Below are 143,130 nucleotides of genomic sequence, written 5' to 3' on the forward strand. Positions count from 1 at the left end.
CAATGCTGACCCCCTTCTTACTCCTTCTCTCAGGTCTAGATAACCAGAGAACAGTCACCAATTTACCACTCCAGTTGTGTGTAGCAAAGCTAAAAACTTCTCTGCCAAAACTCACACCTGTATCCACCAACTTCTCTCTCCTCATCTGTGTCTTTCCTTTTCTGTCCATTTGCTTTAACATCTGTACCTTCAGCTTTCCAGAGAGTAACACTGAAGATAAAAAGACTCTACAGGACAGAAACACTTAGGACTAATAATCTCATCCTTATTGTTATGAGGGACAACAATTATTGAATATTCAATAACTCTAGGACAAGATGACGACATATAGATTAATATAGATAACAATTTACAGATAAATCTAGGTATAATAGATGTAGTTATAGATAACAGAGTATAATTAGAGTTTCAGATATTTATTTATTTTGCATACGGTTCATGCTCATTACATGATCAATGATTTAGCGACTCTTGAAACCTTGCACTGTTTTCTTCACAGTTGCAAAAGCCAGAAAACAAACCCCAGTCCACGTGTTTTGACTCTATGCAGACCTCATAAGCATCCTCATCATTATTTCAGAGGAGAAACTGCAATGCTGTGGTACTGTAAACCTGACTAATGAAACTGAAACATGCTGGTCTGGGAAAATGTGAAGCTTTGACACCACCTTTGCACATGTCACTTGACATTACACCCACAGTGAAACCCCCTTTTTCCATGTACCTCTGTCGCTGTCTTTTTCCTCCGCTGCTCCAAGTGATCCCTTTTCCCTCCTCATCTTTCTTTCCTCTCCCAAAATGTGCTGCCTCCAGGCCTAGCAGTTTAGGATAGAATAGTGAAAATGGGAATGAGGGGGTTGGTTTTGGTGATTATTTTGGCAGGAGTCAAGGGGCACAAACCTGAACCCCTCTGATTTCATTTCACTTTGTGAGAGGTTATGGCAGGTGGGGACACTTCCCCAAAACCCCCTACAGAGCCACAGTGCCTTCTGTATCAGAGTCACATTTGTCAACCCCCTACCCCCGATCTTCTCACCCCAACCACTCCTGTCATTCCTGACCCCACCCCCCGTCCCCCAAACCTACCACCACCACAACCACCCTCTGCAGTAGACAAGTTCGACCACACTACGCCTTAAAAAGTTGAGTCCCACCGGCTCCCATGCTTGCAAAGAACCAGGGAGAGCAGTCATTCTGAGACTGGGCCATGCTGAGGAAATAGCCAAGAGACCAGACTTGATGGAGATAAATCACTGTCACATCTGGTATAGGTTTAATAACTTTAAAACAAAAGAGGTCCACTGAGAGTCTCATGGTTTTGACTTTTAAAAACTCAAATGGTCATCACTATGCGATGCTGCAAGCAAGCTAGCCCTCTTTGGCCTCACTTCCCTGCAGGCGTGGCACGAGGGCACCATTTTGTGTCTGTCCCGGCAGTGTCCTGGGTCCAGTTTCAGGCGGTGTACTGAGAGGTTTACAGAGGTGCAAAGCAGTTTGCTTACTTCTCAGGTCCCTCTAAAGTTAGATAGAGTTAGGTAGCTACATAGTTAGACATCAGTCAGCTACAAAACACGCAGGCCTTGGATTGAGTAATTGTATGGTTTTAGCTGGCATGACTTCAGATGTTCAATGCCTGATACCCCCACCTCATGCCCTCTCACCAACCCATGTTACACACTCTGACCCCTCCCCTCCCATTTTACAGCCTGCCAGTGCACCAACACTCAAAACCAAGCGTGTTGACAGGCAGGCAGGAAAAAAAATCCATTTTGGCTCCACAAGACCACTCACTTGTCCAGAATTGTAACAGCGGATCCAAAATGGCCGACACACAACACTGCCTTTGTGTGAAAGCATGTTGTGTGTGCTTTTCTGAGAACAAATCCCATTCTTGGAAAAAAGTGATATTGTTGTTTCTCAGATTTAGTTTTTGAACGGTATTTGGGGGATTGCAAGGTCGAACATTGCTTCTCTCCACATCAGCTTTCTTTGTCTTCACCTCCAGTTTCTGTACACCATAGGTCTTAACCTCTGACTGGTCATTTTATTCTTTTATTCTTCGTTGTGGAACGAAGGAAAAAGTAACAAACGCACCAACCCATTCACTACGTCGGCTGTGAAATTGTGTCAGTGGGTCATTTGTGAGGCAACGTGTCAACAAAAACATGAATAAGGGCTCTCTTTAAAAAAAAAAAAAACTACACCGTGGGGTTTAATGTACAGTAGTGCTGCCAAAAGTTGTGCTTATGTAGCTGAAGCCACGCTGTGGTCTCCCCTTTGTATAGCACTAGATGTGTGCATGCGTATGTAGGGGGTCAAGAGCGAGCCGGGAGGGACGGGAGGGTCAAAAGGTGATGAGAGGGAGATTTTTGTTGATGTAGGGGATATTTTTTGGGGTGAAGCACAGGAGTTTTAGGGAGGGAGGGGCAGCAGCAGAGGTCGTAGTGATGTTAACACAATTTCACAATGGCACTGGACCACTTTTTGGGTCTTAACCTCATGCTCAGAAGCCATTTTGTCACCCTCATACCACCCAGTCCCAGTTTGAGGAGGCCGGGGCTACTGCTGCGACAGGGAAACACCTACTGTGTGTGTGTGTGTGTGTGTGTGTATGTGTATTAAGAGTATAGTGCTTTGCTTTCTTTGTTGGTGTGTGTTTGGGCCAGAAACGTATCATTTTCATGATTGATTTGTCTACAAAACACTCAACATGGCAGTTTTATATCTTTTTGTGAATATTAGCTGTTGGGCTAAACCCTGCACAATTACCAGATACAATACCGAAAGATAAGACAGGATCAAATATGGGAAGGTGCAAAGTCCAGTACAAATACTAGTTACTATGTTTTACCACACATTGCTGTGTTTACACACATTACAGATTTTAAAACCACGTTATTGCATCTGTGTTACTGCAATAGAAATGACATAAACATCACTATGTCCTAGAGTCCAAGTTGGTATCTTCAAATTGCTTGTTTCCAAAAATTCAGAAAATCCAAAGATATTGAACATACAATTATCTAAAAACAAACAAAAGTACTGTAGCCGTTTCTCACATTTCAGAAAGTACAGTTTTTCTTTAATAATTGACTTCAGTCAATAAATGACTTTTATTTTCACGTTTGACCGATCAGTTAATCAACTAATCTTTTCAGCAGTAATTCAGTGTGTGTGTGTGTGTGTGTGTGTGTGTGTGTGTGTGTGTGTGCGCGCACGCACGTGTCCTGACACCATCAGCTACAGTAGGTAACCCTCAGTGCCTTACACTGTACAGGACATGATTTCTCCAGCTGAGACAATCACAGTGCACACACATTATCGTCCTCATCGCCGTCTTCATCCCCCTCCCTCACCCACTCCTCACCCTTGCTTCATTCCAGTCTGACTGGGTGAGGACTGTGGTGGTGGGGGGTGTGGGGCAGGTTGATCATTTATTTTACCCATTCTCTCCCATGCCATTTGTTGTATATTTTGGCTCTGTAATTCTTGTGTATATAATCCATAAAGTTTCTGAAAAACCCAGTGTGTTCATACGATGTGCGTTAATTCTCACCGTGTTTCATTCTTTCCTCTCAACAGCTTCACGTTGACTCATCTTTATCGCTCATCATTCTGGTTACTCCACCACTACATTTCCCATGTAATGCCAGTCATACACACAAGGTGGTGGAGTCGAGCTTTCCCTATCATCGCTCATTATGAAAGTATGTGTATGCTGCATAGGCTGAGTGAGTTCATTTGGTCGTGTGTGTGTGTGTCTGGGTTTTGTCTGGGTGTGTGTGTGTGTGTGTGGAGGGGGGCTTGGCAGGTATTAGGGCTGAATTTGTAATATGTACCCTGAAATCATTTAATTTGTCCTGTAGAAAGAATAATTTGTGCAGAGAAATTAGCAGAATTAATTAATTTTGCCTCACGAGGGGGCAGAACCTCCACACAAGCTGAACACTGCAAAGCAACAACGTTAGCATTAACAACACTCAGTCTCTGTTTTGGGTTTTTAAGCTGCTACATGTTCGCCAGGTAGTGTGACCAAGGAGTGCTGAGTGAAGTCTAATGCGCTATATGTGATAACTTATTGATACCTATTTGGAAAGAAGTCATTTGCGTAGACCTCTATATTGCAGCATAGCTGATGCATGGCATGCTGGGTACTATTTACAAGTTCAAGTCATTTGTGATCATTCTTGCATTAACAGAAACATTGCTCCCTCACACCTGCCAGTCTGAATCCTTCTCTGATGATTTATAGTAAAACGATTCCTCAGAAACATGGGTGAAGTGTCTCCAGCTGTCGCCATAGCAACCCTCAAGGCCCCTCTCTTTGTTTTCATGTACCTCTGTCTTTATTTTTCTCTGCATTTGTTTCCATCGCCATCAGCCCAATGGAGACAAGTTGCTTCCAGAAGATCTGTCCTCAGGGTTTAGCTCTCGCCTCTCAGCGTCGGTGTCCCGGGCGCTGCAGGATCCTCCCTCTGAAAACATCTGGAGGTGGTGGTCCAAAATTAGGAGATCAACAGGATCTGTTTTTAAGCACTTTGTATCTTAGAACTGATGCTTTTTAGGGCATCAGATTTATGTGATTTGTCATTGTTTTAATCATATTTAGTTAGAGAACACTGACAAAACAACTGAGTGAGATTATCTACTACAAATCAACAAAATTGGCAATGGCTTCATTTCTTTTTTATTTGGCTTTTGATTGGACAGAATGAACCAAAGTTTTATCATTTGATAGAAGGAAAGATTGAGGTGATAATACAAATTTAATTCCAATCCTGGAAATTTTTGCTACTGATTAGGGACAGTCATGTTTCTTTTCTTTTTTTTTTTTTTTGGCATTCACGCTTATATTTGTACCCTAAAACCCATATTTTACAATAAGTCACTTTCTGCGGCAGAAATATAACATTTTATAAACATGCTTCTTAGTAGCATAAAATTAAACTCAAGAAATCTAACGCAGAACCAGCTACCATTTGATTAATCAGTAAACTGACTACAGAGGGTTAAATAAATAAAGGACCCAAATACCAGAGGAATGAATGTAATAGTGCACTGAGAGATACAATGGGGAAACTCTCCTAAGCAACTGCCAATCATCCATCTCATCATCGTGCAAACCATCCGACACTCGACCCAGTAGAAACCGAACCAGTGCCACAGTAGAAAACCATACAGGATTCACTCAGCAAGTTGGGGAAAAAAGAGAAAAAATAAACATACATGGCAATTTAAGATAAAAGAGAAGTATTTAATTACAGATTTGCATGTGCAATGTGCATGCCACTATGTGGGGTAACAAGTCAACTTCAGGAATTAAAAAAAATAAATATAAAGAAAAAAGTATATATATGTAAAAATATATATAGATAGATGTTTTTAAGAGCAATGTGTTTCTTTTTTCTTCTATTTTTAAAAACAAAAAACACAAAAACATTATCAAAAAAAACAAAAATGAAAGAAAAAAATCATCCTGATAAAAAATGGAAATGACTTTGGTGATGAAATCAAAGAATGTTTGTTTGTTATATTTGCCAGTTATTTCATGGGGAGAAAAGTGTGGGGGAACAACGATAGATAACACTTTAAACTAACACTATAAAAAAAGAAAAAAAGTCATTTTAAAAAGGGGGAGAAAGAATACAAAACCTTTCCTTGATTAAAAACAAATCCCTTTGAGAGTAAAGAGCTGCCTGAACCTGAATCTGGTGATGTTATTCCCGTTTATTCTGGCTATGAAATCCCTTTCTCTCTCCTTCTCTCTTTCTCTGACCATCTCTTTCTCTTCCTCTGTTTCTTTCTCTATCTATCTCTGCTGTTTCTACCAGTGCATTTTGTAATTTCAAACAGAACTCTTCCTAAAGAACCTGAATAAACCAGAGAGAATGCATTCTACCCATCCTCCTGTCTCCTTTATTCATCCTGCACCCACCAGCACACCTGAGAAGTCAGATTGCACATAAACGCATCGTTTTTTTTTTTTTCATAGTCTGATTACAGGTAAGTTTCTTCATGTAAAGTTCAACATTTTGGTAAATACACTCATTTGCTTTCTTGCCAAAATTATAGATGAGAGATGTCGAGATAACAATTTGTGATTTTTACAACACCAGATGTAGTTTTTACAGCAGAAAAAGCCCAACTATTCCTTTACAGTCTGCAAGAAGACACAAAGTGAATGAGATACTGTGCAGAAATATCCAATTTAATCAACTGCAGCACATACAGACAAAATCCAGGTCCCTGTGTTGCTAATGAAGACACAAATCTGACATTGGACACTAAACAGGACGAAACAATGCATTTGTGACTAATTTAAACAGCGCTTGTGACATTTGGGAGCAAACAATATACATATGTGTTTACTGTATATAGAGAGAGGGAGAGAGCCCCCTTTCTACACGTAAGCTATCAGGCGGAAATCACGTCTTGTAGAGGGGAGGGACCCTGCAGCAAAATCTAATTTTCAAGCTTCATCTTAGTTTAAATCAAGCTTATACGGTGCATATTCCAAATGGTGTGTTAAACTCACACTCAGAAAATCGTGCAGGAGAGCCACAAACTCTGGGTCTGAACACACATGAAGTGATGAGAAACCAGCTGCAACATAAAATACTCTCTACACGTTGCTGCACTGTGCCTTGATACTTCAGCTGCTTGTCCAATCACTGCAGATGACACAAATTACTGTTTTTATTTGCGACAGGTTGACAGCTCGGATGATACAGGCAGAGCACTTAACACAGTACCCGGTCGCAGGGTTATGTTACAGTATTGTGATTTTTACTTTTTAGTAACAAATTACATGTGAAATGTTTCTGAATATGATTCCACGCAATTCAATTTTAGAAACATTATTACAATTAATTATAAAAGATTAAATAACAAGGAAAATGGCGTATTTCTTCTGTAGATTTGTTTTATTCTCCAGTACATTAAAAGCTTTTGAGCATGAACATAACAAGTCTGAGGGAAAATTTGCTGATATCAATTATGAAAATAAAAAATGTGTGGAATTAATTATTTGCATCTCTAGAATAATGTAACAGTCTGTTCATCATGATAACCACTGGAAGTCACCTTTAAAATAATTGTTTTTTAATTAGAGCATGTTGAACATTTTTCATTCCTCACCCTTAAATTGCTCATAATTTCCACGTTTTGAATGGAGAAGAGTTAAAATCCTGATTCCCTTCACTGGGACTTTCAGGATCAGATACCTCCAGAGACCTGTGTTGTTTTGAAAACATGAAACAATCTACTGAATTTGTATCTTCACTCTTCCTGCAGACCAGGATGTGAGCCTGGTGAACAAGGATCCGAGAATGAACCTGTGCTCCGTTTGTTCCAGCACAGAGCTGCAAACACCGACCGACTCATCGCAGGTGACATGACCCTAAAAAACACACCAGGCTCCTTCTCCATTTCAGAACTGAACACATGTTGAAATCAAACGCCCCCAACACCAAGCGTCCTCAGACTGTCTCCCTCCTCCTCCTCTTCGTCTGCGTTTTGCACTACGTCACTGATGTGGGCTGTGAATGACACACACACACACACACCCACACACACACACAGTGCACAGTACGTCTAGCTTCCCTGTGTGGTCACGTTTTATTGACATCCCTCCTCCCTCCCTCTTTGCTTTGATCCCTGACTGCTCTTCCTGCAGTGCCTTTCCTTCTTACATTTGTCCTTCACCATCCTCTCTGTCTGTCTGTCTGTCTCTGTCCTCCTCACACACACTGAGTGACGTTTAAGTGACACCTAAAGGGGCTAAAAACACACCGTGTTCCAATATGGCGTCTTATCCTTTACCATAACATGCACCATTACAGCTAAATACATAACATTACCCTACTCCTTATCCAAACCCCCAAACAAGTTGTAAGGATCCATCATGATGTTCTCACAACAATTGTGCTAAACTAGCATTTATCCACAAAACAACAGAATGACATGTGTACACACACACACACACACACACACACACACACACACACACAAGCCCAGATGTATTAGCGCGCTCTGTCCTCCTGCAGCTGAATCTTAAAATAGATTCCTCCTACACATTGTGTCGCCAGCCCCCATCGATGCATCACTTCCTGTCTCTGCTAGCTCTGCTGCTGCCAGCTGCACACACACACACACACACACACACATGCAGGCATTCTTCATTCTTACTCACTCACATTCATGGTTAGTCATTCCTCTTCTATAATGAAACATCTCAGTCGGTGCTGTTAGAGGTTTGAGGTCATGTATTCACAGCCTCTTGACTTGTGATCATCAAGTGATCTCACACACAAACACACACACACACACACACAAACACACACTACAGACAGAGTGACAACACATAACTATTTCCTCCATCGTTTTCAGAGAAACACGAGTGGTTTTCTGACTAAATTTCAACAGAACTTGATTTCCTGCTCAGCAAGTTTGATCACGATGGTTTGAAATATTGTGGTGAATCTGAATTTTAAATCATTTCAACTATTCATTATTTCTCATACAATTTTATTCTCTTATTCAACTGAGAAAACGACGTTAACGTGATATTACATAATACAGTCACTTTGGGACTGTAATAAAATAGAGGATGAGGTGCACTGAGAAAACATGTGCCAGTAGCATTTGGTTAAATAATCCTGTCACAGTTTCAGAGCTTAATTTTTCCCACCTCAGGTGCAGTTTCCATCCCAGTGTAAGACAAGTGTTAAGCAAATCAGCAAAATGAAATGCTTAATAATGCACATTTCTGTGCAGCAATAAGATTACGTAATTAAAGGCACACTAAGCAAACCTCACATGGTGAAGTAGAAAAGGTTAAATAAGCATTTATGTTTGTTTCCCTCTATTAGTTTTCCCCAAAATGGTTATATAGTCTCTTAATATATAAATATTGTATAGTCACAAAGTGTGTATTTAATAGTCAGAAGTCCCTGTATTTGCCCCCACACAGCTCCACGTGACTCCATCACTCTGATTGGCTGCACGGTGTATCTGCCTCCATCAAAGGCAGGGCTGAGCTGGTCGATGTATGCATGCATCCTGTATGAAGACATTTCCTGTGCTGTTCTTTTTTTAGCCCTGAGCTAAAAGAGCTCCACGTCACTGCGACTGCATGGCCTCTGCACTCTGCATCTTAATCAGCCTGCTACATTTACGGCCGTCACAGTGCAGGACTGGTCCCGGGAATCCAACACCGATTTTCTTACCTGCTACGACAACAGCATAACTTAATGCTATATTATTAGAAATATTACACGTGCTCCATTTTTACTCTACTATATTGTAAAGGATAAAGCGAAGATAAAGCCTGAATACACCAAAACCAACAGTATATTGATCCTGCTATATATCCCGTTCCTCTATGACATAGAGCTCCACTGGTGTTCACAGATGGTTAAAAACACATTAGTGAGACACATACCATTGCACTGTGTGACACATTCCTTTATTACCATGAACACACATACTGTGCTAAAAAAAACATTTATGACAGAATTTTAAATTTATATTTTCAATAGGAGGCAGTGGGCTTTGTGCGAAGGGCCACAGCCAGACTAACACATGGTGGCTTAGGGTTTGTCATGGGGTTTGCTAAAAATAATAAAACTATAATAATAATAATAATAATGTTAGGATTATCCTTTACCTCTTGGAACAGCTGCGACTTAAATATTTTAGCAGGTTAATGCCCGTCACAATTTCCCAGAGCCCAGGGTCACAACTCTAAATATGCTTTTAGATACACAAATGCTTGTTATAGAATTTGTATTTTTTATGCATCACCTCCTAGAGACATGTTGTTTAGCGTCACTGTGCATTGTATTCACTATATATATTCACTATACATAGTTAACATGACAATAAAAATCCCTCCATTATTGAACTATGCAAATCCACAATATGAAACTTAAAACCACACAAACATTTGAGAAGCAGGAACTGTCGTGGTCATTGTTTCGTGGTAAATAACTCGATTATTCATTGATCAAAACTAAAATAAACCAAAACATTCTTTAAACACTGGTCCTAACGCTTCTTAGCTGACTGAATGCAGCATGTTTACCTGTTTTAACTTAACCGTGAGGACTATGAACCCTTCCTCTATCATTGTTGATTCCATAAAAGTCATGTAATCATCTGATGAGTCTCATAGAACAGAAAGTCCTGAGGGTCCTGGAGATTGTGTGTAATCTGCCTGCTTTTCTTTAGCAACAGGTTCTTTTTTTTTTTATTACAAAATACATTTGAGCAGCTTTTTTGTGCTTAAGCTGCAAAGCACTCTAAAATAAAAAAAAAGAACAGAACAATCACACTGCTGGTTCCATTATAGCTCCTTCCAGCACAACGGAAAACAGCACACCAGCCTGAGAATGATGCACAAAATAATAATAACCATGTTTGTGAGCTTCAGGTTCAATTTAACACACAGGGCATTGTGATCTGTGCCACGGTGACTCTCTCTTTTAAAAATTGGTTTGAGATGCTGTTTGATTTAAGCCTGTGCTGGGCAAGGACACGTATTTGTAATTGTGGCTGTGTGGAACATTATGTACCATCATTGTTGTGCCTGTCTGTTATAACATGTGGCTCTTAGACAAACAGCCACAGAAGCTCAGAGCTCAGAGTCTAATCATCTGAGCAGCCGGGTTAAATAACGAGACACATCCAGGCCTCACACTAGTCCTCGAAGTTAGACTTTACACAAGACAACTTTTTTTTTTTTACTGCTTTAATGTCTCAGAGTTTGGGAAGGATGGATGTCAATGTCACTGACACTACGGTGACTCAGTCAGCGAGAGGTTACAGTCATTCAGAAGTCACACTCCTGCCTCTGCTCAAACTCAGTGTGATGAACGTGGCACATTATCAAAGCGAAGCTCAAAATGGAGACTCATGATTGTGTTGAGGAGTTAAGGCAACACCTCAATTTCCTGTACCAACATGTAGCCTGGGTTTCACTCATTTTCTCTCATTTCTCACATCCGTACAACCAAAATGAGACATCCTATTCATCCTTTCATCTAATAATGTCGTATTTCACTCAATAAGTGCCATTGTCTTAGTTCATCAAGAATTAGGATGCGTTTTAAACAACACAGGGTGGCTTGAGTCCCAACAACTGTTGCTAGTTAGAGAAGGATTTATACATGAATTAAAAATGAACGCCTGGATGCCCCAGTACCATATGACCCAGATCTGGAAGATGTTTTTGATGTTAAGCCAGAAATGCAATAGGGAGATCTGGGTCAATATGATAAAACTATGATCTGGGGATTTATGTGTACATTCATATGACTGTGGTGACATAAACTGCTATATAAAAAAACAATATTAGTGAAGGGAAAAGTCCTAACAAAAACATTTAGCTTTTTATATCTGTGACTCCCAGGGCTGGTAATGAAGGGTGAAGAAAAAAGATGAAATAAATAAATCAATGAATCTATTAGTGGTAAAATACAACTCAAGTTGTAATAAACCAAAATTTTCTTTGATGGAATCAGTGATAGTGTAAGTTTTTATTTTTTATGGTCCTTCCTCTTTGAGGTTGTGGGAAAGAAGCGGGTTGATGATGACAGAGACCTGACCTGTAGAGACGGTAATGAAAACCTGAGCAACCAGAACAACCAGATCACCATCACAGTTTAGAGTTTCAGGGTGTAGTCAGAGCTTCCAGTCAGCTGGCAGGAAGTTGATGATGATGCTGATGATGAAGATACCCTCAGGCTGTAAACACTACCCTCTGCTTTATTCAGCAGGGGCATTTGTCCTAACGCTGCATAACTCTTTTATTATGCCCCAGTTTGAGGCTGTGATTCAGAATTCGGTCATAATCCACAGGAAATGGTGCGACCTTGGAAGCTGCGGGTTTGTTTGTTTGTTTGAATGTTAGTGTTTCTGAAGGCATGAGATTAGTGGCAGCCAGCCAGACTGGCACCCAGTTGTACCAACTCCGCCCTCTTATATAAAAGACTGACACGGTGAAGTGTGGCCTAACACAGAGCAAAAGCCCTTTAATTTAGAAATAAGATGCTAGTGTGTGTGTGTGTGTGTGTGTGTTACTCAGCAATAAAGCATCACCTTAACTATAAATAACTTCAGAACACAGATTAACAGTTCAATATGTTTATTACAAATATTTACACCATAGATTCAATCAAACAGATTTAAAAAAAAAAAAGCAGCTTGGAATTTGAGGTAATCTTCATTTTTCACAGGTCAGACACAGACAAGATATTTCTGTGCCTTAAACACACAGAAAGTTTAGATTAACAGGCTTCCAACACCATGTGGACAGTCTGATTTTTTCCCCCAAAGCACCATGTGAACACAGTATGTAGGACAGTCCCCAAACAGTAGTACTGATTTGTCAAAGTCCACAGCAGTGGTTGAATCTGTGAGTAATTGTGTGTGTGTGTGTGTGTGTGTGTGTGTGTGTGTGTGTGTGTGTGTGTGTGTGTGGCAGTGTCTGTCCTTCCTCTTTCAGTGTCAGAGACATCCTGGTGTAAAGGCAGATAATTCCCTGAAGCAGTGTGTGTTGCCGTGTGGTCAATCATTTACCACCTCTCTTCTTCTCTGGCTGACTCACACCGCTCTCTGCTGATTCACACACACTTTACATACACACACTTTGAGTCAGCAGCAGTCACTTGTTTGGACTCATTTACTGAGGGTGAATTACCGGGAAACAGATGCAAAACAAGCAGTTCCCCTTCAGTTTCTTCCTCAAAACTTTCCGGCCTGTAGCCCTCTGTCCTGCATCCCTGGTACTTCTCCTTTTCAGCTTGCTGATCACTGTAGGGGCTTTACCAGCCCGGCAGGCGCGCTCGAATCAACCGGAGAGGTCACACCATGGCTCCGGTCCCGGGACCGTCGATGTAGGTCAGCTCCTACGAACCGCCCTTACAGTTTACCGAGGAGTTGAGAATCACTCTACTCCAACAGTCTCGATGGAGGCTATTTTCTCCCTCCACCTGTTCAGAAGGCAGGTATAACCCGATTTAGAGACAAGGCGGCCAGGGACTCCCCGGCGCGACAGCTGCCCAGCGGGGCCGCATACCTCTCCTCCCCGGGCTCCAGTCTCGCCCTCTTGCTGGGAAGGAAGTCAGGCGCCGCTGACGCCTTGCCCGGGCGTTTCCTGGACTGCCTCGCCGGGCTCAAGTTCTCTTTGTCCTCTGTGGTTTCACTATCACACCCTTCCTCCACATTGTCCGGCTCCTCTGAGGGCGGCTCGCTTGAGTTCAGTATTGGCTGGGGCTCAGGCTGAGGCTCGGGCGCCCCGGATTCCTCTACCGAACTGGAGCTGGTGTCCATCGGCTCCTCCGGTGTTGGCTGCGCGCCGCTGGCCCCGTCACATTCCCGGGAGGAGTGATAGATGTCCCGGGCAGACCTCATGACCAAGGAGAGCAGAAGGCTCCGGTGGAGTCTTAGTCCGCCTCTCTGGGTCCGGGAGGCGTACAGCTTGCTTATCGACACGGCCAGGATCCTTCTGGCTTCGGCGTTCACTTCCATTGCTGTTGTGGCATTCATTGTTTTTTATGCGTAATTACGCACGGTTATTTTGGCACTTTCACCAAAGGTTGACAAAGCAGACTCGCTTTATCTGTCCTGACACTTCAGCTTCTAGCCTGTAACCAGACTCAACTCGGTCTTCAGCTGTTCGCCAGTTGTTGTAGTCAGAGAAATGAGAGCGTGTGAGTAGCAGGGTGGCGTTTTATTTCCTCTTTGACGTAAAGTGGACTTCATTCCTCAGTGACAAACAGGCGCCGCCCACACCTGCTGTAGCTGTACCGCAAACACGCATGTACTTCTATCTTTGTGAGGACTTTCACTGGCACAATGTAGTCGTTAGCCCCTCAACCCAAACTTAATCACCACAACTAAATGCCTAATCCCAGCCTTTACCTTATAACCTTTCAAAAAGATCGGACCCTCCACTAACCCTGGCGTATCAAAAAGAACATCCCGTCTAAAATGTCCCCAGTCTCGAGGTCTCAAACTCAAACACACACCATCTGTTCACTCTTCCGTTTTTCTCACACTTGCTCTATTTTATTTAGATTTCTGCTTCTGCTGCGACTAATTTCTTGTTACCACAATCCATTAGAAAACATCTATTTTAGTAGTTTAGTAGTTTTATTTTTATAGCTTATATCATAAATATTATCAGTTCTTCTTCCTGGTATTCAATTTATGTCCTCATTAAATATGAAGGAAAAGGCTTTTGCTTTCTTACTGTAGGAGTTAAATTGTTTTTGTACATTAATAGTCTAAATCTAAAAACGCTTAAGTCCACGAAAAAGCCATATAATTAAAACCTCGTACCCTAATGTCTCTAATAGTTTCCATCACGTATTATTATTTTATAGTAATTTCTATTAAATAAGTGTGTTCAGTATAATAAAGTTTCATACAATAGGCTAGAAACAGGTAATATAGTCTCCTATAAATAAGGTTTCTGTAATAAATTCCATAGTGGGTCATGTTATTATTGTTTCTTTGGGATTGCAGAGGAGGTGCGATAAATACCAGATATCTGTCCTGAAACTGACTTTTCCCCACATAAAGATGTGTTTGACAGATTTACTGCGCAAAATTTGAGGAAGTGTTTTAACGGAAAGTATTAAAGCGACTGACAGCAAATACGAGGAGCTCAAAAAGAGAAACAACTTGCGATTATGTCAGTGTTTATGTTCTAGTAAAAACCCAGTTCGAAGAATTTACGTGGGAGAGAAAAAAACGTGTTTCTGCGGAGTTTCTGCTTTCACACACACACGCACGCGCACTCACGCACACTGGCCACGTCACTCTCTCGCATTCGCTTAATCTCCATATATGGTCCATCCGGTAGTAAAACCCCGTGGGGGACGCGCACAGTGGAAAAGCCATTACGCGAACGCGCAACCGCAGCAGTCCCTCCCCTCTCTGCGCACCCGGGCACAGCTGTGATTGCGTCATCTCTTCGCCATATATGGAGCTGTCACCGGTGTAAATAAGGTTACCAGGCAGCGGCACAGCCGAGGTCAACCGGTCCTGTCACAGGTCTTTATTATGATGGTCTGTTTTTTTGTTTTTGTTCTGGGAAGACGCTTCTTTATGTGCTAATTTAATCAGATAAAGAGTGTTTTCAGTTTGTTGCCCACAGTCAAGAGTTTTAAAAGCAGCCTAACAACACTTATTATAAGAAATGCAGGCTTATGTAGCTTATCCTGTTGGTGCATATTAGATCTAGCCTGTTTTTTTTTTTCCTGCTGTAAAGCAAAATCTCCCTCCTGAGGATCAAAATGATCTTTAAAGAAATTGGATTAGCAAAGATAGGCTCCAGCAGATCCCCGTGAGTCTGGTTAGGAATAAGCAGGTATAGATGATGGATGGATGGAACAGCAAAGTAACAACAGGCAAAGTGAATGTGTGCCAGCTGGACATTTGGTGTATAACTACTGTCTATCACAAATACCCAGGATGTGCATTTCAAAGTGGGAGTTAAACGCTGGAATTTGTAGTTTTCTAACATCTTTGTGCAATTGTGTGAAAATACCAAAACATGAGGTTCTTAAATCATTGCAATGAAAACCTTTGATACCCACATCACTAATCCAGCCTGTAGCACATGTAATAGGCTAATTCAGCAGCACTGCAATCACTGCCCTGCTTGTCTGCTGCAGTAAAAACATGCAAGTTGTAACCATGGAGACATTTCCCATCACTGCTTTTCCTTCCCACATGACGTGAGCCTTGCATCAGAAACTCAAACACTGTAATGAGTACCAGCTGAGTGCCCTGACTGTGCATACTTTTTGCAGAAATGGCAGCAAGATGTTACAACTCATTCGACAGCGAAAAGGCTATGTTGCTGTTTAAAAGTTAAAAATCTCACCCGTAATGACGACTATCACTAAGCTAAAAATACCCTGCCACCCAGAAATATTTTGCAGAACACAAATACACCATAACTTTGCACTCTTCCAACTTTAAAAATCTGAGGAAAGAAGTTTCCCTTTTTTTTAGTTTCCCTTTTTTTTTTAGATGTATTTTGCATGAAAAACCCATAACAATACATAAGAAATCCTGTACATTTCAGAAAAGCACATATATAATCCTTTTCCTGCTCATGTCCATATTGATTATATGCACCACTGAAGGGAATGTATTTTTCAGTATAAACAAATCAATTACTGGTATCTGCTGCAAGTTCATATCTGACTAACTCACACAGTTTGCAGCTAACGCACACACTTTACACTATGAGCTGAACAAAGAAAACAGCCAAACATGACTTTGCTTTAGGTCTCTGCCCGGCTGGTCGCTATGGTGACAGTGTTATGTGTGATTGTACTTACTGACTTTGCTTGAGGCCAAATGGGCGGTGAAGTGTGTATAACTCTATGCGTGTGTGTGTGTGTGTGTGTGTGTGTGTGTGTGTGCATACCAAAGGGTGGGGCCTGTTGTACAGTATTTCTTGCTATAGTATAAACAAGTGGTTGGTAGGACTGGGAAATAACCTAGTTACCAAAATACAACATTTATAAGCAGGCAGCTTGGAAACTGCTACTGCAATAACCAGTAAATCAGAGAAAATCAGAGATTTCATAGATTTAAAAAGACTCCAGATTACCATATATAGGCACATTTTATGACATGAAAACACTATACACAGGATGATATCATTTTTCAGTGTTTTTCTAAAATCATTTCAAATTACAGTTTCATATGCTGTTTCCTGATCCAGCAAAAACGTAGTCTAGGCACTTTTTATCGTTTAGGGAGGTTGGAGAAATACATTTATATTTGTAAGACACAGGTGTATTGTTTGCAAACTGGTTAGCTTGTCATGTAATGAATATGGGGACAGAGGTTTAAAGCGCTGGTATGATACTTTAATGAACTTTGAAGGATTTTAAAAGGTGCGAGGTTTTGTCAGCTGTTCAGTTTATTGATCGAAAAGACACATGCAAGGAAACTGGCTTCTGGTTCTCAGTGTTTTATTTCAGTTTTAACAAACCAAAGGGTTCCACCACCATTTTAATTTTTGGTATTTGTAGTTAGTAGTTGAGTGTAGGCCGGTGGTTCAGCCTGTTTGACGGTTCTGCAGATTTATGATGCACGAACCAGATTGTTCGTTGTGGTTTTCAGTGGCATCCTGACGCTTCAATATCATGACATCATCATTGTCGTGTTATATATTAGTTTTTGCAAAGCAACTGCATAAAACTTTAGCTCTGGAAGAAAACAAGCAATCGAAGTAGTAACTGCATGCAAACAGTTTTTCAACTATTCTCGCCTGAAAGCACTCAGTAGCAGCAGCAGCAGCGAGTTGCATTCATGGCTTCCACAGATGAAAGTAGGTCATCCTTAAAGGAGCACTTGAAGACACGGGGTGTCTATTTTTAGACTCAAAATTTTTTCTGTTTCTTCCCGCATGTTGACGTTCCACCAGTTCCGCCAGTTGTGCTAGAGCAGCTCAGTTCATTTCAGACTTTGTTTTGTCCTAGCTACATCACTGTGTTTTAAAATGAGTCAGACTTTCCACTGGGGCAGAGCTGCATTCAGCTCAGCTGGACAGTGGATGAGCAGCCATGTTAGATCGAGTCATACAACAAATGGAAAGCAATCAAAAATTTAAAGTTTTGAGTCCAGGGGTTTTTTGGGGATTTTTAAAATTTTTATCTTATCTGATCTGAAGGTCAAAGTCTCGATGCTGTCACATGCTCTATAGAAATTTAATGTTTAAATAATTATCTAGGTGAAGATGATGGAGAAGTAGCCAATTATGTCAATGTGTTTCTGTTTTTTATTGCAATACAGGTGCAATACAGTTTAACAGCAAGGGGATTTACGCTTAGTCAAGTGACCACAAACCAACTTAGAGAGTAACTGTGGGACTTTCGGGGCCGCATGGACAAATAGCCTACTCTAGAGTCAAAACAAAACCTCTGACTAGAGATACTGTAATGAATATTAGAAAAGGGGGCTTTCTTAGGAAAGTGTCTTCAGAATTAAACACTTCCAGAGTGTTTGTGTCAAGCATGACAATAATAACTGTAGATGTGAATTTTCACAGGCCAGGATGGGAGGGAGTGGAGCGATGGAGGGGTAGAGGGGAGGAAACAGGATGAAGACAGGAAGGAAGGAGCTGGACAGGACAGGGTGGGATTAAGAGAAAAACCCACAGGACTGGAAACAAATGGGTGGGACAGAGAGGAGACATGCAAAGAGAGAAAGAGATAATGTCCAGGCAGCAGATGTTTTTTTTTTAGTAACATCCTGCACTGATCTCTTTTTAGCACCCTTTACTAATGAATTTTAAACAAACCAAATTAACTGTATAGGAGTGTTTAGTTTTCACTTATCAAAGCATAAATTGAAGTTTTATATTGTAGTATATGTCACAGAACAGTGACAGGGCCAGACCAAGTGTATTTGTCCAAGTGCCTAAGTTAAATCCATTTATGAAATATAAATTTATGATTTTTAAACATGAATTAAAATAATATTAGTCCCTGCATATCATCTGATCCTCCATGATAACTAAGTAAATGCCATCCATTTATGAAAGAAACATTGTGTTATTGAAAGGCAAATATCTACAGTTATATATTATTTATATGCTTATTTACAAAATGTTGTTTATAAAGTCAATACTAAAAAAAAAAAATCCTATTAATCTCTTTGTTTTTTTTTCAAATACAGATGTTTCCACTTATGTTGAGTGATTCCACCTCTTCTCACCACAGTGTGACTGTGTGGCTGGGTACAAACCGCACTCACCTGTCAGAGCACAACAGTCTGCACCTTAATTATTGTTATTAGTTCACAGAGTTGGGTGACATCATGTGACCTAATTTCCAATCATAGGTCCACCACCGGTTTGAGGCTGAGCAATGGGTTAATCAGCGATAATAAGTAAAAACACCTGCGTGGATGTACAGAGCCTTTAAGGTTCACATTTTTAAAGTCAGTATTAAAACAATAGTAAAGTATTCTCATGATCACTAGCATGTTTTACTTGTTGCAGTGCTTCTGTGTATATTAGCAGTAACAGTCCTTCTTACCTTCTTAATATGTTTTCAGTGGAGGTGACGAGCGGCAATCTCCACTGTCAAAATTTGACTTAAACATTTGGAAAAGTTGTCTGCAAAGAGTTAAATGCCCGACTTGTGTCTGTATAAATTCTCCTCTACTGCAAATGACTGCAAACTCAGGCATTACCATGGCAATTAATTTTATACAGATGTGCCCCAGTAATTCTTCTCTTCCAACATGCCATTTCTTCAAAAATCTCCACTTGGCCAATTTTTTTTTTCTTCCAAGACTAAAACTGCCAATTTCTTTATCTTCAAACATTATAATATTTTCCTGGATTTGTTTGCTGTGTCCATGTGCCAACTTTTTTTCTCAGCTTTTACTAAATGGAATAAGAAAGAAAAGATATGCAGCAGAAGAATGTCATCAGTCAGTGGAGGTTTTTGGAATTTAGTTGAAGTATCTTAGTAAAAATATAATTGTGTATATTACAATAAAACTATTCACATATTTTACTTAAAGCAGAAATGCCACAGTGTATAAACACACACATCCTGCACTCAAATTATACAAAGGTATAAGTGTCAAATATCATTGAAGTTTATTATAAGATCAGTATTATATGTTATAGGATTCTTATGCATAATGCAGTGCCACCAGGAGGGTAGGCCTATGTGACAACAACCACATACACCTGTAGCCATGCAGAGCTATCTTCAGAAACAAGAAGTCCTACAGTCCTACAGCAGTTACATGTTATTCACATTACTTGATTATAATCAGGTGCACAGTGATCAAGATCAACGACTTTTATTGTCAATTTGACTACATGTGCAGGACATACGGAGGAATCAAAATGCTGTTTATCCCTGTCCTTGGCAGCATAATCAAAATAAGCAGCATAAACTAAAGTAAAATAAGTAAATGGAACAATGAAATAGGCATCAGAGTAAGAAGATGAGATGTATACACAAGGTTAAAATACGAAATATAAGTCAGCCTATGTACAGACTAAGTGAAAATATATGTACAATCTTGGTGCAAATACAGCAGTAGTGTACAATGTGAGGATGAATGTAAACAAAGGCCTTGGAAGGTGCAAAGGCCAACAGCAGCAGTTTGACAGTAGTGTAAATTATAATGAAGTGCAAACAGTGGTAGATTAGCAGAATATGTCACTGCTGGTTAGTCATTGTTATTGTCATAGGATGATATAGGCTATTGCAGCTGATGAAGGTAGAGCTAGTTCAGATGTAAGGCTTTTATAGACTAGGTGGGCAAAGGTTGTAAATTTGCCCCCTAATGTCTTATTTTATCTAAAACTATAACAAAATGAATAATTACATTTATTGGTTCCATTTTATATCATTAATCTGAAACTGCAATGTATAACTAGTAACAGCTACTATTGCCAGCTGTAGCAAAGTAAAGAGGTGAAGTAGAAGTATGAAGTAGCAGCAGACAGAAATACTGCAGTAAAACTGTAAGTAAATTGAGTAAAAGTACTTTCCTATGCCTGTGAAGTGCGCATGCGCTAGGAGAGAAGCGGAAGAAAGTATCATGTCGATAGAGGACCCATTTTTCGTTGTGAAGGGGTAAGAAACGAACTAATTAATAACTAAAGCTTGACGTTAATCCTGAGGACTTTAGGTTGTTGTGTGTCTGAAGCTTAACCTGACACTAACTCGGTGTTTTGTTAATAACAAAGTTATATTAGGGAAGTTAGCTTAACGGCTAGCTGTAGCTAACTAGCATCAGCGCTAGCAGCGTTAGCAGCTACGTGGACTAGTCAACGTGTGGGCGTTTGTTTAGATTAACAAGTGTCCGAGATTTGTTGTTGGTTCATCTCTCGACACTGAAAACACTCGACCTGAGCCGGAACTTCTCTGCCAGGGAGTTTACAAGACGCTGCGAAGTTGGACAAAGACGCGAAGTGAAGCTTCTGGTGTTTGTTTTGGCTAAACAAGCGTTAGCTTGAAAAACAGCAACCAGGTGTTTGAGGGGGTGGATGAGGACTCGTCCATTAAACTGGCTCCTTTGCTGGTTTTCTTTGTGTGTCTGTCTGTCTGTCTCTATCTATCCAGGGAGGTGCAGAAGGCCCTCAGTCGTGCTCGGGGCCTGTTTGATAGATGGGAAGAACTGTTGCAGGATGGGACACAGGTGAGCCATGTGCATATTCTCACTAACCACAGATAAAACTAACCCATCAGGAAAAGTAATGGATTTCTAGATGACAAAACATAAATAGAACACAACACACACACAAAATAATGTTTGACAGTGTCAGTGCCGTGAAGAAAGTGAGGCCATAAACAACAGAAATTGATTAGGTTAGTCACATTGGTAAGCTAATAGTTAAAAAGTTAAACCAGGTGTCTCCAACCCTGATCCTTGAGCACTACTGTCCTGCTTGTTTTCCAGATATCCTTCCCTTCCCAGGTGTGCTCAGCCAATCAGAAACTGGAAGTGCAGGGATAGTTGGAAAACATCCAGGACAGTAGTACTGTCTCTGAATTAGACATTTGTCCATGGGCTTATCCTGACTGAGCTATGAAAGTGAAATAATTACAAATTTCAAGCATCTGCTTTGTTTATAAGCTGTATACAGTTGGGATGAGCACTTGCAGCCATGCCTCTTTTCTTTTAACCATAAAATCTGCCTGCAGGCTGCAGAGATAAGCTTGAGAGAACTAAACAACCAATATGCACATTGTGCCCAGTGTGGAACAAAGCACTGCGCACGCACGCACACACGCACACACACACACACAGCTCTACCTGCTGCTGCAGAGCAACAAAACAAATAATTCTAGTATCAGTACACTGTGCAATGCTAATACCTACAGTGCTGTGTAAAAAGTTATAGATACAAAACCCAAAGACAGTTTACAGTGATAGATGACAAAAATAATAATTTTTACATGGCAAAATTACTTTGCAATTTAATCTTTTAACATTACTGTTCATATTTACATATTTCAGTGCTTTTCCTGAGATATTGCATATAATTTGAAATTACCATATCTTAAGATGATGCATTGCTAAACCTGGAAACTATTAAGACACATTAAGATAACATCCTTGTAATTTACTGGCATGCATTACCTGGAAAATTAGATTTTATTGTTAATATGGCACTCCCTCCCAATCAGTGGTGAAGATCTGTATTTTACCCTCCAGTGGAGTTTGTCTGATTGAATAGAATGTGTAGGTTGACCTTAAAGCTAGTTTTGCATTGGTCAGGATGAATTGGAGGTAAAGACTCTCTGGAATTACAGTTTTGTGCAGCAGGTTAGGTTTAAGAAAATTCCAGTTTAATTCACTAATTTCCTTCACGAACGAAGTGAAATTTGATCATAGTTGAATGCTAGAAATGCACTTACTACAGTCAATGTGATCACAGATTTGGACTGCATAATTTCTGAGCATCTACAGACAATTTGCATGTGTGTGAACACTAGATATAAGTTCAAACTGTGTCAAAGTCAGTGGAAATTATTCTGGTGTGTGGTGCGGTTGATATGAAACTCTACAGGCTATGTAGAACGTGTATACTGTATATGTATAGATAATGAGTGTTGGTTTTTGTGATCTCAGGTGAGTCGCGATGAGCTGGACTGGAGTGCCAACGAACTGAGGAACTGTCTGAGAGCCATAGACTGGGATCTGGAGGACCTGAGTGAAACCATTAGTATCCTTTCAAACAGCAAAAGATCTCTGTCCCTCATCCTGTTAAACCCATATCTTCACATGACCAACAGTATTTTCAAAACAAACGAGCTTTGTGTCGCTCTCTCACCCCCTCCCTGCCTTTATCTTCCCACAATTTTTATTTCCATGAAAATTAAGGAAAGATCCGAAATATAAAAAGACACTTAAAACTGCATTTATGTTAAATTATGGAAAGAAGACATTAAATACCGTTGACTTTAAAGGAAAGAGAGGTAGTCATAATAATATAATCACGAGTGTATTCAGATATTTTTTCACAATATGTATTAACTTTTTCAAACTTCTCTCCTTAAATCCTTAAATGCATGAAGAAGGTTTTGAAAATAGTGCATAGATTTGAGAGTGACCGCATTAAATGTCATGTGAAATGTCAGCATGTCCTTGGGGTCCTTGACTCTCCCAGGTATTGTGGAGTCAAACCCAGGGAAGTTCAGGCTGGGAGACAATGAACTTCAGGAGAGGAGAGACTTTGTAGAGCGGACCAGAAAATCTGTCCAGGTAAAAATCAACACAAACTTTTTTTTTACTGCCTGTATTTCTGCCATGCTGGAGGAGAGTGACAGTTGTTCTGTGCATGATTGTTATGTGGTCATAGTGTATAACAAAAACACAAAGCAATTCACTGGTGTGTAATTATTTAATATTTATATTTCAGCTTTACTGCTGCACGCAATGTTTGTTTTTATTTTGAAAGGTGTTACCTGTGCTTACAGGTAGCTGTGCTGAAAGAAAGATAACTAGACAAACATCACCTGAAGGCCAACTAAAATAAAACACAGTGAATGTACAGGTTAGGCCAATCAAACATCAGTCAAAGCAGCAGCTCTCAACACCAAAGCGTACAGTAATGTCTGTGTTTCACTTTTTTTTTTTTTTGCAAGGAGACACAAAATTGATTAGCCATCAGTACCTGGGGACTCATTTACCTGCACTACAGCTGTTTAACTCCTGACTTGGCTTATTCACATTTTGGGCACAATGGAAATAATGAGTCAGTTTATGACTGGAGGCTTACAGGCAAAGGTACCATCCTTAAAATAGACCTGAAGAGAATTGAGTCATCTGAGCCAAACATAGGAGCTTTACTGAAAAGAGAATACAAGACTTTGTGGCATTTGATTTGCCAGCTAGTGATTTTGGCACAGCAGCAGAAAATCTCATTAATGAAGCTGTCTGCACTGAGCTGGCCTTTTCAAATGTTTGTTTTTGTGTGCAGGAGATGAAGGACCAGTTGTCCAGCCCATCTGCTGTGGCTCAGGCAGAGAAGAAGAACAGACAGGTGGGTGGAAAATGAAACACAAATACATGCAAAAAGACCACACATACCGGGCAGAATGGAACGGGTTAGTTACACGGTCTGAATTATGTAACTCCAAGAAATGTGAGGTTTTCAGGTTTAGAACTTGCATTCTTTGCACCACCACTTGTACGGCTGTAACCACCATTTCCAGGTTTTCTTGAAGACTTTCAAAGTGTTTCATAAAAAAATGGATTAGGTGTAACATTAGACCTGAAACTTAAGTTTATGCACTAGCATCACAATGCTGTTTGGCATGTTATGGTGCTACAGCAGTCTGAGACATATAACACATAAAAAACATTTGTGGAAAGATTTGTACAAAGTGATAAAACTTGCAGTTCAATACAGACGGCTGATTTTGCCAACAGAGAATAGTGACGGCCTCAGGTCTAGCAGCAACATTACTGAATACTGAGAAAGCAACAGGAACCTCTGTCACTGTATTTATTGCCCATATATATTATGAATTTGGAATATAAACACTTCAGTGCAGATAAGAATTTAAATATTTTCCCCATGTTTAAAGTGTAATTTGATCTCTGAATAAATATGTGACAGGCCCAGTGCCTCCACGAGGTTACAGTCTTTTTTGGATTCCAGAAATCCAAATTGCTGGATGAATGGAAAATAGAGCGACACCTTAACTCTGTTTAGTTCCTTGAGTTTGCCTAAGGTCAGTATTAGCCTCATATAGAGATGTTATGTTCTAGGTTTAACAAATCACAAGGCTTTTAGATACATTGCATTATCTGTAATTTCATACTATATTACACATGTTTTTTTATATTATGTAAAATAATGTACCCATAGGAGTGTATCTTTTTTTTTTTTTTTTTCAAAAACTATTTACTGTTCAATGAATGGATGGTGCTTAGTTTTATACTTTTCAGGGTGTACTAATCCCAAATAGCTGGAAAATACAATGCATAATGGATACAAAATCAGGTCAGGAGGTCAGGTCAAGAGTTTAGTGTAGAGATCATCTAGTTTACCTAGAGATCATCTGTATAGTGGTCATTTAGGCCCAGCATCAGCTTTAATTTAATCGGACTACTTTACTTTTGCTATTTATGTAACGTTAGCATGTCAGCATGGTTATGATAACATGCAAACATTCCTAGTTTAAACAGTACTGAGGTAGCTGTTATAAAAAAAGATCAGCATCTATCATCAACCTTCTTCAGGAACTTTTTTGTTTCAGTCAGTTCATAGTTTTGACAAGGTGACTGATCATTCATCACTGATGTGTGTGTGTACCTTTCAAAGTCCAGCTAAGACCGCCTGTTGGCAGGTCACTCTGACACATCGCAGTTATAATGGACTCAACAGCATGTGTTCAGCTCCAGCAAACATGTGTCCACCAACCGTTTGTCACTTCCAGTGTGTGACACGCACTTTTGTCGTGCTAACCACATGTCTTGTGTGTGCTGTGTTTGTCCAGGCTCTGCTGGCCTCATCGGGCCAGGACAGGTCGACAGGACTGGAGGCTCATCTGGTCTCTGCAAACTCCAGATACATCCAAGAGCAACAGGAACAACAGCAGGTACAGAGAGAGGGGACAGATTGTAACAGGAAAAATTGTGAAGCGTTTAAAAAATATAGCGAAGATGAAAACAAAAATAATGAACATTAGAATGAAAGAAGAGGAGATTGAGAGAGTGGAAAAAGTAGGAAGGGAAAGATGCACCCGTTTTGTTTTTTCTACTTTATTTCGCAGTTTTAGTTTAAGGAATTACAGACATAAGGAACAGTAGGATGAAACCACATGCAGCAGCAAAAAGGTGATCAAGGTTACTTTACAGAAAATATCCCGCTCTCCTCCAGTAAAGTCCCGCTGCACTCATAATGGGCATTTTTCATACTTTTGAAAGTGTGTTAATTTCTGCAGTTCTATAAATTAAGATCTGCTGTGTCAGATGAAAGAATAAAACAGAAGTAAGACTGAATCAGAGAATCATGTTGCCAGAGCAGAAAATGAGCACAGAATAGGATTCCTGCTGAAGTGCTTTTATGAAGACGAGAGAAGTGACATCTTTGTTTTACACAGTATCCTGCTGTGCTAAAGTGAAAGTTTAACCGGTTTAAGGGTTATTTTTGTTGTCAGAGCATGAACTGTTGGTTTCTATTTCCTAAGATGGTAAATGATGAAAATATTTCATCACACATCCTGTCAGGTTGTGCTAGGTAGTGAATCAAAGAATAAACTGCTTGTTCACACAAGAAATATTAGTCCTGACCTTGTGACATTTCAACAGCTCAGCGTAGACACGTTCCTCTCTTTTCTCTCACTGGTTTTGAAACATTTTTTGATTTATTACATTTTAAAATGCCAGTATGATCAGTGAAGTAACTGGACTCACCAAGTTTAATAGAGAAGAAAACAGTACAGGGGGAATGGCCCAAACCCAGTTTTTAAGTCTGTAAATCAGTTTTGGGAATGATACTAAAAGATGCTGCAGAGGATGAAGAACTAAGTTGTTTGTGTGTGTGTGTGTGTGTGTGTGTGTGTGTGTGCGTGCGTGTGCGTGCGTGCGTGTGCGATGTGCAGCTGATCATGCAGGAGCAGGATGAGCAGCTGGAGTTGGTGTCAGGCAGCATCAGAGTCCTCAAAGACATGTCGGGGCGCATCGGGGATGAGCTGGACGAGCAAGCCGTGTGAGTGTACACACACACACACACACAGTTCGATTTGTCATTAAACTTCTGCTGCTTTTTAATTCTAAACCTCGTTTTACTGTAAGTGACATTGATTTTAGCCATAAAGTGGAGCCAAATGAGAAATATATACTATTTAAATTGAATTTAAAACTAATACTGAATCTTCTAGTTCTTCCTTTATCTTTACCAACCAAGCATTACACAGGCTAAGATGATGTTTTGATATATTTATTATCAGAGTAATTGTTAGTAACAACTGTACTCCCTTAACATCAAATACAAAGTTCACGTTAAACCAATGTCAGACATTTTCAATTCCTACTCATTTTCTCAGCTTTATCTAAAAGCGGGGGTCACCAACCCTGGTCCTCAAGGCCCACAGCCCTGCTGGTTTTCCACCTCTCTCTGCCCTTCCAGTGTCTGATTGGCTGAACAAACCTGATCCAGCTAATCAACAGTGTGCAGGGCAGGGATGTCTGGAAAACAAGGAAGGCTTCAAGGACCGGGGTTGGTGACCCCTGGTCTAAAACACTGGGAAATGTAGGAAAGCAAAACTGATGTACAGCAGTTAACAGGGGTGGGAAACCCATATTCCTCAGGGGCCACTACCCACCGCTGATTACCTGGGTCAGGTGTGTTCAGTCGATCAGAAGCTGGAAGCTGCCATCTCAGATGAGGGCGGAGTTGGGGAAGACAAGGTGAATTGATGTCTTCCAGCTTCTGATTGATTTCAACACACCTGTCAGAAGTGGTCAGTGCAAGTATGGTTGGAAAACAAGCAGGGCAGTGGTCCTCGAGGACCAGGTTTGCCCACCCCTGAGTCAGTATGTGAAAATCCCTTTAATATCTGAGTGAGAGCAGGTGCGTGTCTTCAGGAAGCAGAGCTGGAATGAATCTTGCTTATTTTCTCTCCGCCGCTTGAATGTCAGCTGCAGCAGCTGAACACCCTCATGGGGTGAAGCACAGTTAGCAGCATACACAAACTATATCACCTTTGAGTCATCAGTAAACACTGACTCACAGTTGGCTACAAGAAAATGAATGTCCACATTTTCTGACCTTGCTTTGCTGCCTTCAGGCTGCATCCACTTTAAAGCAATTCCGTTTTAATGACCTCTTCAACTCTTCTTTAACTTTATCCTCAGGGCAAACTTTAAATTTGTAGTAACCCCACTACAGGCTCTGCTGAGTCCACTTTAATGCCTCCTGCAAGGCTGCAACAACTCAGAGCATCAGAACACGTTTCATCTCGGCTCTCGCGTCATGTAGAGATGAAAATGATCTTAACAAATTTTCAAGTACATAGAGTTGGCATTGGTTTGACACAAGTGGATAATAGCTACAGGGGAGCAGGGTGTTTTGCTGCGAGTGTTAATGTCCACACTTCATCGTGTCGTGTTGTCCAGGATGTTGGGGGAGTTTGGAGATGAGATGGACCAGACGTCGTCCCGCATGGACTCGGTCCTGAAGAAGCTGGAGAAAGTGTCTCACATGACCAGCAGTAAGTTTACCCACATAAACAAACACAGTTCCTTTTCAGCGCACACTGGTAATTATTTTTAATTTGTATCTAATTGTGCTGTGTTGTCAACACTGAGAAAGCAGACTTATAATTAACTGGCTGCTTTAAAACACAGCAAGGACTCTAATTATTGAATTGATTCTCCACTTTATCAGTCCCTGATGATAAATGCTGTGTTGCACGAAGAAAAACAAAACCTGTATAATGCAGTAAATCATTTCTTTTATAAATAGAAGGACAGTGGTAGTTTCCAAACTACAGGCAAATCAGAGCTGAGTCCAAAAGGAAAATCAGCGGAGGTTTTGCTGGAGAAGAATTGAATGATACTGTGTGTGAGAGTAATTAGCGGTGCTATTAATAACATATTGGATGGCACATTACTCACGTTTTTGCCAATAATTTTACACTGTGGCTGAAAGTGGGATTTCTGTATCTAAAGTTCTCCCCTGCTATGTCCTTCAGGTCGGAGACAGTGGTGTGCTATTGGCGTGCTGGTCACCGTCATGATCGTGGTCCTCATTCTCTTCTTTGCTCTCTGACATCAGTGACCTCTGACCTGTCAACTCCACTCACCGGCTCCTCTCTGTCATGACGGACGGATGGGTCCCTTCACAGTGAGGAGAAACTGGTGACCTGCAGAGAGAAATCAGGATAAATCCTCCTTCCTCTGCTTTTAATGATTCTGGTGGAAACAACTGCTGGTGTCTGTCAGCAACAAAGCTTAGCACTGGGGAAAACCCTGGCAGTGTTACACATTTCATACTGGTGCATTATGGTTATTGTTTGAAGTAATGGTACTTGTGGGGATGTCAGGACAGGAAGCTGCTGCTGCTGCCAGGGCAAAAACACAAACCTGTACAAATTTTAGCCAACGAACTTTGCGTATGACATTTTTAAATTTTAAATGAGTTCAGCAGATAAATCTGTGATGTTGGTAGGAAACTACAGCAGTTGTGGGTTTTTCTTTTCCGTCTTGTTTTCATTATCATCTTTAATTTAAACTGATGCTGCACTCCGTAATGAACCATAAACCCGATGTATGTTGTAGGTGAATTGTAGTTCTGTTCATCAGCCGAGACACTGCTAAATGTAGATTTATTTACTGTTAAATCAAGAAAAACAGCTATTTGTATGTGGGCTAATGGAATTTTGTTCATTGTTGCCTGAAATATATTTTTATACCATTGAAAATGTGCAGTATGTTTATGTGCCTATGTTGGAATCAGGGTGGGAAATTAACTCCAAGTTCCTGTCATCAACTCAATCAGTAGTGGGGCAGCAATAGTTGGCCAGAGGTCTGTGGACTTTCCTTCCAGTCCAGTATGATGGAGCTGAGGTCACAGGGAAACATTTTACAGCTACAGAGGAAGAATGAGTCACTGCTGCAATCAGGTGTTTTTGTGTTTGTGGTCAAAACAGAAGTGATGCCCATCCCAGGTACTAGATGCTGGTTTTGCTCAGCTGCTTGTTACTTTGTGAGAAGTGTACACATACCTGCTTTCCGGCCATCGGACAGAAACGGTTCATTTCTTGCCCTGATAGCGAGTCGTCTCGCTGAGGTGAAGTCAGGTCTGCAGCCAGCCGCCTTTGTTCCCCTGCAGGCAGTTAAGCACACGATTGGCTGAAGGTTTGCTACACTCACTGAGCGATGAGAGAGAGCCATAGCTCAGAGCAAATGGGTTTGCCTGTTTTATTGACAAGCTTTAACTAATGAGGAGGAACAGTTGCTGGGCAGGATGTGGCTACTCACAGCTCAGATTTAGGCCTACAGCTCCCTCTGCTGGAGACTGCGTGTCATGTTATTTCTTTGTGCCATGTCAGGTCACACCACCCGCAGCAGGGTGTGGTGCACTGCTGTAAATATAAACTATGATACTTTAATCAGATTTTTTTGTGTTAATGAACATCTCTCCTGTACTAAGGCTTTATGGCATTTCCCCTGAGACACTCACTCGTTTTTACCAGAGAGGTCAGAGGTCAGATGTTATAGCAGGTGGATTTCATGATTTTCACTAGCAGAGCTTTTATTTTTAGTCCTTACAGTAAGTCATGTGTGTGTTTACTGTGCTTTTACATAATTAAACCCTCGCTCATTAAATGCTTCAGTGGCTGCGAGCATCAATGAAGCATTTGTGGTTTCAAATCAAGTTATGAGTCACGGTACAGTCTCTGCACGCAAAGCAGAGGTTTGTGATGGTAAACGCAGTTTTCTCATCTGCTCTTTCTGCTGTTTGACATTTCAGACTGAAGTGCTTTTCTGTTCATATTAAAACTGTAGCATCACATCCGTACGGGAGTGTTACAGTGAGCCTAATCTGGCCTGTTACCACGTCTGAATTAAAAAACTAAATCTGTGAAGTGGGCTGTGATAATTCCTTAATTGATGTGATGATTTAAAGCAGCAGTTCAGTTTTCCTAAAGAAGTTTAGATGCTGCGATTTTTCACAGTTCTCAGTATATTTAAAACTGCTGTCAACATTAATTTGTTATACACCACTTTATTAGGTACATCTGCTCCAAACTAACGTGTCTCTATAATGTAGTCCAGTATAACACCACTTCTAACCTGACAATGACTATCAAGACATGTAGTGGTGGAACAGTTGTATCATAGTGCAACAGATGTACATAATATAGTGGCCATTTGTCAAATAAAAGTGCATTCAGACCAACGCTGCTGGACCATGCTTACTTACACTGGACTCTGACTCCCTGCCAAGCCTCACACTTGGGGACCTGATCTGACTGTTTAAGAAATGTAAATACAACTATATATCTTTACTTCAAGTGCCAGTGATCAGTGTTTTAGTAAACTCTGGCTGAATGTCGTTTCTGTCATTTTGGAAGGTTACCTGACGTTGTGAATGGCTCGTTTTATTTATAAGTCTCTCGGTGAAACAATAAAGAGGTGAATTTTGGAGAATCTGAATGTGCTCCATTTTACACAGTACTGGCTGCATCAGTAGTCTTGCACGTTTCTGTTCACTGCTACGCTACATTTAAGCATTTAGGGCCTCACTACATGAAGTATGAGTGTTGTTCTGACAAAAAAGCATCACATCTGCATAACGTGACTCACATTTGATTGTTTTCCTATTGGCACCTGGGGAGTTCTGAAATTGTTCACTGGGGTTTTAAGTTTCATTAAACTTGTTTAACATGAAGTGACTGGCAGTGGTGTCTTTTTCTTATAATTGCTCTATACCTAAGATATGCCTTTAACTGATTACGGTAGTTTTGGCTCCAGTTCGGTCTGATTCCTATTTTAGAGAGAAGCTTTCACGAAGTTACAGGAGTGAGTTTTAATTGAGAGGCACTGTTGAAAATGGAAACATCACATTCTATTCTGAGAACCAAACCATCATGTGAAATTACATTTACTCTAGCTGTAATGAGGAGAGCACGGGCCTCTGGTGGCTGCCTGAACTACAAGTAGTTCTGAAAATAACCCAGGGAGCAGTCAGGAGACCGACACTTTCAGACAGACGTCCTGTGAAACTGTAGGAGCAAGAGGCGAACAGCATCACACAGATACATCAGCTGTTCAGCCATGACTGTAAGTCAAATTGCCTGTTTGCCTGCTTATTTGGATTTTCAAAATAAGGTCCCCTTCGATCTGGGATTTTACATTTTAATTTAACTTAATAAATCTCTCCATTCCCAGGATGTCAGTCTTAGATCCTCAAAGATTTGAAAAACACTTCAATATGAAATGTTTCACACTAGAACTAAAATAAGTTAATTAGACTGATGGAAAACTTTCCCAGCTATTTTGCTAAGCGAATCATTTGAGTATTTATTAAACTGCTAAAATGCAATGCACTATATCCATCTATCATCTACATCATCTATCCATCTCTCCATTTCTATTCATCTGTCTATCCATCCATCGATCATGTCAGATGGGGGCGGTCACATGATGGCTCTGCTCTCAGAACAGGATGTGATCAATCTGCATTTCCAGTGTTAAAATTGTTTCACTGCAGTTTCTGAAGCTTTCTCACAAACAAAACGTGTGTGTGTGTGTGTGTGTGTGTGTGTCGGTGCAGTCTCTTACCTGCACAGGTTGGCATCCAGCACAGGATGTCTGGTGTTTTTTTTCCCCCAGGGTGGCTGCACGATAAAAACCCCCAGTTCCATAAAGATTTAAATTGAAAAGTACAGTTACAAACTCCAACCACCAGTTTGTAGAAATCCTTTCCCCCCCCACAGTACAGTTTGAAATTAAACTTGCAGATATGACATCTGAGTCAGATAATCACTTACAGTGAGAATGATTAGTTCACATTATCACATGGCGGCACATCTGCAAGTAGGTATAGTATCTCTGGAACATTCAAGAGAACTCTGACATTTGCAAGTAAAACATGGAAACACCTTTGCTGGGAAAAATCTCACCCAGAAGAGAAAAAGAAAACCCTGCTGTTGATAATTGATCGTGTGAATTTAACAGGTTCATTAACCAAAAAAAGATTTCAGCTCCAGAGCTGAGCCTGAATCTTCACTGTCAGGAAAAAAGGCCAAGATGCCTTTGGCTTTTGCTTAAACATCTACTGACTATATATCAAATAATTTAATAAAGGTAAGAAATGAGACACGACGCATGCATTAAATACCACAATACCAAACTTGGAATAATTAATTTGATACTTACATAAAAAAAGCTGAATAGATTCTTTAGATGATGTTTCCCGTCATCTGGGCCCTTTAAAGAAAAGCTCTGTGACTTCAGAAAGAACAAAGTGTCATTTTAATGAAAGGATGAGAACACAGCAATTTGTTTGCATTAAAAACAGCATTTGTAATCATGCACACTACTAATTGTTTGAATTTATGCAGTTCAGCGTCTGAATGTAGGCCTACTCTGAAATGAAAGCATAGAACAAATGAAGATTCAAGCCACTTTCTGCAGACACAGTTGTGCTCATAACTTTACAAGTCCTTGAAATACTGACGATTTAAAACAATCATGCACAAACTTGTTTTTTTTTTTTAAAGCGAAGTGGTCAGATAGTATCTTTTTTAATTGCAGTTATTATGATTTTAGAAAGGAAGATAAGTTTTGCATGTCCAGTTTTATTTAGCAAAAAAAAAAGGCCAGGATCTCTGACATTGTCCCAGGCAGGGGTATGTAAATCTATAAGCAAGAGACAAACACATTAGTGGGATCTTTTCTATAACAGATATCAAATATTAATCAGAAAGTTCTTCCCACATATGTGTTGCACTTAACATATGTGTTGCATTAACTCTCACCCTTCTGTCCAGTTCATCCCAAACCAGCTCGATGGGGTTTAAGCCTGTTGTTGTGGCCTTGGGTCTGCCAGTCGTCCTTCCTGTCTCTCTCCTCCACTGCCTTTTGATGGGGTAGGAAACTGCTCACTGACACTTTGGCTTTTCTTGCAGCTTCTCCAGTGGAAACACTTTTAAGGGTTGTAATGGTCTGTCTGTCATCCTTTGTTAATTGCCTTCTTCTCACCATGATGACAGCAATATACTACGTGCTCCAGGACATTATTGTCCAAAGGGTGTAGAAACAGAATGTTCCAACGCTGCTTTTATACAGACTGAGGGCAATCAGCAAAAGTTGGAACACCTGTAGGAATTGTTAGCAACAACTTTCAGGGCTTGATTTGCTGCAGAACAACTGTATGTTGTTAATCCTTTACGTCTTCCCAGGAAAAGGACTTTTTGGAAAAACTCAAACTCTGGCAGTTTAACTTTGCTGCTTAACTTTGTTCCAGGTTATTAACTGGACTTAAGAAGCTTAAATTTCTATATTAGAAGAAAATGGGGAAAATGGAGACGTGTCCAAACGTTTGACTGGAATAAGGGGAAAATGGAGACGTGTCCAAACGTTGGACTGGAAGAAAATGGGGAAAATGGAGACGTGTCCAAACGTTGGACTGGAATAAGGGGAAAATGGAGACGTGTCCAAACGTTTGACTGGAAGAAAATGGGGAAAATGGAGACGTGTCCAAACGTTGGACTGGAAGAAAATGGGGAAAATGGAGACGTGTCCAAACGTTTGACTGGAAGAAAATGGGGAAAATGGAGACGTGTCCAAACGTTTGACTGGAAGAAGGGGAAAATGGAGACGTGTCCAAACGTTGGACTGGAATAAGGGGAAAATGGAGACGTGTCCAAACGTTGGACTGGAAGAAAATGGGGAAAATGGAGACGTGTCCAAACGTTGGACTGGAATAAGGGGAAAATGGAGACGTGTCCAAACGTTTGACTGGAATAAGGGGAAAATGGAGACGTGTCCAAACGTTGGACTGGAAGAAAATGGGGAAAATGGAGACGTGTCCAAACTTTTGACTGGAAGAAAATGGGGAAAATGGAGACGTGTCCAAACGTTTGACTGGAAGAAAATGGGGAAAATGGAGACGTGTCCAAACGTTTGACTGGAAGAAGGGGAAAATGGAGACGTGTCCAAACGTTGGACTGGAAGAAAATGGGGAAAATGGAGACGTGTCCAAACTTTTGACTGGAAGAAGGGGAAAATGGAGACGTGTCCAAACTTTTGACTGGAAGAAGGGGAAAATGGAGACGTGTCCAAACGTTTGACTGGAAGAAGGGGAAAATGGAGACGTGTCCAAACGTTTGACAGGAATAAGGGGAAAATGGAGACGTGTCCAAACGTTTGACTGGAATAAGGGGAAAATGGAGACGTGTCCAAACGTTTGACTGGAATAAGGGGAAAATGGAGACGTGTCCAAACGTTGGACTGGAAGAAAATGGGGAAAATGGAGACGTGTCCAAACGTTTGACTGGAAGAAAATGGGGAAAATGGAGACGTGTCCAAACGTTTGACTGGAAGAAAATGGGGAAAATGGAGACGTGTCCAAACGTTTGACTGGAAGAAAATGGGGAAAATGGAGACGTGTCCAAACTTTTGACTGGAAGAAAATGGGGAAAATGGAGACGTGTCCAAACTTTTGACTGGAAGAAGGGGAAAATGGAGACGTGTCCAAACGTTTGACTGGAATAAGGGGAAAATGGAGATGTGTCCAAACGTTGGACTGCAAGAAAATGGGGTAAATGGAGACGTGTCCAAACGTTTGACTGGAAGAAAATGGGGAAAATGGAGACGTGTCCAAACTTTTGACTGGAAGAAGGGGAAAATGGAGACGTGTCCAAACTTTTGACTGGAAGAAAATGGGGAAAATGGAGACGTGTCCAAACGTTTGACTGGAAGAAAATGGGGAAAATGGAGACATGTCCAAACTTTGGAAGAAATTGGAGACATGTCCAAACTTTTGACTGGAAGAAGGGGAAAATGGAGACATGTCCAAACTTTTGATGAAAATGGGCAAATGAAAACATGTCCAAACGTTTGACTGCAAGAAAATGGGGTAAATGGAGACATGTCTCTGTGTCTGTTCCGATTCTGCTGGTTACATGTTGGGTTTTTATTCTGATTGTGCTGTTGTTCTGATTACTAGTGAAATATTGGGGCAAATGTAAACACATGTGCATCTGATGCTGTCAGGCTGGAGGGAATCTTGGATCAAGATCTCACCCAAAGTAAATAAAGACCCAACACAGTCGTAAGGTCAGTCCTGTTTGTTACAAACCTTTTATTAAGATATTCAGCTTTTTTCCTCATTTTTAATCAGTCTGGTTTCTTTTTCTCTTTACAGTAGTTAATGTGCAATAATCTTTATTACTGGGTCACAGTTAGGAATTCACAAAGTTATTGGCACTTGGAACACATGGGGAAAACACTGGCATGTACACGGGGTGGGGCAGGGGGTGGCACGAGGGGGTTTCAGGGCGATTGTTGGATGGGGGGGGGGGGGGCAGAGCAGGTTAAACAGCAGGGTCTTGGGGGTACGTGTGTGTGTGACGGGGTGAGGTCGGGTATCTTCTTTGACATCAGCAGATGCTACTGCATTGTTTTAGTTTTTTTAATCCTTTTTCATTTACTTCCAAAAGCTGCTATTTCACTGTTTCGTTTTTCTGGTTTATGAAGAATAAAGAATAATACCTCATGCTGCGAGTGCACATCTAACAATCAAACTTCAATAGTGCTTCTATGTCATAATGTACAGTTTATATATTTATATATTTATAGTGGAAAAACAAGAAAAAGAAAAGTTCTGCAGAGTATTTTCACCCAACAACACCAGAGACAAGGAAGAGAAGGAATAAAAAATAGTCATTCACGGTTGCTATGATCATGTGTAAGCCCTGCCCCACCCACCCCCCCCGTTACGTAATATGATTCTGAGGTAAGACTGTGTTGACATGGACTCTCGATTTGTGTCCCGTTTCTGTAAAAACCCTGCACTGTACGCATTCAAATGGTCCAAGAGCTCTCTGTTGAGGCTCCCAGGTTTGTTCCTGAAAAACAAAAAAGTATGTACCTGCTTTGTAACGGCAGCCACAGCAGTTCAGAAGCTGCTCGCAGCACTGAGATATCTGTGGGGATTAAGGTCTGCTATGGCTGAGAGCTCCCGAGGTAAACTGGTACTTTTTTTTTTTTTTAAAAACTGCATCAGTGACACGAAGGCGCACGCACACGTCCTGCAACACGTCCTGAGAGTCTGCAGGTGTGAGTGCGAGCTTCTGCATCTTAGAGGTTTGCCCGTTTTGTATTTATGTATACATATACAGTATATATATATATATATATATATATGAGAGAGTATGTATGTTGTCTCTGGTGTGTCGGGAAGAGGTCTGGGAAAGAGTGGAGTAAATGCTTCTGGATAGAAGACTACAGCCCTGCAAACAGCAGGAAAAGAGACGTGCGGAACTCGAGGAGGGGAAAGAGTCGGGCGAGGGTTGATGAGGTCAGGCTGCAGAGCCAAGGAAGATGAGGAAGATCAGGATGAAGGCAGTTGAGCAGAGAGGAAGGGATGGAAAGGGACAGATATACAATGAGGATTCACCTCAGGGGTTCTGATCTTGATTCACAAGTCTTGCATCCACTTCCCTCGCTCCTCTGTTCTCAAGTTAAGCCAGTTTTTACACACATTTTGACACAAATCCTTACATTCCTCCAGGTTTTCAGCAGGGTCCCTACACAGGAAGAATCCACCCTCTTTCTAAGCATCATCAGGTACTTAAATATCCTTACAAAATTAGTTTCTGATGTCCTACATTACTGGAAAGTATCATGTTGTGACGGCCTTGATTTCTGGTTTTGTCGGGCGACAATTCATATAGAAACTGATATTTGCTTTTTTTTTATTGTGGATTTAGAAGCCTTGACTTTTCATAATTGAAGTTGCACTAGTCATTATTTTGGACCTCAGCTGAGTAAACAAGTGTATAGTAAACGCAAAACATGTTACTTTCAATGACAAACCACAGAATGATCACCTGACTCTGAAGCTTCCTTCAAACTTTACATGGTATTTTATCTCCTTTCAGCAAATTCATTTGGTTTAACAACCAACAACTTTACTGATTTAATTTCAGTCTCATCAATCCTGTTTCCAGCAGCTGTGAAGCGTTTAGCAACTGAAGAGCCAGATATTTCCCACAGGAGGTGGTAGAGCCCAAACCAGAGCTCAAAGAGTGAATACAGGACTTGTATTCTTCAGGTGTCCAGACCCACAACACCTAAGGAATGATAGCGTTACTCTGTGACTGCTGGACAGTGTTGTGTTTGGCCCCAAGTGGGCAAAATATAAACTAATCCAGCTTTAAGGGAAAGACACCAAAAGAAGTGATTTGTACGTGTTAAACTGTGGATTTTTCCTTTCACATTGTGACTGGATTAAAAAAATAAAAATAAAAAAAGGAAATACAACTGTGGTCCAGATAATACATTTTCCATGCAACACATTTGACAGAGTGAAACACCACAAGCATTTTGTTGCAAGGATGTCAAAGATGTCAGATCAATGATTCCTTCACTTTCTGCCCGATTCTCAGTTACTTGTCAGTCGAAAGTGAATTTTGTACTCTGGCTTTTTTTGTCACGTGGAAAATGTTGTGCTTGTCTGGATTGTCTCTGAATCACCTGCTGGGTGATCGAACTTTTCTGATTTTTCTGGGATTCTTCTGAAAAGAGCCAGAAATGATCCGAATTAACTTGTGTAGGAACCCTGTTTGAATAAACTTCAACCTTCAGCCTTTACTGGTACCCCTCGCCCAGCTGAACCCCCCCCACACATACACACCCCATTTAGAGGTGGGTTTGCACAGTCCGTGCTCCCACTTCCCACCTGGGGGGAGACAGGTCAATGGGCACATCATCATTTTTACAGTAAACCAATGCCATAAAGAGAGAGACAAAAGAAAAACATTCAAAAATAAAAAGAGAATAGTACAAAAGATAAAAACAACAAAAAGAAGTAACTTACAAAAACAACCCTCACATTACATCTCTTACCCCCCCCCCCCCGCAAAAATCAACAACAAAAACCCAACTTCTGACACCAGCATCCAAACCACAGACAGGAAGTGACATAGTGAGCATGCTCAGAAAGGTGCAGAGGGCTTTGGCTCTCCGGGACAGTTGAGCACTCGCCCAAAGGTGCTTTTTCTTTGAAAATATTATTCCACTCTCCTTGTCACGTTTGTCCCTGCCTGTGGGTTGGCAGCTGACATGGAGATCAGGACAAAAACAGACGGACGAACTCTTGAATGGTCAAAGCTCAAACAGCTGCGGAGCTTTTTATTTTGGAAGTCCTGTCAGCAACTTTCAATCTACTGACAACTTTATTTGGCATCTTGGCCCACAAAAGGTGGACGTTTTGGCAGCGATTTGTCTTGGGTCGGATTTGTAAAATAAGCAGCAGAAGCCTTCAAGACATCCGCTGTTAAGGTGCTCGGACGAATACAGTGATCAAGACTCTTTCATTGCAATAGTAGCTTGTGTAGGATCACTGCTTCTTGGGATCCTGCCCTCTGGTGGCACTGGCAGTTACTGCAGCGGCTGAGCCCCCCTTCTCTGAGCTGCTGTAGCTGCACGTAGCCACCAGGTGGTGTTTAAAGAAAATAACTCAAGCAGTGTTAGCTTATTCTTTGTGAAAAAGCTGGTCCAGGAACCAGGTCAAGTAAAATTACTTTGGGTCAATTTTTAATGTAGGTTCATGCAACATTGGCAAAAGAAAATGATCTGAATCTTCACAAGACAATTGTAGGTAAGACTTTTTCCATCAAGACATTTTTTTTTTTTTAAAAAACAGACATTCAGACTTGTAGCCTTAAAATGAAGTAAGCCCAACACTGATTTGTTTGTTTGCTTTGATCGTCCATCTGTTTCAGTGTGTCTGTCCGTCTGCTTTCTGCAGTCCCTTATCCCGTCCCAACAACAGCTGCAGTACAGTAAAAACCAAATCTCTGGTCCAATATTCAAACCCCAAACCTCAACCCTCCCGCCTGCAGCACCTCAGTCATACAACAATTGCAATGCAAAAATATGTAGCTCTCTTTCTCTAAACTATTTTACAGCTAATCATGTCTCCACCTTCTCTTTTTGTCATGTTTTTACACAACGTAGCAACTCTACAGGTGTTAATGTTGAATTATTAGTAGCATCTCCTTTAAAATAACTTTCAAGGACTACAGTACACTAGCTCAAATGTAGAAAACACAAACGGAGCAACCGAAAATTCATCTAAAACGAAACAAAACAAAAAAAAGTGAAATGTTTACAAAGCTCTTCCAAAAGTACGACCAAAACTTGTATCGCTCTGAAAAAAAACATCTGCTCTGGCCCCTTTCAACCTTTAGTCATAAAACTGTGCTCAGACTTAGCTGCCCGACAAAAAAGGCAAAAACCACAATGTGTGATAAGTTTGAAAAAGTCAAAGGTCACCAGTACATTTTATATATCAGAGAAGAAGATGCTATTCTGTGATATGCAGCTTGGGCTGACCCAGTTTTACTCTTTATTTTCTTGCCGTTTTTGAAGGGCAGGGGAAGTGTTCAAATCGTCTTTAAGAAAATCATTCTCTCCTCTCTCGTCTCAGTAGCACTCGGCTGCTGGCTCGTAACGTCCTCCAAGTCCAAGAGGAAGTGAAACAGACAGACAAAAGACCAGATAACTTTCGCTGTGCTGGTTCAACGTACGTAGAATTTCTCTAAAATTTATCATTAGACTCATGGATGTGAAACCCAGTTTGAGCCCAGTGGACAGCCCCAGGCCTCAGGAGAACACACAAGCAGCTCAAACTTAGACAACAAACTTGTTGGCTCTGCTCTGACCCTCTGTAATCACAGCTTCTGCATTCTGTTTGAAATGTGCAGGGACAAAAAATTACTTTTCAAAATGACAAAACCTTCAATGTCAACTGTGATTTTGTGCCAGCATTTAAAGATTAAAGCCCTCGTTCAGCTAACAGCGGGACTATGAGCTGATCTAAACCACCACATCATAAAACTAAACTCTGATATATATACACATAAAATGATTTACATTACTTGTCTTCTGAAATTATGGATAATTTTAACTAGGGCTGCAAGTCACATATATTCTTTACCAGTTACTCCATTTATTTTCACACCCTTGCATGAAAAAAACAAAAAAAAAAAAAAACAAGCAAACCTTCACACAATCCACAACAGAAGCCGGATCAAGTGATTTTTTACCATTAATCAATTATCAAATAACTTTCCCAATCAGCTAAATACATGAGCTAATCCTCTCAGCCCTAACTTCTGTGGCCATTTGTTAAAATGAAATGATCTTACGAGGGAACATTAGGGTTCGATTAAAAGGCTGGGAACCACTATGATTGAATATGATGTATCCACACCACCTCTGAATGTCAGCCTTAAAAATCCATTTTTCCCAGGCTGGTAATTCTTAACTATAGATGGTGTTCACTAAGCATGATACACACTGACAACAGCAGGGCAGATTAACAGCCAGTAAGGCCAAATCACCTCTACAGTTGCAGAAACAATGTCTTCACATTATCATACCGCAGTGCTTTAAAGGACAGCGGGGGAAAACATTCAGCAAAATGTGTTTCTGGACATAAACAACATCTTTTTCTCATTTTCTGATATTAGTGCAATTTCAGCTTTGTGGAAATAAAAGATCTACGGCACATTTTCTTTGTTTTCCAGACAAGTATTAACTAAAGCTTTAAAAGCTTTATTCTTTATCTGGATGCTCATAAGTGTCCACTAAGTGGCTACTTGTCTTGCTGGGGTCATTTTAAAGGAATTAGGCAAATCTGGAGTGTGTTCTTTCAGCCCATGACCCCACCCCTCTGCAAAACGCCATGCTACATAAATAAACAAGCGCCCAGGTATTTATCTTTGTGGCACGGCCAGAGCGAGACAATCACCTCCTCCTCCCTGTCATTAGTCTCCTCTCTCTCTCTTGTGTCTTTGTCTGGATTGTGGCTTCGCTCATGTGACGGCAGACTGCCGCAATGCCTGATCTGTCCAGGGAGATTTTTAACAAACATCTCCTCCTCCTTCTCCTCCCCTCACTGCTCAAGTCTAGGATGATCATAATTATTTTTTAACCCCACTTGGTCACTTGGTTCAACAGACTGGTCGATATTCGCCTCATGATTGGCTGCGTCCCTCACGGACATTCTGATTGGTTGGCCACAGCAGCCAGTGGAATAGAGTGATAGATAGACCTCCCTCATCAAAAGTCTGATTATTAAAAGGTGCAATAAACACAAAAATCCCACAATCGCACACAATTTTCCCATGAGAGGGGGATGGGCTGCACGCACACACACACACACACACACACACACACACACACACACACGCAGTGCTGATATGCCTGGACAGACGTACCTATATACATTTATTTGCATTTGAACAGCTCACATGTACGCACACACATGCAGCAACATATTTGGCACCCCCACCTGCTGTTGTAGACAGCAAACGCACACACATACACACACACATACACATACAGTACTTCTTCTTTCTTTGTGAAGACACTCATTGACATAATGCATTCCCTTTCCCCTTAACCTAACCTTAACCTTCACAACTAGCCTAACCTCAATCCTCACCCTAACCTTAACCCCAGAACCAAGTGTTACCCTTCAAACAAGCGTCTGAAAAAGTGAAGACTCATACCAATAGAATTATGCTCAAAATGGTCCTTACAAAGATGGAAATGCAAGTATGCATACACACACACACACACACACACACACACACACACACACACACAGACAGAGGGGATACAATATATGGGTGAGAATTTGGCAGGGATTTGCATTCTATGAAGAAAATGGAGTCGGCAGAAAAGAAGCAGCGGTGGAAGGAAAATGATGGTTCACGTAATGAAGCAACAAGGGACCAACACTGTTTAGTTGCTTCTGGTGTGTGTGTGTGTGTGTGTGTGTGTGTGTGTGGTGACGAGGAAGAGGCACTGGGAGGACAGTAAGGGGGAGAGAAGAATGTATACATAAAGAGAAGATGAGACAGCGAGAGATGTAAACAAAGAAAATAGAGAACAGAAATGGCGGGGGCAGAGAAATGGAGGGAAAAAGTGCCTGTGTCCTGGGTGTAGTTGTGCCGTTGTCCCGTGCAGGAGTACAGGCAGCGAGAGGACATTTAGGGAAGGACTCTGTAGGATAGAAAAAATAGAAATGTGGAAAGACCAGCTGACAGAAGCTCTTATGTTCTGCTTTGTCTGAAATCTGGTTGAAATTGAAATGATATTTTCTAGAAAAGCTCTCATCCAGGAAGAGCAGAGCTGCAGCCATGATGTGCAACATGACTGCAACACATCTGCAGTCTTCATGTGGCACAGACGTATAGACTCTGCTGTGGATATTATGGATATGTGACTGCAGATGTGTGTGTAAGGCAGAGGGGGGGCAAAAAAAAAAAAAAAGGTATGCCGCTCTCTGAGGCAGACAAAAACAAACAGCCACTCATCTCAACCTCTGCACACATACCACCCACTCTCTCTCTCTCTCTCTCTCACTCACACACACACACACTCACATACATATACAGACCTTACAGAGCTGAGCACCCAAACCACCCACACAGTGACAGACATGCGCAGTTGCTGCATGAAGCCAGACACACAGGTATGCAGCACATAGATCGAGACGCAGACCCAGCCTGGCATAGGCATGCGCAATACGCAACACACACACACACACACACACACACACAGACACGCAACCACTGTCAAAAGCTCTTTCGAGTGAGGAGGCAGACATTAACATGCCATAAATGGAGACGGAGAGAAGCGAGGAGGGAAAAAAAAAAAAAAAAAAAAACACTGCATACATACATTAATATGCACACAGATGCACACAAACATTAAAAACACACCCACGCATTATGTTTGCCCACAGATGCGCACACACAAAGCCTTTGCAAACAGCTCACAAACCCACCCTGCAACAAGACACACACACACACACACACACACACACACACACACACACACACACACACACACACACACACACACCAGTATGCATGCATGCATTCACACCAAATCATCCAAGCGTCCCAGCCACCCCCCCCTCCACATTTGTCCCTCCTCTCTAGGGAGGCTCAGGCTGTCCTCTTCTTCCCTCTCGATCTCTCTCCATTTTTCTCTCATTTAAAGCGGCGGTTTTACAGAAAGCATTGGCAAAAGATTTGTAAGAATGGAAAACAAAACAATAACGCGCAAACTGTCTCCTCAACCCTCCCCCCTTCTCTAATTCCCTCCATTTTTCTTCTTCTTCCCACATCTGTCCTCAGTCACTGAACTTGGTTACGTCTCCTCTCATAGTACCATGTGCTTCAGAATAGAAGGTGAAGCAGGGCGTGACTCGCCCCCCAGTCATCATCCACCTCCCCATTTCTTCCTCTGCCCTTTAGCTGCTCAGTCTCAGGACTACGGGTTCTTTGACTGAAATCCTTTATCAAAAGAAATATCAACTTGATATACATTAAAATACACATATTAAAACAAACTTTTTTTTAAAAATTGTCACGTAAACATCTTTCTCTAAAAGCCAGGCCGTAAGAGAAACACTGACCTACACAACTTGCTGAGTTTCTTCTTCTCTGGGGTGTTTCAATTCTTAAAATTTTGTGCAGCGTTATTTCTGTCTCACCTAAGAGATGGTTTCATAACAGACCCTTTGATTTCAGGGTCTGTCTGTGTGTGTGTGTGTGTTTGTGGGGCAAGCTCTTTTGTTTTTTTTGCTGGACACTCATTGGTCGTCTTGTGTACGATTGCCCTGCCAGGTCTGCTGCTAATTTCCTTGAGCAGAATCACCTGGACACTATTTAAAAAGGCAGCTCCGCTGTGCGATTGTGACAATGATGAAAACGAATATTTTCTCTTTTGTAAACAGCGATTAATCACAAAATGTGATCCTCCTCTGTGATCATTAATTAACGCAACAAGGTCAATGCATTTCCTTAGAGAGCCATGGACACTTGACACGTAAAGCTGTGCTGCAAAAACCAAACATTGATATAAACCTGCGACAGCGACGTCTAACAGTTCAGTGTCATCCACTTTCTCGTTTCTGACGACACATTGGCAATAAGGTGCTTGAGGTTTCTTCTCATTAACAAGGGAAAACCAACAAAAAGTCTAAATATTCATAAAAACACCTGTGTCACAAATATCTCTTCTATAACAGGACAAATATTTAACACGTCACTTACTTTCTTGTTTGGAATTAAAGTGATATGATTCTTTTTTTTTTTTTCCACTGGGAATTTCATAGCAAATACTGCTCTAAAAGTACCAAGAAGTCTGTCGGTCCTGGCAGATACGCAGAGGAAATGGTAAATAAAAACATATGCTTTAAATGTGGATGTAAGCAGCTTGTCATGTAGCAGCTGGATTATTTCAAATTAGAACACTCAATGCATTTTCCTTTTCAAACCATCTTGGCACATTTTATACCATTTTTTCCTGCCTCCTGCAGTAGCTGTGGTTCATGTGGAAAGAAATGGTGACGAATCTACTCTCAGAACACACTTGGTCTGACCAGTGGCCAGTTATCACACACTGACTAGGACGGTTGGTTGGTGCTCACCGGTTACTGACCTCCATAATCACAGTTTAGTGTCCCCCAAAGACTTTTCTGACTTTAATAATCACTCAAAACCTAAGTGGGAATGAAAACTGTGTCCAGACTGAACAGTCAGGGCTGCAGAGTAAAACTTTGATCTAGTGCCATTTAAAGTTTTTCTTTCAACAAAATATATTTTTATATTTCCGTTACACAAAAGAACAATGATAAGTAAAAGAACAAATCTCTGGATACAGCCGCATCTATTTTGAATGTATTGGTTTAAAACAGACGTTATTAGTTTCCTAATAATCTGTGGTAAAACAGAGCCAGCTCAGGTAAAGAATTTCACATCTGACTCTGTAAGGTAACTGAAGGGTGCAGTAAAATCCACCTGGTTCTAATACAGACTCAGTAGCATCAGTAATATATTTCAGGACAAACTGAGAACATAAAATTGAACCGCACCATTATCAACATCCCAGTTTTTAAATTAGTAAGATTAAATTTAAATTTCTCTCATGAAACAGGGACTGATAAGTGGCTCACATGACTCGCTGCAGACTTCACAGCACCAACCTGAGCTGCACTCACGCTGCTCTTCTCTCTTCATTTGTCAAAACTTTAATAAGTGCCTTTTGTGTCCTGGATGCACTGAACACAAATCACTGTACTTTGGCCCAGACATCAGACTAAAAAAAGAGTTTAACTTTATCTGAAACTGTGGCAGATTAATGTTGAATATGGGTGCTGTCTAAAACACAAACTAAAGGGCTCCACACACAGCACCGAGCACGTTTATCTGAATATATAACAAAAAAAACAATTGGCAAACTTTGCTTCAGTCTTTTTCACACTGATGGTTTCATTACGTCTTTCAACCAAACACTCTTTTTTTGTTGGGTCTGTCATAAGAACAGCTGATGTTACATACTGATTGTCTGGGACTGATTAAAAGACTGAGACTGAGGTCAAACTGAAGCTGAAACCTGATGTAAGGAAGATTTGTATGTTTGGAACAACACAATGGCACAAAGAACTAAAAACATCACTGGCACTGTATCAAAACGACGACCTGAAGCTCCTGTGTTCACGTCAAACTGAACAAGAGCAAAACCCTCTCCAGGGTTTAGCTGGTGAGTGTATTCAGCTCTATTGTGGGATCTGGAGGTCAATGTTTCTAAAGAGCAAAGATCTAGTTCCATGTTCTTGTCTTTTCCTGAAAGCTACCATTCAGCTACCTGAAGTATGAAAGGCGATTATGACTGCATTATGACTTTCAGGGTTGTTTCTATGCCAACAATTTTTTATGATTTCAAATATTTATCAGCTTTGCTTTTAAACATTTCAAATACCTCAGGAACATAAGTGACAAACCAACAAATGAAACTTTCATCAAGTGCAGTGAAGGTTTTCCTCCATCGGATCTACCGTAGCCTCATTAAACACAAAACACATCTCAGCTAAACGCTTACATGTAATGGAAAGCAGCCTCTCAGGTCTGTTTCAGCGTAATTCCCCTTTAATTCCCACATTGCTGTACTGTATCTGATGCAGCTGACAGCGCCCAAATGCATATTAGCGTGTATGTGTGCTCACCGCAGTGATGGGTGAATGAATTGACCAAGCGTGTGTGAAAACATGCCGTCTGGCCTCCCGCTCTCTCTCTCTCTCTCTCTCTCTCTCTCTGCTGCAGCACACGCACAAACTGTGTGGCCGTTCAGATATTCACACCTGCGCGCGCACACACACACACACACACACACACACAGAGACACACACACACAGAGAGCTGTGTTCCTTGCCATGTACCATTGCTTGAATTAGCACCTTTGTCCATGCCAGGCGAGCACACATCCAGGCAACAGAGCCTGAGGAAACTTGTGCTGCTAATGGGCATGGCTGTGAATATTCTCAGGGAAAACGATTTAAACACACGCTGAAAACAAAAGAACACTGCCGCTGTATCCACACACACACACACACACACACACACACACACACACACACACACACAGGCAGGAACTCGCTTTTGGATATTTCTTGACTTTCCTTCAGATTTTTAAAAAAATTGGTGATCAACGGATATAAACTGGATTTCAGATAGTATTTTTTCTTCTTTTTTGTAGATTTTTCTTTTTTAAATAAAACCACCCTCTTTCTTAAACATACAAAAACGTAGTTCGATTGTACTCTTGCCGCAGAAAATAACACAGTGCATTTATCTCGCGCAAACTCTTTGACAATTATTGGTAACAAGTTTCCTCTCCCTCAGGAGCCTTGGCAACAAACACACAAAGAAAAAGTTAACACAGAAAAAGTAAACAGAATTTTTTTTGTTTGTTTAAGGGTCTAAAAGGTGGGCGAGATTGCATGGAAAAGATTTTACTTATGCAAATCTTTTCCCATCTGCCATCACTCTGCCAGTCAGAACTCACCAGCATTTCTCCAGCCACTGCTGGGTCAGTTAAACACAAGGGGCGGTGGGGTTGGGCTGAGGTCAGGGAGCTCATAAGCCAAGCCAATATACATATTAATATTTATTTCAAGCCCTGACCTCATCAACACCGTGCTCTCAGACAAGCTCACATCTGGCCACCCAGATGAAATAAAGCAAAGCAAAAGAACAAATAAAAAAAAGGGCTCTGTACAATCTCACTCAGCCTCCACCGACTTACAACGCTGCAGTTCGGATGCTTCACCACGCATACATTCAATATCAAGACAACAGTGTTACCGGAGTTTGGGGAAGGAAATATCACTTTCTCCAAACAGGATCCCCCCCCCCCCACCCATCCCCAGGGAATGTCTGTGATTGATTAAGGTGAGGGAAAGGGCCTTAGTGATAGTACACACTTATAAAAAAAAATAAAAAACATAAATGCTAAAACAATGAGGTCTCGAAAGGTTGCAGAGGAACGAAGAGGTGGGGGGGATATTGTCAACCTCTGTCCTCTGCTGCCTCTCTCAGTCTTTCTGTCTCTCTCCACCGGAAAAGGAAGGGGGAACAACCTGAAATAAGGTGTTCTGGGCGGTGGAGAGAGAGAGAGAGAGAAATGTGGACACACCAAGGAAGGAAAGCGGAACCAAAAAGAGGTGTATAAGAAGAAACAGATCCCCAAAAACATGGCATCTGGGGGAGGAGTGACAACGTTACGACCACAGTGGCCCATCGCCCCAGAGAAATGCCATCCCTCCCTCCCTTAATCTGTCCATTCATCAGTCTGGTCACTCACTCAAAACAAAGTGCTGCCGTCTCCTCCAGCCCCCTGGAGGGTGTCTGCTGGCGTGGCTCCACCTCCCGCTTCATTACTGCTGGCAGCTGCTGCCGCCGCCGCCGCCACGGCTTCCAGGGAGGCGGGGTCAAAACCTTGCTCCGCCCCAAGCGCATCTGCCTCCATCTTCACACTGTCAGCCAAGAAGGCAGAGTAGGCATCGCTGTCGGCCATCAGCAGTTTAAGCTTGGGGATCCAGCTTTTGCGGACAACACGGCGGGCATTGGTGCACATGTCCGCGGCGATGGCATTCATCTCGCTCTCTTTGAAGCTCGGCGCAAAGTTTTGGCAGTAGACTGGGGAAGAGACGGGAGGACGAAAAGGGAAATCAAATAAGATGAAAAAGTGTAACATGGCAAAGAAAAGCAAGGAAAGAAGAAAAATGATGCACATTTAAAGGCTAAAGCAGAAAAACTGCATCTCTCAGTATTTAGAGCATCTGTATCTGACTCACATTTGACCGCGTGTAGCACTCTGTTGTCCAGGGGTTTACGACTGGGGTCATTGGTTGAAGAGCGGATACCAGTTCCACAGCTGTTAGCCAGAGTGCTCCTGAGCAAGGGAAAAACAAAGAACCCACACCCATCACATCCACAACAGGAGGTACACACAAAACAACCTGATACAGAAGACACACACGTTAAAAAACATGTGACCCTGTGACGTCTCATACACACGACCTGAACTGATTCAGTGCTGTAGTTGTGCAAAAACTAGCACAGTCACTGAGAGTTGAACTCTCACTATTCATGTATCAGATATGCAAGTGAATTAATAGCCCCTGACTCATGTGGGTTCCCCCTCTCTAAATTAGATACGAATGTAATTTTATCATCATTCATGGTGTGACAGAAACAATAAGACAATAAGACATTAATATAGCACACACATTCATAGCACAAATGCATTTATCTACCTAAATCTAATTTTAGTTTTTTTTTCAACCTTGTTACAGTAAAGGAGATCTTCTTTCTGCTGCCTGGAGGTGAGACAACAGTCACTGACAGCAACTTGAAGGTTTGTCGCTGAACTTCAGCCCTCAGCCTGTCCCTCCATCCCTGAGCTAACACAAGCTATACATGCTTAGAACAGCAAGTTCAACATAATTCTGTCAGTATATGTTTTTAAGTTAAAGAACTAACTCCTTTTTATGGATAATTTATCTTGTATTTTGGTTATTTTGCTTACATTTTCTTTCTATTTGCCTGCTAAAATCTCACAAATGTAAGTTAAAAGTCAAAGATACCTGTATTTTGCATAGAAATTTCAATTAAAAAAAAAAAATCAGGCAGAAAATCATAACAGTCTACAGTAATACTGTACCACCTAACTAGATGGTAGCATTGGGTGATAGGATGGGAAAAAAAAAACAAAAAAAAAAAAAAACAGAAGAAAACCACAATTTTAATCTTTAATTATAAATGTCTTCCTCCCCAGTTATTTAATGCATCAAGCCCGAGGCAGGTAATTAAGGCCTGAGGCATGCAGTCATAGTTATTAGCTGCTCTGGACGGGGTTCATGAAGCAATATGCGGTACTTCCTGCTGCTCGGATGGTAATCTCATTGATAAAATAAAAAATAAAAAAGATAACCTGCAGCTGCCATTCGCAGAACTTTCTACAGCAAATCGATGTTATTCTTTGCCTGCCACACACCACGTTCCACATCTGACGAAGCAAATGTTTGATAGTTAAGTTAGTACACGGTGGAGACTGACCTGTCAAAGAATGCAGCCAGCAGGCGTCGGAGCAGCACTTTGTGGCGGGTGCCGGCGCTGACATGGCAGTTCATGAGCTGGGCACGGGAGATGAAAACGGAGGTGCCGCTCACCAGCTCCAGTTTCTCGGCCGGGTCGCCCTCTTCGTACAGTTTGGGGTGGCACCGGTTGCCAATCTGGCTGATGAGCTCGGCGGGCAGTGACGCCAGGTCCTGCCGGGACCGTCCAGCCCTGCCCCCCCGCCCTCCGCCGGAGTCTGGGGCCAAGTCTGGCAAAGCCTCCACCCGCTCCCCAACCACTGAGGAGGGAGGATGATACATTTTGGTTATATTGTGGTTTATACCAAAAACGTAGTGAGAGCTGATAACCACACATAGTTATACCTAAATAATGGCTTTTACACTATTAATTAGCTCTTCCCCTCCAAATACACATGCACATAAAAACCAGTTCACCTCAAATTAAAGTCCATATGTCAATTACAAAATTACCATCAATTAACATCAGTAGATGACATAACCCCTTAATTTAAAATGTTTGGTATGTAACTGTAAGTGAGATGATTCAAACCATGAGCTGAGAGCAACACACAAACAAACACACTCCACTTTGCACAGAGTGCTTCTTTGCCTCCATTCATGCATTCAGTTCCTCAGCACACACCCTGAAGTGTTTTTATTTATACTTTCGTCAGTAGAACTTAGAGAATGGAGGTCAAGTAGGCTCTCTGACACCAGTGGAAAGACTTACAGATTGTCTATCCATGTTTTCAAATCAAACCTGGCTCTTAGACCCTCATCGATGACCCCTGGACTAAACAACAGGTAAAAAAAAAAAAAAAATTGTGGTACAAAACTATGATGTTAATTGCAAGAAACTTTTTATGTGCACATTTCCACTGCATTCTGAATAAAGTTCTGCTCATTCATCAGTGTTTTCAATATTTAGTTCTAAACAACCACCTGATCATCCTGAAACTTTTGACGGAATAAGCTCTAAATTCACACGCTTAAGGCAGCATGCACAGCTTTCAGTGGCTTCAGCGTCTTGAACATTTCATCCTCCTTAACATCCGTCAATCCTGACAAGTTCAGGTAAACAAACTTTCCAGAAATCGCACCGGTAAACACGCTACAGCGAGAGTTACAGAGATCAGAAGACTAAAACTTCACAGTAACCTTGAAATGAACTCACACACTGATGTATTCACCTGCTGTCACAGCTCACCTGCTGCTCCGGCGTTCAGCATGCTGTACATGGTGTACATGTTGCAGATCTGTCTGTACTGCTCTTCAGCGCTCTCATCAGCTATGTCGTCCTCTTCCTCGTCGTCATGGTAACTGATTGGCGAGTCACTGGTGTACATGCTTAGTGTGCCTGGGCTTGTGCCCTCGGGGGTCCCTCCATTGTTGTTGTTATTGTTGTGGTTACTGTTGAGTCCTCCCATCGTGGCGATGCCGCCGCCCGCCATCGTCACATTGGCTGCAGGTCCGCGCCCAGAGGCTTCCTGGGTAGTAGTGTTAGAGGACGAGGAGGAGGAGGAGGAGGAAGAGTAGCGTGCGGCCTTCCTCATCCCACCTCCACCTCCCCCTCCTCCTCCCCCTCCCCCATCGCGGTTGCCCCCCTCCCACAGCCGCTTGGCCACAGGGGTGCAGACCACAGAGTAGGGAGAGCCCTCCTGCTGAGGAGGATGGAGAAATACTGGTTAAGTACCAGCAAAGTACTATGAACAAATGTAATCCAACACATGTAACATCAAAGAAATGAATGTCAGGTACACAGCAGACATCCTGGGCCATAACACGACCTCTTATTTGACTCTACACCGTAACTCCCGTTATTAATTTAGGAGCATGTTTTAGTGGAGGTGCACAGACACTAATTCACACACCAAAGGCCACGTATCTGAGGAGAGAGCCAACTGTTTACAAAACCATCAAGTAACGTGACAAATCATGAGATGAGCCAGAATCCGTCCGATTCCACTCAACCTTTACCAAGGAGTACTGAGATTCAATATCCTGCTCACTTGATAAATGCCAGGTGATGGTGAAATAAGTCTTTGGCAAATAAATCCATATAGCTCCCCACGTTCACTGCGTTTATGACACAGTAACATTTAAATGTCTCATTAATATACAGCTTTTCTACCTGCAGGATCCTCAAAGACACAGGAGAAATAAAAGCTCAGTGAGGTAACACAGAGACTGAGCACAAAAAGCTTACATTTCTGCTAAATACTTGCTGGTTGCATCATCAATTTTAACAACATTTCAGATTTTATCTTTGGAAAGTAACAAATGTTGAATGTTCTGAATATCTGCCAAACAACCGGGAATGTTAACACTATGCTCTTTTCTGGGTCAGTCACTCACAAATCTGTGCAACTGATGATATTTGCTTGTCTAAATCAAAAACCCGTGACGATAACACTGCTCCCACAGTGTAGCTTCCCTCTTCCAAAAGTGAGGACTGTAGCAAACGTGTAGATATGCAGATTAGCACCTGACATCAAATGGCAACTATTTTTGAGCAGCCAACAGATGCGTTCCTCTGAATTAATCATGTGAAATTTACTTCTTCAGTTTTTCTTTTACAGCCTGACTTGACTGTTTTTCTATAAAGAATCCTCTACTCATTGTTTAAGTCTGTGAACAAGTCAATTTTCAGAATATCCAATGAGGCCTGTGAAATATGGGATCTTGACCTTTGTCTGTGAGCCAAATTCTGTTTTCTTAATATCACTTTCTTTGCAATATAAAACTCCAAAATTTAATACATTAAAAGCCTGAAAGGTCATTCTAGTTAAGCTCAATAATGTGACAATGAGTGAAGTGAGAAAAGTGTTTACTACAGTTTGTGCTCCTTCCACAGCCTCAATAATATATATATAGGAACACGATAAAAACACAAACTCCACCCGTCTCTCCATATTAAAGCTCATTTTAAAACTCTTAAAAGCGCACACTATGTAAATGATGACCTCTGACCTCAGAAGTAATTCATGTCCTTACCTGAAAAACCCTGAGATGTGATATTTCAGATATAAACATTACTTCAGCTGCTGTAAATAAATGTTTCTAGGTGGAGCTATTTCAAGTCTCAAACAAAAAAAAAAAAAAAAAAAACACAATCATAACGCACTGTTAAAAATAGCATTAACGTTTATCGTCTTTTCAGACCACACATAATTCACACAGAAGAAAGCCTGAATGCTGCAGACAGATCTTACCTGCTGCGGCTGTGGGGTGGGCTGAGGTGTGGTGGCCGTCTGTTCCGTCTTCACCTTGGACACCAGGGGTAAGGGCGTCAGACAAGAGGCGGGTCTTCCTACGGCTGTAGCAACGATGCTGGCTCCACCCCCTCCCACTGTTTGAGTGACGGGGCTCTGGGGCTCGGAGGGCGGGGTCTCCTCAGTGTGGAGACCCTGAGAGTCACAGCTTGGAGAGGATACCTGGGGGTGAAGGCACATTAATAAGGATCAAGATCATGTTTCACACTACGCCTTCAATTGAATAACGAAAGGTTTTCAGTTCATGTTTTAAAAGTCATAATGACCCATTCTAAATAGTTCTGGGTGTCAAATCTCCAAAAACATGAACAAATTGAAAATCTGTTGCATAGAGAATAAAATAAATAAATGTCTGGCCTTACTCAAACTTGTTTATGACCACACATTTCATGAATGCTGTCAAAGAAAAGGCTAATTTTAGCTCATTTTTAATGTTACTGTGCACCTGCTCATAAAACGGGAGGTTTAGTTTATTAGATGGGTTTTGCAGAAAAGGTGTTTTAATTAGAGCTGCACTGACGAGTTGGACCACAGGCTAAAAGATGGACAACGTGACAGCTCCGCTGAAGCCACTGCAAGGAGGCTGGTTGAAGCATGCATCATAAACCATGTGCAAGGCAAATTTAAAAAACATCAACCTGCAAATCAAATACGTTTTCCCCAAAGCTGGTTTTGGTCATTTTAGGTAGATATTATTAAGCCGATTTGTGTACAGGTGGTCAGTTCTCTGAAATGTTTGTTTTTAATAAGTTATAAAAATTAATCTATTTCAGATCATTTACTGTCAGTGCAGTCAACATCTGGTTGCCAGTGTGCAGAATCTGGTTTCAAAATGCATCACATGAGCAAAATGGCAATCTGGCTATTTGCAATATTTTGGCTTCAATTTGCAAAGTGGCAGGAAGTAGTGAGACATCGTCCATCATTATCTGCAAGTCAAACAAAACTGCTAAAACTGCTCCTCACAGAGTAGTACTAGTCAGGAGCGACTCTGTTTTCTGTGACAATCTTATCTTTAAAACTGTTAACTGGTTAAAATAAGCAAACTGAAGGTGTTGCCTCCTTGGGTTTGACAATCTTGTGGTGCCGCTGATCATTATATTTATTCTTGCATGTTAAAAACTAGACCATCAATAGATTATTCATTAAAAGCTAGATTAATAATTGAAATATTCATTAGTTGCAGCCAATCAGACAAAAGCTAATTTGTTCTGTTTCAGTCAAGTTACAGGAGCAAGTACGTGGTGAATAAAGTAAATGTCTCGGAGAGTCAAGCTATTTGTGTGTTTTTGTGCAAAATGTGTGCATATAAAAGAAAAAGGTTTTAGAGCCAACACACGCACGACAAACTTACACCCTTAAAGGCAAGTGTGTCTTCTTTTGTACATATTTAACTACTTTAGTTTTGCTACAAGACAGTCTGATTTTGAGAATCAAACTCAAGTTTCCAATATTCAGTGGTGCTTTGCCAAAGTGCCTGGTGGAGTACACAACCCACAAGGACTGATAACCTGCATTTTAAGCCCAGCAAACGGCTCAACACATCCTTCAGCGGCAAAGATTATAATTCATGCTTGATTCATGCTTCAAGTAACACATATCATATTTGGGTATCTTATTAACCGGGTGTTTAGGGGTTACTTTCAGGGAGATCAGTTTTCTCCAGCAATATGCATATTTATGCAGCATGGCGCTTCAAATCTAATCAAATCAGATCTGCTACTATAGCGGGGACCTATAGTGTCAGTACCATGTTTCAATTATTCTTGAGTCACATGAATGTGTAAACAAACACAGACGCCCCATGACAGCATAATGTCATGCATAATGTCACAACAGGTGCCATGGAGGGAGCACATAAAAATCTATTTCCTCCTTATCTGGTTCATTTTACAGCCATGACTTCAAAATATTTAAAAGAATTTTTATATTTATACAAAATTTCCCACTGAACAATTATCTTTTCACCAGCAGTCCTCAATCTGGATTAATCTTTATGAAAGTCTTAAATTACTGCACTAACTCGTCATTATCAGGTTACCTTGAGGAAAAACTCTGTGCCTTTCTCCATGATCTGTTGGATCTGGAGGAAACCGGCGGTGTACATGAGCAGGAACTGGTCTCCAACATTCATGCTGAGGCGTCCTGTGTAGCAGAAGGCCAGGATCTGCTGGAAGCTCTGTGGCTGCACAGCCGGGGGCAGCTCCACCACTGAGCTCTTTCCTCCAGCATTGAACAGATCCCGGAAGTAGGAGCTGCTTGCTGCCAGCACCGCACGGTGGGCCTGGAGGTGTAAACAGCATCACAGCAAATGTAATGACTCTGATTGCTGTGTAAATATCAAGATACATATAAACACACCTGAACAGTGTAGAATACAGCTTCAATATTTTACTACTTGCATACCTTGGCTCGTGCTCCTGTGCACAGTCACACATGAGAACACAGCAAATCAGGAGCCTAAAAAACATTTACAACTGACCTCACTTTTTTTTCCTTCTTTAAACTGCAGTGGAGACAGAACAGCTTTTTGCATTAACCTCTGAAAAACAGGAAATTTTTAACTCTTGGCTTTATAAAGTGAATTTCTATTGAACAATGGCAATGCCAAAGATTTATGCTCCTTGTGAAAGAGAGGCCAGAGGGAGCTCAGAAAAATCTATTTGAGCTTTTTTAAAGTGGGCGTCTGGCCATTTTTGACCTAGACTATATTTTCCTGTCTTACCAATTGATTTTGACCAAAACCTGGTCAATACCTTCACTGTGGGAATAATGATGCCCTACTCTAGGCCTCAGACCTGGTCCTCCACAGCCAGTGAACAAAATCAAACCAACACGTTACCGAGGCTGCACAACATGGCACGAAAATGGAAATGATTTAAACATGTAGCCGTACAGTTTTGACTCTCTTTTTTCTTTTCTCTTGATTCTCTTGTTTAAAAAAAGCTATCATGAATAAAGATATATTATTTAGCTTCCACACAATTTCTGCTTTTCAAGATTTGAAAATAATGCTTACGTATTTTAGATATCACTAGAAAACAAAGAATAGTTCAATTAGAGCCATGCAGCTGTTTGGTAGTCAACAACAGTGTTGTACTGTGGCCACGTTGTGCAGCTCCCGGTGAAGCAGTTTGTGACCGACTACAAACTGATCACAGTTGAAAGTGTGTTCGGACCTTGAAGGCATGTCCCTTGACGACCACGGAGACATCACAGTAGAGTCCCTGCAGCCGCTGCTCGTTCAGACACTCCAGGACGTTGTTGCCAAAGTTAGGAATCGCCATCTGCAGTGTCTGAGCCATAACGCTCTGCCCAGCACCACAGGGTCTGCAGGAAACAGAAAGACAGATAACGGGATCATTAAATGGTTATAAAGCGAGGGATGGATGGGATGTCGGACAGAAGAATGGAGAGAAGGACAGAGTAACACACAGGATGAAGGGATGACTTATAGGTGACTTGAAGGGAAGGTCATGAGGAGAGTCAGAAATCAGTAAACGCAAAACATCAGAGAGGTGATGTGGAAGCGTGATGAAACTAGTAAAAGAGCGACGAGACAAGGACACAGGACAAAAAAGGACTGGAAGATGTGAAAATGCAGACGAGACAGAAATGAATAGAGGAAAGAGACTTCAAATAAAGGAACAGGATGAGTAAAGTGTATGATGATTAATGAATTAAGCATTTGGTAAACAACTTTAATTTAAAACTCTTAAGTTCCAAATGAACTTGGAATGAAAGAGAATTTTGGGCCACCAGCGACAGTTATGTAACCAATCCTTCTCTTTTTTCTTAACCTTGTTTCATTACATCTAATTCACAGTTAATAAACTGTTTGGTGGTTTTTGCCCTACTTTATTTCCCTGTCATTCCTTCCCAGTCAAAACAAAATCTTACATAACGAATCTATTTCACTCGTCTTCGTCACTGCCCAATAAAGAAGCCTGTGATCAACACCGAAGGAGCCGCCAAATAAGGAATCAATCGCTAAGATCAATGAAAAATGTAAAAAGGTGCGACTACACTGCTTCTGAGTGAACCCTTTGCTTTTGTTTATACATGCACGACATATTCATAGAGCTACTGTAATGCCATGTGTGATGGAGCACAGGTAAACAGACGAGAGCACAAAGGTGAGTCATAGGCCTACAGAATAAACGCATTTTATACAAGATCATGAGCCCCCAGCGGCTGGACGAGGAACAAGCCTAGTGGACATACAAACAGCTTCAGCTCTATTTGGCCAGTAGCTGCTAGTGAGTGGATGATGCTGAGCTCCCTCCCACCCTACAACCCAAAGCAAACCACTAATAGGAAACAATACGATGGTGATTAGCCTCGTTCCTCCATTGGGAGGGAGACTGCACGTAGGACCTACTAATCTAAACAGCAGCCTGCTACATCGTTCCCCTCATAAACATTATGGTAGATGTAAACTTATGCAACGCCACAAGGCTGGAAGTCAATAACAGCACGCATTAAAAGAAATCTGATGTGTGCTGTTATTAACGGCAACTCTAACTCCAAGACTTCCCTGTTGAACTGTCTGAAGCCGTGCTGTTTATGGCCTGGCCCAAGACTGCTCCAGGGCCCATGGGAGACCATGACGGAGCCACTAAGACGTTATTCACAACATATAAACAAACCAACAGTTGTGAAACTATTTCTCAGTGAAATAGCTTCCCTACAGCCCACCAATTTAGCTGCTCGGGGGAAAGAAAGATAATTCATTCATCCTTCAAGCTCTGCTTGACAGAAAAGAAGAGTAAACTGTCAACAGCTACTGTATCCACAGTTTTCTGCTTCATTGCTGCACCTCTGTCAGCTTCTTTCATCGTCAACCAATGTATTTATTATTTCATGATTGTATGTTTAGTACATGCACACACTGTCCAATGCAAGTTCCTAGAACTTCCCTCCTTCTTTAGACTTAGTTTGCATTAACAAAAAAAACAACAGTGGGGCAGGGAACCACAAATGTTTTGTACTTTTATTCATTATTTTCCTTAAAACTGTTGATTATAGCAGTTTTCTTATTTAATCAATTACTTTGATTCAACTTTGCCAAATAATAATTTGCACTAGAACAACATATGCACTTTTCTAAATTCTCCACAAACCCAAACATAAAAAGAAAGGTATCAGTCGCCTTTGGGATGTGTGAAGACATTCCTCAATCTATCACACAGGACTGCATGACAACAGCAAGTCCAAATACAGCAAAAACCTTCAGCTGCAATCGCAAATAATTAAGGGAAAAATATAATTTAGTACTTTATCTTTAGCACTTTTGTGGTTGCAGTGACAAATGCTAAATAAGACGTATTTCTGTTTTGCCCAGCACTATATTCGGGTGTTCAGCTGTTCAACATTTGGTGAAGACAGACAGGCAGACTGGTCAGGGCTTATCAGCCATGAAATTCATCTCCTCATAGGGAATTACACAGAATGAAAAACGGAATAAATACAGTTGGGAAGCTGGCTGACAAGCTGTGTGTCGCTGTGTGTTAATTTCATTAAACCTCATTTACTGCATGTTGTGACTGTCGCCCTCAGGTCATTGATAAATTCTCACTCCAGGCCCTCCAGTTGGAGTCGGCCATGTTCGGCTGGTTCTTACCACAGGACGGTTTTCACCAACTGTTAGATCCGACCTGACTTAGTTTGAATGGCAGCACATTTCACTCACAGCACAACTAGTCTTTAAGAAGAGAGAGAAAAAAAACATTCAACAACAAAACTTCGTGAAAAGAGCCACAGGACAAAAATACCTCGACCACATACACCTATGAGAAACACTAGGAAGGTGCTAGTTCAAATACATCTACCAATTCGTCCCTTCAGCGGCTACTTTTTTCTTGACTTTGCAATTTTAAGCTCAGCCACAAAACGTTTCATAGCAATAGATTATTTTTTTAAGGTAAATGCAACTTCTGTTTGATGCTCTGTGAAATATAAAGACCAAATTAAATTAAAACCATTTTCTAGAGCAACTTTTTCACACTGACGTCCAAAGGGGGAACAGCCAAAGCAGAGCAGAGCCTTCATTGTGCAGTACCAGCAGTACCTTGAACTTGAGCTGTAGTAGGTGGCGGCAGCTTTAGTATTATGTGAACAACTATGCATGATACATCATGACAGAGTCTCTTGTTGCAAAACCTTACTTCAACCCCACATTTTGGTATACAGCACAAAAACAATCCACTCTAGTGGTTGCTGAAAAGGCCAGGTTTAGGGAAAGTAAGGTCAACAACATAACTACATCACAATTCTTAACAAAAATACACTAACTCCTGGTATGCATGTAATGTCACTAAATTATAACCCCAAATAGAAACATCTGGACACGGATTCTTCTTTTAAATCCCAGCTCTTTTGAGTGCAGTGCTTCCTGGCCAACAATAAACAGAAGTGGAAGCAGGGTGTTGGAGAAAGCATGCTCAATAAACTCTTCCTAGCTGAAAAACAAATGTTGAAAACAGTGGACTAAAGCAGTCCAGGGCTCCTGCCTAACGCCCACCTAAGGGCAGCTCTGAGAATACAGGGCCATCAGCATTTCACCATAATTAATTTTTCAGTTTATAGCAACTAATTAATTTTGATAGATACAAGCATTGAAATATAAAGCATGTCTATTTACAACTCCAGTGGTACACATTTCATTGACACCGTTTAATTTTATTTGTAAATGTTAAACATTCTGGACTAATGGTTTTGCACTCACGGTTAAAATACAGTAAAAAAAACATTTGTTATCTGCATCTCTCTGTGTTTTCTACAGCAGCGAGAACTCAGTTGGAATAAGATACTTCAATTTTTGCCTAAATGCTAATATTATTACGTGTACTTATTGAATATACTTCCATTAATACTTAATTAATTAGGAAACCCTATTCTGGACAAAAACAATTAGATACTGTTTATTAGATTGGGAGCACTTTGTACAGCTTGATCTGAATAACACTCTCATCACATTAAAACACTATTAGCACCCAAGTAAATCAATTACTTTCATTTTCTCCTACTTGTATTGTTAAAATTAAAAAACATTTTGACATAACTAAGTCAGCGTCGACTTGGTTATCCTGACAGTTTGTGACAATGTAAAGAAATCAATATAGATTACATCAATGCAGTTTTTAAGTCAAATGAAGTGGTGCTATTTCCTTTATGCATTTTGGGTCTTATCCAGGATTTGTTTACATACATTACTCCTACATTAATGAGTACACCCAGTGATAACATGGATTACGGTCTTATCACAACATGGTACAGTGCCTAAGTGCATTGTTTTGAGCAGCAGGATTATGATTGAAACAGGGGTGGGCAAACCTGGTCCACAAGGGCCAGTGCCCTGTTTGATCTCCAACTATACCTGCACTGACCACTGCCGACTGGTGTGTGTGCAGTCAATCAGAAGCAGGAAGACATCAATTTGCAATACCACCCCCCCCCCTCATCTGAGATGCTATCTTCCACCTTCTGATTGACCGAATACACATGATGCAGGTAATGAGCAGTGGGTAGTGGCCCTTGAGGATCATGGGTTGCCCACCACTGGATTACGAGTTAGATTTTGACCTCTAGACTGGCTGGAAAATAAAACAATACAAACTGAGGAACTCCCAACACATCGCGTGTTCCCTAACATCTGCAAATCCAGTGGCTTTGAGCAAGCAACCGAACTGACAAGTGTCCCAGTGGAGCACGACAAAGCGTGTGTGTGTGTGTGTGTGTGTGAGGAAAACCTTCCCTGAGTAATCGCAGGTAAAACCAAATGCACCAATCGCACCAAAGAGTACCAATACGGTGAAGTGTGTGTTTATGCAGACACTCAATAACACACAAATTAGAAACTGTTCCAGTGTGTCATGGCAGACTAGATGCTAAATGCTTTTTTTTGATTTCGACACACTTGGAGCATTGAGACGTCATCTGACCACCAGCCACCTTTCCCCTCACAGGTCAGAGGGGTCACAACAACTTCCAGGAAACAAAAAAAAGGAAGTTAATTCACACCACTTGACCTTTGCACTCCACAAGTGCCCCATTATTTGCTGTGTCTGAGATGCTAATCTGTGTGTGTGTGTGTGTGTGTGTGTGTGTGTCTACAGCTTTTGCTTCAATTCACCTCCAGAGCCACAAACTTTGGTTTACTTTATGCAGACACAGCACACTGTTGGCTAACTAACAGCCAAATACCAAAAAGGAGGCAGCCCGCTGGACCATAATCAATACCGAGCCAATATCTGAATCACACTCACTCAGGCTGGTGACACGCGCATAAATCACTGATCAAGATTCAGTTTCCTGGTTCGGTTGAGGTTAAAGGTGGCCTGTTAGCAAGTAGCGAGCTAAAGCTAAGGCTAACACTGGCACTACTAAAACCCTTCACCCAGAAATATAATCGATAAACTTGCCTTTAAACCGCATGTGATCAATTCCCGCCGTGCGTGGCTTTTAGTTTAAAAGACATTTAAGGCTGAATTTTCCGTATTTACCGACACTCGTGGGCAGGAGGGCACAGAAATGCGGCTATGGGGTAGCCTCCCCTGAGCACGACTCGATCCGAAACTTCAAAATATCATTTAGACAGAAACGATCCGGCTCTTGATCTCACATGAAAACCGAGCAGAGCCGACGGGTCGCCGGTATTCGCCTCGGGAGGGGAAGAGTCCGCCACCGGAGAGCCAGGAGCAGGGCAGACAGAGCGGGCAGAGAGCTGTCGGTGCCCCGCCGTGTGCCAGCCTCGATGCCCGGTAGGAATTGGGAGTCCTCGGCTGGCCCGGGCCGGTGTGTGCGTGCGTTTAGGGAGGGAGGGAGGGGGGGGGGGGGCGGCAGCGGAAAACGGACAAAAAAAAAAAACAAAAAAAAAAGAAACACTCCCCCCTGACAGCCTCCAGCACGTACACGTTTATCTTCCGAGGAACCGGGGGCACGGAATCCGTCACAAAAACCGCCGAAGGGGGGGGGGGTATTCAGCCGCGGTCTCTCGGTCTCTCGTCTTCCCGTGGCAGCGCGGTGTGATGTCCGTTTACACCGAGTTCCCTCCTCCTCAGCTACCGACACGGGACAACCGTGCCCCTCCAAAATGTCGCTTATGATTTATCACATCATTAAAACGTGCCTCTTTATGAAGCCTCCAGCAGGACGCGGACTCGGGAGTCCACAGAGGATGTTCCCACTTTGTTAAATCTTTTTCTTTTTAATAATAACGATATTTTTTTAAATTTAATTTTATAGAGAAGACGGGGTATAATAATAAGAGGGTGGTGGGGGGGGGGGTCCTGGCACTCCATCTTTAGCCGACATCAACAGGTCATCCCGGGACACAAATGCGGTGCAACTGTGGGCGAGACAGACTGATGGATCCGGTATGGCGAGAGGCGAGGAGGGGGGGGGGGTTGAAAGGGGCCAGTTTACCGACAGGACACCGTGGTGTTACTGGACAAATCAAGAGCTGCTTCAATGTTTCAAATGCATCTTGTTAATAGGAAGAAAAAAAAAACTTCCCCCACCCCCTCACCACACACACACGCACACACACACTCCAAAAACACAAAGTAGTTTTTTTTTAAGAAAGTTCAGTAAAATGAGAGAAGCAGCAGCGGAGGACGCATCAAGCCACTCACCGAGGGGAAGAGGGGGACAGCCCGCGGCGACGAGGGAGTGAAGCCGGTGAAGTGGTTAAAGTTTGGTCTGTGCCCGTGAGCCCATCCCCCATTAGAGCTAAAGCACAACTTTACCACCTCCCTCCCCAAAGAAGACAATAAAAAAAACAATAGCTTTAACCCCCACTTCAACACACCGTCGCACACCACGAACCACCCCTCCATCCAAATTCAAGACGGCACCCCTAAAGACAAACGCACAGTTCGGGGGCTCGGACGAGCGACTGACCCATCTCACCGACCGAGCCAGAACCGCTGTTGTGGGTGACCCGCCGCGCTCAACTCACCCCCTGGGCTGTGTTCCGCTGGAAAGTGTTTCAATGGAGGAGCGACGCAGAAGAAGCGGTCTAGTGTCTCACTCCGCCTCGCTACAGGCAGCCATTCATTGTGACTGTATACTGTGAACCAGCAGCACGCACACAATCCATGCAAACACATACATACTGACACACACACATGCACACGCACACATGCAGGCGAGTCGAGGAGCGCAGAGCTATCGAGGAGGGGGACGCAGAGGAGCAGAGCGGGGATTTTTTTAACTCTCCCAGGGGTTGGCGACCGAGCACAGAGCTACTGATGGGCCACAGACAGGTAGACAGACAGGTAGACAGGTAGACTGACAGACAGAGGTAGACAAGACAGACAGACAGGTAGACAGACAGACAGACAGTCTGCGTTGTCTCATCACTTTTGCAAGTACATGTGAGCAGTGCACCTGGTGTAGTAATCACTAATCAGTAGCCAAATCCAAAATGAAACAGTTCAAATAAAGTTCCTGAGGAAAACACGTTTCCTTTTTACCAATATATCGATGAACACCACGTCCCCGATTAAAGCTTCAGTTAAAGCGAAGTAAAAGGTGGAGTTGGGGATTATCACAATACAGGTGCCCCATTAAGTCCTCACTTGTCCTTACTAAGCCTTTAAATATCAGCTGGGATGTAAATTATAGGCTCTCGGCGTCCACAACCAACTTGTTTTCCACAACAATACTAAAAATAACCTTGCACAAACACAATCATTTGGATGAGTAATAGCAGAAAAGTTGAGTTTATTGTGATTTTGTCCAGTCAAAACAATGTTATAATGTTATACTTCCTTTCCTTTTTATTCCATATTAATATTTCCATATTAATGTGTTTTATTTTGTCATTTTTAAATCTAAAGCCTGAAAAAAGGCTAAGTGATATTCTTGGCAGGGGACGTCTAATGTAACGAGTAACGTGAGTAATGAGATTACAGTGGACGGAGTAAGAGCCGATGCACACGCCGCTGCAGCGTCCCCAGCCGACCCGACTGTCTGAGCCCCACCCACCAGTCCACCCACTCACTCACTCACACACACTCACCGGGGTGTCTTCTCCCTTGGGTGGTAGAACCGACTCCCTCCTGCCCGACACCGCACTGACCGTGAAGCCGGGGGGCCGACGGTTCGATCCCGCTGTTTAAAGTGTGTGATAGCGCGTCTAGACTCCGGGCAGGTGAGCCCTCCGGGGCCTCCAGGCGCTGCGCACAGTGAATACTAAACAGGATGAGACTGCATTCAGGCACGGCACTGCGCTCCCCGCTCTCTCTCTCTGTCATGCCAAATACTATTAACTCTATAATTCTCCTGTGTCAGATGTATAGCGCCACGCTCTCTGGGCATTTATTGTCACAGCGCCCCCATCCAGATGTTCAGGTTTGTGTGCATACGGAAGAGACAGGTTTTTTTTTTTTTTTTCTGTTTTTTTTTTCCACCTTCAGTCACACAGTATGTCCCTTTTTAGAGGAACTGGTTGCAAAGCACAGAATAACACCGCGTCATCTGTGTGAAAGACTTCAAATTATCTTGCTTTTAAAAGTAGGTCATGCATTTATGGAGGCATTTAGTGAGGCAGCTGATGAAGTATTGCATAGTACCGCATTGTCAAAATACTGCATCTTTTAATTTGATCAGTCTTCATCATGAAAGGCACAATGCTGCTCCAGATCAACTCTGAAGACTCTATATTAGTATTATTTTGTTAGTTTAACACACTGAGCCCTAAACTACCAGTATATGTTTAATCTCTGCGTTTTTATATGTAGTTTGATCTAAGTGCTACAAAGGGATCCAGAAGTATAATATCAACAACATGTTGAGGTAAAAATACCATTGAGTTGAGTTATGTGCACTTTTTATCACTTGAGCTTCATATATTTTTTATGTAAAGTCTAAATCTGCAAGTCAAAGCTGTAAAATGATTTCACTTATGTAGTTTGCCTCTAATTTATGGTGAGGTCTAGTTGCATAAAATAAAATAAAGTAAAATAAAATAAAATAAAGTCTGCTCACTTTGCACATTCAGTAACAAAATGCAGAATAAGGATAGTTTCTTGTCCTGGCAACATTCAAGCAAAAAAGAAAGAAGAAAAGCTTCACGCAGCACAAACTATCTGTTTTATTTATCACACACATCGACCTAAATTCACTTTAGCGTTGAACTGCATTGACCTTATTTTCTCTGGGGCAGGTCTTTTATTTCCTCACATCATAGGTCTGGGGCATTTTGTTTAATCCATAGGCTATGTTTAGCCTTTTCATCAGAATGCATCACCGATGAGATTAAATTAGATTATTCATGAAAGCAGACTGATGTGTTTTCCAGTCTCCTCGCATGTTCAAAGTAGGCCAGGGCTGCCTGATCGACCCTCTCCCTCTTGTCCTTACATTACACCGCTTCTCTGCCTTTACGGCTTCGCGCGTCACATTTCTGACCGTGCAGGCTTCCGTAGCAGCGCTTCAAACATGGCTGTCTCCATGCGCTAACGTGAGCGCAGTCTGCAAACGGAGCCTGGTCGGTAGGAGCAGGAACAGACAGCACATGACCGCCTGCATCGTTTCTCCAGTACAGCTGACAAAGTAGAAGAGCCGCACAGGTGTGTCACAGGTAAATCTGTTTACCGCCGCTTGTTTAGCCCAGGTAGCCTAGCTTAACCTCTGCTGGTGCGACGTGTGCAGACCCATAACAGGTCCATGCGATCTAAATAAGTGTTTTACAGGTACACAAGAAGCACTCAGCTCCTTTACTGCAGTAACTTTAGAAATACCACTGTGTACAAATACTGCAATCAGAATGTTACTGCAGTAGAAGTACAATAACTTCCGCATCAGCATCTGCTTGAAGCGGCAACAGTGAAAGTCATTGCGCATTTATGTTTATGATATTATTATATTATAATTATTGTGTTCATCATTTTAATCTTGTAGCTTGTACAGAGAACTCATGTTAATTACCTGAACTGGGTTTTATGATTATACTGTATAAAGTTAGGGCAGTAAAAAGTATTTAACATATGTTTCTCAAGGTGTAGTGAAGTCCTACTATGAAGTACACATAATGGAAATACTACAAATGAAGTACAAATACCTCAAAATTGTTTACAGTCCAAATATTTGGCACTTTCAGCTCCTCAGGCGTCTCTTCCTACAGCCCAGAGCATAAAAATAAAAAGTTTTGGTTCTGTACTGTGATACCTCTAAAAAAGTCTGTACCACAGGATCTAAGACGTCGTACTGGTTCATCTTTCATACATGAGGAGTGAAATCATGGTGATGCCAAACAACCTGAAGACATCACTCTGGGCACTACTGACATGACCTCTGCTATAATGTGTGTTTCAATATTGGCATCGATGTAATTACTATGCTTCAGTTTTGTCCCTAAACTAAAGACTAAATAAAAGGTTACTCCCATTGTGACCCATTGTGTTAGAGCATCAGAGTGAAATGTCAGTTTGAGTTTGTCTGAGTAAGAATGAACAGACTTGTATAATAATGTAAATCAATTTTTGTGAAGTTTTAAAAAAATATTCAATAACCGTTGAGATATAAACACAGCTACGTTGTGTTTTGTCTGTGTTTTTCCAGACGTTGTTCCTTTATGCGGTCACCTCGGCTGTTTGGCCTCATCATCTCCCATCACCTGCATCGCTCCTGCACCTGTTCGTTTCCGCGGGGACTACGCAGTGCTGCTGCTGTCATCAGCAGCGGACTGAGATCCATGGAGCCACTTAAAGCTGCGCAGGACTCCAGGAGTTCCACTACCGGCCCTCTACCTGCATCTACCAAACCTTCAGCGGAAGGTGTGAGCCCACCCCCCACGGACACAGTATCTGACAAGCAGAAGACACCTCCTGCAGGTCTTTTACCAGGAGAGACGGTAGTCCAGGAGGGCAAGGCGTCCATCTTATTTCCCAGTGCCAACGAGGTGTTTTACAACCCTGTCCAGGAGTTTAACAGAGATTTAACGTGAGTATGAACACTGGTTGCTTCAGTCCTCAGGACACACAGTCACTTCAGCCGTGAGTCTGACTAAACTGATTCACTACAAAGCGAAAGATAGACGATGTCTTTGAGCAGGTCATCAATTTAGCACAATCTTATTTTCCAGTGTATTTTATAGAGCATGTTGCTTTTGTTTTTAATGCTGTGATGATGAAAAATAATGGCCTGCTATGTTTTCTGAGAACATTCTGGAGTTTGCGTCATTTCTTCTCTTCAAAGTGGTCTGGTCTTGCTTTCATAATAGAAAATACATAGATCCAGATGTGAACCAATATGTAGATGGAGTGTGTGTGCATAATGTGAAGTGTGTTAGATCAGCTGTTGTATCACAGCCTAGAGACAAGCTGACATCCAATTTCATAAGAAATCCAGAGAAGAAAGAATTTTGCTTTCATGCCTCACAGTATTATAAATAGCCACTAGTCACATGCAGGCGCCATCTGGACCAAAAACCAATAAGTTCTTTCTTTGCCCCTCACAAAAGTTTCATCAGAATGTGTTATGCAGTTTTTTTGAAATATTCTCATAACTAAAACTGCTGTCAGCAGGAAAAAAACCACTTTCACTTGGTCACATTTTTGATACTACAGCCATATTTCATGTTACTAACTGGCCTCCCCTCATTTGAATTGCACGAGCTTTGTGTTTCACATGTTATAAAACCACTCGCAGCATCCCAGTGTACTGAACTAAACTGGTCGTTTAGAAAATATTCTGTGTCATCACCACAGTAAAGTGAAGGGGTCTGAATACTTTGTAAGGCCAGTGTGTAAGTGATGCGTTTCTTCTTTACCTTCCCAGATGTGCTGTGATCACAGAGTTTGCCAGGGATGTGCTGGCTCAGCGTGGCGTGAAGGTGCTGGTGCCTGGAGAGAAAGAGCGGGTGGTGGTCTCTCTGTCAGAGGAGACAAATGAAGCCGATGCACAGACGGAAGAGAAAAACGAAGCAGAGGAGCCTCCTGTTACTGCACCGGTGGGGGAGAAATGTGAGGTATGTAGAGCTGATTTTACAGTGTCATTGCAACGTAGCAGATATTATTATTACAGGTATCTTGCAATTAATTTGATAACACTCTATTTAAAAAGTATTTGTGTGCATCTCATCTAATTTAAATGAAGTCTTGTCTTGTCTCTGACTAGAACCCTCTTTTGTCCAGACCCTATGAACATTATCACTGTCAGCACTATCACAACGTAACTGATGAACCAGATTATAAAAGAAGTGCGGTTTTCTGATGCTGTAGAAACTGTGTTGCTTATGGTTCTCTACTTTAAAGCAAGACATTATTAGCATTAGTGGTTTGATTTCCACTGGGGTTTCCCATACTAAAAATATACACACCGATGCCAGTGTAAGGCAGTTTGGAGAAGAGCTTCCATCAAATGACTTATGTTAATGTCGCACCAGGTAATTTCACACTCTGGTGGCCTCAAGTGGTAGAGAGAGGTAATTAGATCATTTTATGAAACTCTGAAGGATTTCATTACTTTCTAATAATGTCATTAGTCGTCAGTGTCTTCTGCTTACTTGGTTATTGAGTTGCCATTACAGATGATCCCATTCTTCTGAGGATGCGGTGCTCATGTTGGCAATTTGCTGATTGACTCTGTTAACGGCTTCTGCTGGAAGAAAACATTTTAACGGTGACCGGATCAGTTTGGATTTAACCTGGCCAAACAGTTTTGTTAGCGCAGCTTTAAAGATGCTACAATCAGTATTTTACCAGAACTACATGTATGTGAAAGCAGGTGCTCTGCCAACATTTGACTCTGCAGTTCTCTTCGCTCTTTAGTGTATTTCAGCACATAGTTGTAGTTTTATGAGCAGCAACTGCGGCTGGTTTGGTTCCCTCTTACTGCTCTCATCAGCTGCAGTCCTGCATTAAGGAGGCAGCTGTGCCAGCACCAAACTGCAGGCTGACAAAATGGTGCCTGGCAAGTGAACGTAGTGGAACATCAGCAGTTAAAGTTTATGCAGCCTTAAGCGTATTTTGTCGACCCTTTGTTTCAGCACGGTCTTCGTGTCCTGGAAGGCCTGGCGGCATCCGGTTTGCGCTCGGTGCGTTTTGCTCTCGAAGTCCCGGGCCTGCAGAGCGTCACTGCCAACGACTTCTCCACCAAGGCTGCGGCGCTGATCGCCAGGAATGCTCAGTACAACGGAGTCAGCCACCTGCTCCGGGCCAGCTGTAGGGACGCTAGGTATGATTACTCAGCACGTTCAGAGAAGCCACTGTTATTTATTGTCTTCACTGATTTCGTGTTTGTTTGTTCCTCCTCTGCTTGTATTTATCCAACCTTTGACCTCTTGTTCTGTTCAGTCCTCTGATTCTGTCCATGCTTGTCCTTTTTTTTTTTTTTTTCCCTTCTTTCATAAATTCTTTCCATTTAGTCGTCTTTGCTCTTTCTCTTTGACTTGCTCATCTTCATGTTCTGTCTTTCTGTCTAATGTTTAGCTGTGTGGTCATGGATGTGAATTAGTCTAATTTTTTTTTTTCTCCAGTATGTTGATGTATGAGATGCGAGGAAAGAAAGAGCGCTATGATGTCATCGATCTGGATCCCTATGGTAGCCCCGCCTCCTTTCTGGACGCCGCTGTGCAGGCTGTTAGTGATGGAGGTGGGTCTTTTCTGCCTGTCTAATGCATTTTTTTTTTTTTACCGTTTGTCTAGCTCAGTTTAGCAGTTGAGGATTGATGTTTTTGTCTTAAGCAGTTTTGCAACATAAGTGGGTCTTTCATCCAAGTATTTTTCAGATCAGCATGTTGTGACTTTGAGAAGCTAATTTGATTAATCAGTGTCACAACAACGTACAGTGAGCGCGTATCTGTGGAATTTGATTTGAACAACTTCTCCCACCCTGTTTAAGACGGATTCCAACAAACACAGAGTTAATTTACTGTGCGATCCTGGTGAGAAGTCCTTTGTATTTCCTGCTGTTTCCTTTTGTCGCCTTAGCTGATCCCCCCCCCCCTGTCTCTTTCAGGTCTGTTGTGTATAACATGTACAGACATGGCAGTGATGGCAGGAAACAGTGGAGAAACCTGCTACAGCAAATATGGTTCAGTCTCCATCAAAGCCAAATACTGTCATGAGATGGTGAGGGCACACACACACACACACACACACACACAAAAATGTAAAAATACATACACAATACATGCACAGACATGTCACCATGTTTGCATTCATAGTGTCTTTAATCCTTTGTATGTGTGTGTGTCTGGGATTGTGGCCTGAATTTACTGGGGGCTTTTGTTCAGAAGGTTAGAAACAATGTCGGTCCTGGTTGATTTCACCACCTCCATTTTACTTGTAGTAACACAACTGTGATCTGGTCTGAAAAAATGAGTACTGAGTACTTGCCTTGAGTACTGACCTCAGTGACAAATTCATTTCCAACACCTTCTTCACACGACAGATGAATGTTGGGTTTTTCCCTTGCGGCAACTTCATACAGCTCTGAAACAACATTTGAAGAGCGGGCTGAGTGAGTTTTTCTTTCTTACAGGCTCTTCGTATCATCCTCCACAGTTTGGACCAGCGAGCGGGGGTGTACCAGCGATACATCCGGCCCCTGCTGTCCGTCAGTGTCGACTTTTACATCCGGGTTTTTGTACGTGTCTTCACAGGACAAGCTACAGTCAAAAACTCAGCCAGGTGCTTAAAAACACACATGCACAAATAAAGTCATGAAAATGAGTCACTCCAGTAACAAATTGTAAAAAGCATACATACCTGTTGCTTTCCCCTGTCTTGTGCAGTAAACAGGCTCTGGTCTACAACTGTGTCGGCTGCGGCTCCTTCCACCTACAGAAAATGGGCAGAAGAACAAGCAATGGAAAACAGTAAGACAGTACACACACACAGCACAAATGGGTCTTATGGTGTTTATATTCTGGGGTTCAATCAAGGTGTTCGACAAACTCACCTGCATCAGACTCCGCTTTACTGTGTGTGTGTGTGTGTGTGGTAAAGCTGAGTATTGTGTGATTTCAGTATGAAGTATTCTGCTGCCACTGGACCCCCTGTCGGCCCAGAGTGTGAGCATTGTGGACAGAGACATCAGGTCACACACACTGACAAGCAAACTCATCAGTATTTAACTCGCTTATTGGCTTAATGTGTGCTCCACATGTTTAAATGGCTGTGGCCTGTCTAAATTTAGTCATTCATTTGTTCATTACACCTAGATTTTATTTGTTGCCTGGTCTGAAGTGAGTCAGAGCTTTAGCCCTTGTTGGTAGTTACTACTGTGCAAACACGTATGATCAAGCGTATGCCTGTTCTCTCTTCAGATGGGTGGTCCTATCTGGGCGGAGCCTATCTGTGATCTCGCGTTTGTCCAGAAGGTTTTGTCTGCGGTTTCAGGAAACCCATCCCGCTTTGGAACATCCAAACGCATCGAGGGCATGCTCAGTATGGTGACTGAGGTAGTCACTTATACGATCTCATTATGGGGCTTGTTTTCACCTTTTCGTACGAGTGTGTATAGTAAGATCAGGTAATGTTACATCGTGTGAAAACTAGCTACTACCTGCCAGACTCTAATGCATTATCACCTCTGATGTGCTGTTTTGATTCAGGAGTTGGAAGATGTGCCCCTTTATTACACTGTGGACAGTCTGAGCAGCACGATACACTGCAACACTCCTCCCCTGCTCCAGTTTAGGTAAACACACCATACACACTAGTTATTTTTATATTTTAACATTTTAGAATAAACTGCGATACTCGTGGCCCTGAATTATTCTGTTTGTAGCGTTTGTTTCTGTAGGTCCGTGCAGTGTCTTTCTACTGAATTATGTAACTGCAAAACATGTGTGAGAAACAAATCTGGGTTTCAGTGACTGTCAACACTTTTTCCAGGCTAACATACAAATATCTACAGCTTTCAGTGTGCACTGTCACATGTTCCCACAGTAAGTCTACCTTTGCTCCGTCTCTGTGCAGGTCAGCTCTTCTTCATGCTGGTTACAGGGTTTCCCTCTCCCATGCCTGTAAGAACGCCATCAAGACAGACGCTCCTCCTGCAGCCATCTGGGACATTATGCGATGCTGGGTAAACATGATTCATTTACAACAAAAAAAAAAAGAAATACTAGAGCTATTTTTTTTTTTTTCTCAACCTCCCACACTTCACAGACGTCCGTCGTTTTACAATACACACTGTGTTCAATACCGTGTAGTACATCGTTTTTACTTACACATATATGATTGGACCTCTGCCGCAGGAGAAGGCCAATCCTGTGAAGAGAGAGAAGCTGTCTCAGACTAGCCCCGCCTTCAAGATCCTCTCCACTGATCCCGGGTGAGACCCTGGAAAGCCCTGCTGTTTTTTTCAGTGACCATTTATAGGAAGCCCATGTTGTGAATATACTGGTGATACCTGATACATGACATGTTTAATAAAAGCAGACCTGTATTACTGAAACAGGGGGCTTGTGGGATTTTCTATTATTACTATTCTGTTATTATTATCTATTTTATTTAGATTTGTTTTTAAGTAAAAGACCTTGTGTGTAACCTGATATGTGCTGGATCATGTGTATGTAGCCTAGAGGCCTGTTTCACAGTGAGGGAGGACGCCAACCCTCAGTCCCGTAAACGCCACCTGACCCGGTTCCAGGAGAATCCTCAGGCCTTCTGGGGCCCCAAAGCTCGCGCCAGAGCTGGGTAAGTAACACAATATCCCACACAAACACACAACAAGCAGCTAGTTTTACAAACGACGCTCTTCTCTTCAATCCATTGTTAACCTTTCACACTCTCCTGTCTCTTTTTCAGTGGCGGCAGCTCTACTGACCTGCAGGACAAGAGGAAGAAGTGCCAGAACAAGAGAAAGAACCAGATCACAGATTCTTCTCAGCTGAAAAACTTCCCCTGCAAAAGGTTCAGGCAGGTCAGTTCACCTACAAGCAAAAAGCCAAAGAGGAAGCTGTGTGCACTGCTCTGCTTGGATCAGAGCAGATTTATCACACACAAGATGCTGACTGAGGGGGAAACAAATATTTAGACTCCTAAAAGTTAAGATGGAGTATTTGGATCTTCAGCATTATGAAATAAGTGTTTATACCTGCATCAGCTCACAAAAATGGTTAGCTGCACTTTTTTTAAATGTATGAGAAACACAGAGCAACATTAACCCGGCACTGGCCTCTTTAGATGTGTGCACTGCTCATTACAGGGATGTCAATCATCAGTCGGTCACATAACGTGTGTGCTACTGTGTGCTGTCTTTCGTCCTGTTGGTTTCTACAGGTCAAACTCCGTTAATGCATGCCAGCTCCTGCTGAAACGTGAAACCCATTTCTTCCTCTGTAGCAAAAGCTATTTTCCTGGACAAAAACAACCTCCCTTTTTTTTTTTTTTTCTTGTCTTTCTTAGAAAAGCAGTTATCTCCTAGAAGCCACCCACCTGACCGATTTCTTTCCCTCAAACAGCAGTCAGACACATGAATGTCTGTGGCTTTATGTCTGGAATGATCCAATCGCTTTGTACTGGTCCTTACTGATTCATGAATTATTCACAGGATGACACTGTCATTGTACGAAGGGGGGAAAAAAAAGCCACTTTCATGAATTGGCTGCAGGTTGAATAAACACTGTTTATATATCATGATGAAAATGTTACAGCCATTTTACTTTGCTATTTTACTTGAATTACTGTTTTACTCAACTTGTGAAAAATACAGTCAGGGTAAACAGTTTGCTTTTACCTTTTTGTTGTTATTTTTGTTGTTTCATATGAACATTGGCTTATATGGTCAAATATGACAAAGGGGTTATTCTTGGTGGAGTTTGGGGGAAATCAAAACAGTGAGTTCAAAAATATTACTCAAAACCAGTGCTAATATTGCTCCACGTCTCCTGGATGGGTAAAAAGCAGTTAAGTCACTCGTGTGATGTTCAGCTTTTGGTGGAGTTCTGCCCCCAAGTGGCCAAAATTGCAATTTAAGTCAATGCAGGGGCTGCAAACCACAGTCCTTAGGGGGTCACCGTTTCCAGCTATCACTACCCGACACACTGCTGATACAGATTTACCTTTGGTTGATTTACACATTGTCTGAGTGTTACTTATGTTCTTGTTGTGTTTTCTTCAGGGAACATGTACACATGGGGACGAATGCTGCTATTCTCACAACCTTGACCAGACAAATGAAGAGAAAATGGAATGACTCTACCGTTATCACTTGTTTTTTCTTTCTGAAGTTTGAATGTGTCCAGTGCAGCTCGGACAAAGTGAGGATGATGTGCTGTAATCAGATTTTATTTAGTTGAGGATGACAACCTAAAAATTGTTGATGTACAGAGCAAATCTATTATTCAGTTTTATGCCTCAGGTTTTTCTGTTAGGTTCATTTTTTTTCTTTACGTGTTTTACTGCACCAATAAAAGTCCTCACTCGCTTTTAACAAATATTTTCCTCGTCTTCATTCATGGTGGCATTAAACACCATTTGGGTGGTCATGGATTAGTCCTGTTAAGCACCAAATGATGTCAGTGTGATCATGTGTTCACAGCTGACCTGGGTGTCATGTGGTTCAGTCATGTCAAAGGTCAAATGTCTACAAAAATATTGGTGCTATAAAATCCAACTAACTGTTAAGAGTTTACTGAATAGTTGATAATTAACCAACTTTATTTATAAGCTTGACTCCTTGACTAATGGATTGGTTCAGAATTGCAAAGATGCGATGAAAACTGCATGTGTGGGCCAAAACAGCTGCTAGTACAGTAACACCACAGGCATTTAACTTTAATGGCAGCTGTAAAATTTAATTTCCAAACCTCATCTCTGAGGCTTTTAATTAACATTTTCCAATTTCACAAGTGCTGGAGTTGACAGTGAAAGATAACTGCAGAAATCTCAACTTTTGTTTTTAAAAAGCTGTGGTACACTACCTGTTCTGAAGAGCCTGACTATGCACAGTATCACTATCATTAACACAAAGTGAATGATTCATTCATTCATTTATTTATTATCAGGTGCTTGATCAGTATAAAATCATTTTCAGAGTATGTACACAATGGCACAAATACAAAATGGTACACTTATCGCACACATCATGCAGTCAGGGCATCAGTTAGTAAATAACAGAGGTTTCTGTCAGTTTTTGGGCTGATGAATACTCTAAAGGTCAGTTTACAAAAGGCAGCTTCAGCAAATTCCATACAGACTGTTCAGAGTGTCACATTGTAGGTTTCCAAATCATAAAGTTAATTTCTCTGATACAAACATGTTTCACCAATTGATCCGATAGTGTAGTGCGCGCTGTCGCTTCTTATTCTGTGTAAAGAGAAACCCTTTCCAGTTGTGACAGAAACAATTCTCACCTGATCAAATCAAACACCAGCAGGCGGCTCCAGGAATGTCACTGGTTTTTCATTGGATATCACACTGCTAATTTACCTGTGACATCTTGTGAAATCGGGGGCATGTGGTTGACTATCTGAGTCTGACTCGGAGCAGGAAGGTTCGGATCTCCATTGGCCTCAAGGTCACCTCCCAGTCGGAGTGGTCTTCAAAAGTCTTCAGAAGAGGCTTCTCATCTGTAAAAGCAGGTACAGCAGGTAAACATGACCAAAATGACCATGAACAGGCCCATTGCTTCTACAGATAACCAACACTGTGATCATCCTGGTATATAAGGATTCTTGTTAAATCCCTTAAATATCCTGTGGTTTACAATTAAAACTATGAACCATAATAATGCATTCATGACTCATTATATTACATTGCCTGTTTAATTAGTCTCTGCAGAGAAATTGTTATACAGTTAAGCTGATTGCAATAGATAAGTGATTATCACCCTCATAGAATTAAATGGTGCCAGTGGGTTTCTGTGTTCAGCCTCCTCTCCTTCCTCTGCTGTTCAGACTGAACACGACCCACACCTACGAGCCAAGCGGTCCATCAGTAACGGGCAGGAAGCCGCTGCTGGTGATCTGCCAGAGCTCTAACAGATGAGGCAGATTCATCAGCATTTGGCTGACTGGTGTCCACTGGTTTTCACTCATCTGCTTAACAAAGTGCAGGTTTTCTCCTGGTGTGTCTCCTCCTCCAGTGGTGGGTTAGGGGTCAGGGTTAGTTTACTGGGTTGTGATTTCTTGCTGTGTTTCAAATATAGATTTATACTGTAACATACACTTTCATTTCCTTTGACTAAAAACCTTTTTGAAATGAATCTTTTCTCCATCTTCTTTACCTAGTTATGGCCTCAGAACCCCAAACATTCATTTACTCGTTCTGTTGGGTTAAAGAGCCTTTGTAATAAAGTTAATTACAGGTGTGGGTGTCCTGTACCTGTCTGTGGCGTCCAGTCAAAGCGACTCATCTCATCTTTCCACTGATTGGCTGAGAGGTTCAGCTCAGACGCGCCCAACACGTCCAGAGTGGAAAACAGCTTCTACACAGAGAGAGAGAGGAGATGTTTAATGTTTGAGCTTAATGAAAATGGTTTTAACCTACAGTTTTCGGGTGGTCCGCTAATCCTCCACCAGATGTGCGTTTCTGAATGTCTGACCTGCAGGTTGACGGTGACGGGCTTTGAGTTCCGTTTGCTCTCCCAGCTCTGGAACTGGTGCTCCAGTCTCAGCAGCACTTTGTCTTTGTCCCACTGTGTCAGTGTGAGCAGGTGAACAGCAGGGGGCAGCGCAGCCTGAAGCCCCGAGAACTACAGACAAACATACAGACATTCTTTCTGGTCACACAGGCCACATGGTGCGTCCGTAACTGGCTGACTGGACAAAACCATTTAAAACTTACAGGCTGTTTTATTGATTGACCTGCATTAATTTTGGTCATATTGTCGCTAATTTTGACTAATAACTCGACTAGTAATTTTCTCCACAGGGCTCAAATGTGTTTCTGATTACAGGAAATAGTGTCAACTACAGCTGACAGCAACACAGCTCAGCTCTCCTGAAATGTAGTGAAATGCTCTGAACCTCAAAACAGGACAGAACTGGGATTTCTACATTATTCTACAAATGTAATTTATCATGTTCCTGCTCCTCACTCACCTCCAGTCGAGTGTTTGAGTTCAGTTCTCCATCAGTGAATGTCAGCAGTGGTTGCAGTACCACCTGCTGTGCCAGGGGGCGGTGTGTGTCAGCAGCGGTGGGCGGGCGGTCAAGGGAGAGCAGGAGGCGTCCGCGGACCACCAACCCCTCTGGGAAGATGCTGGAGATCTCGTTGAGAGGCTCACCAACGCCACGAAAGTCATCATACAGGAGTCGGCGGTGGAGCTGTGAGGGGAATGTGTGTGAGAAAGAAAAGAGGGTGCAGTGTGTGTCAGAGCTGGTCTAGGTTAAGTACCTGAAATTGGAGGATTAACCTGCAGTGTGAAGTAGGACTTAAGCCTACGTGTGTTTGGGCTGTGATTGTGTGTCTGCGTCTCACCATGATCTCTAGAGAGCCATTTTGGATGCTTGCTCCTCCTTGGGAGCGATCGGTCACCACAGTGAGCTGGTCCTCATCATCCTGAAAAGACACACAAAGAGAAAAAATTCTAATTGTGAGAATGTTTCCAAAAAGTATAACGCACTGAATATGTTTTCATTTTGGAGAAAGTGGTCTTTCTAAAACTAAGCACACCTTGATAAAAGCACGGGAGTTGATTGGGTAGTAGTTTCCAGCGATGGGCTCTGACTGCTTCAGCTGCCACGTGGGCCGGAAGTCTTTCCTGTGAGAATCAACAACACACAGCTACATCAGTGACTTTATTAGACACAGGAAGTTCATGAAAACACAATTAATACCAAGCAGTCAGATCCCAAAGTTTCCATCTTCACATTTCACACTAGAACAATCTGGCACAAACTCAAATTTGCCAGATGATGTTTCTGAAACAACAGTTTCTGCAAAACATATTAAAATATCTGTATAATAAAATATAATAACAATTTTCTTCTTCTGTGGTTTAGTGTAGTAAGACTCAAACTCTAATCTGCAGACGGCCTGCTTACCTTCTCTGCAACACCTCTCTGCCGTTGGAGTCGGTGTAGAAAATTTCTGAGGTTTTGATGCTCGTGTCCAGACGAGTGATCACCTCCTTCCCCAGGTGGTCACTGATTGGTGAATTAGAGAGAGAGAGAGGTTTAGAAGTATGAAGGAAAAAGGGTCATAAACAATAAAAGTCAAAAATATATGAGTGAGCACTGTTTCTATTTGGCTAAAAGTACACACTCACTCTATGGGCACAGGGCCGACTGTCCACTCCAGCTCCAGAGTTCTGCTGTCAGTGTAGAGTCGCACAACCTGAGACACCCAGGGTGCAAACCACTGTCGGACCTCCTGCACCACCGACGTCTGGGGGGAGACATATACTAAATGATTAATAATTATTATATTTTCTACGCAACTTCCATTATTAAAACTTACAAAAAAACCACATTTATATTTCGGTCTTTAAAACCACTGTGTCATTTCAGGATGTTGGACTTAGGAAGAGGAATTACGGCATCATGACGAAGCTGAATGTGAACATAGCTTGGTGCTGCTCACTCTACCTGAACAGTCTCGGTCTTGGCCGTCCTGCTGATACCAAAAGGTGTAGAAGAGTTGGGTCTGAAGATGTATGCTCCTGAAGGCTGACTACTATCCATATTTTTACCGTCACTCGCGTTGTACCTGGAAAATGCGATACACAAACACGAGTGCATTCAACAGCAGTTGTTTTCAGGTGTGCTGGCTCATGATAAAATGTGTGTAACATTGTGGTTTCTAACCAGTAGAAGTTTTGTGTCAGTTTGATAGTCTGCTTCGTCTCCAGATTGCTGAGACTGCTCAAGAGGCCCGTGTCAGGGTCAAAGGTCACTTGTAGAAACTGGAGCACATAAACACAAATATTCAATTTTCTGTACTTTGTCATGTGTATAATGTTTAGAAAACACATACAGGTACAATTAACATGTACAAGGTGCATAGGATCAGTATTATTGATGATGCTGCAGTAAGACCTTGTTCTTGATCACTGTGGGTGGGCGGGGCTGTGTGGAAGCAGGTGGAGGCCCATCCTGACGCAGGGACACAAAGTAGATGGTGTAGCCCAGAGGAGGAGCCTGAACCTGGAACACCAGCTCGTTGACAGCGAAGCCTCGGTTCCTCCTCACGTTCTGAGTGGCTCTAGACACTGGAACCACCTGGAACAGAAATGCAGAGAAACTGTTACCTGCTTATGTCTCTTTGGTTTATATTAAAAGGGTTTACACATTTAACAAACAACACAGACAACCAACTGAGACTAAAAGGATGATCTGAATTCTACTAAACTGGAAATATTTTATAAAATCATGTTATCAGAAATATTACTACTGCTGCTAGTACAACATCTGAAGAAGATCTGAACAAATTACTGTATTTTTGAGATATACTAGATATTTTATATGGATCTATGTTTCAGTGTCACCATAAAAACCTTTATTTTCCTTGACTATAAAAGTTATTGGACCTTGTGATTACTCTAAATAAAAGTGGACACAAAATTTCTTCCATCCATAAATAATTATCTCAAGTGTATTGCCCTACAATATAAAAAAACCGATAACAGCAGCATTTTAACAAGCTGTCATAAAACCTGGGTGATCCACTTACCAAATAAAAGAATAAATGCAGACCAGTGGCTGATTGGTATAATATACATTATCAGTGTGTGACAGGTTGTTGTAGATTATTTCACACCTAACGCTGCAGCGCACACACACACACCGACCTGGCAGTCCACAGACCTTCCTTTAGCATCAGACACAGAGTATGCGGTTCCATTCACTGGCAGCCGGACTGCCCAGTTGACGGGCTGAGCAAGAGGGTTGTACACGTTCACTGAGAACTGAAGCAGAGACAGAAACAGGGCTGAGGTTGAGCATCACTCAAGAAGAGTAGTAGCGACTAGTTTTACCAGGCTTTTCCCTGCGTTTATGATTACGGTTAGAAAGAAGTTACGTTAATATTGTGTTCTGAAAGTTAGGAAAAACTCAAATGGACGGACCCCCACAATAACAGCAAGCTAAGTTTTTATATGTGTTTGAGAGTCACCTTTTTGCTGGACTCTGTGAGAGGGCACACACTAACGTTGAGGTTATCACAGTAGATTCGCTCAGCAGATGAGCTGCTCAGACCAGCCAGACTGTTACTGACCACAACCTGAGAGAGACAAAGGTTAGAATTAGCAGGTGGTCTCCATAATAACACTTAAAGGTAAACCAATGGACATAAAAAAAACAAACAGTCATAGTACAAGAGGCTTCAGCAAAGCAATGCATTTCAGGTGCCATAATGTACACGGCTTTATTGGAAACACCTTCTACCAAATATGTTTCTGACATGTTCCTATGTACAGCTTGAAATACCTGACAGTGTTGCCAGCCCTCAGCCAACTTCCTGGCATAGTCATTTGCTACGTGTTGCTTCTCTGTGCCCGACACTGCGTCATGGTGCTGAGCCACAGCCATGGCTTTCTCTGCCAATGAAAGCACAAACAAGCGGCTGTCAGAGTGTCATCTAACTGGTCTCCAGTCATATTATCAATTATTAACTCATCTATTAGTAATTAGCCCACTGGAACATTGAGAATTATGACAGATTAACTTTTAGGATCTATGTGATGAATTATTCAGATATTCTTTTCTAATTTAAATGTATAATAAAAAAAAAAATAAAAAAAATAAATTCCCACTCATGGTTTGACTGTCGCCCTCCCCAAAGGGTCCCTTCCTGGAGACGGGGCCACCAAGGACCTCTAACTGGTTACAGATCTGAAAAGAAACATATAAATCAGGTGAAAAAGTTGGCACAGTAGCAGAATCCCCAGGTTTATGCTAACACAATGATATTATACTAATGATTCCATATTTTTACTGTTACACGACACAGCAGGTCATATTATATATCAGCACGCTAGGTTAGCATATTAACATGCTAACTGGGCTAAATTAATATTTATGTTAGCTCACTGAGCTATTAGTTATTAACCGTCCCAGTGCTAATGTATAGTTAAACGTTACATACTAAATAACATGATGGTCTCATGGTAACATGTTAATAGTCTTAGTTGAGCTTCACTCCAGATGTCTTTCAATGGCCTCTTAATTTTCTCTGCATACCAACAAAAACAAGGTAAAGCAACTTTGACAATGTGATATTTTAAACTCTGACTATGCAGTGTATTGTGTGTTGTGTCTTTAAATACACAGTGACCCGCATTTCAAGTAAGCCAAGGAAGCTTGGACGACCTGCAGATTGCCGTTGCTGATCCTCTCATAACGTTTCAGTGCTGGTCGGCTGGTAAAGTAGCCGGTCCAGAAATCATGAGCATCATCTGCATATGGGAAGAAGTCATCCGTCTTCAAAGCCCTGAAGGTAGATACATCTGAAGTTGAGGCAAACGTTCACAAACCAGCTCTTTATTCTGTAATTCTGGGTCTGATTCTGCTAACAGGACACATCCCCTGCTTGTTTAAAGTTCACACTACCAGGTGAGGTTTGCTCTGTGCAGCTCTTGGAGGTAGCAGGAGGGGGTGGAATACAGCACGTTGACTTTGCTGCCTTTTGCCTGCAGGGCGTTGACGTAGTGGATCAACTTGTCCAGGTTCTTGTACCACAGGTTGGCATTCTCATACTGGAAATCTGAGCCCATGGTCATGATTATGTGATTCGTCTTATACACTGTAGCCTGAGAGAGGAGGAATCAGTGGTTACACAGACGTAACCAAACTCAGAGTACGGCCCATCATGAATCCATTTCTGGCAAGTCTATCAAAAGTAATGAAATTGAATAACTGATGATTCATATCTTTGGACACAGGACTCTATGGTCAGCCTGACATCAGTCATCATATTGAAAATGTTTTACCTTCCTGTGATCTAATCCACTTCACTCTAGTCTGAATAGGACCTACTGACGCATAACAGTTTGCTCTAACCTTTACTTTTTTTAAAAGGGTCTTGATGTCTTGTCAGTGGGAAATTGCCTCCCCTTTCTGTTCACATGACAGAAATTGTATCATACCATTAAAAATGATGTGCTGGGCAGCTACCAGCCAGTGACTCTCATGCTGTACCAAGCTGCTTATATGACCGTCATTCCTTGCAAATAAAATTTCCATATAACCTGCCGGAGTTCGTCCTCTGAGTCTGTTTGTTAAAGAATCTACGATAGACTTTATAAATTTCCCTATGACATATGTATTTTTATCATTAGGTGAGCTGATGGATGTGTGTGTGTCGAACCTGATTTTTGGCGATGGCGAGGAAGCGCTTAACCACATCATCAACATTATAGTCCTCCAGGTCAGGATCATCTCTGATCGGTGGGTCATCACAGAACTGGTCCCAGCAGAAACCCTCAGGGGGGTTGTAACCATTGGGAAGGATCCCTGTTGGGCAGGAAGGTAGAGGACAAACATACAAAAGTCTGTTAACCCAAATTGTAAAAACTACGCTCCATCACTCACCCTAACTCACGTTTGACCATAAACTGTAAAAATATTTTGTTCTATATTTCGAATGAGTTGTTCCTTTTAAGAACAGACCCAGAAGAGATGTAGTATTTGTGCATGCGTGTCTCTATGTTACCGGTGAACAGGTCAGCCATCGGGGGTGTGAGGCTGTCGGACGCCCTCCAGAGGAGCTCCTGCTCCTTCTCTCTCATTCTGTGAGCCCGGTCCTGGTAGTCCAGACGACCAAAGAAGAGGCCATCATACCCCATCTGGAACAAAACAAAAGCTATGGCTATAAAGCTCAGAGAAGTTGTGTAAATCTAAAGGCACTTATCTGTATAGTAATTTTTAAAGCTGAAGCAAAATCAAAATTAAAAGGAACAGTTTCATATTTTGGGAACGCATATTAGCTTTCTTTTTGAGAGTTAGATGAGATGATGGCACCAATCTCTGGTCTGTACAGCGAATATGAATCTAACAAGCCTAGCTTAGCACTTCAAACAAAACAGCTGTGCTACCTGTGCAAACATGGAGGCGTGTTCACGGGCATGGCCAAAGGGGTCGATGTGCCAGGCAACACGGGGGCGACCACAAGGCCCGAATGTCTCATTAAGGAACCTCAGACCAATAGTCATCTGGTCAATAACAGCACTGTAGTGGGTGGTGGCTTCATCGCTCATACACCAGCCCCCATTCACAAACTCCAGACGGCCTGGAAGGAGGGGGGAGCAGGGACAAGTGTTTAGGAAAGTCATGGACTGAAGCTTCTGCAGTGCAGATGTACGATCGGTGCAGTATTTGTTCATGTACCTTCATCAACCAGCTGTTTGACCGTCTGCTGCGTGGCAGAGCTCTGCTGTTTCCACCAGCGATAGAAGAAGGCTGTCTCCACATAGATAAACCGCCTGTCTGGATTCTTTATCAGCTGGTCCACCACTGAGTCCAGGATGTACTGCACCCCAGCGTGCTGGATGTCATTACGGTCTACACACACACACATGTATATATATATAACAGACAAAAGTCTAATCTGAAAACACAGTCTTCCTTGTAGAATCTAAACTCTTTCATCTGTCTAGCTAAACTTTCTCTATAGCATTTCTGCTGTAGCTGTTCAGAAAAATGAGACGCTGCGTCTCAAGAGTCATTAATCAATGTAAATAAAAGTTAAAATATGTGTGTGTAAAAGGTAACAAGTAACTGCACAGCTGTATAATAGAAAACAATGTATGAGAACTGCATGTACACACTAAGCACCATCCAGCTAACAATAAGACACAGTTGTATGCTTGCAGGCTAATAAAACAAATTCTGATATTATTCTAAAGTGTATGTAATCACTGCTTACACAGTCGCACATAAAATAACACTCAGGTCAGAAGACGATTGTCACCTGCAAAACACACAACCATTCTCACTATAAAAAGACATGTGATGCTGAAAGGCAGGGGTCCACCTTGGACAGGTCCCCAGTCCATCACAGGGCCACATAGAGACAAACAACCTCACACACTCACACTCACTCCTATGGGCAATTTAGAGTCACCAATCAACCTGACATACATGTTTTTGGACTGTGGGAGGAAACCAGAGTACCTGGAGAAAACCCACACAAGCACAGGGAGAACATGCAGACTCCACACAGAAAGTCCCCTGATGGGTTTCAAACCAGGAACCTTCTTGCTGTGAGGCAACAGTGCTGACCACTAACCCACCGTGCTTTCAGGAGAAGATAGTTTATTTAATGAGCATATTTGTAACCTGTAACACGTATCTCTATATTGGAGAAATATGTGTAAAGTAACTTCTGCAGTAGTGAACGTTTATCTGTGTATGGGTGATGCCAGAAAACAAAACAAAAAACATTCAAAGAAATCTAAGTTAGAAACTGACCTCCATAGTAGTACTGATCCACGGTCTTGAGCCAGCCGACATCATCATGTGTGTGAGGCACCAGGTGGACATTTAGCATGTCGGGCTTTGTGGCATGACATGACTGCATGCACACACACACACACACACACACACAAACACACACAGTGTTAAAGAAGAGTTGAGCAGTGAGCACTGTCTATGGATCCCTTTGCCTTGGCCCTTCATCTACAATGGTGTCTAAAGTCATAAGCCTCCTTGAGGACTCCCAAAGCACCCAAACACTTTACTTAGTGCCTGATCCTTAGCCCACCACCTAGTGGGCTCTATTGGGCACAGTCGTCTGTGATGCTTGTCCTGACTCTTCTCTTCCCACTTCTGCTCTATCATTAAGAAGTGAAAACAGCACTGCCCGTTGCGTCTGCTCGTGTGGAAAACCCCCTAAACTGTCCCTGCACATCAGCGACACCATCTGTTGAGTTGCCCACACATGTGCCAAAGTTAATATTCAGGTCCAGAAGCACTTTATTTGGAAGCTGTGGCCAGTAGAGGACTCTCAGTCCACCACAGCACTCATGACATCTGTTACATATCGAGGTATGACTGAACTCTGGTCTTTGGAGCTGACATATTGCGTTTATCAGTTGGCCAGTGACATCAGCTACTTTACTGAATGTTTCTTTTGACAGCAGAGTAACTAGTTTCCAAAGCAAGTGTTAACACGCTGTGGGAGGCAAATGTGATATCTATTCAAAAGTATAGCCATAATTAACATCAAGGTTATTTGAGCTATAACCTGCCTCTTTATCTCACCTGTAGCTGAGGCCACATTTGCCTGCGCCTTTAACAACGTCCCCTGTCTGCTCCATCACCTGACGTTTCTTTTTTTTTTTTACTTGCTCAGCACTTACTGACATTTGGCTTTTCCCATCTGCCTTCTGTATTTTCAGAAAATTAGCATCTGCACTGTCTCTGAGAGTTTTACTTCCGTCGTGCCACACTACTCCAACACCAAGGAAGGTACAAAGTCAATAAAACTTGTTAGTTAATAACGTTAAGAAACGCACAGAAACCAAACCTACCGAAACTAATAACTTCCTCGTTCAAACTAAAAGTAACTCACACTGATGTTCAACACGCAAAATGAACCGCAAAACTTTAAACGCAACTAACCTCGTACCCGCAGCTGACGGCGGGTTTTGCTCCCTGGTTGACGGGAAAACTTAAAACTTCACCGACGACGAAGAGGAGAAACACACACAGCTGCTGTAGCCCGCTCGCCATGTTGGAAAACTCACCGCAAATCACATGACGCCTGTTTATGTTGAAGCGGGTCACGTGATAACGTTTCCGCATGCTGTTAAAAATGGGAGCGTGGGTCCCTCAGTTCTGACTGACAGGCTGAAATATGGCGCGAAATCGGATAAAATGCACTTAAATCTTAATATTTGCATGTACAGTGTTTCAGTAAAAAGTGTTATTTGATTGAATGACAGCAAACATGAGTAGTAGATTGAACATTAACATGTCATTTATTTCTATTTAGTTTATGTTTGCAATATGTTAGTTAAACAAACTTGTTGAATTTGATTTACTATTAAATTAAAGTTCTCAAGCTAACATAAAGTGACTGATAGCAACTGAATAGGCAGTATTTATGTCCAGTGTTTTAAGCATATTCGCTTATTGGAAATTAGCAGAGGAGAAGTTGTTCTGGTTAAGAGTTAACTGAAATTCCAAACTCTTGTACAAGGACCCTTTCTTGGTCAGAAAATCACAGTCTGCAAGCAGTTAGCTGCAACCAACCTCGCAAGAAAGAGATGCAAAACAAAGGAAAAACATGATATTATATGTTAGCCAAAAAATAACATCTTGGTTAACTACAGGTGGGGGAAGTCGTGGTTTTAGACTTGACTCCCCTCCCTTGGTGCTCAGGCTCAGTCCTGGCCCCTTGGCACTTGTCTCCTCCAATCCCTGGGGGCCAGTGCCCTGTTGTGAGAACTAGGAAGTTAGAAGCTTCAGTCTTATCTGTCATTCCTACAGTTGTATTTGGAGTTATTCACCACTCAGCAGTGTCGAGGTGCAGTCTCTTCCCTGCCTTCAGCTTTCAGTGTCTAATTACTCTTGAGTCACAACACATTCTTAACCTGCTATTCAAATCTACATCTACATAGGTATATTAGTATGCAATATTAATGTGAGTGTAAGCGGTGTGTTCCTTCTGCAGAAACCTACGCTCTTTTCAATACCTTGTGTGTCTCTTCACACCGTGGACACAGTGCTTTTAACCTTCTTTCTTCAGTGTGTCAGGTCTGCATAACTCTTTGCAACAATGTGTGCATAAACTATATTTGACAAGCTAAAAAGGATGTAATTGCTAATAATATTTTTCCCCAACAGTGTTGTGCTAATGATACATCTTGGATAAATGCTTGCTGGTGTTGAATCAATATCTCAGTTTTACCTTCATACATGAGTTTATTTAAAGCCAAAGGGGAATGAACCCACCTTGGAAAAAGCAGCAATCCCCCATACACAACAGAAGCAGGATGAGTAAACAAGAAGAGTAAAGAGGTACAGTTTTCCAGACCAGTGTAGACAATTCAGCTCTGTTACAGTCTTTGTGGAATAATGCACTTCATGGCAAAAAAGATCAAATCAGGTTGGCAAATTCAGAGGTTTTCTACACTTGCTTGTGGTTTGGTTTAAAGGCCTCACTGCTTTGTCAAGAGATAGCTATCCTCTGGAACAGCACCATCATTTCAAATGACATTTCAATCAAAAACATCTTCATAACCCAATAAAATCCGTGGCTACAGTTTATCATCTATTTAGATGGAAGATGAGGTCAACCTTGAACTCTGAAAACACACTGTAGTTCAACCTTTTCCCCTTTTGATGCTACAATCAAACTGAAACAAGAGACAAGGGAAACAGGCCGACTTAGTTATAATGTTAAAGTTTTGTGTTTCCTCGCATTTAACAACCATCTGACAGTTTAAAGTCACATTGTTTCAAACCCCAACTGAGAATATGTGATAATAATACATTTGAAATTGGTTAGATGTGACACAATCACAGGACTGGATTTGGAAGCATGCAAAGTGCCACAAAATCTATGGCTATGAAATTGTACTTTGCCCTGTTTGTGTAGGCCCTAAAGAAACCAATATGAAAATTCAGTAAGTTATGGACTTAATTTTTGACAGGTTAAATTGCTAGTACATGGTTTGACTGGAATATGGCATTTTTCAGGTAAAACAGAGAGAGGTTTCTAATGTCACCTGGCGGTGAGTTTGATATAGAAACACCTGCCTGCATTCAAGTAGATACAGGCACTAAACATTCAGCCTGTCACTGTGGGAAGTTAAATAATAAAACCGCCCTCTCACATTTGTATAACGTACAAAACATTTGCCATAAAAAATTTTTTTAGCACAAAGAAAATAATGTAAAACACAAACGTGGGTCAACAATAGTATGTTTGCGTTAAATTGAACATACTGCTCCACGTGTCCCTTCGTCTTGATTAGTAAATAAAAACACTTAGATTTCAAGCTACAAGAGGGTAAATGGTTTCAATCCATCACGTCACTTTTTCATCAGCAAATCAGTGTTTTACACTTTGACACTTGAACACGCCACAGACAGAAAACACTCAGGTGTACATAACAAAAGCTGCTTCTCCATCCTCATATACTGTTTACTGGTGCTTTGTCGCAATGTGATGGTGAAACACTTAAATTAAAAGGAGCCATTGTCAATGTGAATAGTAACAGCTGTGGTTTTCCTACTAAGACAAGTTTTGGAGGAGAGCACCTACAGAAGAACACACATGTATGGAAAAATAAATGTGTTTTATTCCAGCTGTGATGCTTCCTCCTGCTGTTGCTACATCTGCACCAGCATCCTATTCAGTAACATTTTTTGCGTACAGTAGTTAAATGAAGGGCCCAGAGTGAGGAAGGGGGGTATGTTTAGTCTGGGTTTCCATTGCTGCCCTCATGAGAGCAGATGAGCAGGGTGGAGTCCAGATCCAGGCGGAAGCCCGGGTACAGCGGCTGGGAGAATGGGCAGCGGAAGGTGTGCAAGAGCACCACTGTGTCCGACACACTGTAGAAGGACAAGGCTCCTTTCTGCCGCTCCAGGAACACACCAATCCTGGGGCAGGGTGGTGCAGCCACTGTGGTCTTACGGTTGTTGTGCCAGGCTGCGTATCCAACATGTGTACACCTCAGCCTCCAAGAGTTCTCGTTGCGCCCCAGGAGGCAGGGCTTTCCACCACCTTTGCGTCCAATCCCACGATAGGTGACACCAATGTCGATCCACCCCCCACCCCTCCACTCCACCTCCCAGTAGCTGGCACCACCAAACTGGCCCTCCTTGCACAGGACCTGGGCCACTGAATCAAAGCGAAGGGGGTGAGGGGGATAGGACTGGGGCTCCTCGCCACAGTGGGCTCCCTGGGGACCCTCCAGGAGAACCACAGTAGGGTGTGCTGTATCAGGGTCCAAGGAAAGGTGACATGAAACTGGAGGGAAGGAGACAGAAAGAGGAGAGATTAAGAGATTTTTACAGCCCCAAAGAGGTGGCATGTCACCAACGTCCCAACTACTAAAATTCAAAGTTCGGATGTTGCTTGTCTCTTTATTGTCCCTGAGGGAATTTAGTTTTGAGATGGCAGTTGTTTAGCTAATAACCAACACTTGGAAACCACCTAGTATTACTTAAATAGTGTTACATAGTTGGTTGTTGATAAGCAAAGAATTCAATTTTTCCCTATGCAAACTGAGCAAAGGTCAACAGATAGGGGGTTTCTACTGTACAGATTGTAAAGGAAGAGGTAGACAGTACAAGAAGAAGAAGGGATAGAACACAAAAGAAGAAAGGTAGATTTACATCAAGGAAAATGTACACGTATGAGACAGACCTGTGTAAAGAAAGATGAGGTACTTACACCTGAGAAAAGCTACCCTCATCCTCTGATCCGCAGGCTGCAGAGACAAAGACGACAGACGGAACGACACTGGCACTGCAGAGAGAAAACAAAGACAGGAGATTCAAGGTGTAGTTATTCCATCCATCCATCATCTATACCCCCTTAGTCCTAACCAGGGTCCCAGGGACCTGCTGGAGCCTATCCCAGCTCTCTTTGGGTGAAAGGCAGGGGTCCACCCTGGACAGGTCCCCAGTCCATCACAGGGCCACATAGAGACAAACAACCTCACACACTCACACTCACTCCTATGGGCAATTTAGAGTCACCAATCAACCTGACATACATGTTTTTGGACTGTGGGAGGAAACCAGAGTACCTGGAGAAAACCCACGCAAGCACAGGAAGAACGGGTGTAGTTATTATCTGGAATATTAAAATAACTTTTCTTTAAAAAAGGTGGGAGACGTTAAAAGACAGAAACAAAAAGAGAAAGTGCAGTAGAAAAAGAAAAATGAAAAGGCAGAATTGCAAGTAAAGAAGATCAATATGTATGGATGAAAAACAAGGAAGGAGCTGGAGCAGAGTAAAAAATGGGGGGAAAAAAGAATTTAAAATAGTAGAAACAGAAAGCAACACAAAACCTTTCAAACAGAAGAACACCCGGCAAAATTTTTGGTTTATAAGTTTTAAGTTAAAGGGTCAGTTCACCAGAAATTAACAAAATCGCACATTTTCCCACCTACCCCTAGTGGTTTGTTGCCCTGATGGTTGGGTTCTCTGAGGTTTGGAGTTCCCCACACTGAGATTCCTTCCAGCTCCTCAATATAATGGATATGAATGGGATTTGATAAACTTTTTAGAAAACTCAACAATACCAGTAATAACAAAACTAAAGAATCACAGTCAGTCAGGAAAACCCACAGATGAACAAACTGCTTCAATATAATGTGGCCAAAGTAAAAACACCAATGTTCTCAGTCATGTCTCTGTTTGGAGCCAGTTTCAGCTCCATAGACAGACGTTGTCCACAACTAGTACTGCACTGAATCATTAACTGCACACTGTCACTGAATCGCTTCATTAAAACAGTTTCATTTTAAATGAAGTAAGTGCGGCTGAATTTCGTTGCTTCCAATGAAACTAAAGAGAAGTGATTGGATGGAGCAGAACTGGAGCTGAGCCAGCGTGTGTGGTGTCAGACTCAGTCTCCCCGTCCTCTTCAGCATCAATAATTCAAACGTCCACTGTCCCTCGTTGTGTTCAATGTCACGTAACAACCTGCAGCCTGGTAAAAATGGGCCTCCCTGACACTGTCACAGAGGATGTGTGTTTGTGTGTCATGTTCCTGACTCTTACCTTTCACACACTCTCCACCAGAGACGTGGTTCTCATTAACTGGAAGAGAATTCATAGTGTTAAACTAAACACACTTACAGCCTGTGTGTCAGAGTTAGTATTTATCCATGCTGAACCTTTGCACTATAAAGTGTAAAGTGTCTGCATAGTCTACAGAACATCATCATTAGTGTTCGTCTTGCTGAACTGCAGGTGGTCTGCCATACCTGCGCGGCTGATCTTGTCCACCTCCTTCCTGCAGACCTCCTCGACGGTGCTGCGGAGGTGGCACAGTGCTCTTCTCGCGCCACTGAAGGCTTCTGTGGGCAGGCTGAGGTCTACGGAGTGCCTGGCAGTGCTGTGAGGGATGCACTGCAGTGGAGCCGCCTGAATAAATTAAGAGAAAGTGGAAAATAGAAGCAGCCAGAGCGTCTACAGCTACGTCTACAACTGAATGTGAAACACAGCGTTCAGGCAGCAAACTCATTCTGTCCTCTCATCTTCCTTCTCCTCCATCTTTCACCCACAGACTAATCACCCTGGGGCTTTCTTGAAGTGCACTCTGGTGAGTTCTTATGGCCTCCAGGATGCATTAGACATAATGGGAGAATATCAAGTGCAAAAAACTGCATTACTTTGATAGAGCGACCGTCACAAGACAGCGAGGCTAAAAGCGTCTGATACGGAAGCGTCCTGTGCTGCAGTGCTAGACGGGTGGAGATTTATTAGTTAAGACCTGCAGTTGTTAAATGATCCACTTCCACTCCATAGTCACTTCTGCCTGTTAGAGCAGTAATTCTCCAGGCAGAACAGGAAACCATGGCTGTGGGTTACTTCATACTGGCCTCCAAGACTTTGTGTAACAAATAAAACCTTCCTATGACGCCAGCAAGATGGTGACATTTCTTTAGACTAATGAAACACCAACATGACCAGTAAACAGTCTTACTTTAGAACATGAGTTTAATACAAGTAACTCATTTTAACTTATTTTTCTAAGTGTATTGAATGCATTTTTTTTTATGATATAACATTTCTAACTAACAAACTAGTCTTTTTGAGAAATGTGAATATTTTTCTCCTTTTTCCAATGCTGCTAAAATTAATTGGGGCTGGTTTGATGATTTTTTTTTTCGCACTTCAAAGCCACGCTGCCATCTCGCCTCCCCACCTGCAGGAAATGGCTGTTATCCTCTGTCTGCAACAGCTGAGTGATCTCCTCATCTCTCCTTCTCAGCTCCGCCAGGTCTTTCTGCAGCATCTCAACGTCGCGCTCGGCCCTCCCCACCACCGCTCGTTCCTTCGCCTCCAGCGTAGCTCGAACCTGCAGCACATGTGGAGATGCTGCAGTTCACTAAGGCTAGTGTCATGAGTGTAGTGTGGCTGTGCCAAGTAGGAATCAGATGACTCTGATTTACAAACATTACACACAACAATGTAAAACGATCTGTGCAGGGGATATGGACGACTTCAACTGCATTTTCATTATGAGGTGCACTAATTTTAGGAAACTAAAGTTTTAGTAGACTGGAGCCAAAATGCCACTTATTTCATTAGCATTGTTAGCATTTAACACACACTTTCTATTAACTTTTAAGCAGTTAAAGTCCACTGATTAACCTTTTTAGTACTTTTTAGTACTACTGTTTGCACCACTGCTACTATTTTGTCTAAAGCAGGACTACAATTAGTAATTCTACATTAAATTATATAGCTTCAGCTACTTTTCTGTGTACTGCTGCTGCTGCTGACATGGTTCTTCAGAGAACTGAGGAACTATGCTGCAACGTTTGGTAACATGACTGAGAACGTCTGTAGCTCCTGCTCCTCACCTCTGCCTTGGTCTTCTCCAGGCAGAGTCCCATGTCTGCAAACAGAGCTTCACTATCCTCCACCACAGCTGACACCAACACCTGAAAACACACACACACACACACACACACACACACACACGCACACACACACACACACACACACACGCACGCACACACACAGCAGAAATCTTTAAAGGTGGTGCAATGCTGCTAAAGTAGACATGAAAGAATAAAGTCCAGATGTGCTTCCATCCACTCATGCATGTTATAGTACATGTTGTTTTTCACATAATGACATAATTTACTGTTGGCACAATAAGATGGACCAGGGTTTTTCTGAGATTTTAAAGCACAACCTCAATGTTTGTCAGTGTCTATATTCACTGTCTATGTTCTGATAGTTACTAGGGACCAGTCTGATAAAAGACCAATTTCAGTCTGCTGCTTCACTGAGCTAATACAGTGGTTTTCCACAACGTTAGAGCGAAGACAAACTGGCTGGATGGAAACAATGACCAGTGGAGTGAGAAGATAAAGCTTTCCCGGAAGACTGAAGGGGGGCAGAGAAACTAGACCTTAAATTAGCGATGCACTGGAAACTGATGCCGCAGTGTGTTTGTGTGTGTGAGAGAGAGAGCGATGGAGATAGAGAGACAAGCGGACATCCTGATGTTACAGGCTGTTTCCATCCATTTTACTAGTTTACTAGTGGTGCAGTATGGCATGACTGGTGCAGCATGAACTGCTTTGCTCAGTGATGAGACCTCAACGTCCAAAGACTAGTGAAGCTTTGAGGCAGGTGCCAAGTCACCCAGGAAATGTTCAGTCATTGATGATGGCTACTGGCTCAGGAAGAGCCCTGAACATGCAGAACTAATACATTCCAGGTGTACCAGGACATCCCTTAGCACCATCGCTTAGAGTAATAGTGTCACAGTGGTGTTTATAATATGTCATCAGATGAAAACTGGCTTGGCAGAAGGTGGTTATCTTGTCTGTGTGTGTGTGTGTGTGTGTGTGTGTGTGTGTGTGTGTCACCTTGAGAGACTCTAAGCTTTGTTGAAACTCCTCCATCTCTCTCTGTCCACAGCAAATCCTGTCCTGGACTGTCCTCTGACAGTCCTGGAGCTGGAGCTGAGCCGCAGAAGGACGGACAGACAGGGACATTTGGATGAGACAAAAAGAGTCGGTCAGACATAAGAAACGTTCTTATGAATTGATGTGGTTAAAGTTGCAAAGGTTTTGTTATGCACTGTTAGCTGTTTATACAGTAAAGGTTTTATACTGTAAGTCCCCCATAGTTACTGTAAAATACTGTAATCTATATCTAGAATCTAAAAGGTTTAACGTGGTGTGGATTTAGTCTGCAGTCTGCTGAAATGATGAAAACTGAAAATGATTATTGTTTACTCTTGATTTGAGGCTTTGCTTCTAATGCACACATGAAATCCATCCATCCATTATCTGTACCCCCTTAGTCCTAACCAGGGTCACAGGGATCTGCTGGAGCCTATCCCAGCTCTCTCTGGGTGAAAGGCAGGGGTCCACCCTGGACAGGTCCCCAGTCCATCACAGGGCCACATAGAGACAAACAACCTCACACACTCACACTCACTCCTATGGGCAATTTAGAGTCACCAATCAACCTGACATACATGTTTTTGGACTGTGGGAGGAAACCAGAGTACCTGGAGAAAACCCACACAAGCACAGGGAGAACATGCAGACTCCACACAGAAAGGTCCCTGATGGGTTTCAAACCAGGAACCTTCTTGATGCGAGGCAACAGGGCTGACCACTAAACCACCGTGCTGCCCTACACATGAAATCACCTCTGCTAACTAACAGGAGCGAGTTTCATGGGCAATCAAACTAGTCTCATGAAAGGTTCTTGTAACTTTCAGCTTACCAACACCTCTATAGACCCATAAACCTTATTCTGCATCTTTACTTTTGGAAGAGGTGGTTTAAGATCTAGGACTGTAGGCTTCTCATTAGCTGTTTTGAAATCATGAGCTTTCCATCCATGGCATTTAAATTGTGTCAACGCAAAACTTTATAGACCCCTGAGGGTCTGACTTTGGATCCTTACCACACTAAAGACACTTTAAAGACCGAACACATCCCCTTGACAATCCTGTGAGAGCGTCGGTGTTTGTCAGTACCTGTCTCCTGGCTCTCTGGGCGTCCACACCGTGCACGTCCTCCTGGTCAGCCTCGCACAGAACACAGTCCCCGCTCCACTGCGCATCGTGCTCGCTCCCCGGGGGCTCCAGACCCAGGCGGTGCTGGGCGCACAGCCGCTCCGCTAGACTCTCCACGGCGTCCACCAGCTTGTGCCGCCGCAGCGTGCTGACCTCCCGGTGCGGCAGGACGTGGAGCTCGCAAAAGGACGCCAGGCAGACCAGGCACGACTTGTTCGCCCTCAGCTTGCTCTCCGCGGGGCAGAAGTCGCACGGAACTTCTCCGACTCCCCCCAGATACGGCTCCGGCGCCACAACCACCTCGCTCAGCTTGAGTTTGTCCACGACATCGGCGAGCACCGTGTTCCTCCGCAGGACCGGCCGAGGACTGAACGCCTCCCGGCACTGGGGGCAGCTGAACTGGCCGGACTCCGCTTGGTCCCAGTAGTTGTTGACGCAGCCCATGCAGTAGGTATGTCCGCAGGGGATGGACACCGGGTCCTTCAGGATGTCCAGGCAAATGGGACACCTGAACTGGCTCTCTGTCACTGAGATGTTGGCCTGGGCCATGTCCGCCCGGACCCCCTCTCACGTCGGATGGTTTTTAATAAACTTCCTGCAGTCTCTGCTCCAGACTCCCGGTGTCTTGTTGTGAAAGGGAGTGTCAGGTGGAAATGATCCTTCCGCAATGTAGCTAGTGCCTCACAGCACCGTTTGTGCCCTCGGTGTTGACTTACAGGAGTAAAACATCTGTAAAGGGTCATTTCGCCCAAGTTTCAACAAATTGACACAGGAAATCACAGTTTCTGACACTGGGGCTTCGATTCCTGTACAAATGTGGATGGAAATTGATTTGTGATGATGTGTACACCACCTGGGACAGATTTACACACTATTGACCTTTTCAGAGTTACAAGACTGTCCACTCTCCTCAATAGAAGCAAGGTACCAGACTGAAAGACAGACAGGCTTTGTTTGTTCTTTAGGGTTATTGTGCACATTTATGGTCTTTTGCATCTATCTGTTGTCATTGTGCTTCTCCTTTTACTGCTTGCTTTGTGTTTACATGTTGCATATCTTTGTTCATGTTTTTTGTCTCCTCGTGTAGTTGTTTTGTGAGTCATTATGGTTGTTGCTCACTATAGTGACCTTTTTTTAAACCTCCAGTAGTTTAACACTTTGCTTTGCACTATTCAAGGTTAATCAGTCGACTTCAAATCCTTAAATGTCAATAAAAATGGAAAAAATGGGGGTGATTCCAACTTTTGACCCGTAAAACACCTTTTCCCTTTACAATACAACTTTTTAGTTACTTTCTGAAGCTTGTTGTTTTATTTGGGACTGAATGAGGCAATAAATAAATAATGATACTAGCTCAACTTCTAGATTATTTTGAGGCTTTATTGAAATAGTTGCTAGAACGTTGCCTGTACATTTAAAGGTATAAGATGAGAAAAACTCTGCTGTGTGTATTTCACAGAGGTTTGTTTATAGTTTATTTCCTTCACATTTCTTATACACACAACTGCAGTGGGTCATTTTTAAGAGTTTTAGAGTGCTGTCATGTGTTCAATAGGAAAAAAGAGAGTTTGTTTGTGAGTTTATTCACACTGACCCCTGATGGCAACATATTGCAAATCACCCAAGCATATGGAAAAACAATGACAAGATCATCCATCCATCATCTATACCCACTTATTCCTAACCAGGGTCCCAGGGATCTGCTGGAGCCTGTCCCAGCTCTCTTTGGGTGAAAGGCAGGGGTCCACCCTGGACAGGTCCCCAGTCCATCACAGGGCCACATAGAGACAAACAACCTCACACACTCACACTCACTCCTATGGGCAATTTAGAGTCACCAATCAACCTGACATACATGTTTTTGGACTGTGGGAGGAAACCAGAGGACCTGGAGAAAACCCACACAAGCACAGGGAGAACATGCAGACTCCACACAGAAAGGCCCCTGATGGGTTTCAAACCAGGAACCTTCTTGCTGTGAGGCAACACGCTTTACCAAGTGAAACACATATACTGTATTGTCATGTGCGTGCAAAGAAAGTTTCCCCTCAAAAGATGTGGGAATTTACCAGGCAGAGAGGGAAGCTGAGTGATCCGGGTTTTGGAGCTCGGCAACCTGCAAGAGTATAACAAGAGCAACCTTTCCTTAACTGTGATGTTAAACTGCTGAAGTGTCTTTAAAACTTTTATACAGATAAATGCAATTACGTCCACATGATTATTTGAAATATGTAAGCAGCTGCTAAGTGATATATCTTACTTCCCTGAAATACATTTGATTTTCTCACCAAGAAGAGAATTTACTTAGTTATATGGCGTCTGCTGACATCTCTAATATGTTCTGTCATTCAGCGTCGCTTCTGTGAATTGAATTTCAGCAGCAGATTGAAGAGTAAAAGATGGATTTTCAGGTGCTCTGACTCAGCCATATCAGTCACTCGCTCTCTCTCTCTGTCTCTCACACACACACACACACACAAACACACACACTCGGGTCACTTTACCTGCCTGAGAAGTTAAGTGGTTTCCTCTGTGAGGGTTAGTTTGTCAGTGGGTTCAGGCTCAGTGCTGCATGTCTCCTTAAATACAATACAAAATGATTTCTGGCACATAAAATGTTACGCTTATACGTTTATATAACAAACACTGCCCTGTTAAACACTTATTTCTAGGTCTCTTAAAAACAGATCAGTTATGTTTGTTCATGTGTGCACACAGTTATTCAATAAAAAAATACCGGTTATAAGCAAATTTCAACCAGTTTTAATGTTGACAGGAAATTAACACTTTTATTTTTATTGTGGCTACTTACAGTTTATACTTAGCTCGACTTATTAGACAGTATTATTATAATCACTGGCAATTCCTCACATGTGGTGTTTTTTTCAATACTAGTTCTTGAGTGTAGTCCAAGTCTCTATCTGACCAAGAGCTCAGTGCAGGCGGGCAGACAAAGCCATGAAAGAGGGTCTGGTCCCTTGACTCCCCTGGCCCTTTGTTCAAAGTGGGTCTGTGATGTACTCTCTGGTTTAGAAAGGACCCTTTTCAGCTAGGCCGTAAGGCGATCCTGGGCCTTTCCTAGCCAGGGTGTGCCCTGGGCGTCTCTGGTTTACCTGCGGGACGGTGAGGGGTGGGGTGAGGTGGGCTGGTCCTCCCTGGGAAGTGGTGGAGGGCAGAGGAGAGAAACGCAGCTGGTCAGCGGAAGAGGGAGAGAGAGGGACCAAGAGAAAGCAGGGGAGGGATAGAGGGATGGATGTAAGGTGAGATTGCTGAGAAAGGACAAATAAACAAAGGTGGTGATGAGGGTCTGAGGTGAATTAATTGTATCAAGGTCTTTCTCTCTTTGGCGACAGTCTCCAGAGACAGGAGCACAGAGAACAGCAGACAGCGAGTACCATACTGGACCAGCTCAGAGAAGTCTGCAGCTTTTTAAGAGTCAACCAGCAGCGTAACACATACACACTTCCCATTGATCCTCCCTGAGAATATGTCTAATGCTCTTCAGGGCAACTTTGACGAACAGGACATTTCGATTTAAAAAGTATTGTCAGCATGCAAACATGCTGCTGCTTGATAGGTTTGATGTTTAACACCTGCACCTCTTTATTTTTGTGTTTCAGCTCACTGCCAAGAAACCTGCTGTTGAAGTTATAATTCATCTGTGGTCTTTGTCGCATACCATAAGATAAAACCTTCCCTAAAATAAAATTATTTATATGTGTTGGAATGAAATTCACAATTTGCAAAGTCATAATTTCAAAAGTTCATATGCAGCAGTTTTGCAGTGTTTTTGAAGAGACGTGTACGTAACAGTAACTGAAGAGGAAGGAAGAAGGTGGAGTGTTTTGCTGTGGTTTGCTGTTTCTGGCTGACTGAACAGATCACACCAGGCTCTGTGGGCTGTGATAAATTGTCCAGTGTATAGTTTGTGATTGAATCTTATTTTGGGACATTTTGCCAAATTTCACAGGTATCAGCAGCCTAGCTGCCAACCTAGAAAACACAGCATCTAGAGCTGCTGCCCATTAATAATAACACAAAAATAATCATTATTTATATGATTTCCTTATTGTAGGCTACTTATAAGGCTCTAATGTCAACCACATTACAACTAATTCATCTTGATATTTAAGGAAAGAAATTAATCCCATTAAATAAGTTTGCCTCATATTTCCTGAGGAAATTTCACCTGCTATTCTGAAAAAACAAAACAATTGTAACCGGAAGTTTGTCAGTTCTGTGGTTTATTTTGAAATACACTTCAGGAAGTGTGACCATTTCTTTTCGTCTAGCTTGGCACCTCTTTGACAGGCACAGGGGGCTGAGCTGTGACTGGGTGACAAAGTCAAATATATCTTAGTGGGGGCGGCTTTCACACAGAAAATGAGAGGAAATGGTCATTTTATATAAAACAGCCGAACCTGTCCTGGTTATAATGATCCTGATGATGTGCCAACAGTAACAAGTGATCTGTTAATTAACGAGGGACATCGATGATAAAAAGACGGAAGACAAGAGGGTGATGGGGAAACGAAATTAGAGCAAAGCGTGACATGAACCAAGAACATGGTTTGAAGGATTTGTGAAATTTAAATAACTTTTTTGTTCCACCATGCATAAGAGATGGATCCGCCGGAGGCTGCCTGTCTTGATTTTCACCGTCTTCATCATTCTCTATGTGGATTTTCACTTACACTCCAGCAGCCTTCCAAAACTCGGTGCGGTCCAGCATCCGGTACCCGGCGCGGTCCACCGCCCCATCCAGCAGACACCCTCCTCGGCCAAAGGCGCACAGAACCGGGCTAACAACAGCAGAGGTAGCGGCAACAAACAGTTTGTCCACGGACACGGAGGACACCGGGCCACTCGGGGTGCACCCATCATCCAGCCAAAACTGAAACAGGAGGACATCTTCATCGCTGTGAAGACCACCGGGCGGTTCCACAAGACGCGTCTTGCGCTCCTTTTGGAGACGTGGATCTCCAAGACCAAGGCGCACGTGAGTCTCTGCGCTGTGATGGTGCTGGTCTGAAATTTCTTGCGGTTTAGACCCTCAGGTGCTGCGTTTGGTCCGATAATGCTCAGTGTTAAGCTCTGTCAGGTAAATCCACAGCTGGATTTACAAAGATGAATACAGATCATAACAGAAAGGTGTAGTCAGCGTCTAAAAGAGACGGACTCAGACAGTTACATGTGTCCAGGTGTCTCATGTCCTTTATGTTAAACTGTGTCTCATGTCTTCCAGAATTTCACACATTGTTTTATGATAAGCCCAAACACTGTGACTCCATAGGCCTATGAGAAGACATGTGCTGCAGAACCAATGTCAAATGATCATAGTCACTTACTTCCTGCTTTGGTGCATCATGGGGAAGTGACACAAGTTGTTGATCTCCTGACTGGCTGCATGGATGCTTGGCTTATTGATTAAAACACAAATGACATGAAACCACAGGATAAATGGGCTCCATGTGCAGCCTGATGAAACCTTGTCCTTACACTTTAAAAAGCAGAATCACTGAACTATCCCTCCCCCATTTTAGGATTGACTGAGCACACCTGATCCAGGTAGGGCCAAGCAGGGCCGATGCCCTTGAGGACCAGGGTTGGGCACCCCTGGTCCAAAGACCTTGGGGTTAGGTTAATAGGTGACTCTAATAGGTGACCCAGTGTCAGCTGGGATTGGGTCCATTTCCCCTGTGATCCTGGATGTTCCAGGATAAGCGGTAGATGATGGTTGGATATATATAACACAAAATGCAATAATGGATCAATAAATATGATCCAGTAATACAAAACTTACTTAGTGTGAGATGTGTCATGGAGTACTTCTACTTTTGGTACATCACATATGTCTGGCTGTTAATACTTTTGTAATTTATTATTTAAGTAAAGGATCTCAGTATTTCTTCCACCACTGACTCTCACGCTGCCAGGCAGACGACACTCCAGACTGTGGTAACTTCTGCCAGAGCCGTACTCGCTGTCCCCCCCCCCCGTCTGTGGTGCTCGCTGTTCCCCCCCGTCCGTGGTGCTCGCTGTTCCCCCTCTTCCATGCTGTGTGCCAAGTGAAGCCAACCTGCTGCGATCAGTAGCCTCAGGCTGTGGAGCTGTTGCGTTGCTGAGTAGATTTGTTGTTGAGATTTGAAGCTGAATTTCAGGCATAATGTGTCGTATTGTCAAAATAAAACAGAGACAGAATGTCCATCAGACTCACATGCTCTCTTTTACACACACACAAACAAACAATAGGCTGGCTGGCATTGTACTTGTCCTTCCATTGTATTTTCAGGAAGTTTTTGCTAAATCCAGTTGTATCTGTGACTGACTTGTCCAAACACAGTTTACCAGGAACATTTGACATTTGTTTTTCTAAGAGTTTGCCATCTCTAGTCTGTGGAGGTTTGATCTGTCCAACCTGGCTGGTGTGAGTTGGTCTTCAGGAACAATACAAGTTATGGGTTCAGAGTTCAGAGTGGTGTGGCTCAGAGATTCTCATGGGTCGGCAGTGCTGATACACAGACCTGGCAAAGGCCTTTGGGCTTCTTGTTTTCTCTTTCACAGTGCAGAAAGATTTTTGCTGATTTAAATGTTTCAGGAAAGAGGAAGATACCGACAGCATCTTCCTCTTTCTCACTGTCCTTTTTTTTTGGCTACTTAATGTAGTTAAGAATGCACAAACATTCAAGAGTCAAAGACTTTCATTGTCAGTTCGACTACATGTGCAGGACATAGAGAGGAATCAAAATGCTGTTTATCTCTCTCCTTAGCAAAATAATCAAAATAAGTATAAAATAAAGTAAAATAAGAAAATGGAACAATAAAATAGGCATCAGGGTAAGAAAAATAAGATATACAGTCACGTTATATACACATAAACATCTCACACACACACACACACACACACATACATATGTGTGTGTGTGTGTGTGTGTGTGTGTGTGTGTAAAATTCACACATATAGAGCGGCACACACAAAGATGCAAGTATATATATGCAGTGACACACATACACACACACACACACACACAGGAAGCTGTGCAGGCAGTTTGTCTGGGCCAGAGGGGAACAGCCACAGTGTTTCGACTGCTCACAAAACTGAAGCGGAAACTGGTCATAGAACAGGAAGTGGAAACAAAACTCTCACACATCTCACCTCCACAAACAAAGACACACACACTTACGGACACACGAGTCAGCATGGTAGCGTGTTAACGCAGTGAACACAGTGCAGTGTGATGAATGATCTGCACGTATTTAATCAAACTGACATATCTCACAGGATGAGTAAACACAGTGACCTGATGGTGACACCAAAGTACAATAACACTCAGGATTCATGCACCGGACACCATGAATGTCTTTACAAGATTTCACCAAGAGAACCTGGTTGCAGGAAACGATGGTGGACAACAACTTCCTGTTGAGGTCAGCAGAAGCAGTTAACCTCGACTGGTTTCACAGTTGTTTTTAGGGTTGACGTTATGGTTAGGGATTATGGTTCACATTTTTTATAAGCCAACTTTCTGAAAAAGTTGACACACTCTGGCCGAGGTTGACAGTCTGCATGCTCCGTTGAAATCTACATCCTGTCTGCAGACAGGTCCACTCAGTTCAGTTTCTTGGCACCTTCTCATAATCACAGAATTCACTGATGCAAAAATGCCAGTGTCCTGGTGGCACTAAGACCACGCAGATGTGGTCAAGCTGTACCTTTTGCTTCAGCAGTCAGTCACATCTGATGACTTTTAAACTCTAATTCTATCGGTCTCTGTCTCTGGCCCTGTTGCCTCCTGGAGGTTTCTGTAGCCCGTCGTTCTCCTTTGTTGGCCTCTAGATGTCCCTGGACTCCACTCACCAGCTGTTGTCGTTACTTAAGTTTGAGGATGAAAGTAGCGGGAAGTGACTTTGGAGTGAAGCTCCTAGTCGTCAGCCCATGTAACTACATTTTTCTCTATCCAGTGTCACAGATGTGAGACTTTTACACTTAATCGTTACTAAATGAGACTTAATTCTGCACCCAAGACTTGAAAAGAGTATACTTCATGAATGAAAATGTGAAGAAGAGATTAAATGTGTGATCACCAACCTTCAGTGCATGTGTCTAGTCTGACTCACTGCAAAGTCAGAACATCTGCCTTCTGTCACTTCTAAAGCTCAGTAAATAACATCTGTGTGATCTATACACAAACAGAAATATAAAAATGTTTGGACATTGTTTGGTTTTAGAGGAAGTTACATGCTTCTGAACAAACAGCAGTTTATCCATCCACTCTGGTCATGTGTCTCATGGTGACACCAAGACTTTGGCAAGTCACTGCTCCTTTCAGTTGTTTGTCAAGAAATAGTTAGAGCATGTAACTTTGCCTAAAAGCTGAAAAACTTCACTTTGACACTGATACTGGAGGTGGGCAGAGCTAGGCTATCTGTTCTACCCCTGCTGTCCTAACACACAGGTATGAAGTGTGACATCGGTCTTCAAACTGTGGTTGGACACTTCAGTATATTTTAATGTTGTAAAGAAAATAACTAAGTGTTACGATGTAAATAAAACACCGGCATTGGCTTGTATCCTCTAAGCTACTGGAGACATTTACATGCGTAAAGAAATAAAACGATTTTCTCTCTAAACACTGTTGATATTCTGACTGAGCTCAGCTCTCTGGAGGCACATCAAAATGTCCCAGTGGAACAAGGCTCCAAATTGCATAGTGTAAAGCCAGATTTCCCACTACACAACCAAGAAAACACTAAACAATAGATCAAAAATCTTTTTGAAATATATTACAGTCACTTTGTGCTATGGGGCAGTACAAATCTTACTTAACAGCCCTTTAACTGTGTGAAAAACAAGCTGTGATTTATACATTCCTGTCTGACCTCAGTGAAACGTCCTTTCAAACTCTGTTTATGAGCTGCAAGCCCACAGTCTGCCATTTGTGTTCCCCCACCCAGGTTGACTGATTTCAGTGCAGGTAGTTCAGGTTGAGTTATGACAGGAGGAGGAGGAAACTAATTGTGATGGCAGCTCTTTTTCATGGGATTTTACTGGAAGGAAGTGGTATTTATTGCGGTGATAGTGGTGAGGAGGATTGATCCAGGTTTCTCATTACTCCTCCTCCTGCTTCAGTGATGGGGAGATGAGAGGGAGGGACAGACAAAGGTTAAAAAGTGAGAGAGTGAGAGAAGAGCTGGGTTAGAATTGAAATGACTGAAGTGAAGATTTAGAGGCTGTCTGCATCTTTCTATGTTCTCCCTCAACTGTGATAATTAAAATCTGTTTGTAAAGAAGAAAATACACACACAAACACAAAATCATTAGCAGCGTCATCTTTGCAGATCCCCAGTTCTGATCCTTCCAGATACACAGCCTTGTTAGCGTTCCCCAAAGCAAATCTAAAAGCTGTTATTTCTTTGTTCTTCTCAGAACACCTGTAACCCATCTGCTCCGAAAAGACTTCACCAAGCAATAGAAAAAGACACTGCATCATCGTGAGAAATCGGCTTCATAAAGAACAGCCCATAAAACAACGGAAAACTGTGTGATCGGTGCAGAACCGGTAGTTATGGCTAACATTATGGTTAACAGACATGATTCCATGCAGAACCGTCCACTGCAGGCCAGCAGTGTTTTTAGTCCATATAGCTCTTGTCATTATGGTCCAGCTCTGTCATTCAGACCTGAGCAAACTCTCCATGGACTGTCAGTTTAATCTGTCCTTAGTCATTCCTCAGCAAACGCAGCACTTTGGGAGGAACCCAGTGCAGCCTGTCCTGGAGCAAACCAACAAGCAGAACATGATGGGTCGTGCCTTAGAGCAGACAACACCAAATGATTAGAGATAAAAAATGTGTCCTCTGTAGAACTTTTTTGTTCATCTTCACTTCCGTCTTGCTAAGCGACCTTTAAGTTCTTAAGAACAATAGGTTTAACCTGCATTATAGCCTGAAATAGTCATGGCCTTGTGCAACAAAGGCCGGATGGCTAAATAACACAGACAATAATACTAAATAATAATCCCTTCTGGATGTGAAAAGTATAGTGCCCACACAACCACTGACCTTACAAAGCCTTAATTTTGTTAACAAAACCAAAGGTACTCAGTGTTTGCCATAAATATTACTGTCCAGTGCATTCAAAAGCTTCTTCTTGGTCATTTGATATAAATCCCACTCTGAAGCCAAACAGCTTCAGTATTTTTGACAAGTCTCAAATCAAAATAATGTTAACAGAAATCAGCCTGCCAAGCCCAGAGGAAATCTGATCAGGATGAATTACTGGTTGCCAAGATTTTGGAGAGGAGCTTATAATCAGTGCAGAGCAGTGACACAGGCCTGCAGTTCCTCATCAACTGTACGTCACCATTCTTAAGTAAGGTAAGGACCATTAGCCGCAGACAAGAACAAACATTTTTCACTTCAAGTATCTCAGTCTGGTATTGGTCTCCTGTGGCCTCGATTAAGTCGTTGTAATTTTCTACGTGTCTTACTGTAACGTTATCAGTGTCCCACTACTCCTGTGAAGACACTGAATTTGTATTTTAGTGATTTTCCAAACAAAATCTTACACCTTAAAGTTTTTATTTTCTCCTGCTCAGCTGTATAAAGATCTGTAGATGCTGTTATAAGTTTCTTTTCAATGAAACATAAAACTCATGAGCATCGGTCAGAAGGGGGAGGTGTGCTGAGGCTCTGGAGGCTTGTTTCCCAAACTGTCGTCCTGCGTAGCAGAAAATAAATCAATAGCTGCTGTTCACTTTAATGGTCCTCGTTCACTTCAAGAAAGTCTCATCTCTCTACTCCCATAACAGGAGCACAGATATTGAAACCTTTTCATGCACTGCTTTTGATTTTCATTTGATTTCTTCTTCACATGCGGTAAAGAGCATTAAGAGTTGAGGGGGTTGAGTAAAACACTGGGCTTTAATAGATGCAGCTTTTTTTTTTTGCTTAATGTGCAAAAGAGAAAATATTATGGAAATTAGTCACTTTAATTTAATTTAAAGTCACATCTTTGCTTTATTTTCTGTAAGTTTAAAGTCATAATCTGATTGAACTTTATATGATGAATAATGGGACTGGACCTCTTTTCTTTATGTGAGTTCTCTTCAATGGGGAGAATATAAAAGTCTAAACTTAAAGTAAACCTGCTGCTTGTGAGCACTAGTGATCACTAGTGATGCTGAAGTATTACAACCTTTCACCACCGGAGGTCAGTGTTGTACAGTGTTGTCTGCTTGGGAGCGTCGCCTGGGAGGGATATTTGCTCCATGTGATGTAAAACCATATTGATCCTGTGAGTGTATGAGTGTGTTTGTGTGTGTTTACTCAGTAATGAAGCTGCTTACACGATGTTCTGCTGCACATGTGCAGAATAAGTTTCTAATCAGAGCTGGTAGATTTAACTCTCCCTTTGTTTTTCTGCTTCTAGACGTTCATCTTCACAGACACGGAGGATGAAGACTTAACTTCAGAAGGTAAGAATCACTCTTGAATCTAATTTACATATAGTCTCATATTTAGATTTAAAGTGGCATCTCTATAATGTCCAGACAAAAATATGTGGATACAAATGTTTTATAGTTAGGTCAGTAGGGACAAATCCCAGCACCCAGGGTCTGAAATCTATGGTGGAGTTTAAAAGAAGAGCAGCAGCTGCTCTGACAGGAGATTAATGTCCTCAGTTTTAGAATGACAGGTTCAATAATTACTTTTGGTATTTTTGGGGTGTCCACATACTTTTGACCATGGGGTATATAGTTTCATTATTTATTTCTGTCTTTTTTCTTTTCTCCTTTATGTGTTTCTAGGTTATAACATGGTGGTGACAGGCTGCCAGTCAGACCACAGCCAGCAGGCTCTGTCCTGCAAGATGTCTGCTGAGTACGACGGCTTCATCGCCTCAGACAAGAGGTGAGATTAAAGTCTGTCTATCAATCCTCCCCAGACTGGATTTAAAGATCGAATTAAGATTATGAACAGTAATGATCACTGTGGGGAAATCTGAGCTGCACTCAGCAGGCAGCGAAAGGAGAAATCAAAGTAAATAAACTTCCATGTAAACGTGACATTAGCATGAAGGGGGGAGAAGGACTGAGACTTGATCAGAATCGGAAAAACATGAGGGTTAGCACTGAGGGCTAAAGGAGATCTATTTTCAGGAGACACACGTGACTTGGATTTGTTTGATTCAGATCTAACTCATGAGGCTCGATGCCTCTAGACAATGTATTGTCGATATTTGTCCGATTTTCAATCTGTGGAAAAACTCAACAGCTTGTGTTTGGTGTGTGACTAAGGCTGAGACTGCTGTCTTGCTATTAAGAGCGGAAATGAAAGAGTGATTAATTTTGGTTCCAAGCCCCACTTTGTTATTTGGGCTGACGAGGGAAGTGAGGGTGTTTGGTTTGGACGGAAGCCTTTTGTGTTACTGGGCAGCCATCAGAAAGGCAGAGCAAAGAAAAAAAAACTTCCCTTTGGTACCAGCAGCTTTGTCATTTGGACTCTGATGCTGCAGTAAGAGTCTGTTTGGTTTGGAAAGAAGCTTTGACATCATGTCCAGTCAATACGGCGGCGGAGGAAATCAAACAGCTTGATATACAGAGGAATCAAAATGCTTGAGGTTTGCTTGAAACACACGATCAACGCTGTGGCTGGTCACATGGGATTTCAGATTAAACAAAATATAAATGTATGTTCATCCTGTATTTTAGCTACATGTTATTTCTGCACTCCTGTCTGTTGCTCTTCAGGTGGTTTTGTCACGTGGATGATGACAACTATGTGAATGTGGAGGCTCTCCTCCTTCTGCTCTCAGCCTTCCCCCAGGAAGGCGACATCTACGTAGGCAAGCCAAGCCTGGACAAGCCCATCACTGCTCACGAGCTCCTGGAGGGCAACGCAACGGTACCATACCACAATGTTTAGCTACTCTAACCAACGGGGGGGGGGGAGAGTATATCAATTTGAGTACATGCAGTGACCCTCAGCGAAATATCAAAAATGTAGTGTGGTGGTTAGCACCCTGTGGTGATGAATAAAGGGTAGATTATGGATGGATGGACACAAGGATGTCATCTGCTTGATGGAAATGCCAAATGAATCACCGTATTCATTACATAAAAGGTGACAAGATAGTCATGTTTTAGTTATAGCACCATTGTCAGGAGAAATTATATCAAACTCTAGAAACATAAATGAGCTCAGACAAAAAAAGCAAATGCCAAGCAGGACTAAGAGGCAGCTAGTTAGGGATGGTCACGTGACCTACAAGGTTGTCAGACATGGCAAGTTATTGCTGCATATGATAAAAAGTCAAACAAATTGTCCCCAGCAACAGATATAAATTTTCCAGAGTGTGGTTAATTCGGTTCTGAAGATAAGGATTTGGTGCGTCACTATTAAAAGTGTGACTGTGATAATATTCAGAAGTGTCCTCAGTGTCTCCCCAGAGGTTTTTTCCTCCGCAGGACTGAAAAAGTCTGTAGCCGTTACACCACAGCGCACTATAACTCTCCTGAAAACCAGACTGAATTTAATTTATGTGGCCCGATAACTCCTTAAGGCAGGGTGACCCCCGTGACATACATTACTGTCTTCAATGCAACACTACAGATTTAGTTTTCCGGGCTGTCCAGCCTCTTGAGATTGTTTATCTCCTCTTCCCAACTGGAATTCCTTCCATCCTTCTTCTTTCTCTTTACTGATTACTTATTTCTTCCATCTCACCAGAAAGACGTGTTGTCATTTACTCACTGAGCCTCATGAATCCTTCTGCTGTTATTTTTCTCTTGTGCTTGCTTAGTTCTCTGTGCTCTTCCATCTTCTTTGGTTCTTTCTCCGGTGCTTTTCTGACACTGTTGAAATGAACAAACTTGCAAACTAATCCAAAACCTTTCCTGCAGCCTTTCCGATGTGTGACACTCAGCAACACAGTCCACCGTTTTCATTTCCCGACTCTTTGACCCTTGTAGAATGTAAAATGCTTGTGGTTGGGTTTCTCATTAAGTCTGGTTACAGTTTATATTTGACTGCAAGAAACATTTTTGTTGTTCCTCAGTTGTCCTGCTCCATATGTACCCACTCAAACATCGTTACACTTCTTACTGTACTGAAAATAAAATAAATAATCACCTAATGACAACAACTCCACCCTCCTTCCTCCCACAGTCCAAAAACATGTATGTCAGGTTGATTGGTGACTCTAAATTGCCCATAGGAGTGAGTGTGAGTGTGTGAGGTTGTTTGTCTCTATGTGGCCCTGTGATGAACTGGGGACCTGTCCAGGGTGGACCCCTGCCTTTCACCCAGAGAGAGCTGGGATAGGCTCCAGCAGGTCCCTGGGACCCTGGTTAGGACTAAGGGGGTATAGATGATGGATGGATGGAATAACTCAAGAGGATGAATGAGTTAATAGTGTCTGGTTGGGGTATTTATTGTTGACACACACACACACACACACACACACACACACACACACACACACACACACACACACACACACACACACACACACACATTTACAATTTACATTGACTAACATTAATTTCCTGCAGGTTCATTCAAACCTTAATTGTAACTGCTGCCTAATTCTAACCTTAAAACAAGTTGGCACTGAACGATCTACATTTTGAGGACTTGTTTTTGTCCCCATAAGGACAGCAAGTCTGTGACTGAGTAAACAGATGTATGTCCCCACAACATGAGTAATACCAGCCCACTCACACACAAAATGAAGGCAGAGGAAGGAGGTTGTCAAACTGCAGGAGGTCAATAGTTATTTTTCACAATACACATGCAGCTATTCACAGGTGTGTGTGTGTGTGTGGGTGTGTGTGTGGGTGGATGTGTGTCATTGAGTTCACATGCTTTACAGTAGGATTAATGCCTCTATTGAGTAAAAAAGCATCCTGATCTCAGCAGCATCCTCTCTCTCTCTCTCTCTCCTTTCTCTCTGCACTTTTCAATCTGTCTCCTCATTTTTTGAAATGCTTCACTCCATCACTCGTGTCACATGCTTCGCCCAGATTGCAGCCATTTATGCTGAAAAATGGATCTTTATTTCTTTCTGCCATTCCTTCCTAACTAATTTTCACTCTGTCCTTCTTCGTTCTGTTTCTATTTTCTGAGTGTTCAATCTCTTTAACTGCACTCTTCTTTATTTTTTCCATCCTTTACTGAGATTGGATGACCATTGGAGGGAAAAAAACAAATGTCAGGCTCACCTCTGTTTTTTTTTTTTTTTTACACCTTTCTGCTCATCTTTTTCAATTTGCTGTCACTATTGTGAGGCTGAAGACAAAAATAAAGTAAGGATGAAATGGAAAGAAAGAGAATTCAGAGGGAAAGGAAAGTAAGGTAAGAAGTGAAGGAGTGTCAGGAAGGAGAAGAAAATTAAAGGAAAGGAAATAACCTTTAAGACACACAGGGGGAGACATAGGAAAAAAGAAAAAAGATCCACAGGATGAAAAGTATGAGAAAGAAAGGACAGGTCCAAAAAACAAGAGAAAGAATAAAGAAAAATAAAATGGTAAAAACCTAAAAAAAAACAGGAATCGAACTCAAAAGAAGAGGCAGAAGTAAAGAAAAACAATGGATTTAGAATGAAATGATCAGAAGTGATTGAAAGGAAAAGTGAAGAAAATGTGTAAAAAGAATAATTAGGGCAAGAAGCATGCAGCAAAACAAAAGCACAGAAAAGTAAAAAATGTGTTTTGCAATTACGGCGTGCTCCCTGCCTCAGACTCCTAATCTGACTGCTGTGACTGAAACACAAGCCAAACAGCAGAAAGATGCATTTTCTCATTTAAAAACATCACCAACTATACTGCAGGAAATAAAAACAGAGCATCTGCTTGAGAAATGGCAGTTGTGTCTGATAAAGACACGCCGTTTAGAGCAGGCCGGTGTGCAAAAGACTTAGCAATTAATATACCTCTGAAAACAGAGGAGAGGGAGAGAAAAATATACTTCATTATTTAGGGACAGGGATAGAGGCTTTCTTTCTCTGCTGTATTATCTGCTTTAGACATTGTTAATGTGTCAGTGGAAAAGATATACTCACATCACTTTGCTAAATTTCCACAATATTCCTCTGCCTGTGTGTAGCTTCATATGTCTGCATCCAGATTTAGTGGGTTTAGTTTTTTTTAGGGTTTTGTGTGTTTATTCCCTTATGAAGATACTGACTCATTACACTGTTGTTTCTGTGGCTGCAGTGTTTCTATTTACTGTATGTGCAGAGGAGTGAACAGGACATAAAGGCGGACAAATGGACATGAAAAACAAACAAACCTTTTAAACGGGTCAAGCAGACTCTGATCAGTGTCTGAAATTAAAAGTAAAAAAAGTAAAGTTAAAAAAATATTGCAGCTAATCAGCACATTTTTTTTGTTGTCTTTTCTAAATGTGTGTTTGGAGTCTGATTGTGGACTAAGCCTCTAAATTCACATTGTCCATCGCAGTGTCAGGCTGAAGTTTGAGTCCCAGGGTTGGACTGTGAGCTTCTGTGGTGCAGTGCTGAGGAGAACCTGCCATAGTTATCTATGAACGTTAAGACAAGACATTTCCTCCACCTTTTTCACCAAGTCAGAACACACAGCTACTTATATCTGCTCTTACAAAGAGGTCAACATCTGGGCTGGCCAGCTGTGTTTGCTTCGCCTGGGTGGCCATTGTCAGCATGGATTCTCATCCATCCATCCATCCATCCATCCATCCATCCATCCACTACTATATTGTTCTCATTCATGCATATGTATTATTTGTATATATTTTGGCACCAGTTATGGACGTATTTCTTATGACTAGATGTACAGGATCTATTAATGTGTGTGTGTGTGCGTGTGTGCGTGTGCGGGTGTGCGTGCGTGTGTGTGTGTTGTCAGAGGGAAGTGCAGTTCTGGTTTGCTACAGGAGGCGCAGGATTCTGTCTCAGCCGACGCCTGGCGGAGAAGATGGTTCCCTGGGCCAGGTATTTACAAAAGCGTGTGTGTGTGCGTGTGTGTGTGCGTGTGTGTGCGTGTGTGTGTGTGTACTTTGTCTTCATAGGAGAAAAGAGTGAAGCAGGTAAAACTATCTAATAATACTTTTAAATTTAATAAAGGTAATTTAATTGGTGCATGTTTTAAGCGTTTCTGATTTAATTATGGGGAACATTTTTAGAGTTCTTGTCCCCCAGGCAGTTGCACTTTTTACTTCATGTCAAGAAAATCAAATTGAAAAGACTTAAAGTAGCTTAAAATGCAATAAGCAGTCAATCACACTAACCAATTTAGTTTTTTTTTTTTTTTTTGTTAAACCGAACAAATACAGGTAAGAATATATTGTATGTGGAAAACAATCAGCTGCTTGGTGGAAGCTGCATAATTCAAGATGTGAGCGACAAAAAAGCCAAGATGGTTTGCATTCCTTAGTTTTGCTATCAGAAAAACAAGCACAGAAAAGAAAAAAAACCCAGCAGCAAGCAGATGTCATACAAGAGATAATGTGATTCTTAGGACTTCTTACATTAAAGATTTCTTTGAGTACTGAAGTATGTTCTGTGACTTTGAGGCAAACACTTGAATGTACCAGCAAAGTATCGTTTTCAAACACTCTTTCTCCAGCTGCATCAGCCATCTGCATAACTTTGAAAAGCAAAATATTCCCACTGATCAAACACGGATCTAAATTAGTTTCAGGGATTTGTATTTATACTGCTCTCAAAAGACTAATGGCTGCCCAGGGCTGTGAGGTAGGGGATCAATGTAAAGATTTACTGTGTTTTTTTGGAAAATCTTGGTAGTTAAGTACATAAAACAAGTAGTTGGCAAAAAAAAAAAATCAACATTATCCATTTAGATTAAAAGTTAAGCAGCTTAATAGTTTCATTTTCCCCTCATTACCACAGAAGAATACAGTGTAAAAGCACAATCTGTGACCTGTGGCTGTATCAAGAGGCATATCTGTGGCCAGCAATATTTTGTCAGTTATAAATCTGTAGTAATTAATATATGTGTGTGTGTGTGTTTTTTTTTTAGTGGCTCACGGTTTGAGCAGACGTCAGCAACCATCCGTCTCCCCGATGACTGTACGGTCGGTTTTATTGTAGAAAAGAGGCTCGGCATCTCAATGGTGCACTGTCCTTTATTCCACTCCCACCTGGAGAATTTGCTGCTCATCAGTCAGAGAAACATACCACACCAGGTAGTAACACACACACACGTACGCGCAGACAAAGACATCCATCAGATATGCTTCTTTTACTGTTGTGTGTGTTTTCTCCTCTGCAGGTGACGCTGAGCTATGGGATGTTTGAGAACAAGCTGAACAGCATTGAGGTGAAAGGAAGCTTCTCCAAGGAGGACGACCCGTCCCGGTTTGTCTCTCACTCCCCTGGTTCATAAATCAGGAGATATGAGCAACATATCTCTGCCTACATCAGTGTGCTCTGTGTCTTTGATAACTATTCAACCTTCAGTCAGCAGTTTACGATGTTTTGGTTGGTGCGCACTGCTGCAGATCTGTGGGGGCATGTCACAAACCGTGCAGCAACGCCAGGGAGAGAGAGGGGACCCAGATACAGACAGGCTGGCAGATACAGAGAGAGAGAGAGAGAGAGAGAGAGAGCACTTAAATGAATGAGCAAACAGCAGCTGAGCAGGCCAAACAAGGTAGGAAATACAGGAGGTGAAGTCAGAGTACAGGAAGAGGTTTGAAACAAACAATCCATAATTAGGCAACCAGTCCCAGGGAGGAGATGAGAAGCAAAGCATCTCGTCAGAAAATCCAAAAGATCTCGGAAAACATGGGGAAAAACCGAACTGACAAGCAGAGCTGGAAAACTATAGAATGATCTGGCAGAGAACAAGAGAAAACACATGGGTGTATACGCTGGGGAACAATAGAGTGAAGGTGAGGAAAGCAGAGTCAGGTGGAACACAGGGATAAGTACAAGGACCCCTGATGTCTGGAGGGGAAACACTGCAATCCTGACAGTATACATATTTAGACGTGTGTGTGAGACAAGCTCAGGCTGTTTCTGTGAATGGCCTAAAACTTGTTGTTCAGGTATTTTAGGTTACGGATCCTTTTACAAAGCTATAAAAATAAATAGAAGTAGAGACCTTAAATGAAAGGGTGAAGTGCCAAACACTAAATGTCCACAGGATCCAGGGGAAATTTGACATGATGGTAGTGCTGCAAAAAACCTCAGGACTTCAAAATAAAATAATTCTGTTTATTGTTGTTGTTGAGATGTCTGACTCTGCTACGAGAGCAACAAAAAAAAAAAAGGCCTATACAGACCAAAATTAGATGCTTTGTTCCAAATCTGGACTCTTTAAATGTGGCAATAGACACTTAAAGCCAAGTGCATGTTATTAATGAATTATTAAGACTGGCTTACCTGTGCCTTTACACTGCATTGCATAAATACTGGATATTAACCAAAAGATGCGTTTTTATTTTAGGCCAGTTTAGTTTTAGTTTTTCAGTTTTCCTCCTCAGGTGATCCGACCTGTGAGACCCCATCCGAGACGCGATGACCTTGTAGCTAAGGTTTATCTTGTTCTGTGTTCACTTGGAGATAAAAGCAATTTGATGTAACAAAAGAGAACGACAGATGTGTTTGTCTCTCCCAGTCTTCTCCTCATCACCACAAAGGCTCCACAGTGAGCCCTTTCCATTTGTTTTCCATCCACCGGTGTCACATAGCCTCACATTCAACATCGCTGCAGCGCAAGAAGAGCAGGTCAGATGTTCACGTGTCCAAAGTCTGATCACCAAATGTCATAAAACAGTGCTCTCATGTGGGCCGAACCCACATGCTCTCACAGCGAGGCATTCTTTCAAGATATAACGTTTACTGTTCTGTAGTCATGGATGGTTAACTGAACGGGCCAACCAGGCACAATTAATGTGAAATGTCCTCAGAGAGACACAAAACACCTGCCAAATGATGCAAATTAACTGCAAGAGACAAACAAAACGTGTACGTTTTAGTCCGGGATGGTGGAGGCTTTTACACGTTTGTGTTCAGGAGCCCATTGTGTCCTAATCTGTTCATGCCCATCGCACAGGATGGTGTTAACGAGGAGCTCTGGCCTTAAAACCGTAAGCAATTATTTTGCACGTATCTGCGTCTCGCAGTCATGATGGGGCGAGGAATGACAGACATGATCATAGAAGATGCTTCGACATGTTACATAGCGTTGCACAATAATGGGATCAATGCCAGCTGTGCACTATGAAATACAATATAAGACAAAATGTGCATCTTACAATGTAAAATAAAAAACAGGGCTTAAGGCATAGTCGACAAAAAATACTGCCAAATCCACTGAGCAATTCATGTTGCTGCTTCACAACGTCATGTTGAAGTTATTCAAAGTCCAGGATCTATACAAAACACAGAGCAGCTTCTTTGGTCTATCGCTCGCCGGCTTTTATTTAAATCGCTGAACGAGCTCTAAAACTTGGCTGTTAGAACAAACAATAGGAGCAAAAACATAATCTCCTTGCCACAGGTAAAAAAAATCAAAAACAGTCTATTATTATGATACCACTTTATGACTGTATCTTCATTAGATGTTTCTGCCAGGCTATTTTTAGCTTTCTTCTCCTTTGTAGTAGCAGATCATTTTTATCAGTGCTGTCGCAGTCTCAACTGGCTGCTGACAGAGGACAATACAATGTCACAGATAACTTAATGTTCCCTTTAACACGCTGCAGCTGGCTGTGCCTAATGCTTAATGTATAGACACAAACTGAAGAACAGTTATTCTTTTGGGATTTTACAGGATTTGCTGTTGTCTGTGCTACTGAGGACCTATATCACCTATATCACCTATATCACCTATAACGCTGCTGTGTCAGGGCACACATGTAGGACTGAGTAACTGTAAGGTTAAACTTCATCACTTCTGTCTTCTGCAGGTTTAAGACTGTCCACTGCATGCTGTATCCTTTCACCAGCTGGTGTCCGTGAAATCTGGACTGAAATGGGCTAAGTCTGGTAACGCTGCTGGATGAAGTACATCTCATGGGCTCTGTCTAAATGCTGAGAAAACTGGGGGATTCAGTTTGATGGAACAACATTTGAGGCAGAAAACCAGAAATGGAAAAACAAAAAGTGCAGATGAAACTTTACATGCTGCTCCTGTTCCTGCTTGTAGGGATTATAATTCGGACACATATCTGCTCAGTTTCATAACGAGAACATTGACTACCCTGGCCTTACAAAAAGACAGGAAAATGGTGACTTTTTGTGCTGTTACTACTGAGTGAAGGATTTGAGCCAAGGCAGAAATTTTACTTGAAACTTTATTGACAGATGTAAAAAATGGAATTTAAAATGTACATATTTTTATATTTTGCACATCATTTCTGTGCACTTTTATTGTTATTCAGTTATTTTTTGTATAATTATCAAAACTGCCAACAATTGATGATTACAGCTATAAAAAGACAGCAGCTGTGGGGCCTGTGTGTGTGTGTGTGTGTGTGTGTGAGGTTTTATCAAGGAGATGGAGCCTTGAAGTCGATACAGAGAACCATTGCAGCCCACGTATCCCTACTTATCTTCTTCTTCTCCTTCCTCCTCTCTCCGCCTGTTTGTTCTGTCTTCTCATAATAGCTGTGCCTTGCACTTCAAGGCTGTGGCTGAAAGTAAGATGAACTTTGTCTCATCCCATTGCCCTGATTTATAATCATCATGATTTATCACCTTAACTTTAAACAACAATAAACCACTGAAATCATGAAAATCATACATGACAGGCCTGAAATGTGCTCCCTGCCATAGCAAGAAATGAGTTTCAAAATAGAAATCTCACAATGAAATGTGAGTGTAGGAATAGGACGTAGGGGCCATGTGCAGAGTAGGTGCAGAGAGATGGCACGGTGCTGCCGGCAGGTTGCTTATTTGCTGTGAATGGAGATGTTATGAATACAGATACTGCTGCATGTGTCTGGACCTGACCCTGGGTACAGTGGATGAGAATGAGTAGGAGTGGCTGTCTGGTCCTGACACATCTATGAGAAAGTGTTCCCACCCATTGTATCGTGTAAAACATGAGTTCAGTATGAATGTAAAATCAATTTACTGCAGCAGTCACAGAGTGAAATATTTTTCTTTTCATACTTCTCAGTGTTTCTGCCTTAATAAATGCAAAGGAAGATAATCAAGCGTGTAGCAAATGAAGGTTTGTTTCACTAATTTTGCACATGCTGTGTCAAACATCAACATTCGGAGGAGGTGTTTTTCATCAAAAGTGTTTTGGACCACCCAGTGTGTTGGGAAAATACCACAATCATCTAAATCTGTGACAGATGCTATCGGTGCTAATAGGCTCACAGTGACAATACTAATGAGATGGTGTGTAGCAGGAAGGATGCATCGGTGTGAGTTTAAATCCCACAGTACAATACGATATGATGGTGCATGTGATTGGCAACTCTACATTGGTGTGAGAGTGTGATTTTTTTTTTTTTTTTTTTTAATTTGTTTGTCTCTGTGTCAGGCCTGTGACGGACTGGTGATCAGGCCAATGTCAGCTCCAAGACCCTCTACATGGTCTTGGATGGGTGGATATTTACGATGTTGACCGGCATGTTTCAAGCCTGTTATCACCTGTGCATAACAAAAATACTCTTTCATTCTTTTTGCTAGTTTGTTTGTTGTGTTACCAGATATCAGTGGAAACAGCAAAATTGCAGGCAAAGGTAAAACATTCAAGGTGCAGATTCTCTGGAGAAGCAAAAAAAGGTGAGAGTGCTCTCTGGAGGAGTCTTAGCCTGTTACAGCAACTATAACATCTCATAATGATTCCTGCTAATGATTTATGATAGTTATCTAACAAGAGGTGCAATTTCAGGCTTTCATAACCCTAACCCTAATGGCTTTAAGAACCAGTGAGATACATACATTATTCATGTACATCTTGCATATTCATTTGCGTAAGCAGGACAATTTTCTTGTTCAAGCGTGTGGAAATGATATTGTTGCAGCCTCCTTCTGTGTGTGCACGTCTCTCCCGTACAGTAGATTTATGACTCCTGCTGTCCATAAGCAGGACTGACTGTGGTAGCAGAGGACCAGGTTAATTGGAGGCAGAGTGTTAGAGCTGTCAGAGGAACCCTCTCATCTTCACTGTCCATCACGTTAAATTGACAGGGCCTTGTAAAGGACAACTGGGCAGAACAGATGCTTGCATGGGAAGGATAAACTGATGCAGAAGACAAGTGGGAGAGCATAGCATGGGTGAGAGGCAAATAATTTTACAGTTTTTCATTATTTTGAGGGAATTAATGAGGGAGACATTGCTGCAGACAAACGAGGTGAATTATGGACCAAGATCTAAACATTGTCCAACCTTGGACAAATAGCTATTTTTGAATTTGTTGGATTTGAACAACTACACAATCTTTACACTTAGGAATAGTGAAAATACTGTAAACATCCATCCATCCATTTTCTTTATCTGGGGGCTGGGTCGTGTGGCAGTGGCCTAAGCAGAAATGCCCAGACTTCCCTCTCCCCAGACACTTCCTCCAGCTCTTTTGGGGAATACCGAGGCGTTCCCTAGGCCAGATGAGAGACATAGTCCCCTCCAGCATGTTTTGGGTCTTCCCCAGGGCCTCCTCCCAGTTGAACATGTCCAGAAGACCTGCCCAGGGAGCCGTCCAGGGGGCATCCGGAATAGAAGCCCAAGCCACCTCATCTGGTTCCTCTTGATGTGGAGGAGCAGTGGCTTTACTCTGAGTTCCTCCCAGGTGACTGAGCTCCTCACCCTATCTGCTAGGGAGCTAATTTCAGCTGCTTGTACCTGTGATCTTGTCCTTCCATTCATGACCCAAAGCTCATGACCATAGGTGAGAATAGGAAAGTAGATTGACCAGTAAATCGAGAGCTTCGCCTTATGACTCAGCTCTTTCTGCACCAAAACAGATTGGTACATTGCTGCTGCTGCGCCGATCCGTCAATCTCCCGTTCCATTCTTCCCTCACTTGTGAACAAGACCCCAAGATACTTAACCTCCTCTACTTGAGGCAGGATCTCTCCTCTGACCCAGAAAGTGCAAGCCGTCTTTTTCCGGTTGAGAACCATGGCCTGCGACTTGGAGATGCAGCCACTTCACACTCTGCTACAAACTGCCCCAGTGCACGCTGAAGGTCCTGGCTCAGTGGAGCAAACAGGACAACATCATCTGCAAAAAGCAAACCCCAAATATTTTCCCAAGCTTTGTGTGGAAGAATTCAACTGGCCTGATCAGAGTGGTGGACCCCATTGTCCAAGGACAAGGACTTACAACTCCAAGGACTTACAAATCCTGCCTCCTAAACATGGAAGCTGTTATGACAGAAGATTAACACGGATGATTTTGGAATGACATGTTCAACATTCACATATAGATGTAGTGCTCAGGTGTCCACACAGTTTTAGCCATGCAGAGTAACTGAATACGGACACACACACGTATATGCAGGTACCTGCAATGTAGTGAATGCTGTTTAGTCTGTCAGTTGTCTGTCCTGGTCAAAGAAGCTCCATTGAATACAATGTCAGATCTAGCAATATTACAGATATATGTCTTGTGTGCTGTTTCTGTCTTTCTGATGACTGTATGTCTTCTCATCCTCCTATATCCTTCCTCTGTGACACTGTCTTTATTTCTCCCCTGAAGTTTTGTTTAATCCATTTCCATCATTTGTTTTCAGCCTCAGTTGTTTCATCACTCACCATCCTGCTGCCTCTCTTCCTCCCTATCTCTGCTGTAGTATTTCTCCTCTCCTGCATGTGTTAGACTTAATGGAAAGACGCCAGGCGTAGCAGGTGTGACTGGACTGTCAGCCATGATTTCTTCTGTGTTTGAGTGTGTGTGTCTGTGTGAAAGAGGGCAAATTTGTAGAGCTGGAAAAAAGAAGTGAAAACCTGTTTACTGCTACTCACCTGCTTACGGACTGAAACATCCCTGTGAACATCCCTGCAAGTTAGATCCAAGAAAATAGAAGCTGATATAGCATAAAGGCTGGAAACGGAGGAAACATACTCTGTCCAAAGGTAAACATCCACACATCAGCACCATCAACCAGTGAAGACTCCACCTTTCCAGGAAATGGTCTGATGCATAACTTGTGTAAAGCAGCATTTTCACACTGCAGTTTGTATATGGGTTCATCAGCAAAGATATGCCACATTAATAAATGCATTTCAGAGGTGAAAGTAGGCAAATATGTTTAAGCATAGATGATATAAACCTACTGAGTACTGGTAAGTGCTGTTTGTGCCATCAGGAATAGAATGAAAGGACTGATAAGACCTGATAACATTTAATAACAACATAACATTTGAAACAACTGGGCATTATAGATCACATTTTGAACCTGAGCTCACTGTCTCCATTTTCATTACCCAATCATTTCACCAGCTCGCAAAACCAGCCAGTGTTCAACCCCCTACATCACCTCACAAAACCGCTGATATTGTGACAAGTAGACAACCGATGTGGCTTTAAAACAACATGTCTATTGCTGTCCTGAATACCATTTTCTGGGCTCTGGAGCTTTGGTTGTAAAAGTCAATGGATATTTAAAGCTTTGGTTAAGGGAATTATTCAGATGAGTTGACCTAACCCTCTTCTATGCGTCATTAACATTACACATTAACATTTTAAACAGCAAAGGCAACACCTTTTATTTTTGCACTGTCAAAAAATAGCCTACAGCATTCAGGTGACATTTCACACTAGTTGTCCCACTGTTGTCGGGCCAGTTTCAAATGGCATATACATGAGCCATTATACTTGACTATATAAGAGTAAACAGGCCTCTGCTTAGTAGAACACCTCCACAAACATTGTGAATTATAGATACATGTGAAATGGAAATCTCCCAGTGCAGCTGCAGTGAAAAATGCCCACAGTGGGCACCAGAAACAGTAAATTACAAACCACCTCCAGTCCAGGCATGCACAATACAACAAGCACCTAATAAAAATCCACAGTTGTCTTGGCTTGATCAGCACATGAAGATGCTTATTTGAGATGGACATTAAGGGGAGTGTGCAGGAGAGATCAGTTCAGGGGCTGGATCCTTTGCAGTCTAAATTTATAGACCACATATGTCATAATGGACCAATCAGGGCTGTCCAGTTTGGAAGGATCCAAGAAATGAAGCCTTCTTTTGCCTACATTTAGAATAATCTTTTTAACCCTGGTTATCACATACTCCATCCATCTATTATCCATAGCCCCTGATTCCTATTTAGGATGACGGCGGTCTGCTGGAGCCTATGCTTGTTCCATTGTGCCCTCGTCAAGTGTTTAACGGCACAATCAGGCCTTTCTGCAACTGAAAATTGAAAATTCTATATGACCATATTCATTCAAGGTGGAAAACACTGCATCACTTCGTCATTGTAGGTATTCTTAACAACTATTACTTGCCACCTGGAGATCAAGGTTTATCACACATCTCTGACTTTATGTCTTTCAAAATTCAGTACGGACATTTATAGGTCCCAGATGGTATATCCTAATGATTATGTTGATCCCCTGACTTGTCAACGAGAACCACCATGAGGTTGACATTTGCACTTTTGAGGGAAATGTCTCAACAGTTGTGATGAATTGTTAATAACTCTGATGTTTCCTGACTTTGTATTCAGCCATCAGGTCAAACTTTTAGTTTGTCCAATACTTTGGTTAATGACCAAACATCTAGAGGCAAATGCTGAAACCCTAACGTCACCATGGCAGCACTGTCACAGTGAGCATGCTGACATTAACATTTGGCTCCAAGCAGCAGATGTTAGCATAATGACATGAGCATTAAGCTCAAAGCACTGCCATGCCTGTGTACATCCTCACAGAGCCACTGGCATGGCTGCTGTCGATGTCAGCCACAAGATTTAATGTATCTCCCTGTTATCAGCCTGAAGGCTGTATAGATACATTTACTGTACCGTTATTTTTCACTCAGCCATGAGAGAATTTGCTCCAGGTTACTTCTACATGTCCAGCTGCTTACACAAATCAGTGAACTTCTAATTTTATGGGTCATTGATATGCATCTCAGTATATTTCAGACCAAGGTAGTTTGTACAACGTGTGGTCTAAACATGTCTAATAGTACAAAGTGTGAGGCTGACCAAGGAGACAGTCCCTGCTCTAAGGCTTTTCATAGTGTGATGGTGCTATCAGTGCATAGATTAAAAATCCTTGTGACAGATAAAGATATGATGAACTGAAGGGAAAGTCAGGACAGTGTGGAGAATCCAAAACTCTAGACTCTTGAAGAAAGAGTCTAGAGTCACTTGACCTCACTCTGAGCTTTTTGGTGAAGCTGTGTAAAAAGTAAAAAAAAAAAAACCAAACTATTTCTTATTTCCCGATGCTGGAAAGGTGAGATGGATGAGGCTTGTGCTTCTGTTAGACAGGCACAAAGCTGCCTGATAATATTTAACATGCTCACCTTCTCTCTGTTTGGTTAAACTTGAATTACTGCTTGTCTAATTAAGAGGGATGTGAAGCAAAGTGCTTAACCTCAGTGCTTAGCCCTGGCCTGCTAATGGAACAGAGGTTTTTAAGGCCTGTTGAAAAGCGAGAGGAAAAGATGATGTGGGCTGAAGCAGGGAAAGAGGGTTCAACTGGGAAATGGAGCAAAGTCCTGGAGCCAGATGGTGAGGGGTGCTGGGAGATTCTCCCCCTATTTCGGGAACACCGTGAAGCGCAAAACTCCAGCTGTGAATGACACCAAGCGTACCGCCAACAGCCACCAAGAGGCAGCAGCCTGCAAGCAAACACCCGCTAATGAATGGAAACGCTTGAATTAAGGACACAGAAATGGGAGAACAAACATTATGAAACGGTCACACTGACTTCCTGTGTGATCTGTGGATTGGATAGATTCAGAGGCTGATCACCAGTGACGGGTGGGAAATGGAGGCAGTGGATTTCTAGAGATTTCTCTGGTGGTTCTGGTGAAAATGAGGCAGGGGAGGGTAACAAGGTGGAGAGTGACAGCAACGGAGTCATACAGGAAAACAGGAAGGAACAACAACACGGCTGGAAAAAGAAGAAAGATGTGAACAGAGAGGGAGGAATGAAGTGTAGCAACATGCTATACTGCTGCATAAAGCAGGTGAGTCTGTTGTGCTGTAGTCACCTGACATTTTAGCCTATCAGCGTAAGAGGGGAGGGTATAAGAAGACACTCTGTCCACTTCCTGGCCCTAAGGCCCTCACACTTCCTGGTGGTCGGTTCTCCTCGCTCCTCTGCAGCTGATGTGGATGTGTGGCCGGTGTTTGTGTTTACACCAAAGGTGAGTAGGAAAACACTGCTGTACCCTCCACATAAACTCTATGACCTTTCATCGAACGAAATGTGTATTTGTTTACCTGTGAACAAACCCGAATGCCTTCTCCAGCTTTGTATTATATTTCTAATCAATTCCCAAGGTGGCATTATTGGGTTTGATTTAATAACTAACGAAGTCACTCAATTATTAAACACCCTGGTGTCGCCACAGAAGTAAAGGAGGGGAAAAGATGGAAAAAGAGAATAGAAAGAAAGATAAATAAATAAATATAAATTGTACCTTCAATGTCACAGTAGTTGTCTCTTTCTGTTCTACAATTACTGTTTACGTGTCATGTCAACCTGCACTCTTTTCCATAAAAATCAAGTTGTGGTTTTAGTGTGTGTGTGTCTGTGTGTGTCCTCTCCCTAACCCATTTGCCATTCAGAGGCAGGTGAGACTGGAGCCAATTTTCAGATTCATATTTGGCTCAAATGAGTCCAGAAGCAGGAGAGTCCTAAACAAACACTGATTCTGCTGGATTTTTAAGGATTAGCCTCTCAGCCCATGTTTGGCTCTGGCACCTTCTACCTGAGTGGTGCTCCAGCAATAACAGCTGAAGTTACAGCGTAAAGCTGCTCTTGCTCAAGATTAGATGGGGAAAATTGTCTTAATCTTTATGTTTCAAGACAAGAACTTAATTTTTTTTCCACTGGAGCTTTAACTCTCTCAATAGTTTGGGATTTATATTGTGTTCTGTTATGTATATACACATCATTCTACATTTTATATAAGTAAAGGAAAAACTCACGTCACACGTTGTCACAACACATGAAAATTAGCCAAGGTGCCTCCCATTTCTCTTGATCATTGCTGAGATGTTTCTACACCTTGATTGGAGTCACCTGTGGTAAATTAAATTGATTCGACATGACTTGGAAAGGGACACACCTGTCTATAGAAGGCCTCACAGCTGGCAATGCATATCCAAACAAAAACCAAACCAAGACAGGATTGTTCATAGGCACTCGGGAAGGCTCCTAAAACGTTCTGCTTGTTCTCAGGAGCACAGTGGCCTCTGTAACACTCAAATGGAAGACGTTTGGCACAACCGGGACTCTTCCAAGAGCTGGTCACTTGGTTTCTAGTCTATTTCCCTGTGTTTACATGAGTACATAGAAATAGAATGTGATTGTGTACTGGGTTCTGAGGGCTTCCAAAACACAACTAGCATACAAGTCAATACTGTCCCTGAAAGCAGGAGTTAAATGCTGGTTTAGCTGGGTAACATTCTTACAGTGACAATGCTGAGACACTGTTTAGCACCATCATAGTTTAGTGTGTTAGCATGCCTTGTGCCACATGTAGTTTCTGTAGTGAGCTTCTGTCTGCGGTTCCTGCACTGGCAGACTGCATGTGTCTGCATGTGTTGTCATGTTCTTTGCAGACTGGTTTGACTAAGGCGGGATCTAAAACAGCTCCAGTCCTTCAAGCGCAGAGGCCACAACTGTGGTGTCATTATAATTGACAGGTTTATTTACTTAAAATTCAGGTGAGTGTAAGATTTTAATAAGTAAGCTTTCAATCATCTGCTAACAGGTATGATCACATTACACTTCTGTCCTGTCAATATTAATTCCAAGTTTAATTCACTGCAATTAAAGCACATAGAACTGATGAATTCCAATGTTTCCTGTCTGACTGCTGTCTCCTGTGATTTTCTGCCTCACTGTTCACTCAGTTAATTCAGGGTTGTATCAAGTTACTGCTTATTCAACTTGAACATATAATACTCCTGCTGGTTTAGCTTAAGAAAACAGTTTTCTTTATTTGCTGACTGTTTTTACGTATTGCAGGTAGTAATGGAGTTGCTAACTGCTAATATGAAAAACTTTTAAAAGCACCTCTTATGTATTAACCCCTAAGGGCTGATAGGTCCTGAGAGCTGCATGACAAAAACCTAAGTGATATTAAAAAAAAAAAAAAAAAGACATGACAGCTGAAGCAGAATCAACTAGGCCAATCTTGAAATCCTAATTAACTGAACCAAACAGATGCATGCTGCAGTACACAAAGTTTCTATGTTGACATTTGCAGAGGCCAGAAAAGATACGGCTTATATATTTATATTTCTTATTACACACACATCAAGATAATCTGTAGAAATCAGGTGAAAAATCTATAAAAAATGGTTTTCAAATTTAGAATAACTGCAAGATGCTGTGACAGTCAGGAAGCAAGTGAAGCCTCCCATCCCAGATGCTAAGATCAGATCTGAGACTGCTCCAATTATAAAAGACACTTTAGGGTGCAGGGATCCAGCCCTGCTGGAATCATCTTGCAGCTGAAGCACACAATTTCATAATGAAGTTGGTTTTCATTTTCATGCTGCTCTCACTGAGGGAATGTTTGATTTGCATGGATTTCTGGCGGAAGGAGGTTTACATCTTTACATCTACAGTAACTAAACCTAATGTCCAGTGCCCCAGATCCAGCTCTCCACTATGGGAAGCCCTCCAGCTATGGGCCAGTTTTGGTGCTTACAACTCTCATCTGCATTGTTTAAAGTGCATATGAACCAAGTTTAGAGATGATGTGGTGGTGCATGGTTTATGGACGAAAGTGTTTCGAAGGACGAAGGTGAAGTGGCCTCATGAAATCAGTCAGCACAGACACCAGACCCTCACTGCTTTTTGTATAGAGTGAACAAACAAGATACAATGTGTGAGCTTTGCAGGTGCAGGTGAGCAGATTTGTTACCTTTGGATAGATCGAGGCTCAGTTCATTCTGATCAGTGTTAACACTTGTGTATTTTTTTTTTTTATAGCAAATAATCTAAATTTGACCAATCTCTCCAGATCACTCCGCTGTCTTTGTTTCCACCCCACCCTCCGCTCTAATCTCTCTTGACATTTTTCGTTTCCCTGCCGGCACATGCTTAGTTCCAGCCCTGCAGATGCCATTGTCATCCCCAGGCTCTTGTGTTCTGCAGTTCGCTCACGTTCCTGTTGCTGAGGCGACGGTGCATCTGGCCCGGGCCGGCTGTGCGCCTCTGGGAAAAGGTTCTGAGGATCGGTCTGGGATGACTAATGGAGTTTAGGGTTAGGCAGGTTCATGGTCACACTGCCTGCTGTCTGCCCTGCTGGGAGACACTCTATAAAGTAGTCGGACTGTTTCCACATAAGAAGAAATATTATTGCACGGGTCACCTGCCAGAAAAATAGACTAAGAAAAAAGCAATATGCTTATAAGATTTTATTTTTTCAGATATCTCGCCAATGTACTCAGAGTATATTGTGTCGGTTAAGTTTACAGCAAAGTCAGACAACTTTTTAAAACCAAAAGACAATCAAAGGTGTTACAGCTTTAGTGTTACAGCTAATGTTTGTGATTTAATTGAATGCTGTGTGTTTTAGATGTGTTTCCCACCCACGATTACATAAAGAACTAAATCCCACATCTTTTCCAATGAGTAGACATCAAAAGCAGAAGGGAGAGCTGGACACTCAAACACACTCTTTAGTTTAAGTTCTAGGGATCAGTAGATGGAGATTTATCCTAGCTGAACTCTAGTGTGGACTGTGGGTCAGAGCAAACCTCTTCTCTGGCATGTAGGAACTGTTGTGTCGCCAGTTAGCATCAGACAGGTGGAGGAGTGTGATTCCAGTTACATTTTTGGTGACAAATATTGTTTGGGTCAACACTTCCTGATGAATATCCAGAGATGTCTTGAAAACCTCTTGCTTTGGATGTTATCACACTGTTGAGTGGCCTGTTAGCATTTGTCCATATGACCGTAGTTGTGGCTCAGGAGCTTCCTTCTTCACCTCGGTGGTACAGTAGGTCGTTGTCATGCCGTAGATCTTTATTGTCATAGTTATAGTATGTATATGTAGTATGTAGTTAGGTTGAGGAACAAATATTATTTAGTTACATTTAGGCACTTAAACTACATAGTTAGTTTGGGAAACGATCATGGCTTAGATTAAAATACTCATCGTTAAAAAACACGTTTCAGACTGGAATCTGGACTGGCACCTCTTTCTTGGAGGAAGGTCTGATGTTTTAAGACCCGTCTACCCACCCACCCCAAAATCCTCCTCTCCTCCTAAATGCTACCTGTCCTAATGACCTCCTTTGCTTGTGTCATAACTGCTTTGACCACTAGAGGTCACCTAATTGCCAGCTCATACAATGAAGTGAATCTTTATTGCTGAGATAACATCTGCTAATAGTCATCGTAGGACGTGACAACACTCCAAAAAGGCTGTTGAAAACAATCATCACCATCACAGTAATGGTTGTTGGCATAAGCAGACTCTCAGGCAGGTCAGGAAACATTAAACACAAATAAGCGATTTGTCCTTTGGGTAGATTTACAGACAATAGGCAAATTCATCCAAGTAAATGCAGCAGGCAGACAAAATACAAGCAACAGGTAGATCAGTTAGCAACGGCCACAGCCAAGAGATGAGTAATTACAGCTGAGGCAGCTTAGACAACCTCCCAGAAAACAACTGTCTTTTCTGCTGATCTGAATGTCTAATGACTTAATGGTGCAGCTGTGCAGGCAGGTTTCAGTTCAGTTGCCACCAGCTTGATTTCTTCCTTGGGAGTGATAATGCTGATGAACAGGAAGCCTCAATTAGAGTGTCACTTACAGAAAATTGTGAGTTATCAAAAATGCACAAGTCGTGTATACCGGTTCAGGAGCTGTACTCAGAATAGACCCTGAATAGTAAACTTTGTTCCATAGATGTCCAACATGTCATGAAACTAAGCAGTTCACCAGTCAGAGCCACAGTGAGATGACAAAATACAGTCAAAGATGAATGATGTATAAAAAACAGGAGTCTGTGTAGGAGTGACTTTGAATTTTAGGCTGCATTTCTGTTTGGTGTGACTATGGTAGCAGTTTTTATTTTTCTCAGCAAAAAGCCACTCAACCCTTATGATTATCATGGACTTATAATGCACTGGGCTTCACTTTTAGCAGGTTTAAATTGGAAGACTGGAGCAGCATGAGATGAGGAGATCATACTAAAGTTCCTCCTTGCAGGAATAATATCAGCGTATTTATAAAGAGGTGAAAACAGAGCGCAGGAAATGACACACTCAGGTTATTAACATTATGTGAATTGAGTTGACACATCAACCAAAATGTTGTTGCCGTGATATTTCACTCTCTAGTACTTTGTGTGTTTTTCTGTTTTCTGCTGCCCCTACACCAGAGAGGAACTTTTAAACTTCTCCCCTGGTTTTCATTCACCCAGAAGGTTTTTTCATGGAGATGTTGGTTGGAGGCGCAGCTGCTTGTCGTGCAGTTCGTTGGAGGTGCTGACATGGGAAGCATGCAGGAGCGCTCTTCAAGCTGAGGCAGCGGGGAATGTGCACTCCGCTCCCATATATACACCTGGTGAATACGATGAACAAGCTGCTGCTGCTTATCGCTCTGCTCCCCGTGCTGCTTTAGGACTCTCTGACCACTGTCTGCTTCATCTCATCCTGACCTTCAGGCTGAAGTTAAGGTCCTCTAAGCCTGTGGTAAGGAGTGTAAAGAAATGGATATCGGAGTCAAAGCTGGAGTTACGGGCCTGCTTTGGCTGCCCTGATTGAAGTGTCTTTGAAGCTGCAGCCACACACATCAGCTCACTGACATCTTACATCAGGTTTTGTGAGAACATGTATGTGCAGACCAAGACCTTCTGTGCATACAGCAGCAATAAACCGTGGTTCAAACCCAACCTCAGGAAACGATGCCAGGCCAGGCAGGAGGCCTATAGATGTGGGCACTGGGCCAGGAGCAAGCTGACAAAGAAGATCGAGGTAGCTAAGAAGAGCTACAGTCAGAGGCTAAAAGCCAGCTTCACATCCAGACTCTGCGTCAGTCCGGAGAGGACTGCTGCAAATGATCAACTATAGGAGACTGCCCCCCCCACCCCTGAGGAAAATCTTAGGCAGACAACCTGAATAGCTTCTATTGCAGAAAAGAGTAACTTCTCACCTCTCACCCCCAGCCTAGTCAGAACCACCTGTGCTGGCCCATGGTCAGGAAACAAGGGACAGAGGCAGTTTCTTCCCCCAGGCTGTTGCTGACTCTTAAAGTCATAGAGTGACACTGTGCAATATTACTATGTGCATATTTGCACATCTGCTACCTCCCTCGTGTAAGGTGTCACACCACTGTTACAGTTATACTCACAGCTGTAGTTAAATCCTTGCACTCCTATTTGCACGAGTGTATATATAAAAAATATCATTTTGCTTTCATTTAAATTATCTTCTATTTTTAAAGTTTAATTTTATTTTAATTCTTGTTCATAGAGCTTAGTGAACATGGAGTCAAAGTTCTTGTTTGCCAATAAATTTGGTTCTGGTTCTGAAACCTTTTCATGTGGCCCTCCATTTGTCAATACATTAACTCTGACACTAGTAATGAACTAAACTCTTGCTGCTGTTTTAGGGGCTGTTCTGTGTGTTACATTAGTCCTTGTGTGGCGTTTCTCCAGAAAAAGGGAAACTCTTAACACAGTGGCCTTGTCGGCCATTGTTGCCCTGTTGTTTTTCCAACTATCCCTGCCCTGACTGAACACGCCTGGATCACATGTGTGGACAGTTGGAAAACAAGCAGAGAAGTGGCCAGTGAGAAACATGGGTTGGCTACCCCTGGTCTACTGAATTGACTGACTTACCTACTGGTTAGAAACAAGACATCAAGACTAATCATCAATACATATGTGTTATTCAGTATGAAATAGATATAAATATACTAACCATCTGGAGGCATGTCAGAAAGTGAAGACACACACACACACACACACACACACACACACACACACACTCTGCAGCAGGACTTGTCCATGTGTGTAGCAGCCACCGGTCTCCTTGCTCCTCGATCCTTTTATATGTTGACGAAGAAGAAAACAGATGCTACTGGGGACTGAGATCAGCTGTCCACTAATCACTGGGTGAGAGACACAGACAGAGACTTAGGGCTAGAGAGAGCGTGAGTCTATCTGTCTGCCGTCCGCCTCGCCTCGCTGCTGTTACCATGACAACGGGCCGAACCCACGAGCGGAGCGCTTGAGATTCTCCTCGTATCCCTTCTCTCTCTGTTCCCTCTCTTCTTCAGTCTCCCTCCCCTTGACCCACCCTTCCTTTATCTTCCCCCCATCCCCTGCTAAGCTTTCTCCACCCCCCACCATTTCACACTTTCTTCTAGTCAAACCCCTATTCTGTCTCCTCTTCACTATATCCCCCTTCGCCAGATAATACCACCCTCACGCTTTTCCTCTCGTGCACCTCGCACCCACCCCCTCGCCCTCTCTTTGATTCATGACTTCCACATTAAATTTTAAATGTTGCTTTAATGGCTACTACTGATCAACTACAATATTGTCAAAGCAGGTTGTCCAAGGTTTACAGTGTGACTATTAGCCTCACGCTGATTTTCAGTGCCGTTTTCCTGCCATTATTCAGTCTGACCTTGTATTCATGATAGTTCATTTTCTGTTTAGGAGCAGCTTTATTTGGCCAGAACACATAAATAGTGACAGTCTGTTTCATTCAGCTCAAGAGCAATGGGAGTGTCTAATTGGAACAGTCTATGATTGTCATATTAATTGGAGAAATATGCTGATTTACAAATTGTTATTTGTGTATGATGATGTACTGCAACAATTTAGGACACACTTGCTGCTTGGAGATTCTAGAGACCTGTGCATGTTAGTGCACGTTCACACGGATTCACATTCTGCTGGATGCAAATGAACCGCTTTCCATGCCAAGAGCTTAAAAAAAAAACGAGGCGGTTTCATGTCAATTCTTCAAAAAACAGATGCAGAGGTGGCACACAGTTTACCTGCTGTGGATGTGCAGAGGAGCAGATCATTCTTTTAGTTTTGGGGACAGCGACTTGAAACAAAGTCAAGTAGGAAATAAAGTGGCGATGGCTGTTTCTGTTTCCTTTGCTCCTTTATGTGCAGTGGTATACATTCATGTTACAGAAATCTGAGTGCAGTTTGGTATAGTCACTGAATGTATCTGTACTGTGAGAGCTAAAAAGCTGCATCACTTTCACTTTTTATCTCGAAAGGTCTTTGTCTCCAAACTGCAAACAAAATAGATCAATTTGTCACGGCCTCCCAAAAACACTACTTAGGTTAGTGCTCTCCAAAACTGTCACATATGGCTGAACTAAAATGAGCCATGTCCTCCACTGGTTAAAGTTTGGTTTGGCTTAAACACCAAAAGTATCTTTCTGAGGTTAGAGAAGAAACATAGTGTGAGTTTGAACAGAAGTGACAGATCAGGTTATGGCTACAGAGAACAACTTTGGCAAAATGACATTTTAACATTATTTTAACATCATTTTTCTTGTGACAATCTCAGATTTCGAAAAGTACAATAAAAATCTGAACTCGTACTCTCTGCCCCATCTACTGCCTTATACTCACAGTCCCTACACTTCCCGTCTTCCTCTCTTCCTCTTTTTCTTTTCCTCCTTTCCTTTCTCACGCTCTCCCTATAATCTGTCATCCCTTCTCCCTGTCTTCCTTCTCTCGAGGCTCCTCCCTGGTTCTCTCTCTCTTCTTTCTCTTTTTCCTTCTTGCCCTCAGCTCTCATTTCCTAATTGTTTCCCTATTTTCCTTCACTTCTGGCTTTCCCTCTGCCTCACTCAGAAGATACGAGTTTTCCCTGCAGCATTTCCAAAAATGAAAGCATATTTCATCCATAGTGGAATCTACAATGACCCAATAAACTGCAAAGCATCCCCAGTTGTTTGACTGCGTACCCAGAGTGTGTTTATATGTGAGTGTATTTATCTGAGTGTGTGGGTGGGTGCAGGGAAAAATATATTAGAGAAACAAGCCTTTAGGTTATACAAGTTCTCATTCCAACACTAAATAAGGCAATTTCATAATGAGAAACCTTATTTGTCCCATGCATTCCCTTTTTTGTTCCTCCTACTTTCTGTTTGCCTTCACTTTCTCTCTCACTGTTTCTGCATGTTGTCTAGGTCTCTCACTCTGTTGTTCTCCACCCTTTTTGCCTGAGGAGGTAGACACAGCAGCTCCCCACAGGGGTTACTCTGAGTGCTCCACTGATACGTTCACCTCCTCTCCTTTAATGCTCCTCCATTTATGCTTCCTTTCTGTTTGGCGTCGCTTCCTACTTTCCCTTTCTCCCACATTTCAGCTTAATTAGCCTTATTATTTCTTCTGCCTTCTTTCTTCCTTTTTATACTCCCCGATCTCGCTCCTCCAACACTGTAGTTGCCTCTATGCAGTAAGTCGGAGGCATCTGAACTTGTGTTGGGTGGTTTTAAAATGTTTCGTCACTCACATCACAGGTTGGGTTTTTCCTGTTTTTGATTTACTTCTTGACATCCTTACATTTTATTCATTATATCACTCCAAGAATATGTGCCTGCACTGCTTTTACTCTCTTTACACACAGAGTAATTTTTTGCATCTTCATTCAGCTCTGAATAAACGAGACGTTTCTCTGCAACAGCACCTCAGTTATTATTTGCTGACAGTTATAACATTAGAAATCACCAAAGACATTGGTTTGGTTTCACAGGGTTTCATTGCTTCCTCTAAATTTGACAAAGTTCTTCATGAACTGCTTTATTACTAACAAACTAACCCTGTTAGAATTTTATATATGAAAAGAAGAGGTTGACCAGATGAGATTACCTACAATAGGACAATAATAGGTTCTTAAAAAGTGAGAATGACATGTTGAAAGTCAGGAAATATATTTTGAAATTCCTTTGCAAATCCCATGCTGGCTGCAGTTTTAATAAAATGTACACACAATAACACCTTATCCTCTTTGTTTTCAGAAACCTCAGCGTCTTCCTTCACATACTCGCTCTCTTTCTCTATCTCCTTATTAGTGGCCCTTCCCATTTCTGCCTTTCAGCATGACTGGTTACTGGAGCCATGCCACCACAGCCTAAGTAGAAGAAAGGCTGAAAAGAAGAAAATAAATGGGTGGTATCACTGCACCTCCACTCAACCTTTTCCAGCCTAATCAGTCAGGCAGGCAGTTATACTCCTTTTAGACCACAGGAAAGACCTGAGATAAACTTGTTATTTTCTGACCCTGAGTGGATCAACAAAGACTCTTCAAATTCAGGGTTCAGCCAGAAATCTAGTCTTGGTTTTACTGTTCTAGGCAGGGGGCATGGTTTGTTTCAGTTTGGCCTCTTCAAATTGTTCTTGCTAATAGTAGCTCACCTTGCTTCATTATGTTCCAGCGTGAGTTGGGAGGAACATCAAAGGTTATTGTGGAATCACTCAAATCAAAGGACAGGCTATATATTAGCAACGTCTGTCTCTCTCAGCATAGAAGCAGCCTGCAGAAACGTTTGCTCTTATCTTGCATTGAAAGTGCTTTTTGCATGTAAAGCAAGTGTGTATTTTCTTTCCTCCAGCAACTGCCTGTGCCAGTGAATAGTCCGCAGCCTGTAGCTCAGTCCAGTGTAAGATCAGCTTCTCTCAGTGGCAAAAACACATAGTGATGTGATTCCAAAATGAGTTGCTGCCTAAAAGATTTCAGATTTAAGTGACCAAATATGGGGAAAATACTATACTGTCCTGGATTTTATCAGATTTTTATCACTTTAAGTGTTTGTTTAAAGAATTAAAATGACCTAGGTTTACTTTTTACAGGTGACCCTTTGTGGGTGTGTAAATAATGGCCAACCTCTGTTAGAAGATAAGGTAGAAGTAGAACTGTTATACAATGATATAGCCACACAAATGCCCCTAGGGATGGAGGTCAGGGTACAAAGTGTGCAGCTTCAACAATAGTCTATGGTTATTTCTATATGACCACAAACTTTTTGCAGTTTTCAGTTACCAAAACATAACACGTACTATAATGGTGGCAGATCAGTATTGAACAAATGACTGTAAGTGCAGGTGTGTGTGTGTGTGTGTGTGTGAAACATGAAGAATAGTTCTCCCATCAATCACATTATGAAAGTAGAGAGAAGTGTATTATTATAATTATCTAGCACCTGAAAGACATATAATTAAGGATTTAATTTGATTGCTTTCTCTCTCTCACACACACACACACACACACACACACAAGGTCAGAACACAAGGTGAGCCATTAGCCAAGCCATCAACTGCCTAACACTTCAGATGTGTCGAAGTGTGCGCTTGGTGCTGGTTGTTTAATGCATATCAATACACGGTCTGTAGGCGCCACAGAGCATGATTGAAGGGCAGGGAAGTCTCTCACCAGGGATAAAGCATCATGTTAAATAAACTTTCAGCTGATACTGTAGCAGCAGAGTCAGTGAGCCTCTTGACTTTATAAAACGTCTCAGAGCGATGCCGCAGTGAATTCCACAGCACATCAGCATTAATGGGCAATAAGACTATATGACGGTACAGCTCCTTTGGAAGGATATAAAATATTTCACACCACTGTGGCAGCAGGGTGTCCCAGATGGATAGATGATAAAATTACAAGGATCTTTTGATTGTTTTTTTAATTTTTTTTATAAATTTATCCTTAATGCATCAATATAAAACTGATATATAGCTGAAATGTGTCTCTGATGATTCCTCTGCTACATGGGTAAATAGGTTGCTAACAACTTCTCCATATCACTGTAGCAGGTAAACAACACTGGTGTTGTGTAAACAGCTGTTTATGTGTTAGCCAAGTAATGAAAATGTTTTCTAACACTCAACCTTATGCAAAACCTTAGACATGAGATCTGGTAGTTTGACACAAACACAAAATGTGCAGTACTGTAAGAATTTTTAAAACAATATTAAATGTTTATAAAAATGTAGTTATATATATATAAAAAAACAACAACAGTAGAAGGTTCCTGGTTTGAAACCCATCAGGGGCCTTTCTGTGTGGAGTCTGCATGTTCTCCCTGTGCTTGTGTGGGTTTTCTCCAGGTACTCTGGTTTCCTCCCACAGTCCAAAAACATGTATGTCAGGTTGATTGGTGACTCTAAATTGCCCATAGGAGTGAGTGTGAGTGTGTGAGGTTGTTTGTCTCTATGTGGCCCTGTGATGGACTGGGGACCTGTCCAGGGTGGACCCCTGCCTTTCACCCAGATAGAGCTGGGATAGGCTCCAGCTGATCCCTGGGACCCTGGTTAGGACTAAGGGGGTACAGATGATGGATGGATGGAAATAAACAACAGTACCAGAGCCTAATTAGAGGGCTAGTAGATATCATTTTGTTTTATAATGTAGAACCTATTTCTTATACTTACTTCCATCAATCTCCTCCCAAGAATATCACCTTTGCTACAGATCCAGACAACACACAAAAGTTTAGTGGACTCCCTTTGAGTCATTTTTTCTTTAGAACTTATTTTCTGTCAGCAAGAGCAGGGCAATATTTGGACTGCCCCCGGCCTTTGCTGATTGGTTGATTCATGACTTCATGAGGTGATAATTGGATGATGACAGTGGGATGTAACACTAGAGAGTGATGATTGATGTTTATTGTTGCCTCATCTTCCCATATAGCTAAGATGTATGTTGCAATACTGTTTTTGTGAGTGCATGTCTGTGTGTGGTGTGGAAATACGCAGGGCATGGGGGCCCAACCAGAGTGTGTTTCTGGGAAAATACTTCAGGAAACAATGAGTGTGAGTCTTTTTCAGGTTTGCATGTGAGTCCAGATGCTTCTGTGCAACCGCACATATGCATGCAGACGCACATGCTTTTCTTGTCTGCAGAAGGCCAACTTGAAAAGCATCTTCAACTCTTTTATGCAGCTCCAGCTATGATTGACAGGCCATGTCATCTTTATGCCAAACTCCTGGCTCTCCAAACAGATTCTCTGCCCTAAGGGAATAAAAGTAAGGAAGCCTCAGGTGGACAGAAGAAATGCTCCAGACAATGTCAAACTTGAAGTTCAATGTTACAGCTGAAAAGTAGCAAAGCATGGCAGTCTATAGACACAACTGGAGGACTTCTCTACAAGAAGAGAGTGTTCTGGATGACAAGGACCTCCATGCAGACACAGCCTACCATTTAAGATTCAAAGACTTTTATTAATCCCAAGGGGAAATTACTTTCTGCTTGACAAGAAAAGAAACAGGAAGAGCCACTTCAATAAAATAAAAATACAAAAATATTAAAAATGAAAAATGATGTGGTATGAAGAAAAAAAGGATGTAAACAATTTGTTTGAAGTGTACTTTATATTTTCTTTTAGAGGTAAAATGATTGTCCCCTTTTAGTCCAGTCCCCCTTACGGAAGGGAGAGGAGTTGATGGTTAATTGATCACTGGAAGACAGGATCCTCTGTGGAGTTCTGTGGAGCACTTGGCAGTGATTAGTCTCTGGCTGTACATGCTCCTCTGTCCAGGTAGCAGACTGTGAATTGGGTTGGTTAACATCCTCCTCTCAAACACAGCATGCAGAGGATTTAGCTCCACTCCCAGGACAGAGCCAGTCCTCTTGATTCATTGTCTAGTAGGTTTAATGTTACTGCCACACCAGACCTCAGCATAGAAGATGGCACTGGCTACTACATAAAAACATCTTAAAACATCTGCAGCACAGTGCTGAAGGGCCTGAGCCTCTGCAGAAAGTGGAGCCATAAAAGAAGTGCAGTCTTAAACCGCTTCCATACCCCAACCCCCCCAAAATAAAACCAAACTGGTTCAATAAACACACAAACCTGTAGACCTGTCGACCTGATTAAGCAGCTGTGTGTGTGTGCGGCAGCTATGTGTAGCAGCTGAGAATTAATAAGGAAAGCCCGAGGTCGCTGGTTATAGTCAATGTCTGTAACAGACAAGCAGCCTGAACAACAACAGAGAACCATAATGGGGTGAAGGCCTCGACACAGTAGTACGCAGACCAAACTGATGTGTACAGTGGCTGACGTAAAACATCTACCCCCAAACTGGGATAAATGGAAGATTTGTTTCTACTTTAAAAAGCATCACAACCTATAACCTGTTTAAACAACAACAACAACTCTTGTAATTAATGTTTGCAGAATAACCTGTGAGGGTCAGGAGCCAAATGAACAGCTCTGTTGTCTTAATGTTTTCTCTTGCAATGTTCATAGGTTGATTCTACCATCATAATGTCATTGCTAGACTTATCGCTAGACAATATTTAAAGTTAGTGGGTGTGAGATTTTTCTGTGATAATAGCATCTGTTAAATCATTTTTATGGCATACGTTTTAGTAGGCAGCATTACTTTGGCATACATGAGACTCCCCCCCCCCTCTCTCTCTCTCTCTCCCCTCTTAAATGATCCACAAGCAACAATTACAGCCTTTAGATTGTTTATTTCTCACATGTTTTAAAAAGGTGCCTTTTGGCTTCAGGGTAGGTTAACAGCAAAATAATAAACAAACTGGAACTAAATTAATTAGCCTAAAACAAATGACTAATCTCAGAGAGGAGAGAAGGGATCAAATTAAAATACTTCCCACCCCTACAGATCACAGGATTTATGCAAATTTGTGCATTTGGTGGTGTTTTACAAAAGGAGTGGATCACAGCATGTGTGTCTGGAAGTGGAGAGAAGAGAATCCACGGGAGCTGAGGGAACCTGGCCTTTAACCAGTCAGATTCCTGCGGCAGCCTTCATGGTTATTCACAGTTATAATATACACACTGTTATAGCTCAGTCCTCACAGGCACACTAAACTCTGTCACCGCTGTAGAGTTCATTCAGTCCCTGGTTCCACTGACTTGGTTCTGACTTGATACGCCATGTTTCTTGGTGCGAGGTCAGTGAGGGATCCATAGCTGTGTTTGTGTTTAAACATGAGGCACATGCGTCTTCTAGGAATACATATACAAAAACAAAAGAGAAACGTTACAACGTTACACGTTCCTCAATATTCTTTCTACAGCCTTTATTTGTCTTCTCTCAGGGTTACTCCTGGTGCCTTATAATCCAATCTGTGAGGCTAGTCTTAAGCTTTAGCCCCTGAAGAATTGAAAACTTGAAGGATTGCACGTTAAAAACATGATATCAGTGTAAAATATTTTATGATTTATTATTTTAAAAACAATAATGCACACACAGATATGTCTGTTTTCATCCCTCCTGGGAACTTTACATTAGTACAGTCTAACACTAACCTGAACCAGACCTTAAACCAACTCACCACTCAAAGTTCAATAATTTGAATGACAAGTCTCCACAATGTGAGTGAGTGAACCAGTGTTACTTCTGTCACGCTCAGAATCTCATGTGGCAGGAATAATCTTTTCTATGATTGGATTCATTATCATCAGCACTTATTTCCCATTAATCGAACCAAGGTGAGAACACAGCATGTTAAGAAGACTTTAACAAACATTTTAGATTTATAAAATGATGGATATCATGTTTTGGATATTAAGAGTTTCAGTGTCTGCACCCATATGTTATACGCCGTGTTTCAGAGTGAGAACCATGTACCTAAAGGAAACCAAGGATGTGTTGTCATATTGAAGTCAGCACATACACACATGCAGATATGTTTTTTGTTTTTTTACCTGTAACAAAATGAAATAATAAAATGTTTCTTGAGATATTAAATTAAGAGACTGGCTCCAACAATGTGGGTACATCTATTTGGAGGTGTATGATGGACCAGGAGGAAACCCTGCAGAGTCAGGACACACTGGAGGGACTAGATTTCCCAACTGGCTCAAAGGTCTTAGGGAACCTAAAGTAAATTGCTTAGAAAATGATGTCTGGGCTGTAAGATTGCCCTCTTGCTGCCTAACCCTGATCGGAATAAGTACCCAGGAAATGGATGGATCGATTTAAATAAAACTTGCAAGGAAACGAGCATTCATATTATTTTTGGAGTGGCATTTCCTGGCTGCTTATTCAGATCAGGGTGGGGCAGCCCAGACATCCATTTCTGAGCAATGACTTCTGGTGGGTTTGCAGTCAGTCAATTAAATGTAGTCAGTTGTTCTGCCGACGGGATTTTACAAACCTTTTGAAAACCACTGAACTCCTCTACCCCACTATTTACAGTATTTCAAGCAAATAGGTGTCCAGGTTGTGTCCATCTCCCTCACTTTCTTACCCTCGTTCTCCCTTTTTTTAAATTCAGGTTCTCTGTACTGGATCAGCAGCAGGTCCTTGGACCTCATCTTTCAGGAGTCCAGGCCACTTCACTGTCCCTTTCTCCCTCATTTTATTACTTGCTGTTGATTTGTTCTTTTCCGTTTGTCCTTTTTTTTCTATCTCTCTGTGTGTTTGTTTTCTACCCTTGTATGTCTGAATGATGTGCTTGGATATTTGCCCCTCATGTTTCTGTGTAGCTTCTACTTTTCAAGTCCTTGTTTTTGTATGAGAGATTGTGTCGCTGTGGCCTGTTGGAGGCACCTGGAAGATGCGTGTCCTCCTGGACTGCACATAAGGGTGGCAGAGTCTCTGTTAGGTTAAGTTACAGTGTTGAGTGAGGCCATGGAGGGTCCATGTGTTTGTTGTGGACTGAGAATTCCTCCATGGCTAAAGTGACCGGATTTGTGATTAGAAAAATAACCTTGACTACATGGCAGACAGGGCTAATTTACAGACCCTACTTCAACAACTTGGAATAGAAAAGCTTAACCACAGCAAGTCTGTGTAAAAATAAGGCTTCATAAAAGAAGAGATGTCAAATTTTTCTCACCAACCCACATCTCTTCTCATTCTTTGCATCTGTGTAGTCTATAATTCAGTTTAAAGCACTGGATAGAAATACAGCAGTATATGCATTCGTTAAATCTTCCCCTGCCAAAACATCAGCGTCTCCACTGACCAGCAGCTCCTTGTTCTGTCACTGCCACGCTGGTCCCTGTTCATTTGTTCCTCTTTGTGTTTCCTGTCATTTTAACTGGAAAACAGAATAAGACATTCCCTTGGAAATTAGAAAACAGGTTGTGCCTGATTAGAACATCCCAGCAGGGAATGCCTTTCATAAAATGGGTGTCACATGAATTCATCAGGATGGGGATGACAACTCAGGAGACTGACAGCCTTTAAAAAAACCAGACAAGCCAATTATCATCTATCGAAGGAGCTGTTTGCGACGTTCGCTCACATTCGCATTGAGCTGAACAGATTTTAGTCATTTACAGATAACAGAGTACCTGTTTAACATATAATCAATTATAACACCATGAATAGTTCTCAAATTTGATAACAAGATCAATTTAGGATAATCTCTGATTGTGCTAAATGATGAATTTCTTGAATGCAATTAACAAAAATATGAATAAATGAAACAATTGGGAAATGTTTGTCTATGTGTCAGCTGCAGACACGGCCTCTCACCCAGTGTCAACTGGGTGTGGACTTCCATCGCTGAAGGAAACACAAAATTTTTTTTTTTTTTTTTTAGCTTCCAGTAGGTTGTTTTCAAAAGATATAAATAAAAAACTGACCAGATGTTAGCTTGTCTGGCAGATGTTGCAGCGTCGGTACAGCGGTAAATAAATCACCCTATGTGAAGTCAAACTGACTAAACTCTATCACCAAGTACATTATCTTTATGGCTCTTCCCATAGAGCATGAGGTACAGCACCACAGCTGAAATCATTAGGTACAGAAACAAAAATTCAAAGATGTCGCAGTGTGTGTTAATTTCTGCATAGAGAAAAAGCATCACACCAACAAGCACCAAAATAAAAAAAAATCTAAATATCAAAATAAAACATGAGAAGGTGATGTTGTCACGTTAGTTTGGGTTATATATGAAATTAGCAATGCTTCTTTCCAAAGCTCGTAAAATGAGAAAGTTGAATTTACATTTCTAATTATGGCATCTTCATAATTAATCAAATATTAAGTCAAATGAAGTTACGCAAATTAGAAAATATGACGGTTATTGTTTTTAAGTAGAACGTTATTTGGAGAAATGTACATTCACATATTAACACAATATGATATGGAAAATAGTGCCACTGATGTTTTCACAACTAAAGCTAAAGAGAAAATTAAGAGGCACCTCTGAATATTTCAGCCTAAAATTCAGCATTAGTGACTGTGGAGGGAGACAGGCCAAATGAAGCCGTCAGCTGGTCCCTTTGAAGTGGGGGAGGAGGAACACATATTTTTGATTAATGGCACAGACACATGAGCAGTTTTCCCTGGAGATACTGTGTTTGTTTCCCACATTCTCATGACTTGTGTGTTGCTGATGCCAAATCAATAAGCAGAAACTTTCTCCCATTCTGGTTTATTTTTTTTTGTTGTTTGTTTGTTTCCTTCATTGCTTTTCTCTTTTCCATATGCTTCAACATTATATCCCTTGGCACAGTATGTATTCTATATCTGTAACAAACAACAGATCATTCAATGTTGTTCCATTATTAGCACATTACTTGCTGTAACTTATTCACTTGAACACTTACGTCCCAAAAATCGTATGTTAAATGGCTTTTTCAAGGTTATATTGTTGACAAACCTCAATAGAATGAAAACATATTATGCAAGGGTTTTTTTTTTAATGTAATCAAATAATACGTGATAAATGTAGGTTTGCTGTAGCACCAAGTGTTGAATGAAACTGCCTTCGTATCACGGCTTAATGATTTCTTCCTGAGTATCAAACACAAAGAACAATAGGGATAATGTATTGATTCCTTACCTATTAAGGATGAAACTGTTATATCAATTTATAATTGAGATTGCTTTCTACCGTCTTGATATTTTGAATGTCAAGTGAGTGCTCATATCGAGTGGTGCCCCACTACAGCCCACAGTGCATCTGGATATGGCTTTAAGTATTATGATATTGATATTAATGCTGGTAGACTCCAGAACCATCCCCAGCTCCACAGTCTTAAATCAAGAGTCTAGTGGATATAGAAATTAATGACTATCATGGTACATGTTCAGTGCATTTAAAATGATGCCGGGGCATCTGTGCCGTTTAAACTGTGCCAAACCTCCTGCTTTCTTAGCTTAGCTGACTCCCATAATGACTCCTAGAACAAGTGTTCTCATTTAGCTAACAAAGTGTCACCAGCAGCATTATATATTACCCTTTGTATGTTGAGTACAAATGAAAATGATGGTTTCACAGTCATCAGTGCTGCAGCTAGTTGGTGGTAATTGTATTAAGACGGAGAGAAACATCACGTTGCAGATGTTTTATAACAACTGCCCAGAAAAAAGGAGCAAATTTGACTTTTGAAAATGTTCATGCACTCTGAAGTAAAATAAAGCAGGAAAATACGTTTATGTCTCTGTTTATGGCCACTTGTTGAATAATGACAGGTTGTAGCATTTACATCCTTATGTGAATAAAACCAACTGTTTCAAACGCTGGGGCGAAAAGCCTATTATCACAAACAGATGTGGAATTAACTGCAAAAAATGCAGGCACAAACAGCACCTTTAGAAAAAAATGTCTCATTCTGCTCTCATGACAACACTCAACTGACGCTGAGGCCTTAATGTGTGCATTTGACACGTGTCCCCCAAACAGCAGAGGCAAATCACACCCAATTAATTGTAATGCTATTGGTGGTGCCATGACATCCACAGTGGGTTCTGCATTGTGAGATATGAAAACACTTGGGCTTAGGAGTAAAATGCCTTTTGCAAAGAATGAGGTAAACAATAAAAGACACTACTTTACCACGCCCATTACCTGCCCTGATTGCAATCACCTGGTTCCCATTAGCCTGATAAGTGACTCTGTATTTAAATCAGAATTGTCATTGGAAGAAGTTCTGCTCCTCAGCTCTAGTGTTTCTGTGATCTCTCCTTCCCTCATGCTGCTCTGCTGAGCCTTAATGTGTGATCACTGTATGTATCCTCCTCACT

The 143,130-nt window shown here is 41.9% G+C and overlaps 7 protein-coding genes and 1 long non-coding RNA gene across 12 annotated transcripts; 3 read left to right on the forward strand and 5 right to left on the reverse strand.

The window, feature by feature from the left end:
- Positions 1 to 12,337: 12,337 nt before the first annotated feature.
- ier2b (immediate early response 2b) lies at positions 12,338 to 13,728 on the reverse strand. Its single transcript, XM_026302340.1, has one exon. The coding sequence runs from the start codon at positions 13,546 to 13,548 to the stop codon at positions 12,997 to 12,999; it is 552 nt and encodes a 183-aa protein (XP_026158125.1). The 5' UTR covers positions 13,549 to 13,728; the 3' UTR covers positions 12,338 to 12,996.
- A 6,841-nt stretch (positions 13,729 to 20,569) lies between these two features.
- On the forward strand, positions 20,570 to 29,444 carry stx10 (syntaxin 10). Of its 2 annotated transcripts, none has more exons than XM_026304241.2 (9): positions 20,570 to 20,636; positions 21,126 to 21,201; positions 22,639 to 22,732; positions 23,177 to 23,271; positions 23,990 to 24,052; positions 25,515 to 25,616; positions 26,622 to 26,728; positions 28,138 to 28,232; positions 28,716 to 29,444. In XM_026304241.2, exons 1-9 carry the CDS (start codon positions 20,602 to 20,604, stop codon positions 28,790 to 28,792), a joined length of 744 nt encoding a protein of 247 aa, XP_026160026.1. In that variant the 5' UTR covers positions 20,570 to 20,601; the 3' UTR covers positions 28,793 to 29,444. The 2 variants fall into 2 exon arrangements, with proteins under 2 accessions (XP_026160026.1, XP_026160027.1); XM_026304242.2 differs by having other exon boundaries at positions 28,799 to 29,444.
- Positions 29,445 to 35,807: 6,363 nt separating this feature from the next.
- On the reverse strand, positions 35,808 to 62,261 carry nacc1b (nucleus accumbens associated 1, BEN and BTB (POZ) domain containing b). 2 transcript variants are annotated; one of them, XM_026304240.1, is made up of 8 exons: positions 62,099 to 62,261; positions 56,655 to 56,805; positions 55,517 to 55,759; positions 53,416 to 53,637; positions 51,411 to 51,861; positions 50,184 to 50,481; positions 48,920 to 49,017; positions 35,808 to 48,761 (listed from the first exon to the last, which is right to left on the reverse strand). In XM_026304240.1, exons 2-8 carry the CDS (start codon positions 56,778 to 56,780, stop codon positions 48,427 to 48,429), a joined length of 1,773 nt encoding a protein of 590 aa, XP_026160025.1. In that variant the 5' UTR covers positions 56,781 to 56,805; positions 62,099 to 62,261; the 3' UTR covers positions 35,808 to 48,426. The 2 variants fall into 2 exon arrangements, with proteins under 2 accessions (XP_026160025.1, XP_026160024.1); XM_026304239.1 differs by having other exon boundaries at positions 51,411 to 51,864.
- Positions 62,262 to 65,881: 3,620 nt separating this feature from the next.
- trmt1 (tRNA methyltransferase 1) lies at positions 65,882 to 74,875 on the forward strand. Of its 2 annotated transcripts, none has more exons than XM_026303398.2 (16): positions 65,882 to 66,064; positions 67,045 to 67,425; positions 68,263 to 68,452; positions 69,473 to 69,660; positions 69,962 to 70,077; positions 70,444 to 70,556; positions 70,969 to 71,117; positions 71,222 to 71,305; positions 71,457 to 71,526; positions 71,756 to 71,890; positions 72,044 to 72,129; positions 72,411 to 72,519; positions 72,692 to 72,768; positions 73,014 to 73,133; positions 73,245 to 73,359; positions 74,560 to 74,875. In XM_026303398.2, the coding sequence occupies exons 2-16, from the start codon at positions 67,058 to 67,060 to the stop codon at positions 74,632 to 74,634; spliced, it is 1,995 nt and encodes a 664-aa protein (XP_026159183.1). In that variant the 5' UTR covers positions 65,882 to 66,064; positions 67,045 to 67,057; the 3' UTR covers positions 74,635 to 74,875. The 2 variants fall into 2 exon arrangements, with proteins under 2 accessions (XP_026159183.1, XP_026159184.1); XM_026303399.2 differs by having other exon boundaries at positions 65,882 to 66,053.
- On the reverse strand, positions 67,269 to 69,212 carry LOC113128228 (uncharacterized). Its single transcript, XR_003295501.1, has 3 exons — positions 68,990 to 69,212; positions 68,255 to 68,426; positions 67,269 to 67,397 (listed from the first exon to the last, which is right to left on the reverse strand). It is a non-coding gene; the product is annotated as an uncharacterized LOC113128228 (long non-coding RNA).
- Positions 74,876 to 75,418: 543 nt separating the features above from the next.
- man2b1 (mannosidase, alpha, class 2B, member 1) lies at positions 75,419 to 86,073 on the reverse strand. The gene is made up of 23 exons (XM_026303397.1): positions 85,943 to 86,073; positions 84,791 to 84,893; positions 83,708 to 83,881; positions 83,416 to 83,609; positions 83,034 to 83,166; positions 82,689 to 82,834; positions 81,932 to 82,131; positions 81,692 to 81,812; positions 81,136 to 81,214; positions 80,810 to 80,919; positions 80,496 to 80,603; positions 80,173 to 80,289; positions 79,421 to 79,603; positions 79,190 to 79,287; positions 78,971 to 79,091; positions 78,652 to 78,770; positions 78,428 to 78,529; positions 78,057 to 78,144; positions 77,862 to 77,942; positions 77,483 to 77,707; positions 76,984 to 77,133; positions 76,764 to 76,866; positions 75,419 to 76,009 (listed from the first exon to the last, which is right to left on the reverse strand). Exons 1-23 carry the CDS (start codon positions 86,051 to 86,053, stop codon positions 75,906 to 75,908), a joined length of 2,970 nt encoding a protein of 989 aa, XP_026159182.1. The 5' UTR covers positions 86,054 to 86,073; the 3' UTR covers positions 75,419 to 75,905.
- Positions 86,074 to 86,664: 591 nt separating this feature from the next.
- Positions 86,665 to 95,733, reverse strand: LOC113128762 (E3 ubiquitin/ISG15 ligase TRIM25-like). Of its 2 annotated transcripts, none has more exons than XM_026304305.1 (9): positions 95,023 to 95,733; positions 93,896 to 93,985; positions 92,876 to 92,956; positions 92,215 to 92,367; positions 91,271 to 91,430; positions 91,065 to 91,103; positions 90,452 to 90,526; positions 89,727 to 89,801; positions 86,665 to 89,300 (listed from the first exon to the last, which is right to left on the reverse strand). In XM_026304305.1, exons 1-9 carry the CDS (start codon positions 95,608 to 95,610, stop codon positions 88,747 to 88,749), a joined length of 1,815 nt encoding a protein of 604 aa, XP_026160090.1. In that variant the 5' UTR covers positions 95,611 to 95,733; the 3' UTR covers positions 86,665 to 88,746. The 2 variants fall into 2 exon arrangements, with proteins under 2 accessions (XP_026160090.1, XP_026160089.1); XM_026304304.1 differs by having other exon boundaries at positions 93,896 to 93,991.
- Positions 95,734 to 99,357: 3,624 nt separating this feature from the next.
- mfng (MFNG O-fucosylpeptide 3-beta-N-acetylglucosaminyltransferase) lies at positions 99,358 to 117,224 on the forward strand. The gene is made up of 8 exons (XM_026303101.2): positions 99,358 to 100,060; positions 106,493 to 106,538; positions 106,872 to 106,974; positions 107,814 to 107,967; positions 111,948 to 112,033; positions 113,082 to 113,247; positions 113,334 to 113,419; positions 115,978 to 117,224. The coding sequence occupies exons 1-8, from the start codon at positions 99,674 to 99,676 to the stop codon at positions 116,027 to 116,029; spliced, it is 1,080 nt and encodes a 359-aa protein (XP_026158886.1). The 5' UTR covers positions 99,358 to 99,673; the 3' UTR covers positions 116,030 to 117,224.
- The last annotated feature ends 25,906 nt before the right edge of the window (positions 117,225 to 143,130 follow it).

Source organism: Mastacembelus armatus, chromosome 1 (assembly GCF_900324485.2).
Source record: "Mastacembelus armatus chromosome 1, fMasArm1.2, whole genome shotgun sequence".
NCBI lineage: Eukaryota > Metazoa > Chordata > Actinopteri > Synbranchiformes > Mastacembelidae > Mastacembelus > Mastacembelus armatus.

Bases quoted from the DNA above. Each gene is read 5' to 3' on its own strand.
- ier2b (XM_026302340.1), bottom strand. From the start codon at position 13,548: ATGAATGCCACAACAGCAATGGAAGTGAACGCCGAAGCCAGAAGGATC.
- stx10 (XM_026304241.2), top strand. From the start codon at position 20,602: ATGTCGATAGAGGACCCATTTTTCGTTGTGAAGGG. The intron at 24,053-25,514 runs GTGGGTGGAAAA...GTGTTTGTCCAG, and splicing joins CAGAGAAGAAGAACAGACAG to GCTCTGCTGGCCTCATCGGG. The intron at 28,233-28,715 runs GTAAGTTTACCC...TATGTCCTTCAG, and splicing joins AGTGTCTCACATGACCAGCA to GTCGGAGACAGTGGTGTGCT.
- nacc1b (XM_026304239.1), bottom strand. From the start codon at position 56,780: ATGGCTCAGACACTGCAGATGGCGATTCCTAACTTTGGCAACAACGTC. The intron at 55,760-56,654 runs GTCCGAACACAC...TTACACCTCCAG, and splicing joins TCAAGGGACATGCCTTCAAG to GCCCACCGTGCGGTGCTGGC. The intron at 49,018-50,183 runs GTCAGTCTCCAC...TCCCTTGCTCAG, and splicing joins CTGGCTGCATTCTTTGACAG to GAGCACTCTGGCTAACAGCT.
- trmt1 (XM_026303398.2), top strand. From the start codon at position 67,058: ATGCGGTCACCTCGGCTGTTTGGCCTCATCATCTCCCATCACCTGCAT. The intron at 67,426-68,262 runs GTGAGTATGAAC...TTACCTTCCCAG, and splicing joins GAGTTTAACAGAGATTTAAC to ATGTGCTGTGATCACAGAGT. The intron at 70,078-70,443 runs GTGGGTCTTTTC...TGTCTCTTTCAG, and splicing joins GCAGGCTGTTAGTGATGGAG to GTCTGTTGTGTATAACATGT.
- man2b1 (XM_026303397.1), bottom strand. From the start codon at position 86,053: ATGGCGAGCGGGCTACAGCAGCTGTGTGTGTTTCTCCTCTTCGTCGTC. The intron at 79,092-79,189 runs GTTAGAAACCAC...CGCATTTTCCAG, and splicing joins CTGACACAAAACTTCTACTG to GTACAACGCGAGTGACGGTA. The intron at 78,145-78,427 runs GTAAGCAGGCCG...TGATTCTCACAG, and splicing joins AGAGAGGTGTTGCAGAGAAG to GAAAGACTTCCGGCCCACGT.
- LOC113128762 (XM_026304304.1), bottom strand. From the start codon at position 95,610: ATGGCCCAGGCCAACATCTCAGTGACAGAGAGCCAGTTCAGGTGTCCC. The intron at 92,957-93,895 runs GTGACACACACA...GTGTGTTTTCAG, and splicing joins AAAGCTTAGAGTCTCTCAAG to GTGTTGGTGTCAGCTGTGGT. The intron at 91,431-92,214 runs GTGGGGAGGCGA...TAATTTATTCAG, and splicing joins ATAACAGCCATTTCCTGCAG to GCGGCTCCACTGCAGTGCAT.
- mfng (XM_026303101.2), top strand. From the start codon at position 99,674: ATGCATAAGAGATGGATCCGCCGGAGGCTGCCTGTCTTGATTTTCACC. The intron at 106,975-107,813 runs GTGAGATTAAAG...GTTGCTCTTCAG, and splicing joins TTCATCGCCTCAGACAAGAG to GTGGTTTTGTCACGTGGATG. The intron at 113,420-115,977 runs GTTTGTCTCTCA...TGTCTTCTGCAG, and splicing joins AAGGAGGACGACCCGTCCCG to GTTTAAGACTGTCCACTGCA.